This window comes from Cordyceps militaris, assembly GCF_000225605.1.
Source record: "Cordyceps militaris CM01 unplaced genomic scaffold CCM_S00001, whole genome shotgun sequence".
In the NCBI taxonomy this organism is placed as follows: Eukaryota; Fungi; Ascomycota; class Sordariomycetes; order Hypocreales; family Cordycipitaceae; genus Cordyceps; species Cordyceps militaris.
In genome coordinates this window covers 2268785-2403259 of record NW_006271969.1, presented here as the reverse complement: position 1 = coordinate 2403259, position 134475 = coordinate 2268785, and the positions used below count along the sequence as shown (strand labels likewise).

The window sequence follows — 134475 nt, the reverse complement described above, 5'->3', positions numbered from 1 at the left end:
AGACAACTGCGAAGACCGTTACCGCAGTAGCTGAGGAGAATGCTGATGGGGATTCTTCTATGCAAATCAGCAGTGCAGGCAAAAAGAATCATGAGTCTGCTACTGAAGATCTCAGCGCCCGTACAATTGCCTTGTTCGGCTTTCCTGATACCGTCAATGATGCTAGAGTTCAGAAGCTCGTCGAGCCATTTGGATCTCTCATTCGATTGGTGATGCAACCGGGGCATGGCGGCGCCATAGTGGAATTTGCGGATGCCGCTGCGGCCGGAAAAGCTGCCCTTGAGCTTAATAATATGAAATACGAGGGTTACAGGCTACGCATAGGATCTCTAGAGGAGCTTCGACACGCGAAAGCGGAGCGTGGCGATGGCCAATCTACCACAAACCCGAAAGACAAGCGTATACCGCAGGGCGATAGCGGGATCGACAAACCTGCCAGCAGCAACGGTTTCATATCTGCACCCTCGGCAATACGCCGCCCGGTAGCGGCCGCTCGACCCGGCCCTAAACGCGGTTTTGGGTTTGCACCGCGAAAGGTGGCAACGGCCAGCCATGACGCAGCCAAGGACCCGCCATCAGCTGGACTAAAGAAAAGTAATGCTGACTTCAAGGCTATGTTCATTGCCAGTGGCAACAAGAAGGATGAGGAGAATGAAAGTGAATCATGATGGACGCGAAATATTTAAGCACATTTGGGGCACGAAGGACAGGTAGTGTACAATAACTAGTATATCAACCGCAAGGCAATAGGCTGAGGTATCAAGTTAATCCAAGGAGATGCTTATCATCAGTACACATGCTTATATTTATCAAGATAGGAAAAAGGTCTATATAGGTTCTCCGAAAAATGGTCTACGTTGTGGTAAGATGATGGATGTTCCTCATCCATACCTCTATGCTTTTGACAGTACTCCAATTGACTTCTCCTGGTTAAAATCCTGCGTAAACAACCGTTGCCAGACGTCAAGCCACTTCTCATGTTGAGCAGTGGGAAGCTTGCCTGGCTGTTTAAAGGATCGCGTAAGAAGCTCCCGCAATCTCGTGCGAATGACTTTGATGGCGAGCAAGGTCTTCCAGTCCGGCACTACAAAGCGCCCCCTGTTTCCATCTAATACAATGACGCCAGCAAACATCTGCAAACTCGAAGTTAGATTCGTACAAACAAATAGCGATTGCCCTTCAGGCGTCACTCACATCAATTCGAACATCTCCGCAAAGGAGAGCTATGGCAAAGGGATCCGCCGCTGTGGTTTCATGGGCTCGATAGACTCTTTGAAAGGGATTAGCTGAGTCAGGAGTACGATATCAATGAATAAGACTCACGACTTCGATTGCATAATATGATAATACGAGAGCCACTTGATGTCGAAGTGACCACGGTTTACTGATGAGGGATGTATGCTGATAGACTGATTGTTGCCAATATTTCGCATACCCTTCATGCCAGGTGTGTCTCGCACCAAGAGTTTAGGATAGAAGCTCCAAGCGACGACTGATGCAGAGACTACATCGTTATCGCTATGCATGTTGACTCGGCCAGGAACCTCAAAGAAGTGCTGCTGTCGGCGGCCGCGTCCTCCAGAGAAGCGTTGCCGTGAAAGTGCCTTCCGTTCCTCGTCAGTAAGCGGAAGGAAGCCAGAGTCTGCCAGGGACACTAAGAGCTGACCCTTTAAGTCTTCAATGTTTGACAGAGTCTGTTGACTTAGAAAATTCTTGCGGCAGAACTGCATTTCCTTCCCTACACCGCTATTCGATAGGCATGTCTTCTTCCATCCCAAGTAAGCATTGTAGACTGTAAGAAGATCTGAGTCAGCTCGGCGGAATGCTGCGCGAGCATTATCTGCCTGCGCTCGTTGTCCGAATGGGGCAGAAAACGGTGATTTGGACGATAGTATAGCAGCGAGCGTGAGAGCCACATCTAGACATTTGAAGATAGTCCCGAAAAGGATCAACTTGCCGAGGAAAACATCCAACGGAAGACGAGCAAGTTGATGTCCTAGTGGTGTCAAATCCTCACCGGGAGTCAACGCCCGCACGTCTATCAACGCATCGATTGCACGGCGAATGTTTTTGGCTGAAGGTGGGTCTAGTGCATCTCCTAATGTCTCCTCGATTCCACCAATCTTGCAGATTTTGACTCGAATGGCCAAGTCTTGCAACGACAGACGAAGCATTTCTGGTGTTTGCTGGTCGCCCATGAGATTATTGTGCCGAAACTGAGTATACATGTGAAAGCAAAGGCCCTTTTGCACACGACCAGCTCGGCCGCGGCGTTGTTTTGCATTGGCTCTCGAGATGAAAGTGTCAATCAACCTCGAAAGCTGCCTTCGCTCATCAAATCTCATCTCACGATGCTTGCCAGTATCAATGACACATGTAACGTCCGGAATTGTAATGCCAGTTTCAGCGATGTTCGTTGCCAGCACAATTTTCCGCATGCCAGGAGGAGGTATTAAGAACGCGGCCTCCTGGTCATCAGTTGCAATGGTAGAATGCAAAGGATACACCAGCCATTCTTTGGCAAACCGTGGATCGCCGAGAAGCATATCGTTCAGTGTTCGGATCTCAGCGATACCAGGAAGGAAAATAAGAATGGCACTGCTGTAACTTTGCAAATCTTCATCTGTGGCGATGCGAGCGATTAGCTGCACAATCAGATCGAACTCAATCTGATACTCATCCAGCTGGGAGAGGGTGCTGCGCGTTTTGGGTGAGTACGCAGCGAGGGATTGTGATATTTCACTCTTAGGGGCGTCCGGATCAGCGTCGCCAATATCGTCATCTAAATCCACCATCTTGTCACCAGCCGAATTTGGAGGTGTATAGCTGGTGAGCTCAATGGCATCCTCCAGGTAACGAACTTCGACCGGAAATGTTCTTCCGGGGACGTTGAGGATGGGAGCTCCACCCAGATATGCAGAGAAGCGATCTGCATCAACAGTGGCCGACATGAGAACGACTTTGAGATCTTTTCTTTGAATCATCAAACGCTTCAGAACGATCAGAAGGAAGTCACTGTCGATCGAACGTTCATGAACTTCGTCCAGAACCAAGTGTGTAATGTCTTTCAGGTCATTTGAGCCTTCCAGCATGCGCATGACAATACCAATAGTTGCGTATATCAACCTAGTTTCCTTCGAGACATTGGCCTCGAGCCGAATGGAATAGCCGATAAGTGAGCGATTTGTCCCTATGTCATTACAGTTCTCGCCCAGCTCTGCACTAACGCGACGAGCAAGTGAGATGGCGGAGATTCGACGAGGCTCAGTGCAATAAATTTTACACTGTCGTCCATTGGATAATTCATTCTCAAGAATGAATGACGGAACTTGTGTGCTTTTCCCGCTGTGAAGCCGTTAGTTGAGTTCAGTATCTATAGTGAGAAGACTTACCATCCAGTTTCACCACACACAATAACGACTTGGTTGTTCGCGACAGCTTCCAAAACCTGCGATCTGAAACTCCACATTGGTAGTTGCATGCGAGACACCTGGAAAAATTTGTTAGCGGGTTTCTGGTAAAGTATTGCTTACCATGCTTACTAGCATGGACTGGAACCTTGGGGTGCCAGATTTATCTGCCCAGATCTTTCGCAGCATATCAACATTGCTATTATTCTGCTTGGTACGGTTGCCGCTCTGGTCTGTCGCTTCGGAATGTTGCTTGGTGCTGCCACGCCCTCGAAACGCGCCTTGTATTATAACACCATCTTCCAACTCCTGATCGAGTCTTTCTCGTATCAGGCTGCGTAAACTCTTCACCACAGTTCGGTCTGCAGCATCTGCATGACTCTTCTTAGCGTCCGCTAGGTCTGACCAGAGATCTTTCCAAGTTGGTGGTAGTCGTAGATTAACCTTCTCTTCTCTCGCATTGCTACTAAATATGTGAAAGAGAGCCACAGTAGAAATGTATGCTTCGGATTGTTTAGCGTCAGGAGTGGCGACGCCATCCATTCTGAAAGAAAAATGGCTTGACAATATGTCTATCGACACATCTGTCGTGGGCACTGGTTGAGTTTGCTCTTGCGCTTTATTCCACCAAATGTCCAGAGCTTGTTGGCTTGCAAATGAAGCGTCAGATATGACTTTGTACTGTAGTTTGACGGTCGCGTCCCTAATTGTGTGTTGGTATGATGTTGTGCCTAGATGGTCACTAGTAGTTGACATACCTTGATCGACAGGCTTCCTCCAAAATGCGGCGAGGTCCCATTCCTGTCCACTTTCCAAAGTCCTTGAGTACCATTTTTCTGCCATCGGCACTGTTGATGACTATTTGCGACTTTCCTGTGGCGGGATCTATTTCACTCTGTGGCAGGGAGTCGAACAATCCTTCAAGGTCGTCCATGTCTTCAACCTGCGCAAGAATTTCTGCAGCAACACGCTCAGCTTCATTGTTTATACCTCTTTCTTTGGGGTCTTCCAGCACCAGGGATTCCATAGGCACTGCATTTTCACGTTTCGCTTCCCGTTGTTTTCTTGTAACTGCCAGCTGCTGCTCCACCGCAATCTTCTTGCCTCGCCATTGTGCTTCGGCAGTTGGCTTGTCAAACAATACATCGTTTTCGATCATCTGTATTTTAGCTTCAAGTTTTGCAACAGTCATTGCATTGTCATCGGAAACAGCCGCTGGAGTTCTGGAGAGCTCCAACAGCTTCGTTTTGGTGCTAATATACTCGGGTATCAACTCGTCGGGTTCAACATCGCTGTCGCATGTGGCAATTGTTTTCTTTACGGGTGACTGCATCTTTCGGTCTCGTCCGTCAAGACCTCTACCAGCTAGGTGGCGATTCGGCTTGGGGGTCGTAGATCTCGAAGGGATTGGGCTATCGCTTGGCGTTTCTCCTGTTCACATAATAAGCCACAGCACTTCTTCGCGAGTTATTTCAAGCGCCAGTCACCTTTTGAAGTTGGTTTCGGCCTGTTATCATAAGCCGGCAATTCCTCCAGGCCACATTCGCGCGCAAGCCAGTCGAGGGATTCTTCCAGTCCCCAGATTAAATCTTTACCGGGGGTGGATATGCTCGGTGTGATGTCGAGGATATGTTTAACAGCTGAGCGGACTCGACTCTCCTCGAAACCGGCATGTTGCAACGTCAGTTGTAGCGTCCACAAGCGGGAAACCATTTCTTCTTCGGATGGCATCTTGCCAGCACCATGGCTTTCTGCTGATAAGCTGGAAACTGAGAACCGAGTTTCTCCTGAGATAAGATCTTGAATATGGTCCATAAGATCGGCACTGAACCACTTGAAGCTGTTGACAGACTCTGCTTGGCCTCGAAGTAGCCTCCGGTCTGTTTCCAGTCGATTACGTTGCCGAGCCGCATCGCGTTTGCACTTCTGGGCTAATTTTTCCACTAGAAGCTGGAGTTCAGATTCCTCAAGTTGCTTTTCAAACTCTTCGGCACTCAGTGGGTTTTCCGACGTGTTGCTGTCCGCCTTGGGCGTTTCGGTGGTCGATGGAGGGACATCGTTTTTATCAGGAGGGGCACTGGATGGCGCAGCTGTTTGCGACTCGGTCGCTTCGGGTCGTGGCTTAGCTGCAATGGAGGTGGTCGCAAAGCCTCGCGCAGGGTTAGCCGCTGGCTTCTTCTTTTTCTTATTGCCGGCCATGGTCACGAATGGTTAAAATGACCGTTAAGTAGTGGTGCTGCTGGGTGGGAGATGTTAAGCTGGTTTAAGACGTGGGGCGAAGCGTAGGTATTTACGCGCGTGAGGCCTGTTTTCTAACAGGGCACTGGACACGTTTTCCGCTCAACATATAATTTTCCCCTATCACAACGCTATCAACGTATCTAACACAGCTTATAAAAAAATATAAAGGGGTTTTTTCAAATATAATAACGGCCTAACAGCGTTATGATAGGGGAAAATTAGCTATTAAAAAAGAGACCTGTCTAGTGCCCTGTCTAAAAACAGGCCTTACTCGCGGTAGGTACCGCTATTAGTTCATACCTAGGTAGGTACGGAAACGGCCCCGCGCGTGCCAAACAACAGCTTCTCTATGTAATATGGCAAGCTCGAGCGAAGCTGCAATGTGCTTGTAGCTATCATAGCAACTTGAGTGCTTTATCATAGTATATCAGGATCCGCAGTTAATGAAGGTTAAATGCCGGCGACAATATATTTATATTTTGCTTTTGACCCCCATCCTTCATAACTAGGTAGGTAGCTTAGCAAGAGCTGCCCCGCAGAGAAAAAGTTCGAAGCAACGTTCCGCGCGAAGCACGACTCTACGGATAAAACCTACTGACTGGCGTTAAGGCGAACTGCGTCCGTGGCAGCTCAAAGAGCTAATCAGCATTGCTCAGCTCTCAATGTAGAGCCTGAAATTATTTAATGTAATGTTCTCAGGTAAATGCTGATGGTTGGACAATTGAGTCATACCAAGCTAACCTCGCCAAATGTGCCAATGGAGAATCCTAGCCAAAAGCCCTAATCAGAAAACCTCGCGCATATACAGAGTAATAGATGGGTGGCATCAAAACTCGAGCAATATAAACTTTATGATTTTTAAATCAACTATACTCAAAAACCATGCATGACCAATAAGAATTCGGTCCCCTTTGCAATTTGTGAAGAGATTTCCGCACGGAAGTACACCAGCTCGAACAGTGGGCGGTGAAAATCATCAACGTGGGGTCCTAGATCCTCGCTTTCTGCCTAAAACACCAACCCTGGCCGTGCTTCGCGACTACAAATATTTCGGCTGCGGTGTAGCTTTGATCGCCCCAGATGGTCTCGTAACCCTATCGAATACAGAATTGCGCCGACATGTCCGAAACATTTCCCAGCAGCGGGGGCGCTTCATCCGAATTCAACCTTGCAGAGACGGTCAGAATTCTGGCCTCGTCTTCAACCTCTGCTCGTATTGCGTGGCTCCAGTCTCTTGAGGAGGCAATTGTGCACCAAAGTATGCCAAGACAATACCTGGGGTAGTCAACAGCGCTAATAAACCTCCAGGGCTCGGTCAAAATGACACTCAAGCCGTCCTTCCGTCCCTCTTTGCTACTGTTCCGTTTTACCAAGACCGCGAATCGAGATTGGCCGTGCAGCGATGCTTGACATCCCTTGTCACGGTGAAGACTGAAGCCGATATCATTCGAACGATTGTTCAAACTGTACACAAAGAGAGCCAGAAGCAAGCAGTTACCAAGTCAACAGCGTTTGTCTGGGTGGAGTGGTGTAGCGTTCTCATACAACATCTCGCCGGGACTCACCAATGGGAGACCTTTGGGGAAGACATCATTATCTCAGATGCTGAATTTCTAGAAAAATGTCTCCAGCATCCGCTGAAACATGGCATTGCCAGATCGGCTCTAGTTGTTACCCGACGCGCGTTCCGGAAGCTCTTTGGCACGGCTGGTTCTGGCAAGAAATCCTTAGAAGATGCCGTCCAAATCCTTACAAAAAAGCAACCGCAGCCTACAGCCAAATACACTTCGATACTGGGAGTAATTGCGGGAGTGTGCGCTCGCTCACCGCTGCTGAAAACATCATTCTCTCCCTTGAGGTCGATATATAACGAGTTCTATACTAGAGAAGTGATCGGTTCTCGCGTCACTATACCTATCCACATTGCCAATGGCCTAGACGACTTTTTTGCCGCGTTCTCGACAAAGGAAGCGCTCAATGCGGAAATTATGCCAAACATTGAGAAGGGACTGTTACGATCTCCAGAGGTCATCCTGACGGGCGTTTTGAAACCACTTATCAGCTCGCTTCCGAAAGAACTCGAACTATCGGATATCCTGGAAAAGCGCCTTCTTAAGCCAATTATCTCAAACCTCAAATCGACGAATGCATCAATTCGAGACGCTTCTGTCAACGTTTTTTGTGTTGCAATTACACACTGCCAAGATCACGAAACTATCAACCGCATCATTCAAGAAATATCCACCCCCCTGAGGGCTGGCAAGGTTGCTTCTGCCGACCATCGTATCCTCTACGCTTCTATGCTGGAGAGCGTCCCTCTTTCTTTCACTACGTCAGAAGCTGTCTCTGAGGCGCTTGCAGCTGTTGCAGCCAAAGAAGGAAACGAGGCAGCACTATCTGCTGAGCTTCGAGCCCTGGGCCGAGCCGTTGGTTTCATACTGAGAAGTGACAAGACCGTGCCTCCAGGTATCCAAGAGGCGCTTACAAAAGGGCTTGCAGACAAAAAGGTCTCTGTCAGGAAGCTGTGGATCTTGAGTGCAGGACAAATCTTGTGGGGCAATAATGAGGCTCTCTCAGTCACTAACTCTAGTTCATTCGCTGAAGCTATTATTTCAAAACTAGTAACGACTCTGGACGAGGTTGCCTCAAATCCCGCAACGGCTGCACAGAATGGCTTGATAGTAGGTGCTTACGTTCTCATGGCATTGTGTAAGAGGCTCGAGCATCAATATCAGAATTCCAATGTGGCACAACTGCTTGCCAGAGCAGACATAACCAGCAGGGCACTCAACGTCACAGATAAGCAACCGATATTGTTAAACGCGAAAGTTTATAACAAGGCTACCACTGAGGAAGACCTATCATGGCTTCTTCGAGCGTTATCCTCCTCCTCGGAATCTCTTACAGCCGAAACAAGTGAAGCCACTTCTCTTGCATGGGCCGAAGCTATGGCTTACCTCGTTTCCAACCCCTCCGTTACTCCTGCTGTACAGCGTAAAGCTTCACAGGCCTTGTCAAAGCTGTACACAGAACGACCCGGCATTATATCTGGCTTCATCGTCGACGGGTTGTGGAATGCACTTGGCCAGCTGCTCAGCGACGAGAAGGAGGTGAAGCGGGGAAGCACGAATTTTGGGAAAGTGCTTCGATCAATATCTTTGAGTCCCGCAGAGATGCCAAATAGTGGTGATTCAACAACTAAAGGCTATCTGGAAGAGCAAGCATGCTCAATCATTGTTTTGGCGCGACCAGGGCTTATTCCAAACTCGAACTGGATCGATACCGTCATTCGAATGGGAATTGACCCTGGCGACCTGGCGCGCAAACATCGAGACAGTTTATTAGAAGAGGTTGGATCTAGAACTGCACCCGAGCAGGTTAGTACCGACAAACTGCAAAATTTTGGACAAAATTACTAACAGTTCGACATCAGCCCACAGCTGTGAAGCAAGCAGCGTACAATGCCGCGGCCGAACTCGCATTTGTCGCCCCTACTGTAATTGTTCCTCGACTGATGGAACTGATTGGGCGGGATTTGGATCCTGACGTCCTTCGTTCTATCGGTCCGCTGGAGATGGCTATTTCACGAACGCCCGAAGGGACGTGTTTTGTGGATATCCTAGACAAAAAGGCGAAGAGCACTACACCCAGTAAGAAAAGCGCAGCAGAAGATATTCATAGGTGGGAGGGAAATTCACGGGCGCAAATCGAGCAAAGAAAAGCTCAGACCAAGAAATTGTCAGGAGAGGAGGCGTCCAAAGTAAATGCTCAACTGAAGAAAGAAAGGGGAGTCCGGAAGTCGGTGCAAGAGCTGCAGGCAAAGATTCACCGCGGCGTTGGTATTATCGAAGCGTTGGCTGCTGGCCCCCCGACCGATGCCACTTTGTGGCTTGGCCAGTCCGTGAGGCTACTGCTTGATGCTATTGGGGAAGGCGCGTCTGTCATTGTCGGGGAGGTCGTTGCCATGGCGGTTCTGAAGTGCTCCGAGAAGATCTCAGCGAGACTCGGAGCCATGCGACCTTTCATTGGCGCCGCTACGCTACGACTCCACGATGTGGCACTACCAGAAAACTACTGTGAGGAGCCTCTCGAAGCTCTCGTGACAAGAATACTCTACAGATTGAGGTTTGCCAGTGAGCAACGGCCCTTCGATGTCGCCACGCTCACCTATATACTACCCCTTCTGTTGGACATTTTGCATACTGGTGGAGTCGGCGTAACAGAAGATGACCGCGACGCTCAAATTGTCCTCGCTGTAGAAGTCATTTCGTTTCACACTGATGTCTGCGAGGATGAATCACTCCCACGTGCCGAGGTGATTACGACTTTGGTGGATGCGATGACACGGTACACCCAGCACTATAAGATTATCAAAGACTGTTTCGCAGACATTTGCCGCTGTATTGCTCCCAATATCAGTCAGGGCGAGATGCGTGTTCTGGCCAAAGGAGCAATCGTTCCCTCTGGTACAGTCCGTACTGCTATTTTGCAGTCAATCAGTGCAGAGGTGGATATGTCCGAACTTCAATATTCCGCTGAGATATGGTTAGCCTGCCATGACGACCTGGAAGAAAACAGGGAGCTTGGCCGCGAAATTTGGGAGGAAAGCAATTTCTCCATAAAAGAGCCTGCCATCGCTACCTTGGTGCCGCACTTGGAGAGCAAGGATGCGCAGTTGCGCAGATCAGCCGCTAGATCACTCGCAGAAGCGGCGGTCTTGCAGAGGAGCGCCGTCGAGTCTCTATTGTCAAAGTTGAAGATGTCCTACCTCGACCTTGCAAAACCAAGAGCGCAAAAGCTTGACGAATATGGCATTCCTATAAGAATGGATCTCTCTGACCCCTGGGAAGCCAGACAAGGCATTGCCACCGCATTCAAAGAACTGTCTCCTATCCTCAACAATGCGGAGTTACAGTCCCTTTTTGTCTATCTCATAGAGTCTGGGCCCTTTGCCGATGTAAACAGCAATGTCCGTGGCGAAATGTTGGATGCTGCCCTGCGGGCCATTGATCGCCACGGTAAGGCCATGCTTGAACCCCTCATGAAGAGATTCGAAGCGACTCTCGAGAATGGCGACAAGAGCAGTGACGCCGCCGATCGATTGAGCGAAGCCGTCATTATCTGCTATGGTGCCCTTGCCAGTCATCTGCGCCCCGGTGATGCCAAGATACCGATTGTCATCCAGCGCCTCCTGGCCACTCTTAGCACACCTTCTGAAACTGTACAATTTGCAATCGCAGAATGCCTCCCTCCACTCATCAAGTCATGCCCCGAAAATACATCCAAGTACATCGAACAGATCATGGAAGAGCTTCTCAATTCGAAGAAGTATGCGGCACAGCGAGGGGCGGCATATGGCTTAGCTGGTGCTGTTCAGGGCCGAGGAATCGGGTCGCTACGCGACTATCGCATAATTTCCAATCTCAACGCTGCGATGGACAACAAGAAGGATGCCCAACAGAGAGAAGCTGCACTGATTGCATTTGAGCTTCTTTCAACCATTCTCGGAAGATTATTCGAGCCTTATGTCATACAGATTGTTCCTCAGCTTCTTGTCGGATTTGGCGATAGCAATGGCGATGTTCGGGATGCCTGCTTGGCAGCTGCGAAGGCTTGTTTCGGAAAACTTAGCTCTTACGGTGTCAAGAAGATCATGCCAACTCTTCTTAGCGGCCTTGACGACCAGCAATGGAGAAGCAAGCGTGGTGCTTGCGATTTGCTTGGTGCAATGGCCTATCTTGACCCGAACCAGCTCGCCACCAGTCTGCCGGACATCATTCCTCCTCTTACTGGTGTGTTAAACGATAGCCATAAGGAAGTACGCGCAGCGGCGAACCGAAGTCTGAAACGATTTGGTGAAGTTATCAACAACCCGGAAATCAAGAATTTGGTTGATATTCTCCTCAAGGCTTTGAGCGACCCTACGAAATATACCGATGAAGCTCTTGATGCCCTCATCAAGGTGCAGTTTGTGCATTATCTGGATGCCCCGTCTCTCGCTCTAGTAACAAGGATACTCCAGCGGGGGCTTGGTGACCGCTCGAACACTAAACGCAAGGCTGCTCAGGTTATTGGTAGTCTGGCTCATTTGACCGAGAAGAAAGACATCATTGTCCATCTTCCAATTCTGGTTGCTGGCTTGAAAGCTGCCGCGGTTGACCCTGTGCCAACAACTAGAGCTACGGCGTCCAGAGCCCTGGGCTCGCTCGTTGAGAAGCTTGGAGAAGATTCTCTGCCTGATCTCATCCCTGGTTTGATGCAGACCCTGAAGTCTGATACTGGTGCTGGTGATCGACTAGGTTCTGCTCAAGCTCTTAGCGAGGTCCTGGCTGGTCTGGGCACGACGAGACTGGAAGAGACACTACCTACAATTTTGCAAAACGTCGACTCTTCTAAACCCGCTGTCAGAGAGGGATTCATGTCACTCTTTATCTTTCTCCCTGTCTGTTTTGGTAATAGTTTCGCCAATTATCTGGGTCGCATTGTTCCACCAATATTGGCTGGCCTCGCTGACGACGTGGAGTCAATTCGAGATACCGCTCTGCGTGCTGGTCGTCTATTGGTCAAGAACTTCGCCGTCCGCGCCGTGGATCTTCTGTTGCCGGAGCTGGAGCGCGGTTTGGCCGATGACAGCTATCGAATTCGACTGAGCTCAGTCGAACTTGTTGGAGATCTTCTTTTTAATCTCACTGGCATCAAGGCTAATACTGAAATTGACGAGGATGACGATGAAGCCATCAAGGAAGCAGGGGCATCGCTTAAAGAGGCTTTAGGAGAAGAAAAGCGGAACAAGATACTCTCTGCCCTTTATGTTTGCCGCTGCGATACGTCGGGCGCTGTTCGATCTGCTGCTATATCCGTCTGGAAGGCGCTGGTACACAGCCCAAAGACTCTGAAGGAACTGGTACCGACCTTGATCCATCTCATTATTCGACGCCTAGGTAGCTCTAATATGGAGCATAAAGTCATTGCTAGCAATGCCTTGGGCGAGTTAATTCGAAAGGCTGGAGATGGCGTTCTTGCAAGCTTGCTGCCGACATTGGACGAAGGCTTGCAGATATCTACCGACTCTGACGCTAAGCAAGGCATTTGTTTGGCACTCAGGGAACTTATCTCTTCTGCTACCCCCGAGGCCCTCGAGGAGCACGACAAAACACTCATTGCTGTTGTGCGAACGGCACTCATCGATTCTGATGACGAAGTGAGGGAGACTGCGGCTGAAGCATTCGACTCTCTACAGAACATCTTCGGCAAGCGTGCTGTTGACCAGGTTCTTCCATACTTGCTCAATCTACTTCGCTCAGAAGATGAAGCAGACAATGCTCTCTCAGCATTATTGACGCTCCTGACGGACACGACTAGGTCCAACATCATTTTGCCAAACCTCATTCCCACACTTACGAGTCCACCTATTTCTGCATTCGACGCGAAGGCTTTGGCATCGCTCTCGCGTGTCGCTGGTGCATCTATGAACCGCAGATTACCCAACATCATAACCTCCCTGCTTGAAAACGAGATCAACTGCACGGAAGATGAGCTGCGCGATGACTTGACAAAGTCTTTCGATACGGTTGTGCAGTCCATTGATGAGTACGATGGACTGAACACCGTCATGAATGTTCTCCTAGGTCTTCTCAAGCACGATGATCATCAGTGGCGTGCTGCGACGGCCCGTCATATGACAAGCTTTTTTGCAGCGTCTACGGTTGACTACTCGAGGTACAACCAAGACATCATCCGCTCATTACTCAACTCTTTTGACGACGGCGATGCCGCAGTGGTAAAGGCTGCCTGGGCCGCCCTGAGTGGATTCACCAAGAAGCTGAAAAAGGAAGAAATGGAATCCCTGGTTCCCTCGACTCGACAGACCTTGCGGCGCGTTGGTGTTGCTGGAGCAAACCTGCGAGGATTTGAGCTGCCAAAGGGCATCAACGCTATTCTGCCAATTTTCCTGCAAGGCTTAATGAATGGTACGGCGGATCAGCGTGTTCAAGCTGCTTTGGGCATTTCGGATATTGTCGACCGGACTAGCGAAGCTAGCCTGAAGCCGTTCGTGACGCAAATTACTGGTCCGCTCATTCGTGTCGTATCAGAACGGTCAACCGACGTAAAATCCTCTATCTTGTTGACGCTCAACAATTTGCTGGAGAAGATGCCCACCGCGCTGAAACCATTTCTGCCTCAACTGCAGAGAACATTTGCCAAGTCCTTGGCTGATGGGTCGAGCGAGGTTCTGCGCACAAGAGCAGCCAAGGCTCTTGGAACTTTGATCAAGTACACTCCGCGAATCGACCCTCTCATCGCGGAGCTTGTCACTGGTTCCAAGACGACAGATGCCGGCGTGAAGAAGGCTATGCTCAAGGCCTTGTACGAGGTTATAAGCAGAGCAGGCGCGAACATGGGCCAAGCTTCCCGCGCTGCCATCCTGTTGCTGATTGATGGCGATTTCGATGAGAGCGATTCTTCCATGACAATTACAAACGCACAGCTCCTCGGCGCTTTGATAAAGAATGTGCCCGAGGAAGCTGCAACAAGCTTACTACGCAACCGCGTGGTCACGTCAAACTTCAATCGATCCTCGGCTCTTGCTTTGAATGCTGTCTTGGTTGAGTCACCGGAAGTCTTGGTCCAGAGCTCCGTTGCAGAGGAGCTCCCTGAACTTTTATGCCAAGGCATGACCGCCAGACCAGTGAGTCCATGCTTTCTCTTTCTTTTCCTTTTATAAAACATAATGCTAATAACTGTGCTTAGACATTTGTTGGAGACAATTACATCTTGGCGACTGGGAAATTGCTTCTTTCATCACCCCCAAAGAACTTTGACGCTACGAAGAGTATCTTTGAGAGTCTTGCAAACATTATCCAGCCAGGGTCGCCTTCGGATTCTCGCAGGCTAGCGTTGGTCATAATCCGCACGGTGAGCCGGGCAAACATGGAGCTTGTCCGGCCCCATGTGCCACTGCTGGCTATACCGATATTCTCGAGCGTTCGAGACCCGGTGATTCCCGTCAAGCTAGCTGCCGAGGCAGCGTTCGTGGAGCTGTTCAGCGTTGTAGAGGAAGAGAGCAGGATTTTTGACAAGTATATGGCCGGACCTGGAGTAGACCTACCCGCAAGTACGAAGAGAAGCATGCCTGATTACTTCAAGCGTGTTGCTATGCGCTTGGGAAGCCAGGCTCGCGAAAGAAGAGAGGCCGAAGGTGGACAAGGTGGTCTCGGCCTATCCAACGACGAACAAGAGGATGAGCGTGAAATCTGGAGTGTCGGGCAGGTGGAGATTGAGGGAGAGAGTTTTACATAGCATCAGGATACGAACCTGGCAAGATTTAAGCAAAATAATAGATACGGCAAGTTTCTGACCAAGAGAGCTTCATGCTATGTTATCGAAACATGAACCCCGAAGTCTCCATGTTAAAGCGGCGCTGATGTGGTACTCCACACTAACTCGCCAATCGCTCCGAAAAACAGGAGACGACCACGTGACTTCTTGACTTGACACTGTGTCTTACCTCATCACAGCCCTCGCTTAGTGTGGAATTTTGGGCTTAGTGCACGTGAACCCACAAACTCTGTGGTGAATGTGAGCGCCCAAGAATTTTTGGCTTCCAGAAACCCCTCCCAAATCTTCAACCTCCCTCACAAATATCGAGGAACGACCATCGCCGCCACCGATATTCAAGATGTAAGTAACTCTTCAATGGAGGACAATGCGACATCCAGAGCCATTTCGGAGGACTACCGGCATCTCATTTGATGGACACGAGCCGAGCGAACACTATACCGATGCGATAAGAGTCGTTCGATATGCTAACGAACAACGTTTTAAGGGTCAACCTGCGAACTCAGAAGCGCCTCGCGGCGTCGGTCGTCGGCTGCGGAAAGCGCAAGATCTGGCTCGACCCGAACGAGCAGAGCGAAATCTCCAATGCCAACTCCCGCCAGACCATTCGCAAGTTGGTTGCCGATGGCCTCATTATCCGAAAGCCCGTGACGATGCACTCGCGCTCCCGCGCCCGTGAGCTCAACCTTGCCCGCAGAGTCGGCCGCCACCGTGGCTACGGTAAGCGCAAGGGTACCGCCGACGCCCGTATGCCTTCCCAGGTTCTCTGGATGCGCCGCCTCAGAGTCCTTCGCCGACTCCTTGTCAAGTACCGTGCCAGCGGCAAGATCGACAAGCACCTGTACCACGAGCTTTACCACCTGAGCAAGGGTAACACTTTCAAGCACAAGCGCGCCCTCGTCGAGCACGTACGTATACCGCTTAGGAATGATAAAATGCCATTCGGGTGGACGGCAAGGCTAACTTGTTCGAACAGATTCACCGCGCCAAGGCCGAGAAGCATCGCGAGAAGGCTCTCAAGGACGAGATGGATGCCAAGCGTGCGAAGACCAAGGCTGCCAGAGAGCGCAAGCAGGAGAGAGCCGCTGCCAAGCGGACTGCTATGCTTGCCGACGAGGAGTAGACTACATAAAGGTTGCCGATGTCTGGAGAGGGGGCTGCATTCGGAGTCTACGGGTTGGGTCTTGTTTTACGCCCTTCTGGTTATTCACTCGTACCAGCGGGGATTATGGCATGTAGCATTGAAAATGGAAACCATATGCTCACAGTTGGAACGCTACTGGGCGGTGCGCTGCAATTGGTATGGCCATCTTCTGACCAGTGCAGTATGTAACGCGTATGATGAAAAAAAGAACAAAAGTGAACCATTCGCAATACCTGTTTTGGTGATAAATCGACACCGCCCGTGACGCCTAGCGAAAAGAGATGAGACCACTGAGGCCGTCGGTATGAGATTGGGTTATAGAGAAAAAAAGAGCATTGCGTCGGATACAACTTACTAGACTCGTGGCGTGGAGCAGATTACGCTAATCAACGAGCAAACCAGTGTCGAGCGTGCGGCACTGTTTGCGGGCGGTGAAGGCGTCTGGAGACACACTATTTGAAATACGGAGAGAAGGGTCCTAACTAGGAGGTAGTTGTGGCATCCAAATTAGAACTGAGCAATTGGAGCAATTGGCAGTTGGGGGTTTGTCGCCGAGACTACATATATACTTGGCTGTCTCCTAAGGTCCAATTTAGTTGATAAAGAAGGAACGAAACGAAAAAGTGCGATCTGAAGAAAGCCAACTAACTACATTACATGTCGGGAACTTGGTCCCACCAGTTTACCGCGGTCCGCCGTTGCACTACTGGTCTGAAAGGATAGCTGGAGTCATTATGAGCCATATTACCGGCTATAAATGAATTGAATAAAAGGCAGTACTAATTTTCGCCTTGGTATAGTTAGCTACGCCAAGGGATCCTAGATCGGAGTGATACGATGAGCCAGCTCGAGTTTTCAATGCCTGTTATGTACTTTTTACCTAATAAAGACAATGAGCATGGCCAAGTGAGAGGGCGGTAGTAATATGGAGCCGATGGGCCTGGGCGCCACTGCGCAAACTGTAATCGTGTAATAATTAGAAGACAAGACTGCATTTTGCGTGCGGGGCAACGGTAAGTCTACGTACCTCGCGGGTACCGCCGGTCGGAGGCCATCGGCCTCCCATTTCTTAAAAACAGTCCCAGCGCGCCTGACACGGCAGTCTTCCCAGCCGCTTGTATCTGGCTTCGATTTCCCCCTCCGCCTACCCCGTGCCGTCACTGGAATCATACATTTGTCGCATCGAATCGTTGTCGAGTGCTGTGCCACTGCCCCGACGACAGCCAGTAGAGTCTACCGACCCAACCTCGCGTGCTGGACTACATCCCTGACCACGGCCGAAACATTTCCGCGCACATTCGCCAAAATGTCGATACCTAGTATTCGTGGCACTTCCTTTGCCCTTCGCGGCGCCTCGCGGCCAATGGCAGTCTCCGCTACCATGCGCAATATTGCTCGTCGCGCCAACTCGTCCATTGCGCTCGAGAGCCAACAACAGGTATGGAGCTGTTGTGCAGTTTTTACGCTGACTCGGCGTTCATGGTGCTAATACAACATGTCACAGCTCCTCTCTGCCCACCTTTCCAAGGCTGATCCTGCCGTATTTGACATCATTGAAAAGGCTCGTCTTCCAATGCTTGTCTGACTTCGTCTCATCGCGATCTAACAACTCTGCAGGAGAAAAACCGCCAGAAGCACTTCATAAACCTTATCCCTTCCGAGAACTTCACTTCTCAGGCAGTTCTCGATGCGCTCGGTAGTGTCATGCAGAGTAGGCATAACAGTCACCGCTTTCGACCTCAAAGCTAACCACAGATGATTAGACAAGTACTCCGAGGGCTATCCCGGTGCCCGTTACTACGGAGGTAACGAATTCATCGACCAATCTGAGCGACTTTGCCAGCAGCGTGCCCTTGAGGCCTTCAGCCTGGATGCTAGCAATTGGGGTGTGAATGTTCAGCGTAGGTGCCCGCCAGCCAATCCTAACGATCACATACTGATACCCAGCACAGCTCTTTCTGGTGCTCCTGCTAATCTCTACGTCTATTCGGCTCTTATGGACACCCACGACCGTCTTATGGGTCTGGACTTGCCCCATGGTGGCCACTTATCCCATGGCTACCAGACACCCACTAAGAAGATCTCTTCAGTCTCCAAATACTTTGAGACTGTTCCTTATCGCCTAGACGAGAAGACTGGCTTTATTGACTATGAGAAGCTTGAGGAGCTTGCTCTCCTCTACCGCCCCAAGATCATCGTTGCAGGTGCTAGTGCTTACAGTCGCCTGATTGATTACAAGCGCATTCGCGAGATTTGCGACAAGATCAATGCCTACATGCTCGCGGACATGGCTCATATTTCAGGCCTCGTCGCCGCCAAGGTCCTTCCTGGCCCCTTCCAGCATGCTGATATTGTCACCACGACTAGCCATAAGAGTCTGCGCGGTCCTCGTGGCGCTCTCATTTTTTTCCGCAAGGGTGTCAGACGCCAGAACCCAAAGACCAAGACGGATGAAATGTATAACCTTGAAGGTCCCATTAACAACTCCGTCTTTCCCGGACATCAGGGTGGCCCTCATAACCACACTATCACTGCCCTCTCCGTCGCTCTGAAGCAGGCTCAGACTCCCGACTTCCACGCCTATCAGTCTCAGGTCCTTGCCAACGCAAAGGCTTTTGCGAAGCGCCTTGGTGATGACAAGAGCAAGGGCGGGCTTGGATATAGCCTTGTCAGCGGCGGTACTGATAATCACCTGGTTTTAGCTGACCTGAAACCCAATGGTGTTGACGGGGGTCGCGTGGAGCGTATTCTCGAGCTTGTCGGTATTGCTGCCAACAAGAACACTGTTCCTGGCGACCGTTCTGCTCTTGTTCCTGGTGGACTGCGCATGGGTACGCCCGCAATGACCACCCGTGGATTTACTGAGAATGACTTTGTCCGCGTTGCTGACATCGTTGATCGTGCTGTCACCATCGCCGTTCGGCTTGACAAGGTTGTTAGGGCTGCTGCCAAGGAGGCTGGTGAAAAGAGCCCCGGAAAGCTCAAACTCTTCCTCAACCATGTTGGCAACGGCGACACCGACACCGAGATTGTTCAGCTCCGCAGCGAAGTTTCTGACTGGGTCGGCACCTATCCCCTTCCCTGGGACTCCGCCCAGTAAATTATCAGTGTACTATGTTTGAATATATTTTCTTTCTGTCAAGTTCATTAATCTGACGCAGCACTTCAACTATGAACAGAGGTATACGATCGCACCGGTGTGTGATTGAACAACGTGGAATTAACTTTGAACATGCTGAGCTTTGTCTAGTTTCACGATAGTGGTACGCGGGGTAACTCTGATAGCTACATGAAAAAGTTATTGGCCCCTGGGCCCTTAAGCATGATATCTACAGACTTCCAAGCCAGCCATTCACCTGCTGGGAAACTTGTACATTAAAGGAGTTACGGTATTTACGGCATTGCCCTTCATCTAGCGGTGGCTCAGCAATTATATATCCTCTTTTCTTCCATCATGCACAAGATGCACATTGAGTAAAAGCTGCACATTAACGATGCGAACGATTCAACGATCTCTACCACCAGCGTATCAGTTCATTGAGTTTTCTGTAGCTTATCCAATATTTTGACAGTACAGGGTCTTGTCCTCATCATGTCATAATAACTCTCAAGACCTTCCAGCTCAATCAGCACTTCTTTTCCACATCTCTCGACCATCGAGTACAAGACAGGCCAGAGCGCAAAATCTGCCAGGCCCGGTCGACTGCCGCCAATATAATCAGCACCTGATGTACCAGATTCCCATGGTAGTAGCTCGCCTTTCAAAACGATGATCAGCGTTTTGTCGTCTTCAATGGTTCCAATAACCTCGCGCCATGTCTTGAGTAAAGAGAGTGATTTCTGAAATAGAGTAAACTGCTTTGCAAGCTCTCCTGGTGTCATTTCGCTCTTGTTCTTTTGATAGTTGGCGTACAGATAGAGCATTATTGCCAAGTCACCGCTCACTTCAGTCTTGTCGTCGTCATTGTCGACGTATTTGATGAGAACTTCCTCTGCGTCGCTGTGTTTGTTGTTGATAGGCCGGGTTGTAGATTTCTTTGAATGTGTGATACTGCCAGTAGCATACCCAATTTCGTATTCCGCAAGCATCATGCTGATCCTCATATTGATAACAGAGTCTGTTGAGGAGAAGAGCCGGGGGGCGCTACGCAAATGTAAGACATCAAAGCCTTTGCCATAGTGAGCGTCCCAGTCAAAATTGGAAGCATGATTCTCCGTGCCAAAAGCACGAAGCATTTTGATGCTTTCCTCCGTTTGGCCATTGATGACGTTTTCGGCATCATCGAGAGTCTTGGCCGTCGCTCCTTGTCCCCAGATCTTTGTTTCGTCTTGTTTCAAGAATGTACCAATTCGTCTGAATGTCAACGAAATACGGCTCCCTTCGTACGCCAGCTCTTCTGGGGACTTCTCTCGGTCAGCCCTCTTGTCTTGTCGAATGGAGTGAAGCCATTTCATATTGGTCTTCAGTCCCATGCGACAAAGAGAATTATGAGGCAATGGCGCTCGCTGCACCTTTCGGCCGGTGCCGGACACAGGCTGCTCGTCAGTAGAGGGGTCCTTATCCACTCTCTTTGTTCGAAGCACCATTGTCCTTTTGGCGCCGAGGCTCACATTTGCAATGTACGAGCCACGCACAATATCCAAAGTCTTGTCGCTATGCTCGGATATGTAGTCCTTTCCGTCGCGATAGAGCTGTATGAGAACGTGGTTCAATGGATGGCCTAGCTGCCTCTCTGTGACCGCCTTGATTGCCATAACTGTCTGGGAAAATGGTAGCAGCGGCGGCGACTCATCAGATGGATGGCGGTATATTGGGATACTCCCATCGCTGCCAACCTCTCCCTGTACAGCGACTAGGCGAGGCACCTCACCACCCTGGTGCGACATGCGCTGCCATTGAACTTCTTTGCTCAGTACCCCGAAAATTCCATCTTCTAGCTCCGGTGGTAGAAGATCTTCAATCACATCTGTATCTCCTTCGCAGAGGCCACGAAGTTGCTGTCCCTCATGCTGGGAACCACTGAGGTTTGACTTGCCATTCATTGGTGACAACCTTGAAATGTTGTTTCTGATATTATCTCCGGGCGAGGTACTGGCGCGTGTAAGGGTGGATTCATGCTCAGACATCAATACTGCTCCTCCCGGTCCGTCTATATGTCTTGTCAGTTTATGGTTCCAGTAGTTTCCGTGTCTTTCTATTAGCACTTTCGTCGCGTACCTTCTATAGCGCCAGTTTCAGCCGCAACGGGCGTAGTCGCATTTAGTGACAACGCGCGCATGGACTGTGCTATGTTATTGTCATGGCTTGCATGCATGCGGCTGCTGTGAACACCAGGCTGCTTCAGATTTCGCTGTCCATCCTCCACGATTTCGGCTGATGTTGAGACCTCACAGCCGGTCAAGGCTCGAAGCGCTTCTATGGCCTTGATCTGCCTCGTTTCACTGGAGTAACCACAACAGTCATTGCAGAGCGTGATGGTCAACCCGTGCCCAGCTGCATCTACAGTAGTAGCATACACTCCTGCGTTGACCAGAGATCCGCAAACGTAAACTTCCATGGTCATTCTTGCGCGGAGAAGGCGGAGCAAGCCAGTGCCCTCGAAAGCAGAATAATGAGATTTCAATAAGAAAATGTCAGTTTTCTGGGCATCATCTTTCACAATCTGTGGCACTTCAGCTCCAATTTTGGAGGAAAGCGTGCATTTCGCTTTCTCATGGCTCAAAAAGGCATCCGAGCTTGCAATTGGACCGTTTGAGTCTGAGCGTCCAGGTGTCCAGTCTTCCATGTGCTCACCATAGGGAGCCCGTACCTCCTCAAATCTAGAATTCACCCAGACCACATCTCCAATCCGACGAAATGCCTTGGCCAAACGCACTGTCCTGTCGGCAAAGCCCTCGGGGAGAGTTATTGGTAACGATGCATTTGCACCGACAAAATCTTGTTGAAAATCGACAATGACTAGGGCCTTTCGTATTAGTCGCTGTGGCAGGGCTACTTGATCAAACTTGAACATTTTGCTCGCCTTCGAATGGCTTCAAGCTCATGCTGAGTGGTATGTTTTGAGCCAGGTTCATGGCTGTGAACCTTAGCGGGGTTAATGGGGAGGCAGAGGCATCTCCCCGTGTCGTGCAACTGGTTGGTGAGACTCAATTTCACCAAGCCCCGCCGGACTCTCTCTTCACTGTTCCGCCTACAGCTGCAAGGGTCTGTAACTAAAACTTCAACGCTCACAGTACTGGCGCCGAACTCGTCGCCGGGCGCAGTCAGAGCTACAAATATAGTTGGAAGTCTACAAGTGGTGGTGGTAGGCAACTGCCTACCTAGGTAGCCTCACTGTTATCAGAACGTGTCTGTTGCAGACCCAATTCCCAGCGAGACACGAATTATTTCAAACTGTAACGAAAGTTTTGACCGAATAATACGTTAACTTCACTGCAGGCGATGCGGGTGGTGTTGCAGGTAACTGGTACCTATTTACATTTTATTTGACTATCTTATCTATCTTATCTGCTCTATGCAGCTCCACTCGGCCGCGCCACTCGGGTCAAACTCTCCCTCTCATTCTTTTCCTGGGACATATAATAAGGACGGAAGGTTGGTGCTTCAACTGAACAAGTATCGCATCTCCCCTAGCATCTTGCAGACGCGCTGTGCTTCTTTTTCCTTTTGTCTTCCTCATATCAATCAGGATGACCGATAAGCGCGACCCGCCGCCGATGCCCGAGGAAGCCGTCGCGAAGAGGCGGCGCGTCGACGGCAACGACTCCGTCATGGAAGATAGCTTCTCTCCAGGCACAGTGGAGGATGCGCATTTTGACTCCCCCGCCGCAGTCAGCTTTCCCCCGACACAGAACTTTAATGCTCGATGCGGTATACAGCGTTCCATAGCCCTTGTTGCATCGCATCTTGGCTTTGAATCTACCTCTCCCCAAGTGATGGAGAGCTTTACAGGGCTAGTGGAAGCTTGTACGTCCTTTTCGCTTGCGTCTAGATCGTCTGAAGCAATAATTCTTACTCAGAAGTGCAGATCTAGAGTCCATCATCGAAGAAACGAAGCGGCTCGCAATTGCATCGCGACGCGAGCACCCAATACCTTCCGATTTCGAGAATATGCTCAACCGCTACAACCTACCAATATCATCATTAATGCCGCATCTGAGGAGTCCCATTTCTGTCGACCCTATGCCAACATTTCCTTACCACGACAATGCGCATCTGTCGTCCGAGTTTAACCAACTGCCTTTACTTGGCTCTGAGCTAAGTGGTCAGGCGGACAAGGACGCAAAATCATACATCCCGGCATCGTTTCCCGATTTTCCTAGCAAACATACATATAAGTTTACGCCACAAGCTGACATGAGGTCCCGAGACTCCCAGAAGATCCGCGAAGAAGCCGCGTTGAGTGCTCAGCAAGGCGAAGATGCCCTACGGCGACTAGTACGCGCATCAAAGATGCGCAAGCAGAAAGAGGCCAAGACCCTCGTGGAGAGAGACAACCAAGGCAAAGAGCGATTCAGATTATGGGAGTCAACTATGAAGCGATTCATGGGTGGAAATTCGAAGAGCAGCGCCACGGGCCAGGTGGAAATCGCAGATCACAGTATGATTGTGAATGGAGATGTAACATTCTCTCGCAAGGATGTTCCGCGCATAAGTCAACGATCGGCTACCGTTCCTGGGAAGAGCTCTTGACGCTTGACTTCAAACCTGCACTGCTTAATTCTTTTGCCCGGATGCAGGGCTGGTGATATTCCGCACTTACGATACCCCTCATATTCAGACACGTTTTAGCATGGTGTTTTTTTCTTAACAACAATACCACACCCAGTCTGGTTCAACAGTGTGACTGGATCATAATTCGGAGATGCCTTAAGCTGGAAACTTTGGACCTCTCAGGAATACCTAGTACCTATTGGTAGAAACTCGAGCTGTCACCAGGGCCCTACTGTCCAGAGTGATGCTGAGATTGTGGCAGCTTCTGGCCACCAAACATGCCCGCCCATTTTATTAGTGTTTCTAGAAAGATTTGTAACCGGACAGCGACAACGTCAATCACGTCCAGGGCCGCTTTAAAACAGCAAGGCACACCCCCACTCGAAGCCAACTCGCCAAAGTGGGGTGAAGTCTTGCGGCCCTAATTTCGAACCCGCACAAAAAAATTCCTAATTTTAGCCAGGGTGCATTCAGGCAGACTTGACGGGCGTTTTACTGACCAGAAGCCGGCTCTGATCTGAAATCTTTCCAACCTCACACGTCGAACTTTCCACATCGACCCTAGGACCGCTCCAATGGCTGAACAATTGATCCTCAAGGGAACCCTCAAGGGCCACGTACGTTTTTTCTATTGCCCATGCCCGCTCATGCCTCAGAACCTGCCAGCGTGCGGCGCATTCAAGGTGTTCCGTTCCTTAAGAGTTTGCTAATGCTTGTACAGAATGGCTGGGTCACCAGCTTGGCGACTTCCATGGAGAAGTACGAATACCCGACTACTTGCGACAACTAATATATTACCGGCATTCCAACCTGCTAACAGCTCTCTAGCCCCAACATGCTTCTCTCTGGATCCCGAGACAAGACTCTGATCATTTGGAACCTCACCCGTGACGAGACCGAGTACGGTTACCCTAAGCGGTCGCTCCACGGCCACTCCCACATCGTCTCGGACTGCGTATGTTGATTCTTGACCTGTTGAGTTGGGCTCTGGGCACATTTGGCTAATACTCGGACCAGGTTATCTCCTCTGATGGCGCTTATGCTCTCTCTGCCTCTTGGGACAAGACCCTTCGTTTGTGGGAGCTTGCCACCGGCACCACCACTCGCCGCTTCGTTGGCCACACCAACGATGTCCTCTCCGTCTCGTTCTCGGCCGACAACCGTCAGATCGTCTCCGGCTCCCGCGATCGTACCATCAAGCTCTGGAACACCCTCGGCGACTGCAAGTACACCATCTCCGAGAAGGGCCACACTGAGTGGGTTTCTTGCGTCCGCTTCAGCCCCAACCCTCAGAACCCTGTCATTGTTTCCAGTGGCTGGGACAAGCTCGTTAAGGTCAGTGATCTATGCTGTTTGCCGCAACCCAGATACCTCTCCACATGATGTTTGCAAACTCCAAGTATTTGCTACTTCAGAGCCCGTGAGGCCATGAGACTATTTTAACACCTTTGCCCTGATTATGAACGTATCTGTGTTCTTGAAAAACATATACCATCTGCATTTCTCGTATGAGGCCACGAGACTGACTTGACCTCAGGTTTGGGAGCTCTCTTCCTGCAAGCTGCAGACCGACCACATCGGCCATACTGGCTACATCAACACCGTCACCATCTCTCCCGATGGCTCCCTATGTGCTTCCGGTGGCAAGGACGGCACGACGATGCTGTGGGACCTCAACGAGTCCAAGCACCTGTACTCCCTCAACGCCAGCAACGAGATCCACGCCCTCGTCTTCTCCCCCAACCGTTACTGGCTCTGCGCGGCCACCTCCACCAGCATCATCATTTTCGACCTGGAGAAGAAGAGCAAGGTGGATGAGCTCAAGCCTGACTTCACTGAGACCGAAACTGGCAAGAAGAGCAACGATCCGGAGTGCGTCAGCCTTGCCTGGTCCGCTGACGGTCAGACTCTGTTCGCTGGTTACACCGACAACGTCATTCGCGCCTGGGGCGTCATGTCCCGGGCATAGATGGTTCCCGACGATGTTTTAACGACGAGTATGTGAGGTGAAATGGCAAATCGGTAGATCCTGGTGGGCGTCAAATGGTTGTGCTCCTCGGTTTTGTCTTTATCGATGCACAGAAAATGGTGGCGAGGAAACAATGTGACAAGGCAGAACACCTTGTTCGTTGTAAGAAGTATGTAAAGAGGGCATTGCACATTACGCTTCCTTCTTGCAATAAAAAAAAGATATTTCAAATGTTCATTCCCCAGGCATCGTACAGTACAGTATCAGTAAGCCAGAAGCATGTAACAAGTTAGCAGAGGGAGGGGTTCCGTTTTAAAGAGTTAGTCTAAGCTAGTAAACACGGCCTATCTAATACGAGGTGTCCTCGGGCATGTATGCCTGCTGATTGATCCGGCAGTCAGCAGACTCGCGATCAACTCGCTCGGCGGCAGACCCGCGAGCTAGGCAGATGATACATGAAAGTAATGTATAGTGCTCTCGGTGTAAAGAATGACACATCTGCGATGTTGAACAGTACACCCCCGAGGCATATTTTATTGCAGCATTTACATAAAAGGGGGGAGAGAGAATGGATAGCCCGCGTTCTTGAAGCGGAAGACGCTCAAGAGGAAGCTATACATTAGAAACAAGACCGCGCCCCAGATAAGGACAGCAACTTGTTGAGTCTTCGCATCAGTCATGCGTGGCACTTTTACGGCGAGAGTGATGGTGCAGAAAGAGAGTAAACCGTCTGTAGCATGCATTAGCGCGTCAGAATAAGAGCACCATTTCTGATCCCATTCACTCACAGATGGCTGCAATGATTTGCGTTTCAAGGCCGAACTGATTTTGGAAACCGCCAGCGAAGTACGATATTCCACCTTTGCCGTCCCCGGCAATGTATGGGACCTTGCGGATATGGTTGAACATGTGGCCACTCGTGAAGAGGAGAACAGACACTAGGCTGATGGACGCCCAGATGTTTCGGTTCTGGATAATTGGTAGAATATAGGGAGAAGCAGTGGCCAAGGCAGTTCCCACTCCCAGCAAAATCGTGATTCCAGTCGCCCAGCGCATGTAGTTGAAAGGTCGTTTGACGGGGGGTGTCGGTCGGCCGTCCATATGTCGCGAAAGCCAGGCTTGAATACTCTCAGCTCCAGCAGCACTATAGTTTGTTAGATGTCAAAATTATACATCAGATAACAGATAGCTTACCCTGTTGTAAAGTCGTATCGAATTGGCTCGGAGGAAGACGCCGCGTGGGGACCTTCGGTAGGAGGGAACAGCAGCACGACGGGGGCAGTTTGAAGGCCAAGCTTCACCAGTGTTAGCTACATGTAGAATTGATCGATGGCTGTCAAGACTAACCGATGCAAAAACATCCTTGCCTTTTTCAAAATCCAAGGACCCAAAGAGCAGTCTAGATTCTCCGACCTTGTCACCCTTGAGCCAGCTTTTGGCTACCAAGTCCCATTCGGGCTGAAATTCGCGGCAAAGCTGGCATCCGAATCGCGCATCGAGGGCCGTGAGCAGAACAGCCGCGGTGTAGTCGCGCGGAGACGATGTCAATGACTTGTATGAAGTCTCCTTCAGCTGGAGTGAAGGGGAGATTTTCGACAGCTGATGGAATTCACTGAATCGTTCCTCGGATGACTTCTTTTCAGCAGTGGAGAATCCTATGAAGAGGCATGCGCCTAGCAGAGACGACAGGGTACGCATTATGGTTGATGTTGGCCGAACAAACAGGTACATTCAGGTTTTCGAGATCAGTTGAAGTTTAGGTGGCCTTGCTGGACTGCTTACCTAAAGACGGAGCTCCAAGCTTGTTGACCCACGCATGGACTAACTAGCCCGAATAGAGTCCCCATGTTTATTTGTATTGAGACGCAACAACGCGATGTGATTCACTCATAGTACTAACTCAGGCGCAAAAAACACATTGAACGCTCTTCTTTTCAATTCAAAATCTTTCAAGTGCCCATATAGCCTCATAGCGGCGCACTGTTAAGCATCTCATCCCAGCATCCGATAATCACAGTGCACCCGTCTTTGCAAGAAAAGTCGATGAGGAAAATGGCTACGGCCACGAGTGAGGTAAGCAGCCACGGCTTAAATAACTCTCAGTCTGCTAATTCTTCAAAGCGCATGTCACGCATTCATCAGCTATATCACAAATATCAACAAGGTCTTCATTCAGTCGAGTTGATCAATCGTGACGAAGCTGAGCGCAGACTTTCTCTGGAAGCGCTTGCTCTACGTGATGCGAAGGCTGCCCTGGAGGATTTAGCATCCGAAAAGGAGCTTCGTACTCTATTTCTTGAAGAAAGTGTAGAGGCGCTGAGAACGGAGCTGCTAGAGACCAAGCGACAGTCATCTGAACAGGAATCGAGGCTGCGACAGCAGCGGGATGAAATCCAGTCTCTCAAGGTAAGATACATATGTAAATGGGTGCGCTTACTGTCAAGAATTCTAATGCGTTATAGATCGACGTAGAATACTTAAACAGCTCCGCTGAGGCGTCAAATGGCGCTCTACAAGACAAGGCGACACTTACACGCGAACTTGAAAGTCTTCGCCCGCAATTGGACCAACTCAAGTCACAGCTTGCCTCGCACCAGGCGGTCGTTGCCTCGAATGGAGACTTGCAACGCCAAGTCAGCACACTGGAAGTCCAACTAGAGAACGAAAAACGCTTAACGGCCCGTTCCCAGAAAACGGACGAGAAGGGCGCCATATCAGATCTCCGGTTCAAGCTGCAACAGTGCGAAGCCAAGTTCAATACAGAAAGACAGGAAAAGGAAAACTTGAAAAGGGAGCTCACAGACTCTCGTGCCGACACGGACCTACACAAAGAGCGGTGTGGGGTCATGAAAATCAAACTCAAAGAGTTGCAGAGCGCCTTCAAAGACGCGCAAGCAGACCTGCAGAAAAATCGGCGCGAGCTCTCCATAATTAGGAAGACACCTGTGAATATCATCGAAGAACCTCAGTCAAAATCGCCAAAGTTTAAGCGAGCGCGGGTATCAGTTGAATCTCAAAGTTCTGCGGTCGACACGGCATTGGACAATGTCGATACACAAACCTCTGGAGACCAGAATATTTCAGAAACTCGACAGCAGCGACGGCGGGGGGCAGACCATGCTCTGGTAGGCGAAAAGTCCAACTTTTCAATAACTCCTTTCTTAAATAAGTCCCGCGGTGCCACAGATTACGCGGAACTTGATTCAGACAAATTTGCTTCCGGAGTTGATTCGGAAGACAGTCCGAGGCAACCGCACGCAAGAAAGAGAAAGACTTCTCGAGTAAAGTCTCCAGCCAAAGCTCAGCACCCTACACCAAAAGGCCGAAAACTCTCGACTTCATTAATAAAAGATAACGCTGGGGCCAGCACTCTCTCGAGTAGACCCCTTTTGAATGAGTCCAATACGTTGGCAAGATTCGCCACGAGCAAACGAGCACGTCTCCTGAAGGTTACTGACGCGATACTGGCCAACGACTATGAAGCAGACCCAGTTTCAGAAACTGCATGTCAGAATCCAGAGCTGAAGCCCGATGCACTTTCTACTCAAGGCGATGGACCAGAAGACCAAGGGGCAGAAGCAGAAGGACAGAAGAAAAAGCGCAAGTTACTAGGTGGGAGAGTTCGTACCATGTTCGACGATGATGAGGTGGAAACCAATGACGACCCCAGCACTCTGCTGAGGGGTGCGTCTGCTAAAAGAGCCCGGGCACAACTCCGCGGCGTTGCGAATGCTTTCGCTGGTCCGGGCAGCACATTTTCTCCCCTCAAAAAGGAAAGAAGAGGTGTGAACGCAAGCTTTATTGGGTAGAACTGTCTCTCGGACAAGCTTCGTGCAAATGAAAACATGGTGGCATACTTTTATTATTAGCGTGATGTTCCGACAGCTTCACAAACTCAAATTTATTTAATACTCCCTTGCTGCCACACTGTGCGTGCAAGACATTGAAATTGTGGTCGTCGTGGCTGGCGCTCGTTCTCGGCCTTGAATTCACCTGCCTTGTACATAACTACCGAGTGGGGTTTCAGCGTCCGGGGTCTCAGGGTCAAAACTTCACCGTTACAACTGACCAGCCATTCGCTCTGATGTTGCCTATATCGTTATGAATCTAACGTGTGGACCAACGTGTCATTCCAACGTGCTCAGACGCCCCTTCCTATGGACACCACGCATACTTATTTCTCTTCGCTTCTCGTCGTCCAACTCCAGATGGAAGCAACGACAGGGAAATGATGCGTACGCACGCGAAGCGAAAGTCCAGGGTCTCAAAAGCCGCGCAGCATTTAAACTCATGGAGGTAAATTCATCCTATCGATCCAAAAAAGAAATATCAATATCTTGACCATGAGCGACTAGATTGACGCGAAATATCGCCTTTTCAAACCAAGCAGCGTCGTGGTAGACTTGGTAAGCATTCAAGCACGGAGAAGAGCAATTGGCTGATACATGGCAGGGTTTCGCCCCAGGCAGCTGGTCTCAAGTAAGTTGTCACAAAAAGGAACAACCAGCATAACTACTAAGTGAAAAGGTTGCAATAGATCGAACTCGCCCCGGCGGCAAAGTAATTGGCATCGACCTCATCCCGGCTGAACCACCAAAAGGTGTCGCGACCTTTCAGGGGGATTTTCTTTCACTAGGAGTTCAGAAAATGGTAAAGGATTTCATACGCGAAACTATACAAGACCCCCCAAAACGACATGGAGGTGAAGCAGCTATGCACGGCAGCCTTGCCATGGATCAACAAGGCTGTGTGGATGTTGGGCGGCTCACCGCGGCATCCGTGGCAGAGGACGAGAAAATGCAAGTGGTGGATGTGAGTCTAGCGACCCAGGAATAGTTCGTTGACATGTGGAACTAACGGTGCTGCAGATTGTATTAAGTGATATGTCAGCATCCTGAGGCGCTTCACTGTGAACATCTGGAGTAACCCATACCGTGCAGGCTGATGAACACGAGCGGCGTGGCATTTCGCGATCATGCCGGCAGCATGGTGAGTGCATTCACTTACGCCGGCCAAAATAGCCGCACATCTTAACAGGGCTCTTATGATTAGGATCTCTGCTACGCAGCATTACATTTTGCTGAAGAAACGCTTAAAACTGGTGGCCATTTTGTCTGCAAATTCTATCAGGGCGCCGAGGATAAGCTACTAGAGCAGAGACTCAAGGGGAGCTTCTCTAGAGTGCACAGGGAAAAGCCCGGGTCCTCACGCACTGCAAGTGCCTCATTTCCCAAATGGACACAACCAAAGCTAATACTATAGCAGGAAAGCAAGGAGGCCTTCTTCGTTGCATTGCGACGCAAGGCATCAAGTGCGTAAAAAAACGTTACACAACTGTCACATCATCCAGCATGTGTAAGCCTCCGTCTTCCCAAATCGCCTCAAAAAGCAGCACGTATATAGTTGAACTGAGAAGAGAGCCATATTCGTCGTGTTTTGAGGTCATAATTTTTTGTATTTGATACCGAGGCACGCCCAGCCCAATCCATGCAAAATACATCGGCGAGGCCAATTTATTATTAGCCTTAAACGCCAAGCTAGCGCCACACACCAAATCCTGACATTTTCTCCATTTTCTCCCGGGTCTAAACTTAGACCTTGAAGCCGCGAGAGCGTCTGCGACCACGGGCACGCTCGAACTTGCGGCCCTTTGAGACGACGTGAGGCTTCTACGGGGGAGTTAGCATCTGTTGATATGGAAGTCATGCATAGCAGTTTGCACGTACCTTGCCCTTGTGGGGACCGAAACCGAAGTGTTTGAACGCCTCGCGGCTGTTTTTTGGGCCGCGGAGGATCAGCGTGTTGCTGCCCGTAGGCGCACGGAGAGCAAGCTGGTCCAGGGTGATGGCATCACCACCAGCAGCGACAATGCGAGCACGGGCGGTAGCGGTGAAGCGGAGGGCAGCGACGGTCACCTTGGGGAAGGTGAGCAGTCGGTTGTCGTCAGTGATGGTGCCGACCACGACAACAGTGCGCTTCTCGCCCTCCTTGTTGATGTTGCCAACAATGCGCGACAGAGAGACGGGGGGGCGGTTGATCTTGGACATGAAAAGACGGCGAAGAACAACCTTGTTGAAGGAAGAGTCGGTACGACCTGAGCTTTGTTAGTATTCGGGGATCGTTTCGCCGTGGTTCAGAGCGGAAACGTACGGGCAAGGAAGCGGTAAAGCTTTACCAAGAGCTTGAGATAGACATTGTCGCTCTTGGGCGCCTTGCGGTGCGTCGACTTGACGTGGTGGCGGTCGAGATCAATACCTACAAGATGAAGCAATCGTCAGCCCAAAATCCTTGTATGCTCATGCAGGTTCTCAGTCTTCCGAAGAAGAGGAACGCCATGCCCGCAGAAAGAAGGCAAGAGACTTCTTTCCACTCGCATACGGAGGCTGTGTTTCGATGCTTCACGTACCCATTTTGTCGGTTGTTTCGTTGAGCGTTAGTGAAGAAAAACCCCGATTGTGATGGTTGGCGAGAGCGAATTTCGAGGAGCCAGTCTCTGGCTTTTCTGAGTGGGCCCCGGATCTCCAACGTGCAGGCGGTGTGCTACGGCAGTTAGGGCATTCTGCTGCTAGCAGCGATTTGCCTCGGCCACCTACTCATGTACCTAGGTATCTTAAAAGGTAGGTAGGTACTATATACACAAGGTAGGCCTATCTTTTTAAAGGGCTTATATTTAATAGATCATTTTCCCCTATTATAACGCTATTAGGCTACTATTATATATTAAAACCCATTTTTAGGGGAAAATTATATGTTGAATGGAAAACGTGGCTAGTGCCTTATTAAAAAACAGCCCTCACGCGCGTAGGTACCTAGATATATACATATGTATTGTCCCCCATGCATAGCGATATCTTGGTAGTTTTGCACAATAGTGTCCGCCTATTCAAGCGCTCTGCGACCCATCTCTGATGCTATCTATATTTCTATGCGCAACCTCCGATACACCTTTCTAGTAGGTAGACTATAAATGAACGCTGTGGCTCACGCAGATGAAGAACAAAGGGAAACTGCCTCTGGAAACTCTCACCACCCTGGTTTTTATACACGCACTATTGCGATATCTCACTGGATTCTGGCTTCAGACTTGCTACGAAGTCGCGAGTGACTTCGAAGCTGAGCCAACTAGACGCCATACTCGGCGCGACTTTCAGTAGGTTAGGCACAATACCCTTGTAAAGGCCCTTGACTCCTTCTTGAGCCACGATGACTTTCACGGCGTCAGGGAGCGACTTATACTTATAGCCCATTCCAGACATGGTATTGATCTGAAATCGCCGGCGTAGGACGTCACTAGTTGATCACGTTAACACTCCCTTCGTATCGAAACAAAGAGTCGGCCATAGCTTACAATGGATACGTGCAAGTCTGGGCCACAGCTCCGGAGATGGCGCCAGCTAACAGTTTGCGGGCCGCGTTGGGGTTTTGTTCGCCGTCCGGTGTTAAGTACTTTCTGACGGATTCATAAACCATAAAGTTAAGTCCGACCTAGGATATATTAGTTTCACTGTAGACTTGCGTAGTCACGGCTTTCTCACATATGGTGCCACGCCAGCCACAGTTGGAACAAGTCCACGATACAGGGCTGCTATACCGCCTTCACTCCGGTACATCGAAACCATTGTTGACCACATACCGGGCAGCTTCTGTGGACGGTTACCCAACTCAGCAAAGCTTGCCGATTGGATGGACAAACGAGTTCTAACAATGTCAAGTGGGTATGTTAGGAAAACTGACGTTATGCCGGCAAGTCCGCCACAGACTAAGCGCGTCACGGCAGCCAGTTCAGCTCCAGGCGTTGTCTCGAATATGTGCTAGTTCCCGAAGTCAGTAAGGATGCGTTTCGGCAATGATTATCTTGTCTTGCATACTCGCTTGTAAAAGTTGTAGCTGCTGAATTGTACAGCAGAGTAGGGCACGATACGGATGCAGTTTGTTCCGTTTCCTCTCATGAACCCTCTCCATCCTTCTTCCCGCCACATTTTAGCCAGCGCTTGGCTGACTGACATTTTATATGCATCTCGTCCAACACTCTGTACCTGCATAAGAATCTTGAGGCGTTCGAGGGGGGAGACGACGGTCCTAGAAACTGCGCCAGCGACGCCGCCTCCGCAGAACGCCGCAGCAATTGGCTGAGAGAGCCATTCACGGATCCCTCTAAATTGTACATCAGCCGGCCCTGGAGGCTTCGTCGCATCAGAGAGGGGCTAATGTATGTTAGCGACTGGTGCTTGCTGTCGTGAGAGTGATTGTTCAGATCAATTGGTGTCATACACTTGACATTTTAGCAAATTATTGCCTCAAAGTAACTCCGGGGTCTCTTTCGTGGATTTTAAGCGCATCCAGGCGCAAGTCTCCAGTACGCGCCAACGATTCCTGACTGCCACCGTTCTGTACTTAGCGTCGTTTATCCGGCACGCATTCGCTTCGGTATCGCCTTGCAAAGAAATATTCCAAAGTGTAATTCGCCTGGTTTCGTCGCACGTAGGGAATGTCGCGCAGAGCCACTGGTTGTTGTCCTGGCCAGGACCTAGGTCAGCGCGGAACGTAGCTACGTCGATTTCCCCTGGCCCGGCAGACGAGCAGCCGTGCAAGAGGCAGTAGCAGGACGCTGTTGAGTATCGTCAATAGGGGATCGAATGCAGTTGCAGTAGGATTTTTGGTTGGTCTCAAACAATACGTGGGAGGAAGTGCTCGGGTCAGGCCGGCAGGAGAAGAGCTTTTTTTTTCATGTAGTGAGTCTCCTCGGGTTATTATCGGCCACGACACTACATACCTCTAGTAGGGAGTACTAGTTAATAATATAAGGTAGTAGTAGTAGTAGGTAGGTAGGTACTAGTAGGTACGAAATAACTGGGCGGGCAAGGAGGCACTGAAAAGCTGGGGCCCCTCTACAGAGTGGTACGGTACATTGCTTTCCCTGCCATTCTCCAAACAGCTGGTGTCACAAGTTTAGAAAATATAGATAATCGGCACATATGATTCCGGATGTAACAAATTCTTACATTTTGACCTATATAATCAGGTTCCACGGAGCCAGTTTAACAAAAAAAAAACCTGGACAGCAAAGTGGTAACGGCAATTGGCAGACTTCTAAAGTCTCTCAATAGCCACATCTCTACGTAATACACGGTTTATGCTCTCAAATAAAAACGCACCATTGAGTGCATGACTTGGCTGTTCGCCTCGTAAAATGCACAACAGCTGGGTGATACTTGACCGGGCATCTCCAAGGCTTCGATGGGACGACTGGACAATTACTCGGCCACATCAAGGTCTTCAGGTGCTGGGGGAGGACTCTCAACAGCTGCATCAAGTCAGATTAAGTCAACGGCGAATTGCTGTTCTCGATTCGCCACTTACGCTTTCTCTCGTCGCCATTAGCGCCGTTTTCTCTTCTGTCGCGGTCATCACGATCGTCACGGTCGTCACGATCATCGCGGTCGTCTTTAGCGTCACGTTCACGATCCCTACAGCTTCTTGTTAGTGGTCTGTCTCCAAACCCAAAAGATACTCCTGGCACTAACCGGTTATCAGGGCTGCGCGATCTATCGCGATCTCTGCGGCTGTCGCGATCGTAGTCACGGTCCCGATCACGGCGGTCTTCCTTGCGAGGAGATTGGTCCCGAGTGCTCCGTCTAGGTGAGGGAGATCTGCCACGTCGGGGAGAGCGAGCAGCGCGGCGGTCACGATCGCGACCAGATTCGAAACGCCAAGAAGCAGATGGGGGAGTCCTTGCCCACTACGAAAGTTAGCAATGTGGACCACAAGGAAATGGCCAGGTTGGAATACCTCGATCTTCAGAGCGTCGTCGCGGCCGATGCGCTTGTTGTGCATCTCATGGTAAGCGTCATCTGCATCCCGACGATCCTCATACTCGACGAAAGCAAAGCTATCAACCATTAGTTTCAGTCGCCCCAGCATGTCTTCAAATCAAACTCACAGTCTGCTTGAAGTAGATCGCGGCGCAGGAATATCGCACCGAACGAGGCGGCCGTAGCTTTTCAGATGTCAAGTTAGCAAATGCTCGTTGAACTTGGGAAAGGATTTCCCGAGAAGCCCGTTCAACTCAATGAGTTCAAGGAGTAGCGCACTCCATTGAACATGGATTATGGATGGAGACCTCCCAATATGATGGAAACCACTAAGCCGAGGGCGCGCAGTGACGCGTGGTAAATGGGTAATCAGGGTCTGACGATCGTGAGGGCACGAGATGCGCGGGGGCGGCGCCAACGCGGGTAGAGGAGTCGCTCGTGCAGAGCGATCGATGATTCGTGGGTAAATCTCATATCCGACGGGGAGAGGACGCGTGTATGGATGCGGATGAGGGCGGCGAGGGCGAGGGCGAGGGCGAGGGCGAGGGCGAGGGCGAGGGCGAGAGCGTAGTTGACATACCGTTCGAACTCGTATGCGAGGTCGCGAGCGCGGGTGCCGTGGCTAAAACCGGTCACATACAAGGTTTGGCTGCCGCGAGACATAGTTGAATAGTTTAATGCAGCTTATCTCGAAAGAGTTGACAACGTGTGATGCAACGGTGGAACGAATAACTTATTTGCCTTGAACATGCGACATGTCGACTGGAAAGATTTCGAATGCGCCAGATCGAATATGTGGGGCAATTAGGTAATCCTCCCTTGCAAATTGCCAACGTCATAGCTAGAATTCAACTGCGGAGTACATAGCCATCTCCATCTAGACTCAGCAAGCCATGGCGAGCAACCAGGTCTATGGGCAGACATTGATCTCTCTAGTGTTTATATTACAATAAATATATTCGCATCTTCTTTATTCGAACGGCTTCGTTAAGCCACAATTTTTTCTTGGGCCGCCAGCACAGCGTTCATTGCGTGCACAGCAGCGCATGGCCATGCTATGCTTCAGCAGCCCCATCGCCACGACTTTCAGCGAAATTACGTGCCTTCGTGTATTTGTGGCAAGCTTTTCGCCACAAATATAATTCAAGTGGTCGGACGGTATATTTTGTGAAACAAACTATCCTGTCATAGGAAGTCAACCTTGATCTGGCCGCCTGTTGTGACATTAAGTAGCTGTTGTTGAGCACGACAGTAGAGAACAGAACCAACGTCAAGATCATCGGGTGAAGAAAGTCGACACATCTGCGAGCAAACAAAACCTTATACATGCCTCATTGGCAACGTTGGAAGCTTTAGGATGCATTCAGTGGTATCCTCTGAGTTAACGCCACATTGCATTGATGATTCGATTCTATCATCAGAAACGCAAAGTGAAGAAGACTACGATGAAAATGTCCGTCCAAGCATCATATCTGCGCTCGATTCCGACGTACGTCAGAGAATCGAGCAAAATAAGCGCCTGACAGGGCTGCAAATTGCTCCAACGGTGGCTTCAAATCTGGCTGTCAATGGCCTCGAACTCAATTACGAATCTCATACCAAGGCTTCTGCGAGCAAATCAACGGATCAGCGACCGGAACAGCGCCCGAAATTCAAAGCACTTGTCTTCTCACGACAAGTATCAACATTTGACGCCCAAAGTGAAGCCGCAAACAGTCCGTTCCACGGCTTCTATAATCTTTTCTGGCTATCTGTTGCGCTTCTTATTTGCAAAATATCGGCAAACAACTGGCGGACCTACGGAAATCTTCTGGGTCCCAGTGATATTTTGAAGACTATGTTTCATAGAGACGGTGCGTGAATGCCACTAGGTGAAACTGACAGTTCTGTTTTAACACCCTTCAGTCATTGTCTTGCTACTATCTGACGGATTCATGTGCGCCTTGACAGCAGTCACTTGGCTTCAACAAAAACTCATCCTGGTCAAAATCGTGAACTGGGACCGAGAGGGTTGGATAATGCAACATGTAAGACAGTCGTTTCATTTATTCAACGTGGACTGACTGGCCTTTAAGATTTGGCAAGCTCTTTTTATAGCCGGAGCAGTCAAGTGGACTGTCTACAGAGATTGGCCGTGGACGCACACAGTGTTCTTCGTTTTGCATTCTCTCGTTATGCTTATGAAACAGCATTCATACGCATCGTACAATGGCCATCTGTCAACTCAGTACCACAGACGACAGTTGCTACTCAGCAAGCTCAAGAAATTAGAGTTTATTGACTGCGCAGAAGACTTATCCGCTAACTCAACCGTCTCCGAAGGTTTGTTCACGCCTTCCGGTACTTCCTTGCATACCAGTCGCCATTTCAATGGCATCTCATCAGGTTCTGAGCTCACTTCCGTTGATCTGGACAGTATTATACAGATCATTGATGCCTCCGAAACTCTGGGTCAACAGCAGGTATCTCTGTTTGAAAGAGCTATCAAGGACGAGGTTGATACACTTGGCAAGGATCTTAGAGGGACAACGAGCGACTCTTCAAAGGCGTACCCTCACAATCTCACCTTCTTAGGTCACTACGGATGGATTCCTCTCCCTACGGTGGTTTATGAACTCGAATACCCTCGACTTGAGAAGATCAACTGGGGTTATGTGGCTGAGAAAGTCTCTGCGATGATCGGTATCATCTTTGTGATGATTCAAGTTTCTCAGTACTACATATGTATGTTTACAGCCAACGCAATCAGTATTCTCCTTCACTAACGCAGAAACAAAAGACCCTGTCGTGCTAGTAACGATTGAAATGCGAGAAGAAAGTATGCCTCTGCTTGCGAGGCTTCGCGAATTCCCGTGGTTGCTCGGCGATCTGCTTTTTCCATTTATGATGGAGTATCTGGTACGCGCTTGGCCTTTCAAAATCCCCTTATCTTTACTAACATTTCAGCTTACATGGTATTTGATATGGGAAACTGTTCTCAACATCTTGGCGGAGTTGACCTACTTTGCGGACCGGCACTTCTACGACGCTTGGTGGAACAGTGGTAATCAAAAGCTCACTACCTGGCTGTTTTCGCTTCTTGGGCTAAAATGTATTGCAGTATCCTGGGACCAGTTCGCACGAGACTGGAATCGCCCAGTTCACGTCTTTCTCCTTCGCCATGTATACCACAGTTCAATCTCATCATTAAAAGTCAACAAGCACACAGCAACCATCATCACCTTTTTTCTTTCCGCTTGCGTTCACGAATTTATCATGTGGTGCATCTTCAAAAAGCTACGCGGATATTTGCTTGTCTTGCAAATGTGCCAATTGCCAGTATGTTGAGAATCTGATTGTCCTTTCGATGTTATAGAGGAATCAATTGCTTACGGTGAGTAGCTCGTTCGTTTAAGCCAATCACGATGGCTGGTGGGCCGGGAAACACTGGGTAATCTCGTCTTCTGGCTCGGTATATATACTGGTCCGAGCGTCCTGTGCAGTTTGTACCTTATTCTTTGACAAGAACGCCCTCCAAGCATCTCGATAATCACTTTTCTTTTTTTACGAAGTTGACAACCGGTCTCTCTTCAACATATTTTTTATGACAATTCAAAATCAATTAAGTTTGCGGCATAGTCACTACCACGTCGCTGTTCGGATAAACTATTGCGCATGAGTTGTTGGGCTTTTTTGCCACTCCCTTACATCTTCTCGTGAGTAGCCATGAGGGATCCTGTGTTGCCAGACGTTAGTAATAGAAACTCGAGGCGGATTGATGATAAGCATACCAATAAAGGTTGTCACAAGACGGCTTCGGACTTGGCAGATATCTTCTGGCACAAGCCATATTGTGGCGCCGAGCTTTCGGGCAATGCTGATGCTAAGTTTGGCGTTCATGTAGGCATCTGCGTCTGTCTGTCCAGAGGTGACCAGGTCGTAGTCAACGTAGCTGCTCTTGATGCCGTTCAGCACATCAAGCAAGAAAATGCCAGTGGCAATGGCAGGGTCCTTGAACGATCGGATGGCAGAGTTACGTCCACCTCTCTTGGACATGTCATTTGCCCAGCGAACCATTTCGGCATCAGTAATTTCTCGCTTGCCAAGTTTCTGCGCAAGAGACGAAAGGGTTACCGTAATATTCCTTCTCATGAGTTGCCACACCAGGCCAAGAGTCAGGGTCCTTTGGCCGTCAGTGATATCAGCACCCTGGATGCCAACCAACGAGAACCCGATTTGCTTGCCGAGTTCAATAACATAATTGGTATTCTCTACAGCCTTGAAACGGATCATTTCGCCACCGTGAGACGGGGGTTTGTTAACATGGCGCCAGTTAACGGAACCTTGTATGACCTTGTCGTACGCCTGCAGGAGAATGTTGCCGTCGCGAAGGTCGTCAAAAAATGACACCACTGGTGGCTGGACATCCAAGCTGTTAAGCCATAGTGTGAAAACTCTTGCCTCTCTCTCTCCTTCGGCGTCGAAATCCTCGACTTCGAGCTTCTCTTCCTCTGTGATTGGGTCTAGGGCAGGATGGTTGTTGAACAAATTGGCAACGAAAGCAAGGTTCAGCTTGGGGTTACCAGCAACTAGCGATTTGGGAGTGAGGAATTTCCTGCATTGGAGCTTGTCAGCCTCCTGTAACACTTCTTCGGCTCGTTGCAGAAGATCTCTTGTCTGAAGTGGCGCTCTAGTGCAACCATGTTCGCCTCCAATTTGCGCAAGCAAGACAGCGTAGTTCTCTCCATCCTTGACATCGGTGGAGAAGTTGGAGACTCTTCATCGGAATGTTAGCTTGGGACATATTTGTTATATCGTTGTTACGAACCTGCGAGACCAGTTCGCTGCCTTTAGATGATAATTAAACCATCGTAGTAGAATCTGCTCGGGTGGGAGCCGGAGAAATTGTTCCAGGGTTTCGTCGTCTTCCAGCAGGCGATAGAGCTCAGGATGTAGCTTGATATCAATTTTTCCGAGAAGACCGCGGCGGATAATTTGCCAAATAAGACCCAGGATCAGATGCTCGCGCACTTCTATGATGTCGCCGGCGCCAATGTTGACGACAGAACAGCCAATACCCTTGCAAGACTCAATTACGATGTTGTTGTTCTCGCTCATTTGAAATGCGTTGAGTTTCTTGCTTTTCTTTCCAGGCATGTTCAGAACACGCTCATCAATGGTATCCGGTACACTGTCGTTGATGAGTTTGGCGAGAACCAGTCCGTCCTTGCAGTCGTCAAACATTTCAAAGGTATCAGTGGGAAATGGGAGGCGGCTGCCAATATCTGCATCACCTGCTAGGACGGCATTGATATGGCGAGTGAACTCTGTTCGTTCATCCTCGTTGATTGTGTGCGTAATGTTTGCGCTGGAGCCTTGCACTTGGATCTTGCCGCTGACGCTGCCTTTGGAAGCGTGGCCGCCCGCTCGCTGAGTTACCACACCACTTGAAGAAGCGGCCGGCCCGGCAGACATGCGTTTCTGGGCAGGGGACGAGTCTCGAAGTTTCGCAATAAGCTATGATAAGACTGTTAGACATTTCACGTATGATTGGGGTACTCGGTGCAACTCACTCCCACATAGTCTTCGAGCTCAACGCGTCTTGAAGAATCCAGGTCAACCTCCTTCAGCGCCTGCCGTACGACATCATACGGAAGATTTTCACTTTGCTGGGTGGCCTTGATTGCTGTCGCCTCGTCCAGGTATCCTCGGTCATCTACATCGAGTCGCTGGAAAGCATCCGAGAGCGAGAAAATCTCGTTCTGCTGAAACTGGGAAAATTTCCTACAGTTATGCAGTCAGCTTCGGAATGGATCGATGCGCTCTATCACTATACTTTTGAAGTTTGAGGACATTCATTTTCCAAGCCTCTCGATCGATGTTTTAGTGATTAATGTTGGTCGTCGTTGCTGTTTCGCTCGTCGACGCAATACTCGGTGGACGAATGCTAATACGGAGCTAGCGGACCGTAGCTCTAAATATAACATTGCGTTAGAAATACTGGCAGGAGCTGACGTTCTGTTCACATACTTTTTGCCTCTTTTGGGGGGGGCTGGTATGTTTCCCTGTAGGTCAACGTCGGTTCGATGAGAGAGTTTGCGACTGGAGGGGAGTGCTGTGGCGGGGGGCAAAGAGTGATGTAATAGCTGGTGGGGCAACAATGAAGGTCACGCCGCCGCCGCGCAACGCAACGCATTTTGGCGCCCTGGTAATGTCGGTGCCTGTTTTGCTGACAACTAGGGGCCACCGTCGTCAGCGCCGTCGGTTTGAATACGATCAGTTTTCCGTTCTTTACGTTGACTTGCGAGAGACTTGAGAACCCTGCATTCAGCCAGAGTTGTATAGAAAGTAGGTGCATGACCCTTGATAGCTATCTGGTGAATGAGAGCCAGTACCTGCAGTACATTCCTTGGCGGGTCTGCTCCCGCCATAGTGCCTGGTTGGGAAATTTTCCTAGCGTGCACGGCAATCTTCAACACAGAGATATAAAAACATCATGGCGTCGTGCAGAGCATGTGAGGAGCCTCTTGTGCTCCATATGGCTGATAGTGACGACGAGAGGGGAGATGTCGTTACTATTGATATTCCAGATGATATTGAACTCTCCTGCCATTGCCATTACCACTGGTAGGGACAAGCTACGGGTTGGCGGGCGTCAGTGGACATAGCTGGTAGCTAATTCTTATACATAGGCAATGCCTTATGGACAACGCTTCTTCGGTACCGTCCAGTTTCCGGTGTCCTACTTGTGAAGGGGACATATCGACACTCGCCTCGTTGACAGCCGGCAGCTCTCGTGCAGGGGACATTCACACGATTTTGGTACGATATACAAACGAGGGCGGTATACAGGATAGGTTGGATATTTCACTGTCCATGAGGGAGGAGGTGTATCTGGAGGCGCATCCCGACGCCGCTCCAGCACGCGCCTTTCACTTGATGTGCGCGGAAGGCGATCTGGAAGGTCTCGTTGAGCTGCTGTATCACGCCGGTGATCAGGTCCCTGATCTTGGCTCAGTCATTCGGTATCAGGATCCTTTATCTGATATGAAAAGCGGTCTCCATTTAGCCGAGTCGGGTCTGTTGTCCATGTAGGGTTGTCCATGTAGGGTATCAGATAACATGAAACCTACAGCAGGAGGCCGCGCTGCGTGATAGGATAGACTTGGGGTTGTCGACCTGGAGGGGGCAATGACACTTGATGGCCGACAGGGAAGACCCAACATTGGGCGTAGAATGCATGTTCCTCAGACGAACCCCGAGGTGTTGTTCCCAACAACCGGCTACAGGGTAGTCCAGCCCACAACCGCCAGCTCATTTACTATGTTCATGCCACCACACTAGCTTGCGACCTCTCTCATCATTCGCATGTGCTTTTCAAGTCATAAAACAGGAAAGCTACTGCTGGCCAGGTCATTGACGCGTTCGTGCGATTTATGCCATCATTCTTGCGCGCCAGTAGATTCCACACCTTGAAGTCACCCTGCTAGAGAAATCGACCCACTCAAGCTTCACCCCCATCCCACGGTTCATCCTGTTCCATCCCCAGTCTTGATGCGAAAGAAGCAGGCCAGATACATGAACGACGCGGCAGGACTACCGAGCTGGAGCTCGGCTTAAAAGGCAAACGTGGCACTGCCTCGCGGAAAGTCAGGGCTTCGCCCGAGACGTCTCACCAGACAGCTCCTATCACATGCCACGCCAAGCCCACTGGGGCGGCAAGTCATGAGCACGAAAGACCAAGGGTCGCCTAATGGCACGCCCAAGAGCGAAGAACATCAAGAAACACCATACTGGAGCTCGGCGTTGAGCTCGATCGGAATATGGAATGGCGCCAAGCCATCCTTGGGGACTCAAACTGGAAAAGAGGCCGCGGGAGAAGCGAATGCGCCCAAACCCACTACCGCAACCGACCACATCACCACCCCATTCCACGGGCAAAGCGTCCGAAGCTACCCCCAACACTGTCCGCCCCTCAAAGTCCAATGGTTCCACGCCGTTGACGTATGAACCTCACACGATCTCGGTGCGCCGAACAAATGCTGACCCTTTCACAGGTTCCGAAGAGGACCACGTTGCCGCCGTTTGAGGTAAAAGATTCCAGCGCAACCAAAGCGCCTGCAAAGCCCAAGAAATTTTCCGCATTCTCCACAGAAGACTCCAGGAGAATCGAAGCTCGGTACCAAAGCCTCCTCGAATCCGACGAGGAGCTACGCAGTAGGAATGGACGCAAGGAGCACAAATCGCAGTGCAGTACCAGTGACCCCACGCCCAAGAACACCCACGTGCCAGTGAATGAAGATTTCTTGTTCGATGTCAGCATTCAACGGCGGGAGCTTTGCCCAGTATACTGGCTTGGTCCCGTTTACGAGGGTGAGTACAATTTACCTGGCGCAAGAGCAAGGCTGATACTTACGACCAACGCTAGTTCGCCGGGGGACTTGGTTTTTCCAGGATAGCTCTAATTTGAGGCCATGCGAAGAGAATCTTGCTGCGCAGTTGGAAGAAGTGAGTATGCAATAAATGGCCGTCTGGCCCCCATACTAACATGGGAAGGGTTATTTGAAAACGAAGGCATGGGTCGAACCAGGTGAGGACTTTGTTCTGCGACACCCATGGACAACCAAGCTGACAGCCATACACAGACACGAATCCCGACCTGAAGCAGGATAGTGCTAGCATCTCCGCGATGGGGAATGAGGACTTGGTCGTGGCTGCAACCAAAAGTAAACTGGAAACCGAGGCAAAACAGACCAAGCTGAAATCGTACCGCCTCTTTGGAGCCTACATGAACAATACTGTCACGTATGAAGATGGAAGCACTGCTTGGCTGGTTTCGGATGGCGTCTTGTCGTGGGTAGCGACGTCCGTTTACGAGCGCTTCGCAGGAGGCGGCCACATGAGTGGTGTCAAGCTGGTCAGAGGTTATTCAGACCAGAGCAAAGCCAAAGAAAAGGAAAAGGGCGAAAAGAAGAAATCGACAGCTGACAATGACGATAGAATAGTGCCGGAAAGCATGCCATCAAACGTAGATGCGGCCGCGAGCGGTAAATCATACGCCGTGGGGAAGGCGCCTCTGACCAGTGAGGCCATGCTACAGAGTAGACTCTCCACTATCATAGAGAGTGAAGACCGTCGCACAGCAACAGGCGAGAATGAAGTGCGAAAGCTCAGCGAAGAAGAGATGCGCCATGACTACCTTACTCAAAATGGCGAATCGCAGAATCGAGATATCGAGCACCTAGTGCTCGTCACGCATGGAATCGGGCAGCGACTGGGCCTAAGGTATGGGGTGCGGATACTGTGCGGCAAACAAAAGGGCTAACAGATGATGCAGGACGCAGAGTGTCAACTTTATCCATGACGTCAATGTCTTGCGCAAGACCCTGAAGGGTGTGTACACAAACTCACCAGACCTACGCTCTATGAACATGGACGAGGGCGACGGACCGGGAAATTGTCGCATGCAAGTTTTACCAGTTTGTTGGCGCCACAAAGTTGAATTTCCCAGAGGAAGGAAAAGGAAAACGCAAGCCGACGAGAGGGATGTTGCCGAAGCCTATGAGGAGGAAGAAAAGTGTAAGATACGCCCGAGCAACGGTCGCGATGATACTAACGAAGCACACGTAGACCCGACACTAGAGGATATCACAATAGACGGCGTTTCGTTTGCGCGAGCGCTTATCTCTGACCTGGCTCTCGATGTTCTTCTTTACCAGAGCTCGTACAGGGCCGAGATTGCGCAAACCGTGATTGAGGAGTCGAACCGCATCGTTGCTTTATTTCGGCAGCGGAACCCTGGATTCAGAGGTAAAATTCACCTTGTTGGCCACTCTCTAGGCTCTGCCATCTTGTTCGACATTCTTTGTCGTGAGAACAGGCAGCGTCGCGGTGGCTCAAGACCGAACCCACTACGTTTCTTGCCTCACCATGATCCCTCGCGATTCGAGGCGGACGATACGCTAGACTTTGATGTGGAAGATTTCTACTGCCTAGGGTCGCCGATTGGCTTGTTCCAAATGCTTACTGGCAGGTATGGAAGAAACAGATTCTACGCAGAGCATGCCTAATTTATGCACAGAACCATCGCCGCGCGCCAGGCAGAGCGTGCTATTCCCAAAGCAGGCTTGACCAGTACGATAGACTCAGAAAACATGGACAGTAGCTTTGTTGCTGATTCCGGATATGCGACCTCCCGGCCGGATGTACAGCAGCTCTTCAATATTTTCTATCCCTCCGACCCAATCAGTTACCGCTTAGAGCCTCTCATTGCGCCCTTCATGGCTTCTATGAAACCACACAATCTCCCATATACAAAGAAGGGCCTTTTCGGTGTGGTAGGATCCCAAGGATTTACTGGAATCGGAACAAAAGTCGGCCAGAGCGTCAGCGGGCTCTTTGCCAGCTTAAGTACTGGAATATCGACGAATCTGCTACCCGCCTCGCTCCGCATTACCAGTGAGGAGGTTGAAGTTATAATGAAAGAGAATGCAACCTCAGAAACATCGGCTGTGTCGATGCCAAAGGAAAAACAAGTGGAAGGGAGGGAGGTTGACAGCGAGAGTCGGAATGTAGATGATGAGGAGGCACTATTGGCAAACCAGAGCAGCCAAATTGCTACATTATACTCACGATTCCAGATGAGCGATGAGCGCAGCGAAGAAGCTTCCAAAGATCCGAATGGTGAGGGCAAAGACCGCAAGACCCACAAACAGCGCATGGCTCAGAGGAAAGTCTGGGCACTGAATCGTAATGGACGCGTCGATTTCAGTATTCAGGAGTAGGTGATACCCGCTACACTTTTGGCTGGCACGACTGACCGTTCCAGGGGAGCTCTCGATTTCAGTCCCATTAGCACAATTGCCTCTCACATTGGCTACTGGGGGGAGGAGGACGTTAGCCACTTTATGCTTTCCCAAGTTCTCTCGCGGACCGAAAGGCAGAAGCCTAGTGGAAATTCGGAGTGAACTATCTGCGTGAATGAGAATAATAGACCTGAGAGCCGCCATCTAGTCTCCGATCTATCGCAACCTTGCTGGCTGGTACCAAGTGTTGCGAGGTAGCTAGGGGATAAGATCTACGGAAACGCGGCAAGCTGATCACGAGATTAGGCTATTACAAAGGACAAGCTGTTAAGTTAAGTTCAGTTCGATCCTGCACTACTAAAGTGACTTGTCAAGATATACTCCGTAGTGTTGTAATGATGGAATAATTGGAGGGAGTTCTTCTGTAGCTCAACACAACAGGACATCAGCCTAAAATAACAGGAGATAAGCTTAAATAACACTTCGACTATGATTGTGAAACCTAGTACCCTTCTCCTCTTATATAGCGCGCTGTTGATTGTCAACAGAGTCACGTGTGGCAAATCTTCAAATTCATAGCTGAGCTAGAAAAGCGAGCAACTTACCCAATACCGTCAGGCTACCTACATGTTCATATTGCAACCTGCTGCTTCTCGTCGTGAAAGAAAATTGAAATGTGTGGAAGATATGTGTTGGCGCTGGTGAGTCCGAGATGGTTGTGCGTCGTGCATGCAACCATTGGACATGCACACCCAGACGAATGGTTACTGATGGATGCAGCGGCCCTCCGAGATCCGGCAAATCATCGAAGATGCGGGCATGTCGGTGGAAGATGCGCCGGAGGACGGTGGAAGCGATGCACCTAGACAGTCTTACAACTTTGCGCCCGGGCACTACGGAGCCGTGTACCGGGCCGATACGCCGGATCACGGTGCCGGACCAGCTCCGAACGGAGTAGCCGATGCTGTCCAGGACCGGCACGACCAGAAGGCGAGCTACAAGCTGCAAACTATGAAATGGGGTCTGATTCCATCCTGGTCCAAGCGCAACCCCGACTATGCTTCCATGCTCAAGACTATCAATTGCCGCTCTGATTCTCTGAGCACAGCGGGTGGGCTGTGGTCTACTATGAAGGCGCGGAAGCGTTGCGTTGTCATTGCGCAAGGATTTTACGAGTGGCTCAAGACTGGGCCCAAGGACAAGTTGCCTCACTTTATCAAAAGAGCAGATGGCCAGCTGATGTACTTTGCCGGCTTGTGGGACTGCGTGCAATACGAAGGTGCGTGTACTTGACTGAGCGTGACTGAGCGTGAATGGAAGCGGCCTAACAAGACTTAGACTCGGACGAAAAGCATTACACCTTTACAATCATCACCACGGATTCAAACAAGCAGCTGAAATTTCTACACGACCGCATGCCCGTTGTCCTAGAGCCCGGATCTGATGCCATGTTAGAATGGCTAGACCCCAACAAGTACGAGTGGTCGAGGCACTTGCAGTCATTGCTACAGCCTTTTGCTGGCGATGTGGAAGTGTACCCAGTGGACAAGGACGTAGGTAAGGTGGGAAATGATTCGCCAACGTTCATCAAACCACTATACAGCAGTGAAAACAAGGCAAACATAGCGAACTTTTTCTCCGGCCCTCGGCATTTACCTCCTAGAGTATTGGCAAGTAAGTACGGAGATGCGAAGGCTAGTGTTGAGCTAAAGGTGGGAGAGAAGAGGAAGCAGGGGCCAGCGGTTGAGTCTGAATCCCCACAGAAAAGGCGGGCGATCCCCAGAACAGCAATCAGCTCGACGAGCAATACCGGAAAGAAAGCCCCTGTTCTATCATCAAAAGGAACACAAAAAATCACAAACTTTTTCACGAGATAGCTACAGTTACGGAGGAAGAATTTTACGATATATTTCGAAAGCTTAGAATGGTTGAACCTTAATGGGCCGTAAGCCCCGTTTTTCGTGCTTCCACGCTGTAAAAAAAAAAGGCGATATAAGTAAGACCGGTATGAGATACAATCAATGAAGACTGATTGATTCGGAAATTGGCGTAGACGGAGTCAATCCCGAAAACATGCCCGGAAAATATTTTGCTGAAGGTAGCAAATCTATTTAGCTGCCGAGCGAAATGATTTCACGTAACCCTACGTCTTAGATCATTTTTGTTTTCCCCGTGTTCTAGATAGATTCCGAGGCCGCTCTTACATAAAAAAAAAAAGCAACAATACCAAACCAATAAACACTACCACCTCCGCAGAACTCGACATAATATAAAATATATACTCTATCAATTCTACATTCCAGTATGCATATGCACTTGCGGATATAAATACGATCGAACGATATTTTACTTTATTTTTCGGCAGGCAGAATAACATTTTTAATATAAAAACATTACGAAACGCACAAACGCACCGACGCAAATGCTTGCAGAGAACGCGCGCACTGACAGTAATAACACGACATATGGCGCGACAGTAATTATTTCGAACACGACATATGGCGCGGTGGCGATACGTGGCATCCAGCCGACGGACCTACTCGCCTGCTCCAACCGCATGTAGAAGCGCGTGCAGCATCTGGACTAGTACCACGCGATATTCATACCGTCACATAAGATATGGTTAACGGCGGTCTTAAAATGTGCGTATTGTGTGAATTAGGTAGACTGTGGCAGTTTCGTAGGCAGATTAGATCTTGGCGATCTGAAAACACAATTTGGATACAGCCCTTCACCAGAATGCGAGTGGACCGCTGTGGCGTTATAAGCAGCGGCTGCTGTAACGGCCTCACCACCCATGGCAATGGTAGTCGATACACTCGATAGATGGATTCCGTATTGAATTTCTTTGGCATCGGTTCACAGGGCCTGGCACTCTCTAGCAGTATTAGAGTGAGTATTAGCCATTGTTGTTGTAAAATCACTCGAAAGCAGTGCGGCTGAACTAGGCAACGGTGTGCTGATCAGTCAGTGTTGGTGGTGTAAACCTTACGTCATTGACTTTAACATTGACGCTTGTGCAAGCAACGGCGGTTGGTTCTTGCCAAGTACACTTGCGCATTCTACGCGCAGGAAATACCGGTCTGCAGGCGGATGGATACCTCACTGATACTCTTGGCCGCCCACGCTTTCCCTGGCACGGTCAGCTCTCGAATGTGTTCAAGCGAGAACTGGTGAAAAGTATGACGTGATAGGCAGGTAATACAGCTCTCTTGCAAGAGAGAAGCTTATATCTACTTCTCATTAGCCTCGCCCCTCGCAGCTCTCTTGGAACAAACCTCCTACACCCACAAACACACCCAACAACCATCATTCCAACATCCCACGCAATGCGCAATCTCAGCCTCTTCCTAACAGCTGGCGTTTTGGCAGTTCAGGTCGCTGGCAGCAGCTGGCTTCCTGGCCAGCGCGCAGGTATGTAGCACTTGCATTGAGTGCAGATAACGGCTAATGCCATCAGTGTACAACAAGTGGCATGAGACTGAGCTCGAGAGATGGCTTTCTGACCACGGTATCCCGCATCCCAAGCCGGCGGACCGAAAAGATATCGAAGATCTCGTTGAGAAGAACTGGAAAGACTACGTCATCGAACCCTACCGCAAATGGAGCCCCTCCGAGCTCAGTGCTTTCCTCGTCTCTCGAGGCAAGGAGGCCAAGGCAGGTGCCGATGAGACTGTTGAGAATTTGATTGAGAGCGTCAAGGCCAATTGGTACGACTCGGAAGAGGCCGCAGGAAAAGCCGCCACAGAAACTAAGGACTGGATCCTCGATAACTGGTCCGACAGCCAGCTCAAGGCGCTCTGTGACAAGCAGGGCATTCCTGGTAAGCACATTACAACGTCCCTGTGCATCATATACTCACAGAAATAGTCCCTGCCACCAGCAACCGCGACGTCCTCCTGACCAAGGCCCGTCGTGGTTTCGAGGTTGGCTCTAAGGCGGCAGGCGAAACCCTCTCCTACCCCGGCGACTGGCTGTACGAGTCTTGGTCGGATTCGGATCTCAAGAAGTGGCTTGACAAGAACGGCTTCCCCGCTCCCCAGCGGTCCAACCGTAACGTCTTGGTTGCTGCTGTCCGACGTAACTCCCACCTTGCCTACCTCAAGGGTCAGGAACAGGAAGCCAAGGCTAGGGCTCACGCCAAGTCTGCTTACGCCAAGATCACTGACAATATTATTGATGCCTGGAGCGAATCCGAGCTGAAGAAGTTTGCCGACGAGAACGGCATTGTCGTCCCCCAGGGTACAAGACTCAACGAGTTTCGCGCCGCCGTCCGTCAGCACCGTGCCGAGATGTTGGGCACCGACGTGCACGGCAAGGCCACCAAGGCTTTCGGCGCTGCCACGAGCCGAGCCAGCAACGAGTATGCCAAGGCCAGCGAGGACGCCACCCTGATTGTTCAAAAAGCTTTTGAGGATGCTTCGAGCACCTGGTCCGAGAGCCGCCTCAAGTCGTACCTGGACGCGCGTGGAGTTCCTGTTCCCCAGAACTCCAACCTGGATAGTCTCCGCGCCCTCGTGCGCAAGCACTCGCACAAGGCTGTATCTGGCTGGACGGCCTGGACCTTTGATGACTTTGACAAGCAGACACTGCAAAAGTATCTCCAGAAGCACGGCGATAAGGCTGCCAAGGTGGTTTCGAAGAAGACGGATGCCACTCGTGACGAACTCGTCAAGACCGCCCAGTCTGCCTACGCCAAAGCGGAGAAGAAAGGCGGCGAGGAGTACGAGGCGGCCAAGAAATACGGCACAGAGCTCAGCAGCGAGGCCAAGGACAAGGTCTTCGAAGCTTGGTCCGAGTCGGATCTCAAGGCGTACCTCGACAGCTACGGCATCCCTGTTCCACAGGGCTCCAAGGCTGATCAACTGAAGGCGCTCGCCCGTAAGCAGTGGACCTTCTTCAAGTATGGTACGACGACACCTCACGGCACTCTGCTCGCTCAGGTCGAGGACATCTTGGCCAACGGTCTAAGCTGGCTCCAGAAGCAAATCCGTGCTGGTTCCGAGGCTGCTAAGGAAAAGGTCGGCGAGGCTGACGCCGCTGCTCGCAAAAAAGCCGCCAAGGTCCAGGAGGAGCTGTAGACGAAGAACCGACCAGGGGTAGCAACCAGGAAGCGTGGAATGTCAGAAATGTGGCTGACGAAGAGTCACGATGCGCTGCTGGTAGTGGCAGGGTTTACGAGATGACGCTGTAGCGAGTCGATTCTAATATGCAAGTTCTGCTTTGTACTTTGATCAATTCAGTTGCTTTTAATTCAATTCTAATGCCTTGTATACATACATCTGACGTGCGCTAAAAACAACTCCGTGTTCGCCCTTGACTGGCATATCACGCCCAAAGTCTACACGTACCATCTGCGCCGGCGCTGATGCACCAGGGATGCTTGGGGTGCCAGTCGACATCCATGACACCAAGTTTGCTGACGACGCGGTGACCTTTGAGCATCTTGACCGGAACAATGGTCGCGTTTTCCATCAAATCGCTTACTACCTTGCCATGGAAGATTTGCAGAGAGCCGTCGTCGCTGGCATCCGCAAAGAGCGGTAGCGAGCGGTGGTACTTGACAGCGCGAATGGCTTCGGCGTGGAACCGCATCGTCTTGTACGGCCTGCTCGAGAGGTCCATGTCATGCCACAGCAGACGTCGATCGTAAGAACCAACAATCAGGTTGTCGCCACCCGGGTGAATATCAAAGGACGAGATCCAACGGGCGCCCGGTTGCACGACCTTGACAAGCTCTTGTCTCTGCAGGTCGTAGCAGCGAATCATACGTTGCGTCGCGACGAAGAAGAGAGGACGCAAAGGGTGGAAATGGGCCGTCTGCGCCAGACCAGGCAGTCGACGGAATGGAATCTGGCTGAGATGCTTCGAGAGGGTGTGAATGGCGACGGAACTGCGCTGGCCCGTCGGAGAGACGGTACACAAGAAATCGCCTCGTCGGTGCCAGTCGATGGTCTTGATCACGGACCGGACTGTGGTCTTGAGCAAGACCCCAAGATTCTCCAGCTTGGATCCGGGTCGCGCCCACTTGGCCGGTCCCTCTTTCTTGACGTAGGCTGCGTTTTGCTGGGCGCCGCCGGCAGCGTAGCCGAATCCCGCGTCTAGCACATCTCGACTGGCCTTTTCGACAGCATCGCTGGCCAGCGGGGGGCAGGCAAAGAAGATATCCTCACCCGCGGCCGCAGCGAGAATAAACGTATCCTTCACCGGGCGCCATCGGACCACCTGGACAGGTTCCTCGGAGCTGAGCTTGGCCGACCATTCCTGATGGCCGTTCAGGGCCCAGACGCGAACCGTACCGTCGTCACCACCGGAGGCAATCCATTCGCCGTCGGGGCTGAAAGCCACAGTGCGCACGCGGTCGTCATGCCCTCGAAATATGGTCTGGCATAGCGAAGGGAAAGGCTTGAGCTCTTCAGGGCGCGGCAGTTTGGGGAGAAGAGAGTTGGGGTCGATATTGAGCCTGTTCTTACGGACGCGAGGTGCCAGGTAGAGATCCAGGCAGCGCTCGAACCGCTCCTTGACAAACTCGCCATATCCTGGTACCCTCCGAAGGGCGTCGTACTTTTGGGGCACGTATTCTTTCTCTCTCTCTTCAGGGTCCTGGTCCTCCCAGGCTTGCCTCTCCTCGTTGGTCGGCAGGTACTCGGGCGGCGGGTTGTAGCTGAGATCGTATCCCGGGGGCGCCAGCTTGGGCGCCGGGATGTGCATGACACCTCTATCACGGGACTCCTCGTTGGCCCAGATGTCGTAGTAGGTCTCCTCCTCGGCGCTGTCCCTCTCCTCCGGAGGCCTGTACGGTAGGATCCTGCCCGCTTTGATCGCACGCACCAACTGGGCGACACGCTTAGCCTCGTGCTTGGAGGGGATAAATCGTCTCTTTGGTTCCGGTGCTGCGCTCAGCGGCATTTTCTCCTCAATGCTGGTAAAGTAAGGTACCATGTCCTGCCCATGTCAGTACGGTTCTCGTAACAGACGACGCGCTTCTACTTACGGGATATGGATCGTATCCTTCCTCTGGCATCTCGTTCATCTGGAGCTTTCGGAGCAGCTCAAGCTCGTCCTGGCTCAGGTTCAGTGGCTTACCAGTCTCCGGGTCCGTCAGGCCGGTCCAGCCTTTGGGCAGCTCGATACTATCGAGGAGAGCATCCAGCGCCTCGCCAGTGGCGGGGCGCATGATCTTCTTGCCATTGATATCGTATCCGATGTGAGGGTATGAGTCGTAGAAGGACAGCGGAATGTCCCCAATCGTGTTGACGGGGCCTTGGGCGTCGCTGTCGTCGCTATCGTAGACAGGGTCAATTTCTTCGTACTCGTAGCGCACTCCGCCATTTGCGTCCGTCGCAACTCTGTATGGTCGCTCCTTGTTATCTTGGCCATTTTCACTGGGCTCCTCATCCTCGTCGGGGTCTTCGGGCAGATCGTCGCTCGATCCAGCGTCGAGTTCCGGTTCACCGTCTGATTCGTCAAAGTCGCCGTCTTCGTCTTCGCTCTGTGACAAAATACCCTCAAGATGGCCTTTGAATTCGTCATCAGACACGTCAATGTCCGATGGATTTTTTCGTTTCGGCGCCGAGCGAGCCATTGCGTCGAAGTTGCTACTACACGAAGCGTTGTCGAGAAATGTTGGTGGTCGAAGCCGCCCAAGAACTTTTTTTTTGCATGGCTTATCGGCAATGGGCGGGCCCGATAAGCACTGTGGCGCGGTTTGTACCTTCAGCAAGGGAGAAGTATCTGGTGGGCCTTGCCGCTCGCCAGCAAGTACCGGACAGTGTTCGCCCTTACTAATGTAGTGCACTGGGGGAGCTGGCGATGCCGTCGCCGAACCGCTATCTCTTGCACACACAAGTACACACAAGTACCGTCCGCCACCTGACCACCCACAACGCTCCGGGTCCAGGTGTCTAACTACCTACATACCTAGTTAGGGAACTCCGTTGCTACTTGTGACGGAAGCTCCAAAACGGATTCATTCCGCCGGCAGTGGTGGCTCATAAATTGAAGTACCTATGATTATTATCCTGTTGCGAAAACGAAAGCTGGTGGGGTACTGCCACTCCCTCTCATGACCGCATTAATATATTGAGTTCTTAGCGACTACCTACCTATGTTACTCACTTCCAAGTGAGAGGCAAGGCATTTAGTAGGGTATCAATTCGAGACCCCCTAAGATCCCTTACATCTTATTCTCGAGTTATCTGGGATGCGACGTTGGCAACTAGATTGTTTTTAGCAACTTCAGGCTTTCTCGAACCTCCTCACCAGCTCGAGCTTCCCTATTAGGCTCGCTGCCAGGCACTTCATCTTCTTCTCGGGCGCCTTTCGACTTCATGCCTAGCAGGTCCGTCAGGCTAGTTATGTTCTTCGACATTCAGGTTCGACATTCAGGTTTTGATTAGGCCAAAGAATGCTTGGCACTTCGCTTCCCTGCAGCGGTCTCGCTCACCAGAGTAACTGATGCTGTATCTGCAAGAACCTTGGTCGTCTTCACAGGCGTCGTCTCTCACAGAAGTCGTTTACCTGACGATGTGTATTGAGGTTTCGTGCAAGTGTTACGTAAAGTAAAATAAAAATTTGAATCACAAATGGCAACATGCTCGGCGCGACCCACCACACTCACCATATTGGCCCGGCTCGCAGACTCTCGCCTCGCACGGTGTGGCCAAATGTACACAGCAACCAATCCAGGTCGTCTGCGTCACTCTGCATCACAGTTCAACATTGACTGTCTCAACAGTATATTCTCTAATAATAGTCTTACACGAAGCGCACCGACGCGCACCATCGGTCACGCCCAGTAGCCCCAAAGTAGATGATGGAAAACGTCCTCGTTCTAGAGCAAAACATCTATGCATAGAAATTGACCGTCTAGGTTCGACTATTAGCACGCGGCTCCGTAAAGTCCATGGATCACAAAGACTTGGGGAACTTACATCCTTCTTCTTAGCTTGCACTTCAGCAATGGCGTCCACGTAGTGTTCATGGCCAATCTTGTTCTTGGCAGAGCGTAGCGCGATCATGCCAGCCTCTACACAAACAGCCTTGAGCATGGCACCGCCAAACTCGTCCGTGCTTCTCGCCAGCTCGCCCCAGTTCACACCTGGATCGACTGTCATCTTGCGGGAATGGATCTTGAGAATTTGGGCGCGCGCCTCCTCGTTGGGCAGGGGGAATTCGATCTTTCTATCCAGACGTCCGGAGCGCAGTAGGGCAGGATCCAGGACATCGATTCGGTTCGTGGCGGCCAGGACCTTGATTCTGTCGTCGGAGGCGAAACCATCCAGTTGGTTGAGAAGCTCCAACATTGTACGCTGTACTTCACGGTCGCCGCTCTTCTCGCTATCGAAACGCTTCGTGCCAACGGCGTCGAGTTCGTCGATGAAGATGATGGCTGGCGCCTTTTCCTTGGCGAGGGCGAAGCAGTCTCGTACCAGCTTCGCACCATCACCAATGAACATCTGCACTAATTGAGGGCCAGCAAGCTTGAGGAATGTAGCTTCCGTTTGCGCCGCGCACGCTCGAGCCAGTAGAGTCTTGCCAGTGCCGGGGGGGCCGTACATCAGGGCACCTAAACATCATTTTAGTAACAGCATCAGCAGATGGAGCTGCGGCCGTACCTTTGGGGGCCTTGATGCCTATCTTCTTGAATCGGTCCGCTTCCTTCATGGGCCAAACGATGGCCTCGACAAGCTCTTCGATCTGCTTGTCCAGGCCACCAACATCCGTATACTGCTCTGTAGGCTTCTCATCGACCTCCATAGCCTTGACGCGGCTGTCATATTCTGCAGGCAGTGTGTCAAGGATCAAATACGAGTCTTTGTTAACGCCAATGAGGTCACCGGGCTTGAGCTCTTCCGAGTCAACCAAGCCAATAAGCGGCAGGAATATCGTTTGTCTCGTAGAGGTCTTGATGACGGCGGACTTGCCGACGCGGGTCGCGTCGAGATCAATGTTGGCGCCCTCTTCGGATGACTCGGCGGTAGGATCCAAGTCCAGGAGCTCCACAACATTTCCGACCAGATACGGTAGTTGTCTGTTGGCAAGGTCAGCGCGAGGTATTGTCAGGTCACCACTGCACCACGGACCTGTTATTCGCAATTTTGTCCACATTTTCTTTGATTTTTTCGCCCATAGCTGCCTTTTCGTGAGAGAGTCGCGATAGCTCACTCTTCATAATACGAGAGTCATTCTCTAGAAGCCGTTTGCGTGTCAGAATGTCCTGCGTGCTGAGTCCCAGAATCTCCTCGTCCAAAATGTCGTCTTCTTCGTCGGCCTCCTTCATCTCCTCATCCCTCTCTGCGTTCTCAGTGCCCTTGCCATCACGGTTCTCTCTCTTCTTATCATCCCTTTCCCGGCGATCGAGATCCTCAAGTTCTTCAAGTGTCGACATGGTAGTGGAGGGGGCGGCTAGGAGTGCTGTGGACGGAGCAGGGCAGATACAGACAATTTGCCGAAGTAATTGTAGATGGATATCCTGAAACCGATTGCCCTTGGCCAAATGCGATCTCTTGCCCAGGATGGTTTTGGTTGATGAGTTGTTTGCGCAAAGGAAAGTGAAGCAGTTAGACGCCAAGGCTGGGTGGGCTTAAGCTTTGCTAAGTACAGCACGCGCCATCACTCTGGCAGCCTAGTAAGCCTAGTACCTGTGGCTGGCAACGCTGCACTTTCGGAGCGGCAGATGGTTCTCCCGAGAGTTGCCAAAAAAGCTAACTGGGTAATCTCGAAGACGAATTGTGACAGTTCCTACCATTTGTCTATTTCCCGTCACCGACAGCGCCTGGAGAAGTGTCAGTCTCTCCAGAATGGTGCAGAGGATTTCAAGGTCCTCCGGGCGTACTCTTCTTTCCCTTTATAGCAGGCCAATTGCAACACGCAACCCCCTAGTTCGCCATGAACCTGCTCGTCGCCAATATGCGGCAGCCAGTATTACACATGCCGGTGCCGCGGATGCACCAGTTCAGTACTCGCCTGTGACGAAACCCCCGAGTGCACGACCAGCGGAGACAAGAAAGAGCCAACTGATCCGAACCTACACATCTCTACTGCGCACAACACCCTTAATCCTCTTCTTTCAGCACAGCAACCTGACAGCTATCGAATGGGCTGCCGTGCGGAGAGAGCTCAAGAAGGCTGTATCCGCGATACCTCCTACAATCGTCGGCCCGGATGGGATGGCCATCGATATCAGCGACAGCGTGCAACTACAGGTTCTAAGGACAAAGATGCTTGACGTCGCACTGAAGATTGTCGAATTTTACAACCCAGAGGCTGCCGCGGCTATGGGCACTACGGCGCGCACCACGAGAGGTCCGATTATTCATGATCTATCCGAGGCAGCGTACCAGGCCATTCACAAGGCTGAGGTGACTTCTGAATCAGCCTACAGCCAAATCGAGCCTCTCATGGTTGGCCCCATAGCGGCGCTTGTCATGCCCGCCGTGTCGCCTGCACATCTCGCTGCTGCGCTTAGCATCCTATCACCGGTTCCTGGCAGTTTCCCGCCACCGACGAGAAAGAAGAATCCAGGCTACCACGAGCCAATCTGCCAGAATGGTCTTGCCAAGCTGACCTTGGTTGGTGGTCGTATCGAGGGCAAGGTCTTCGACCAGTCTGGCGTCAACTGGGTGGGTGGCATTCCTGGCGGCATGGACGGGCTACGTGCTCAGCTGGTGCGTGTCCTGCAAAGCACAGGTCTAGGAATCACTTCCACGTTAGAAGGTGGGAGCAAGAACCTGTGGCTAGCTCTCGAGGGCAGAAAGGAGCAGCTCACGGACGAGTAGGCGATGAACCAGCATTCAGCGCACTCAATGTACGATACAAAACTGGTTTATGTACTATACAATGCTCTTTTTCGGCGTTTCACTCCCGACACTGCCTATTTAGTCTGCGGCATGTGTTGGAAAATAATGTTTCCCAAAAAAAGTTGCAATACCGGATCGAATGACTAGCGGACAAAGTAAATGGTTTCCATGATCGATACACAGCACCAAGTGAGTACGTAGGTAGGTACCTACTAACCTACCTAGGTAGGTAGGTATGGGATGTATGTATGGGATGTATGTATGGGATGGGGCAGTCACACTTTCAGATCAGGCTGCCGCAGGAGGCATGCGCCTGACATTCAACCCCACAGGAGCTTAAAGCTATCGCGCTACCTACCTTCGACTTGCAAAACTACGGCGAAACTACGAAATCGTGATAATCTATCCAAGTCCATATCCGCAATCAGAGCACGGCCAGTCGCCTAGTACGATCGACAGAACCACCAACTGTTCCTTGTTACAGAGCCCGACGCGCTCCCCGACCACATCTTTCGGCCAGCACTTCGAGATGGATTTCGCACCATACCAGTCCTCACCACCCGAGCACGGCCGAGTAGCCTCTCCTCCCGATTACAGCGCATCACCACGCGCCTCTACAGACGCAAGCAAGAGACCATTCTCGCCCATCAATGCCGCGCGCAGTCCGCCTCCGCTTCAGCACCCTCAGCCCCAGAGGGCATGGGGCGGGTTCGACGGCCAAACAGGTGGATGGGCTGGTGGAAGCGCTGCTCCTGCAGGCAATTCTTTGCCTAGCGCATACCCCGCGGCGGAAGTGAGCGAGTTTGATACCAGCCTCGGACTCAGGCTCGACTACGAAGCTTGTCTAGCCTATTTAGCGTTCCCGCCGATTGGCGCCATCGTGCTTCTTATACTGGAGAGGAATAGCGACTATGTTAGGTATGCGTGATGTCGAATACCGTGGTCGGTTGACAGATAGTTCTAACAAATCCAGATTCCACGCCTGGCAATCTGCATTACTCTTCACCGCTGTCATGGTACTCCACCTCTTCTTCTCGTGGTCGAAATTCTTCAGTTGGCTCTTTTTCCTAGGAGATCTCGCTTTGATTGGATTTCTCTCCCTCAAAGCATACCGCGACGCCGAAATATTAGACAGGTATGTCCGCACAGCATATACTGCTCAGCGTGGCGAAATCTAATCTTATCCAGGTTCGAAGTTCCGTTCTTCGGAAAGATAGCAGTGAGGATACTAGACGACGAGTGACATATCTAGACATTTATATCTTTACATAGACTTGGCAGACACTTGCGTTAACGTGGGGCTCGACAAACTTTCAGTCATCAATACAGTTCAATAATGATTCGTCAGTTCAATAATGATTCGTCAGTTCAATAATGATTCGTCAGTTCAATAATGATTCGTCAGTTCAATAATGATTCGTTTAAGAGAGCAATATGATGAGCTAGTGGAGATTTGCACCCAAATGGAAGCTGACAGCGCTGGAGTTCTTGGAATTCAGCGCGATAGAACTGAGTGAACTTCACACGACACTGTGACTTTGTCTGCAAATACCACCTCGCGAATGGCACTATCGGGACCGTCATAAACCCACTTTGCCAACAGATCATTGCTTTCTTTGGGCTTGATCGTACTGTCTCTTGTCCCAATGGTAATATGCGCCACGTGATTCGCGCATTCCCATGTGCCGGACTTGTCATCGATTCGGACCACAATCGCCATGATTCGTTGATCAAAAACAACCTATCGTAGTCAGCTTCTGTTCCGCGGCCTGCAGTAGTATAATCTTACCCTCTCCAAGACTACATCGCACTCGCCGAGCTTTCCTGTTCCGCCACCAGCAGTGTCGTGCAGAGTAAGATAGCGTTGCCAGAGCACAGGAAACCTCTTTGCGTTGGCTCTATGTAGGAGCGTTACGTGAAAGTCTGTCTGTATTCGGCGTGTTTGCTTGAGTTGCATGTAGCTGCGGGATACTTCCTTGTCGCACGAGGCAAATGCTTTGTCGAGCGCGCTAGTGACACTATTTCTTGGGACAGCGATGGACATGTATTCTAACTCCTTGGGCTTGTTCTTCTCTTTCTTATGTTGCTGTTTCGCTGGTTGCTTACCACCCCTGTTTGAAATCTCATGCTTGAAATCTGGCTTAAAGCCGAGCGCCGACTCAATTGCCCGGTCCAGCTGATCAGCCGTCGGCACTTCCTTGACCACGTTGGGAAGTATTTCATGAAGCTTTGTCACCACTGTTTCCAGGTTTTCTCGGCTTCCTGCAACAGGATTCAAGTCGATGAAAGCGTCGAATCCTACATCTGGGCGAGCAAATGGGGAACAAGGCTCAAAGCGACCAAGGAACCCATCCATGACCCCGAGGAACTTTTGCTCATCGCTAGCGGCGTGGATTGTCTGGTGATTATCGCCGCGTTGAATGACTCTGTCGCGTGTCACCTGTCGAATATCTTCCAGAGCTTCTTCGTTATGGCGAAAGTTGAGGCACACCATCCTAACAGTCTCGTGCTGAGTCTTGGTGTCAAAGATGATTTGCTTTCTCTCGTGCTTTTGTGCATTGTTGCGATCGGCAAACACAACGGGGTGGTCATTAAGCTGCGCCAGTACTGCCTTGGTGAATCGAGGTGGTCGGCCCTTTCCAGAGATGTTGTCATTTTGAATGTGTCCCCAACCGAACAGCTCTGTCAATGCCAGACCAAGCGTCGTTTTCCCGCACCCGATGGTTGCAATCGGTACCAGGACAACATTCTTCGTGACCTCTGACAGGTCGGGACAATCCATATTTGCAGCATCACTACCCTTGATATTCTTGTACTTGAGGAACTCGTTGCGAAGGGCGATGATTCCATGGTTTTGGTTGTAGAGCTTGGCCAGCCCAGGGTTAGCAGCCAAGCGCTTCTTCGCGTATAGAAGATATTCCTCGGTGATAGCAACATGCTTCTTAAATCTTGGTGGCTTGCCCAGGATCAATGCCTTGGTACATTCTCTCCACTGTCGGTACATGAGGTACGGTTCCTCGAACTTGAACTTGAAAAACCAATCCTGGTATGGAAGACTATCAGGGTTACCTGACATCCTGCAGCGGATAACGAAGCCCTCTACGTCACGACCGTCGTAGGCTCCAGTGATGGCAGCCTCTTCGAGAAAGTCTTTGACCTTGTTGGCATCCTCAAACGCCAGATAGTTGGTCTTGCGAAAGCCCCAGTCTACTGCGAATTTCTGAACCGCTGTGCTGGGGTATGTGTTGAATTGGGGCAGGTTGAGATTTACTCCGTGCAAGTAAAGACCGGCGTCTTCTGGCCCGTACGCCAGAATATGCTCTTCGAAGGCGTCATCGCAGAGTTCAGCAACAGCGGTCACATTGCGCTGTCGGAGTTCTCGTGCTAGGTCATGTTTCGTCTTGCCAAGTTTCTGAAGCTGCTTCTCTATCCAAGCTTCTCCGGCCTTGGAGTGCGTGAGTTCACCACCACGGTCTCCGGTTGAGTGTTTGCTGCAAACAATGAGGGTCTCATCTTCGAGGCCAGCAATGAAGATGATGCAGCCATTTTCCTTGAGTGTGAGTTCGTATGGTCCTTGAGTCTTTGCCAATATGTTTTCCCACTTCGTTTCGTTGACTTCGTTAATATTGAAAAACTTGTCGTAGCCACGCACAGCAATCTCGTGACCGTTTTTGCGTGTCTTGGTGGTGAACAATCCACGGGCGTATATTGGCAGGTCTCGTCGCTTGTAGTCCCACTCCTGAAATCGCCACGAGTCGACTGTAATGTTGTTTGGTGATTCCTTGACTTGGAACGGAGTCTTCTTCACGGACGCCTTGCCACGGTGCTGTTCCTTTCTGTATTGCTCCAGCGATTGCATGAGCTTTGACATTTGGTCCCGGTCTTGCTCAATAAACGGTGTGCCAGCCATTTTAGAGTAATTGCACAAGTCTGTGATGATTATTTTCGTCTTGGCCGTCGAAGAGCCTATGCGGGCGATTCTCAGGTAGGGCTTCGTGCCAGAAAGCATGAGTCGCTGTGTCGCTTGATGAGGTGGTATTTGTCAAGATCCGAGAACAGACCTTTGCCGTTCAGGTTGCAATCGGCGGATCTTCGAGTCGAGGTATGCTGGGACGGCTTGCATGGGGAAACTCGCGTACTTATAGCAGCTCGTGTAAATGCCCAACGTCGAGCAGCAAACGGCACAAGTTGTTAAACCTGTGCCCACCCTACCTACCTACCTACCTAGGTACCTAGGTACTAAGGTACCCACCCAGCTGTGACTCAGTCAGGCAAGCTGCAAGGCGAAAACTGCCTGACCATCTTGCCGTCGTCACTGGACTCCAGTAGGTAGGTAGGTACCTAGTCAGGCACGTTTCACAAGCTTTATTGACCGTGAGATTGTACCTATGAGTCTTCGCCGAGAAACATACGCTCAAAATTCCCGTCAGCCAGCATTCGTATCAGTCTTACTATAGAAAGAGGCCGCGAGTTGCGGGCTGTATGCTGTACAATAACAACCATCTCAATATTTTAATCGAATGCATGCCACAAGTATGTTCTGATTATTGCCCTACATGTATCAAGTTCTTAAGTTCAATTCTATTCCACACCTGGCCGCTGCGCCGGGCCCTACCTTAGTACCTACTTTTAGGCTGCCCACTTTAAATTTTGTGATGCGGAACGTCAGTTCTCCGTTAGCACGACCACGATCAACATCACCGAAAATGACGCCGAATCTCTTCCTCCTTGCTGCAGACAACAGCCCATCTCTTTTGCCTCTTCTGAGAGAGAATCTCGAGATTTCAAAGTCGCAAGACGAGCACGGCTACTCTTTGGTCCATGCTGCTGCAAGCTACAACCATCTTGATCTCCTTCGAGCATTGATAACCGAGCTAAAAGTCGATATTAACATCAAGGACGAGGATGACGAAACTGCTCTCTTCGTGGTTGAGACCCTCGGCGCGGCCAAGGCTTTGGTTGAGCTTGGCATCGACGTCCAGCACAAGGGCCTAGAGGGACTCACGGCCGCACAGAAGATTGAGGCCGAGGCTGATTTTCCAGACGTGGCGACTTACTTGAACTCTCTCAACCTCGGCCAAGATACTCAGCAAACTATATCGGGTGCCGCCTCACTGTCATCGGGGCTCGCGCCTCCCCCGGACGGCATGCAATTTACATTCGGAGCCATAAACGAAGCGGAGGTTCCAACCGAGGTGGATCAGGAATTTCAGCGTCGGATAGAGGAGTTCGCCCAACGCGACGACTTTAACACACCAGAGGGTCAGGCGGATCTCAGAAGACTTGTCAAGGACGCCATTATGGAGCAAGGTCTCGGGGAAGAGAGAAGCACTAAGCCGAGGCGAGTATGAGATTCTAGATATGCTTTATATCCCACATCAGATATTTTGCACCCTGCCCGGGTGGCTTCAGGACAGTAATTTCGCCCTTGCCGCCTAGTCCACCGGCCATCACGTCGGTTGCAGTTATCGCGAACCATGACTCTTCTGGGCAAACGGCCAATAATCTAGATACAAGATTCGATACCCATGAAGGACTAAACAGCCCATCCCAGCTAATGTTGCCAACGCTCATCTCTCCCGGCGGACAATCCGGTGCACTGTACCGCGATATATATGAATCAATGTCGTCGCTGTAGGACACTCGGGGACTTCCCAGCCGTACTAGCGAAATCCATTCATATAGTTCTGCTGCCGTGGATCGGCTTTCTGGTCCTATACCATGAAAGCCAGGCATCGCGGGAGTCATGACCTGGTGTGTAATCATGTGCTGGGAAGTCACTGGTTTTGATAGCACTTTTGTGTATGACAATCCATCGGGCGCAGCTGGGAGTTGTCAGAATAGTCAGTAGGGGCGGGGAATAAAGCTTACATGAGTCCTCCAGAGTGCATATCCAGCTTGTGAGTTTGTCTGATATGGTTTTACATCCAAATACCATCCGGTCAAAACCTCGCTTGCCGTGTCGCATGGATGGACCTCGCAGGTCGTACGTAACAACTACCCATTGTAAGGCTAGGCTGCCTTAAAGAAGTACATGGTACTTACACCATTTTGGCCGCATCTCCCGGGCTCCGTTCTGGTCATCAAGTCTGCCAGATAGACCTGAGCGCTCGTATGTTTCTTTATCGAGGTAGAGCTTGAGAATTCCTGAGCTGTATGTTAGGGTGTGACTTGCGTGTTTCCTGTTTCCTGCGTTTCCTGACCTCGACAGAGCGCAAACCTGTTGCCTGAGATGGTATTTCCTTCCGAAAGCATAGATATGCTTCCTTTTCTCAATTAGGATTTCATACTTATGGCATATGCATCCTCTCACCTGTTTTTACATGATTCCGAAAAAAGTTTTTTTCGAATATTTGACCCAGGGTGGCTGTGACTCGATAGTACTGGGCCGGAGTGCGCTGGACCACTTGCAATACGGCATCACTCCAGCTATCTGGCGATACTATATCAACCTATACTTGATAAGTCCTTGGCTGCTCGTCTGTATATAGGTAGGGCTGGTTTTACCTTGTGTATGAAGTCCTTACTGCGATAGGCAGCAGCTGGTTGTCGCTTCGCCTGCGACTGCCCTACTTCGATGCTTCCCGTCGAAAAGATACATCGCGTGTTCTGATACACCGATGAAAACGTGTGCGCATTCATGCTCTGGTCGTGTCTCTCCTGTTTCCGCTTGACTATGGTGTGGTCTGGTGCAATCGAGCTTTATAGATGCCCTCAAAATCTTGGTTAGCTTAACTAATAAACGTAATTAGTTTGGCCGACATTTTCAGGTGGCCCGCCACGAAAAAAAACTGGCCAGTCCCACTTACCCGGCAGGTGATGACCTGCAATACGTCCGCTATCTTAGAGCTTTCGCAAACAAACCCCTTGCTGTCGTTCTGGTCCTGCTCTTGCCCGTCCGTGCTATTTATTCTTTTCGTGTTATTCACGGTTGTTTGCTGCGGGAAACGTATCTGCGAAGATGCTGGACTTCATCATCAAGTTCGCGCAGGCGCATGAGACTTTTCGCATCCCCGAACTCCAAGCGCTTGCAGTTATTGAAAATGTGCCTCTGGACATCATAAAATACGACGAGGCAGTAAGCCATACCAAATGCAACAGAGAATGAAACACACTAACAGAAAGTAGTCTCCCCTGTGCATTGTGAGGCTTCCGTCCGCGGATGCGGCAAAGAGAATTCTCCGTCGCTCCATCATGGCACAGTCAATTCATGAGCTATGGGGTTCTGGCGAAAGCCTAGAGGAGCTCAACGACTCTGTCAAGGCGAGAAGTAGACCAGAGTGGCCGAAATACAATAATTCATCCTTCAAGTTTGTTTTTGACTCATACCAAGGATCGCGGTCCAAGCCCAGCCAGCTATCTGTGATCAACAGCTTCCAGTTCCTGCCCTTTGACGGACCCATCATCATGAAGAACCCCGACGAAGTTTTCACCATACTAGAACTGTGGCCCTGGAATAGTGTTCCAATGGGAGTCGAACACCCCGACTATTATCACCTGGGACGCTTCATTGCTAACTCAGCCCGTGACGTTGTTCTCAAGTTTGATCTCAAAAAACGGCAGTACATATCGACGACGAGTATGGATTCTGAACTTGCCCTGATAACCGCGAATATTGCGTTGGCTGCGCCTGGCAAAATATTCTACGACCCGTTCGTTGGAACTGGATCATTTCCTATCGCGTGTGCTCATTTTGGCGCAATGAGCTGGGGCAGTGATATAGATGGACGAAGCATCCGAGGCGAAGGCCACGAAAAGAGTCTCAGGGGAAATTTCGGCCAGTATGACATAGAGTCATTACTGGGAGACGTTTTTGCCGCGGATATCACCAATAGCCCAATCCGTAGACGGAGATTCTGGGACGGTATTGTATGTGATCCGCCATACGGGGTACGAGAAGGATTACGAGTTCTCGGGGTGAAAGATCCCGAGAAAACGCCGTGGCTTGTCGAACGTGGTATCAAACATGGAATGTGAGTTGCCCTATCCAAACGACATTGGGCGGCTGTTGACGCGAACAGGGAGTTCGACTATGTGCCACCGAAGAAGCCATATAGTTTCATGGCCATCCTGGATGATATCCTTGTATTTGCAGTGGAGACACTTGTTGACAATGGAAGGCTTTCGTTCTGGATGCCCACGGCCAACGAGGAAGACCAACAAATCCAAGCCCCAACGCATCCGAGTCTTCAAATCGTGGCCAACTGCGTCCAGATGTTCAACAAATGTAAGCTATGGACCCCCGCAGGAACTGGCACTGGCAAACTGATTACATCAATAGGGTCCCGACGGCTGATTACATATCGACGTATACCGGACTCGGAAGTGTGCATTGAGGCGTTCGAGGCATATGCTGCAGGCAGGGAGGCCGTCATTGAAGTTGGAACCACCGCCGACGAACTAAATCCTTTTCGTCGCGGGTATTTTAGAAAATTCCAAAGTGATAGCTAAAAGTTAAATGCTAAATGCAAATTCGTCGACCAAACTTGCCCCCATGATATCCGTAAATCAACAGCTCCCGTTCCAGCTCTGAAGCAAAAACCCAGCAATCTGTTTCAACAGGGTTTTAATTTGATCAAATCGATCAACAAAACCAAGACCATGCATGCCACAAACCCATGAAATACAACTAGTAGTAATTGTATCGGCACACTGATGGGTGTGCCACTCCTCTCAAATCGCAAATCGCAAATCAGCAAGTAGCTTGTCAATGCATCTCTTCCCAGCACAGCAATTATCGAAACTCCATGGCCATGAAGCATCCTCGATCGGGAACATGCTTCAGTTCCAGTTGTTGAAACCTGTGGAATATTAGCGTTATGTAAATAGGAAGCACGGGACCGACCGACGTACTTTTCGCTCTTTGAGTGAAAGTATATGCCACTGACTTCGCCTTTCACCTGGTTGAAGCATATATAGTAGAAACCCTCAAAGCTGGCTCCATGGATAGTGCGGACACGATGATCCGGCACTAGGAAATGCTCCTTCCATCGCATAAAAATGAATTCCTTTTGCGCAACATCGGGTATAGAGGAGGTGCCCTTTTTAGCCTGCTTCTGGTACGGCCGAAATGCAGAAAACTTGGACCAGTGGCTTAAGTCTACCTTAGAGTTGGCACCCCAGTCATCGTGCTGTGTGAAGAAGCTGTACCTCGTTCCGATGATTTCGCCTTCAAAGTATGTGGTGAGTGTGGGGTGAGTTTCCGTGAGACCTAGCGCAGAGGTAAGCAGGCATACTTATGACCACGGCGCAATTTTGCCGATTTACGGATGCAACTGTACCCTGAATACGCAGATAACCGCATAGGAATGACTCGCGCATATCCACGTATTTGATTTCGACTTGAACCTCGTAAACCTGTCGTTCAGACTGTTGTGTGCCGAAGAATTTAGTACCCGGTCGCAGGTACGATGATGGGCTAAAGGGAATAGACTGAATATGTTAGTTTTTTAGCTTCTTGCCTGAATCAAGAGGGGCCTACTCTTTTATTCGAGTAGTCAAGACCAGTGTAACATGAACTCTGCGTATCTTCGTCACATGTGTCGGACTCGTTGTCGCCCGCTTCTTGTTGATTGGCGGTAGCGGCGGGATAAGGACTGCCCGTAACAAGTTTTCGATCGTTGACGGGCCGGCGTTCGTGCTCTTGCTGCTTGCCGTTGCCGATATCGGGAGGAGGGGATGTTGCGCCAGCCGTGCTAGATCGAGGACGTGGTGATACTGTAGTCGCGCGCGACGATGGATCGGCGGAGATGCGATCGTCCGTGGCTGAAGAATTCTCTCTTATTATGTTTCCTGACTGCTCCGAGTCGACAGAAGGGGCCTCGCGAGGTGATTGGCTCAGCCTGTCCGAAGGCGACTCCAAGCCAGGAGTCATCTCTTCATGGGATGTCTGGGCGCTGTATGACGAATGCTGCAACTCGTCGGGACAAGTCGCCAGGTTATAAGACGGCGGTGACGAAGGATCGAGCGGCGGTTCTGAGGATGGCGTCGGCATTGCTGCGACCGAGGCGGAGGTGACAATCGACTGCGACGGTGAGAAATCGACAGCGAAGAATATACCGCCAATCGAGCGGGGTATGAGGGCCCCGGACTCTTTTGCAGTGCCAACTAGGAAAATGCGTTTCTCAAGTTGCGTTGCCAAACCAGTTGCCCAGAAGATGGGGTGATTCTATCACCACGTGTGATGGATTGGCTGAGAGCGAATCATTGAGCGGCGCTTATAGATATCGCCGGGGGATCGCATGCCCAGATCGCCCTGACCGTAAAATCAGATCGCGCTTCAAGACAAGCGAAAAAGCGATGGTGGATAGTTGCTTCGTCGATTAAATAAGCCTGTGCGGTCTGAGGGTAGAAGGCAAAAATTGAAGGAGGACTGGGAGGCGATTTCGGGTTGACATGTGTGGAGAACCTGAAATGCGGCGCAACTCTACCTAGGTAGGTACCTACCTAGGTAGGTACTTAGTAGGTCCTTACTAAGGTAGGAGTGGTGGCAGTTGGGCGGGATTGGCGGCGAGCCGGGAATTTGTAGCGGGGAGGTACCAGACCCCGTCTGGTGCTCGGAGAAGATACGTGCGTCTACGTGCATCAGCGAAGTTGGGTTCAGTGGCACCGCCGACGAACAACGACCTGGTCTCCCAGCGGGGTTTAGAGCCAGCAACTCCCATAATATTCGCTGTAATTGGATCATGTACGGGCCTCTGTCTCTCTCTAGCATATAGGTAGTTAGCGGGGTAGATACATGTTCAGGTTGCTGCTGTGCTGTAGTCGTAGTTGTCATATCCAGCGGAACCAGGGATGAATCCAAGGAAGGCTGTGGTGATCTTCACCGCGAGACCGACGGGAACCTGTGGCGGCCCCAGAGCTTACTTATATTATAGTACAACGCTACCGGCGTTTATCAAAGACTGCTGAATCGTGACCACTCCGCCAATAGCAAATGTATCTTGGCGGCCCAGCTTGTGGTAATACCTTCCCGAGCAAAGATACATATGGTGCTGGAAGCACCACCATCCGGAACCGGTATTCGGCGCGCTTGCGCACAACTTGAAACATCGGTTTAGTACGAAAGCGCAGTTCGCAATTTATAACTAACCAACGGTGAAGGCGTCGCTTTATGATATTACATAGGTAGAACTCCTGTGCGTTATGGGGCCACCGCGAACAAGCAATGACGTTTCTGGCCTGAATCCCAGAACTCCGTTTTTGGGTATCAATCAAATGGGTTTAATCTTGAAATGCAACGCGATAAGGCTGAAAACAAGAGCCTTTAAATCTTGGACAAGGTAATAGAAAACTCGAAGGCCTTCGGGGTCGGCGGACTCGGTGACGTCGACTAGCGATCCTATTTTGGCAGTCTTGGGCTGGAAATTAGCAGATTTCTATTTTTTCCAGCAGATATATACAAACCTCAAATGAAATGTGGTCATTGCCGAGCCGAATTTCCAATTGCTGACGACCGTCCTTGTTCTTTTGGGGCCACTTGGAATCGTCCTCCCTGCGAATAGTTAGCCAGAACATTCGGAGCTCCAAGTACTTGAATGGTCTGTGTACTTGGTAATTTCGCTCGATTTTATGATGCGCTTAATTTCATCGATGATGGTAGCGCTGATGCACACTACACGGCCTGTTAACAACTCTATAAAGCACATTGTTAAAGTCGCTGAGTGCGTACTCTCTTTGCGAATCAAACTGTCGTTTCGGTAATTGGAGTTATTGGCATATCGAACGACCGCACTGCGACCGTCCCCTACAACCCTAATATCGAATTCTGTGAAATTATATTAACCATTGCCTATTCAAGAAGATGAAGCGTCACCAACCTAGGAACTCGTGGCCAAAACGACCGGAATGACCAGAACTAAAATTATTGAGTATATCGCCTTGGTTATAAAAAAGGAGACGTACTAGTAGCGTAGGTAGAATGGCTCATTGGAGAAACTCATCGCGGCGGTTTTGCTTGTCGCAGAGAGTTGCGTAAATGTTTGATTGCGCCTCTGGAGCTTTGCCCACGGCGCGTGGACTCCGCAATAGTGGGGCAAGGTTGGTGGCAGAATCACATCACGTGCATCCATACTCCACGTCCCCTCGCTTATTAGGTAGTTAGTGTGTCCAGCCATGCTGGTAAGAGTAGCCAGATCATCAAGAAGCTCAAGGTGCCAATTTCAGAGCTTGCCTTACGACTGTTGGCAACTCTGACAGCTTTAGTATTGGCATTGCTATCTAGGTAGACTCGCCTGCTCACGCCCAGACTACCAATTGAAGAAGCAACATCTCCTTACCAGTACGACTGCGGACGAATCATATCATACGAACCCCCCCTGATCGATAACGTCCGCCACTTTCAGAAACCTGACAAGGAGCAATCATGTCTGGATTCCTGGAAAATGCATACAGTCTCGTCCACCAGGACAATGCGGCTGACGTGCCCACTCTATCGGACTTGCGAATGCAGTTGGAAAAGGGCACCGACGAGAGCAAGGTCGACACCATGAAGCGCATCTTGACAATCATGCTCAATGGTGACTCCATGCCGACGCTCCTCATGCATATTATTCGATTCGTTATGCCATCCAAGTACAAACCTCTCAAGAAGCTTTTGTACTTTTATTATGAAATCTGCCCCAAACTGGACTCTTCTGGCAAGCTTAAGCAGGAAATGATTCTTGTCTGGTGCGACTGTGCAACCCTCCATCGTCTGAGTGTCACTGACTGAGTTTTTGCAGCAACGGTATCCGTAATGACTTGCAGCATGCCAACGAGTACATTCGAGGCAATACACTGCGCTTCCTCTGCAAGCTCCGGGAGCCCGAACTTATCGAGCCTCTGCTTTCGTCCGCACGATCCTGCCTCGAGCACCGTCACGCATATGTTCGCAAGAACGCCGTCTTTGCCGTTTCATCGATATACTTGCACTCACCCAGCCTTATTCCCGATGCTGCAGACCTTCTTTCTGCTTTCCTCAGCGGTGAGACGGACGCGACCTGCAAGCGCAATGCCTTCGCTGCGCTCTCTAGCATTGACCACGATGCCGCGCTGGTGTACCTCAGCTCCGTCTTTGACGGCATAGCCAATGCCGATGACCTGCTGCAGCTTGTTGAACTCGAGTTCATCCGCAAGGATGCTGTCCAGAACTCTCAGAATAAGGTAGGCAGAAATGTGCCATCCTTCCGACTTTACTGACCTTGACTAGGCTCGCTACCTGCGACTTATCTTCGACCTTCTCGAAGCCAATGCCTCTACTGTCGTCTACGAAGCGGCCTCATCTCTCACCACCCTTACAAACAACCCTGTCGCTGTCAAAGCCGCTGCCGGCAAGTTTATCGAGCTCAGTATCAAGGAGGCCGATAACAATGTCAAACTCATCGTCCTTGACCGCGTTGATCAGCTGCGCAAGAAGAACGAGGGAATTTTGGATGACCTCGTAATGGAGATTCTTCGAGTTCTCTCCAGCACGGATATTGACGTGCGCAAAAAGGCCCTCGAGATTGCCTTGGAGATGGTCTCGAGTAAAAATGTCGAAGAGGTTGTCTTGTTGTTAAAGAAGGAGCTTTCCAAAACGGTCGACCAAGAATATGAGAAGAGCGCCGAGTATCGATCACTCCTTATTTACTCTATTCACCAATGTGCCATCAAGTTTTCTGAGGTTGCTGCTAGCGTTGTTGAGCTGCTTATGGAGTTCATTACCGATTTCAACAACGCATCCGCTGTCGATGTCATCAACTTCGTTAAAGAGGTGGTCGAAAAGTTCCCAGCCCTACGCACGGTCATTGTCGAGAGACTCGTCTCGACACTGAGTGAGGTCCGTGCTGGCAGAGTATACAGAGGTATCCTATGGATCATTGGTGAGTACTCGCTGGAAGAAAAAGATATCCGCGACGCCTGGCGGCGTATTCGTGCTAGTCTGGGTGAGATTCCCATTCTGGCCTCTGAGCAGCGTTTGTTAGAGGAACAAGATGGTGATGGGAATGCGGAACAACAACCGAATGGCGAGTCGAAGCCCGCAGCACCCACCGGATCCCGCAAAGTCCTTGCCGATGGAACATATGCCACTGAAACTGCTCTTACCAGCCAGTCTTCTGTCGCCGCAAGGCTGGAAGCTGTCAAGGCTGCCCAGAAGCCGCCTCTGCGCCAACTCGTTCTCGAAGGCGATTACTACTTGGCCACGGTTCTTTCTTCCACCCTCGTCAAGCTGGTTATGCGCCACTCGGAGACCTCCTCTGATATGTCCCGCACAAACGCTCTCCGTGCTGAGGCCATGCTCATTATGATTTCTATCCTCCGCGTTGGCCAGTCACAATTTGTCAAAGCTCCTATTGACGAAGACTCTGTCGATCGGATCATGTCTTGTGTGAGATCGCTGGCCGAATTCTCCGAAAAGAAGGAACTGGAAGCTGTCTGGCTCGATGATACTAGGAAAGCTTTCAAAGCGATGGTTCTAGTTGAAGAGAAGAAGCGCGCCGCCAAGGAAGCACACGAAAAGGCCAAGTCTGCTGTCCAAGTCGATGACGTGATTCAAATTCGTCAGCTAGCCAAGAAGAATGCCAGTGATGGCCTGGACGAGATTGAGGTTGACCTCGAGCGAGCAACCGGTGGCGACTCCACGACGGAAGACTTGTCGTCGAAACTCAGTCGCGTTGTCCAGCTCACCGGTTTCTCGGATCCGGTCTATGCCGAGGCTTACGTTAAGGTTCACCAATTTGATATTGTTCTAGATGTTCTACTGGTGAATCAAACCACTGAGACTCTGCAGAACCTCTCTGTCGAATTTGCTACTCTGGGCGACCTTAAGGTTGTTGAAAGGCCAACTACCCAGAATCTGGGTCCCCACGACTTCCATAACGTCCAATGTACCATCAAAGTATCGTCAACCGACACCGGCGTTATTTTTGGCAACGTTGTCTACGATGGCGCTCATTCCACAGATACCAACGTGGTTATTCTAAATGACCTTCATGTTGACATTATGGACTACATTCAACCCGCTACATGCACAGAGACGCAGTTTCGTACAATGTGGACTGAATTTGAGTGGGAGAATAAGGTTAATATCAATTCTAAGGCTAAGACGCTGCGCGAATTCCTGGATCAGCTTATGGCGTGCACCAACATGAACTGTCTCACACCTGAGGCAAGTCTAAAAGGTGATTGCCAATTTTTGAGTGCAAATTTGTACGCCCGTAGTGTATTTGGTAAGATACTTAGTCTGCTATCACGGCTTCCGTCATTACTGCAACTCTGCTAACCTCTCGCAGGTGAGGATGCGTTGGCCAACTTGAGTATCGAAAAGGAGGGAGAAGACGGCCCTATCATTGGATTTGTGCGTATAAGAAGCAGGTCGCAAGGCCTGGCGCTCAGCCTTGGATCCCTAAAGGGCCTCAACAAGATTGGCTCATCTTAGATATCAAAGTTCAATTAAATAAGCGCTGATTTAGACATGGGGGTCTGGAAAGGAACTCAAGCATCGAATACAGGTTATGAGGCAGAGTGGTGAATGAAGATAATAAACGCTGACTCTGTCCGATACAATGCATCGTGAAATCGCGGCCGGGGGTTACTTTTCTTGTGGAAGAATTCAACTTATTGCACGGCTGCGCTAATTTATTATATGTATTCAAAACGGTAACCTGTCCAAAGAGAGGAGCTTGATTTCTCGCTGTGTACATTGTGTACGTAACAAACTGTTGGTATGTGCTAACAAAGGGTATATGCAATAAAAGTCAGGCTGACCAGGTTCAAACTCCATCATTCGTAGGCAGCTGGAGAACCAGGCCAAAAAAGCGGCAGAATCAACGATTGAAGACGAGAGCATTTACGATGTGGCCCTCTTGCCAACCCTGTGATTCGAGTGTCGCTGTTTCTTTGAGCATCTTGCCCATGTAGGCAAGTCGTATCTTTTTTGCTGAAGAGAGCTCCAGGTTGTTAGCTAGGTTCTGCCGCCAACAGGAGAACAGACGTACCTTGGTCTCAGCGGCCATTTTTTTAATGACAATTCTGACAATGTCCGACTTTGATACGGAGACGGCAATATCATTGCCGGTTTCGCTAAGACGGGCGCGGACTTGAAGCTGCTCGCCATCATCAACGTCCTTGCCTTTTTCCTCTTTGCTCGTCTCTGCATCTTCTCCACCGCCCTGCGTTTCGTCATCGCCGCTGCCGAGACCTTCCCTTTCATGGTCATGCTCGACTATATTTTGTGGATCTGAGACGATCCATTCGGAGAGCGCGTAGTAGTTACCGAGTGCGTCGTACGCCCCATTGACCAAGTTCCCAGTTGGCAGCGAGATCTCGGCAGCGGTGAGCATGGACTGAGCCGTCTGTAGCGCCGTCTGTCCATTGTCGTTCGTTTCTTGAGTTGGAGGCTCCCACAAGACTTGCAGCGCGTTGTGAAGCGTCTGCCAGATTTCCGGTCGAGCGGTGACTCGCGTATCGAAGTATTCTGCTCGTTCCGCGTCTAGTTCCTTTCTGGTCCATTGGCGATCGACCGAAGCCCAGACGTGGCGGCGCAAAGGCTTGTTGATGTGCTCGTCGAGAGGTCCTCGATCACGGCGGCGGCGACGGCGAGGGGAAGCTGGATTGACGGTGCTGGGCGGCGCTGTGGCGCTCTCCCCAAGACTCAGTGGCGGAGGATTAATGTGTCGCGCGGATGCATTCGGAATGCCTCCAGGATAAGGTGAATTTGGGCCAGCGGACTGAGAGAAGCAGCAACCCTGGAGTCGGTTCAGTTAGCCTGGAATACAACAACGCCATCTATTGAACTGCATACCATGCTTGCGATGTTGTGAGCTCAGCTTTTGTGACGACGCAGGTAGTAGACGGGGGTGGTGGTTAATAGTTAAGGAAGCGAATGCGGCTATGCGGTCAGGCCCATGTCAAACTGCGCGCTGGTTGGCCTTGATCGTAGCTAATATATGCGGGCATACAAGGGGGTTAAAGGAGAAGAAATCAACATTGGAAGAGGTTAAGCTTGTGACCCTGAAGCAAAAGGTAGAACAGACAGCGGGGCACTTTATGTGCTAGATTTTGGCGGGTCATAGTCCATCGATCGGCGGCAGTGTGCGGTCAACAACCGATCTAATAAAGGCAAGAGGCGGTTATTAAGGACTAAAAAGAAAATTGAGCGCAATGCACACAAAAGGCAAGCGCCTAGAGGAAGAAGAAGGAGCACCCTTACTTGGTGGAGGGAAGGAGAAAGACCCCAGAAGGAAAGTGCTACCTACCTAGGTAGGTAGGTACATACATAGGTACGCGAGTAAGGCCTGTTTTTAGACAGGGTACTAGATAAGTCGCTTTTCTAATAGATAATTTTCCCCTATCACAACACTATTAATATCTCGAATATAGGTTATAAAAAATATAAATATTTTTTAATATATAAAAGTAGCCTAATAGTATTATAATAAAAGAAAATTATATTTTAAGTAGAAAATATATTTAGTACCTTATTAGAAAATAGGCCTTATATATATAGGTAGGTAATAGGTAGGTACTTACCTATATGTAAGTAAGGCCTATTTTTAAATAGGGTATTAGATAGATCTCTTTTCTAATAAATCCCCCCCCTATTATAACGCTATTAGGCTACTATATGTTAAAGATCTTATATGTTTTTTTAGAAGCCGTATTAGACGCCTGATAGCGTTATGATAGGGGAAAATTATATATTGAGTGGAAAACGTGTCTAGTGCCCTGTTAGAAAACAGGCCTCACGCGCGTAGGTACCTCCTACCTACTAATGTAGGTAGGTACGAAATGACGAACCGTACCACTAGACAGAGGTGGCCACCACATGTCAGATGGGTACTGGCTGGAGTTTATCGATTTAGTCGGCCGAGAATCGAATACTGAAAAGAAGTCATTTGTCTCGTCGTGACCTAAGTACATACTGCCTTCCCGAGCGCATCAGAACTTCGATGCGCATTCTATATGACTTAGATTATCTCCAGGTACTTATTTAACCATTAAACGTCAAAACCTCACTGTTCCCAACTCGCTATGCTCCGAGTTGGGAACAAGTTGTCAGGCAGAGCCTCCCTCGTCAACAACTTTTGACGTGTCCAAAAATTGCACCCGTTTAAGTGGTGCGTAGGCACCCCACACCCACACGCGCAACCTCACTTGAACAACGGCAAGCATTCAAGAACCGAGAACACTGACAAGATGGAGCAGGCCACGAAGGAGCACTTTTATAACCATGGAAAGGTATGTAACTGTCCCTCGAACAGTCAACAAACGAACCCATCTTTGGAAATCCGAGACATAGACCTGGAAACTAAACATTCATTACAGACAGCCAGCCCAGGCTGTCACTGGTGCCAAGTGCGCGCGCTTGGGCTCACCATTGTGAACGAGGTGGATAGAGAATTTCTGCCTGCAAATTTTGAATTCATCAATGGCATGGTTCTTGGGAAAGGGGTTGAGCCCGCAGAGGATAGTTTCCGCAGCGGCTGCTCTTGTGCAGATGATGGCAATTGCCAATACACCAGCTGTCCCTGCCTAGCCGATCTGGAAGACGACGACATGGACGTGAACGATGGCACCAGAAAAGCATACGCATACCATACACACGGCGCAAAGGCGGGGTTTCTACGATCCAGGCTGCTAGACTCGACTGTGCCTCTGTACGAATGCCACAAAGGCTGTGCTTGTTCCAGTCAATGCCCAAACAGAGTTGTCGAGCGTGGCCGCACCGTGCCACTACAAATATTCAAAACGGCCAACCGTGGATGGGGTATGTACAACAATAGAATGCTGAATTAAGCGCTGATGAAAATTTCCAGGAGTTCGCTCACAAGCCCCCATCAAACGAGGCCAGTTTGTTGATCGCTACCTTGGCGAGATCATCACTGCAAAGGAGGCCGACCGCCGCCGCGCAAACTCTTCAGTATCCCAACAAAAAGACGTCTATCTTTTCGCACTTGACAAGTTCACCGATCCGCATTCACTGGATCCACGACTCAACAGCTCTCCACTGGAGGTGGACGGTGAGTTCATGTCCGGGCCGACCCGCTTCATCAACCACTCTTGTGATCCCAACCTTCGCATATTTGCCCGCGTCGGTGACCATGCAGACAAACATATTCACGATCTTGCTCTGTTTGCCATCAAAGACATACAACGCGGAGAGGAGCTCACCTTTGATTATGTCAACGGCGTCGATGAGGAACAAGATGAGATGGACGGTAATGTGGAGGGCATGACGAAATGCCTTTGTGGAAGTGCAATCTGCAGAAAGTTTCTTTGGTAATAAAGTCAAAAAGCTACTTTGAAAGAGATAGAAATCAAAGAGCCGACCATCAAAGAGCCGACCATCAAAGAGCTGGCCATCAAAGAGCTAGAGTGTGCAGAGCTTATTGTTTCCACCTGGTTCGCGCATATGCGCTTGCCAAAGCTCTTTGTGCCCCCAATTCCCGTCTTTACGTATAACTTTCTATGTCCCGTGAAATGAAAAGCATCACACTTTGAAGACGTAATATACCCCTCATCACCTAAAAATAAGGATTGATGGGCCGTTCTAGGTGGTCGCGACACAAGCGAGAAGCGGACACACGCGCGGAGCAGCTCAGAACCTGGTTTCGGGACAGCAGTTGCCAGGCGATTATCCTTGAAGACCATTACTTTACCATGAACATGATATCCGTCCTGGATGTCTATAACGAATACATTGCTGCTGCAACGTCGTCGATTTTGACGAGTTGCGCCACTCCTGCTTCCGACACCCGCAGCGCCGTCCAGTTATTTTTCGAGTCACCCGTGGTTAGGGCGGCTTATGGCGTCTTTAAAACACGATGCCAGTCTCCGGGATATACCGACTTCCTCGAGAGCGAATTGATCCATGCACTGGCGTCCTTGGCTGATAGTTTTCATCAACTACATCTGGAGACCCCGACCCCACGTGTGCCATGGCAAGCAGCAAATGCAGCCATCCCCGGCGACGACAAAATAAGGCAAATGGCGATGGAGTATCTCGTTAGCATCGAGATTTGGAGGCGGCAAGGACTTTCCAATGGCAGGATGTGGGTGTTTGGACCGGATCGCTGTAGGTATCAGTTTCTAGCGTCTACTCTTGTGCAACTTTGGTACATGGACAGGGAAGGTTGCTTCGATTTTCGCAAGACGCAAACTGACAGCCGCGATTGGAATATTCTCTGGGATAGTTGGACCGACAAGAGTAAAACCTTCGATATGGCAGTGTCTGCAGTCAAGACAGAGACGACACGGATTGGGCTTGGTGGTGGAGTAAATGAAGATGCCTGCTTTGGGGTTGGAAGGCGCACACAGGGTTGGTTGGAAAAGGCATGAGCTTGGGAGTGCAACTTTTATGTTTGCTTGCAAAAGCAGCATGTATTGAGGTGATCTATAAGTACTTATCCATCGATTTTCATGCTTCCCAGTGCAATACTCCCGTGTCGTTGCGCAAAAAATCTTCATTTTTGCATTCCGCATTTTTCGTGTCCGGAAATAGCGCACTCTGTGCCCAAATTTACTCACAGCTTCGGAAGCTAACTACAGCCCCCCATATTAAGTTAGTTATTAAGAGCGTTTTTTATACTTTCTAGTAAGTGGTATATATAATAAAGGTACTTCCTACACATATAATTTTAAAGTAAAATTAGAAGTAACTAGATTTCTATATTAATAAATAACTAAGGATTAATACTATATATAAAACCCCTTTATATCTTATATAGTAGTTAGCTAATAAGGTAATAACTCTATAATTTTAGTAATATAGCTATTATTAATTACTACTTATACCTTTTATAAGTATACTTTAAACTTTCTAATATTATCTAAGTTATTAGTAAATTTATAAAGATCTAAATATACTTTAAATAATTTACTCTTTAAAATTAGCTATATATACTTAATTAGGTTAAGATTAAGGCTCTTAGCTAGCTAAGTAATAATATTAATATTATTACTATATAGCTACTCTATACTCTTATATAAAGTATAAATTCTTATATTATCTTACTAGAAAATTTTTAGCTTTTAGTATATAGAAAGAAGACTTTCTTTTAATATCTTAGTATAAATTTTAGAATTTATACCTTTTTTTTAGCTTATTCTAAGGTTATTATAACTAAGGCGCTTCTTCTAGTTAAGTAAATAGCTCTCTAGACTATTATAAAGATATCTATTTTAATATATACTCTTTTATTAATAAAATCTAGAAGATATTACTTCTAGGAATAATACTATACCTATTTATAAGGGTTAGAAGTATAATTCTAGATACTATATTTATTAAAGAAGATAATCTATTAGGTATTAGTTATATTTAATATGGTATTATAAATAGAGACCTTAAACCTAGTAGTATTTTAAGGGCTTTTATAACTATTTTAATATAAATAAAAGTTATTAAGTAGTATATATTATTAATAAAGGAATTTTTTTAATTACTTTATATAGGTATAAGTTATTACTACTTAAAGCCTTAGTAATTATATAGGTATTAACTATAGTAGGTAGTTGTTACGGGCTGGGCTCTGGCCCAGCGCCTTCCAAGAGTGGCCGGCGCGGAGCCCCTAAAGGGGGCCCTTATAGGTGCAACCAGACAACAATCGGTCAGTATTGTTGTTACGAATCCTTTTGGCCTTGTGGTCGAGAGGGTTGTGCGCCGTAAGGCTACTGACGGCTGCGGGGCTGGTTGCCCCCGAAGCCACTCTGGGGCCAGTCCGTCACAGTAGTAAGAATATAAGCTAATTAATAGAAATCTATAGCTCCTTTTAAATTATTTTTTTAATATATTAAATATCTTAAGGTAAAAGCTTTTTTAAATACCCTTTTCTTTTCTTTAGTAATATCTTACTTATTATAGTATAGTATTTTAAAATCTTTATAATTATTTAATATAATATATTAAACTTAGTTATAATTAAGGGTAGCCTTTACCTATCTTTATTTACTATAATTATAGCTATATAAGAGAAGGGGATATAGAAAGGGAAGAAGAGGTAGAAGAGGAAGAGGAGGAAGATATACTAATAAGGATAAAGAAGATAATATTAATAATAAAGAAGAAAGAAGAGGAAGAGGAAAAGGAAGAGGAAAGGCGCCTTTTATCCCTTACTAACTACTAGCTAGTAGCTAGTAGGGCTCTAAATTACTTATTTATATAAGGTCTTACTAGCTATAAATAGAATTAAAATAATAACTTACTAGTTATATACTAGCTAATAAAAAATAATAATAACTATAAATATTTAAATAGAGTATAGCTAAAATTATTACTTAGCCTTTATTAAGAGCTAATAGTTATAAAGAAAATATATTTATTTATTTACTAAGTCTTATTATATAGTATAGGCTAATAATAGTAAGAATTAAAGGTAACCCTAGGAGTACTACTATAATATCCTTTATAGGATATACCTTAAACCTATATAAATAAAGTATAGGGTATTAGGGGTAAAAGAAGATAGTAGGTAGGGATAGGAGCTAGAAACTCTTAAGGGGAGTAAGAAGTAAGAAAGTTAAGGATAATAGGAGGCTATAGTAAGAATTAAGCTTAACTAGCCTAGAGGCTTATAGGGCTAGATATGGCTCCCTTTAATATAAATAAAAATAGAGGGGAGGGGGGAGGAACTAAGAGGTTAAGAGGATAATAGGCTTAACTAGTCTAGAGATAAGCAGGATTAGACATAGCCCCCTTAATATAGATAAAAACCTAAGGGGGAGGGGAGGTAGTTAATAGGCTTAGCTAGCTAGAGTAGTATAGACTAGATATAGGTTAGGATATAGATAAAAACCTAGTATATAGTATTAAGAGGGGTCTTACTAGACCCCTATATACTCTAGAATAAGACTATAAAGAATCTTATAAATATAGTTAAGGTTTTCCCCTAGGTACTCTAGTTTTTCTTTACCTTATAATTAGTAAAGGTATTAGATAGGTTATTTAGCCTAATTAGTATATAAGAATTATTATTATTATAATTATAGCTATATAGGCTTTAGAAGAAAACTATTAGTATTTTATAATTTCCTAATATAATAGTATTAAATATATGCTTTTTAGGTATATTAGGCATCTTTTATAGTTGTTATAAGAATGTGTGTAGTTATAAGGAATTTCGTGGATTACTTGACGCGACGTGATTAACAACTAACTTAATGTGGGGGGCTGTACCTACGTTTCTCGTTTCTACAATCAGGCAGTAATGCTCTCTGCTCCTGTGCCACAGAGGACGCCCGTGAGGTTCCGATGTGCCGTCCTGCGCCGGGTCCAACCGAGGCGTGCAGCCCGAGTCACCCCACAATGTTGCAAAATGCCTGCGACTTTACTTTCACACGAGCATGGGGCTCCGCACGCTAATAATAGTTGGGCAAGCGTCTGGAGTAACGTATTCTGTCATAGGTACATTTAGTAGGTACCTAGGTACCTACCTGTAGGTGGTTGCATACCTACCTAGGTAGGTACCTGTAGTCGTATGAAAGACAGCTGTTCCCAGGAAGAAGAGGGTAGTGTAGCAATGCGGCGTGGCCCTTGGATTTAATCTACCATTCTTCCCATAACATGCATCGTTCCCTCCTTGCCTTGCATTCTTTGTTGACCTTGAAAGTCTCTTGAACCAAGATTCCTTCTCCATCGTCGGCTCACTGCTGCCAACCGCATTTTGGCAGCGCCGTCGTCTCGTGCCATACCCCAGGATTCGTGAACCGAGATACACCCATCCCTTCAGAAAAAATATCCCAGGTGCAAACCGTTTCGCCTGGTACAACCGCTACTCAAATAGCGCAACTAGCCATACCCCTCGTCTCATCGCCCTTTGCAACTGCCAATCACGATTCATCAACGCGCGAGCGCCCAACCACCGCGCAACCCGACTCCAAGTCACCAATGTCCGCGGTCCCCCGTCCATTTTCCACGTCCGCGAGGGTACACCCCAATATCCTGCCACACCTGCACACCCCGCCTCGGCGCTCTCCGATGAGATGGTATGTTCTTATGTAAACGACGTTGACTAGCTGTGTGACGCAATCTGCACATGCATGCAGGCGCGCGCGTGACTGGCGGCCAGGAAAGAAATCGCCAAAGGACTTTCGGCTAACAGCTCGCATTGCGAAGGGCTCCAACTATTGTCGGCCTCTCTATTGTAGGCTACGGCGTGAAAGTTTACATTAACACAGTTCGCGAAAAGCGCGAGCGCACCCTCGAAGCCCAATACCGAGAAGATCGTGAGAGACAGCGACGCAATGACATGCTCCTGGACGTATATGGCGATCGCGAGAGCCTCGAGGGCCTAGAGAAGGCCATTCAATTCTACGAGAACGGAAAGAAGTAGTTTTCTTCGTGAGAAGGATAAATGCGTTTATGTGCAGATCCATCAACTGCTTCGATTCATTTTGGCGTCCTGGCGTTTTGTTTTCGACAATCCGATTGGAGAAGACTGGGAGCTGCAGTAAGAACTGGAGTAGGAGCTGGAGTAGGAGCATGCATAGACCCGGGCGTTGCGCGTGCTTTGTTTAGAAGTCATTATTTGAGAAAAATCGGTGAATCATTACTCAATAGTGTCAAAAAGCTATCAAAGAACATCCCTTGGTCCAAGACTTGTCTTCGTCAACGCAATGTCTTCGTTAGCATAAATGTTTCATAGTTAATGCAAATCTTGCACAGACAAGACGCACCCATAGCAATTGAACAACAGCTCCTGTTTGTTTGGTTGCAAAATATTCACTCCTCGGAGGTAGGCATCTTGAGCTCCTTCCGCTTTAGTTTGGATCGCTGTTCTAATAGAATGGCAAGTTTCGCCGCAAAATACCGCGAGACTTGCAACACAAAGGCTGGCTTGTCTTCTATTTCTCCGACTGATGCATCCCAAGATCGATAGAACACGCCCTCACAAAAATATTCAACCATCAATATTCCGAGTTGATTTTGTTCCCTGTGGTTTTGCTCAAGAACCTCGAAAGCATCGGCAAAGTCTTTTGTGCACCATAGCTGCTGCGCCTTATCCATAGTCGAGCGGAATAGTGCCCTGTGACGGTCGCCAATCAAGGTATGAATACAACGGAGCATGTAGGCGGCAATGGTTGGACAAATAAAGCGATCGCACAGCTTGTACACTTCGACATAATCGCGCATGGGCGTCCTTTGGGACTGTGCTTCGGGATTGGCTGCGGGAGCCGGCGGCGCATGGGGAACGATGGAGGAATAACTATATGCCACTCCGAGGAACAAGGCAAAATACTTTGGGTCGATGTTATCAAACTCGAGTTCGCCTGCAGATTCGTCATAACACGCTCTCGTCGAGGCTCGGAAGTAATCGGAGTGCTGAGTGAGGACTGCCCTGTGAACACTGAATTCTTCGTCTTTGACCTTGATCAAGACTGTTTCGTCGCCAGTTCTGCCCATGGTTAGAATGTAAACGGTTTTGGAGCTCGGAGCAAAGTCTCAGCAAACATACTGCAGGGGCCAAGCTGTACGAAAGTCGGACAGCAGCACTGATGGCGCTTTATCGGTGTGATGCGATGTTTTTGTCTTTTTCTTTGGCGGCGGCATTTCGTTTGGTTAGATGCAGAAGTGAGGAGTACACGATGGCATCAACGCAAGTGAAGTTGCAGTTGGCAGCTGGCAGCTGCCTCCAATTGGAGCCTGGTACCTACCCAGGTACGATACGCAGCTACCAGGTACTGAACCAGGAGGTACCTATTGAGAACGGCCGAGCGCTTCATGTTTCAATTTGGTTTCCCAGAATATATAATTGCTGGTTTCTTCACATATGATGGCTAACAATTAGCGATTTCGCAGCCCAGGATTCTGTCGAACAACGTGCTAGAGGCGCTAGGTATAGTGTACCTCAATACTTCAGAAAATATACTTTGCCTGGTATTATTACATAGACCTTGAGACGAATGCTACCGAGCCTTGATCTTTCGGATAATCACCTTTGTCCCCTCCAGTTCCCAGCCAACGCCGTCCTTTTGCCTCAGATCGTCCCATTCCGAATTTGTTGCCGTTTCTAGGTACTTCAAATCAACATTCAAGTACGCTCGGCCAAAGCATTTGAGTGTGTGCAGGCGTAGCTCTGGCTCTGCCCACTCCAGAATTCTGGCCTGATGCCCATCCACAGCTCTGCGCACTCGGTGAAACAGGATAAAGTTGTCATGGGCCAAAGCAAAAAGTGCATCGTTTACTTTTTTGTCTTGAAGAGCATATTTTTGTCGCAAGAAATATGCCTCAGAAAGTTCCCTCTGACGGCATGCCGTGTCCAAAACCAGGTATCCGACGACCTCTTGATACTCAATCACCGTCAAATTCTGCTCGGGGTGAATGTTTCCCAGCAAATGTAGGATGGCAGCTTGGTATGATTCTGGCTGTTTGACGAGAACGGCAAGGCGAATACAGAACAAGTATGCTTGAATGGCAAAGTCGTCGGTACGATTGGAAGCCACGATACCTTCGCGAAGTTTTCGAAGAGCCGACATGATTATTGACAGGCTTTTTGTGTTGGGTGGCCTCTGTAGCGTTTCGACACTGGCAGTGTCGGGAATTACTATACTATATGTGTCGTTTGCTTTCGTGCTGTCGGGTTCCAGACCGAGGGATGAAAATCGCCGGAGGAGCTCATCACGCTCTCCTGCGTCAGAGCAGAAGCTCAAGTACCGCTCAGCGATTCGTTGATAATAGTTTTCTTGTACTTTAGCGCTGTTCAATCTACCGAGCTGTCCATTAGAACGGTACGGTGGCTGGGCCTATTGTAGGTACCTCATCTCGCCCTTGGATGGGAGGCCCATCTCCTCCAAAGGGTCCATTTGTGGAGGCTTCAGACGACTCCATTGCTTCGCTGGCCCCTTCGACTCTTTGCTTCTCCAAGATGCCATGGTGCAACGGCTCTGTGATGTTGGCAGCCAGCTCGTTGGAGGTGGTTGGACTTGCAAGTGCAGTTGGTTGGAGGCACGGTGGGGTGGAAAAGACCTTGTGGTACTGGGCCAAAATGAACTTTTACCCAGAATTGTAACAGCAATATGAGGACAACCAGTCAGCGTAGGTACAACATCGCTCACAAGCCAAAGTTCGAGATTTAATTAAATGTCATAGAATTTCTCCAAGGGATTGCCGCTATTTTTTAGTACTGTTCTATTTTACATTGCGCGAGGGCTCATTTTGGTTGACGATGGCAACAAAACTGGCAACCAAGCAAGCCAGCATAATGTATGTACCTACCTACATTGGTATTTATTAGGTAGGTGGCTGGCTACACCGACAGGCTCTCTGCAGTTTCTCGCAGTTTCTCGCAGAAAATTCCCTGCATTTCAGTATGGTTTCATGTAGATAAACCCACCAGCGCTGCCGGTATTGGCACGATCGGGCATTATCAGCGAAAGTTTTCGTACCTGATTCCGCATGTTTCCGTTGAGCGCCTCCGCTCCGATGCTCTATCTGCAAATACCTTTTCTCGGAGCCACGGACCCCGCAACGCCTTCTTCGTTTTCTTCCTTTCATCTACACTGAACCATCCCCCCTCATTCGCCCCTCTGTCTATCAACACTTGTAAGTGCTCATCTTTTGCACCTTTGCATCACCCCACTTTGTACCAGAGAAGCGAGTTTCGCCCCCGCCGTTCGACGCAGCTGGAGGTTGAGCAGCCGACAACCTCAACGTCGAGCGTCTTCACCCGGCCTTTTCCTTCGTACCGATTCGAACACCCCAATATATGCAGCTACGGAGAAATTGTGGACTGTATAGATGGCCAAAGCTCTGTGGCAGATGGTGAAAAAGCCTCAAATCTGTTGGCTGTTGCGTTAGGATACCCCGCCAAGCTGCTACGAGCATGTTGGTATCGATAAGCCATAAAAACCCCGCGCCGTGGGTGCTGCGAGTCAATCTGACTGGCTGCTCTGCTTTTCTTATCGCAATTGCTTTCTCAACGAAGAACCTTGGTGTCTGACTCAATTTCTGCCTTTAGTTGCTCAAAAACAGCTCGTTTCCCTCAGAACCAAGTTTACTACGACCGTAACAACCGCAATCATGGGTGTCACCGATGTTCTGTCTCGCAAGTCCGGCGTCATTGTCGGCGATGACGTTCTCCGTCTTTTCGAGTACGCCCGTGAAAAGAAGTTTGCTATTCCCGCCATCGTGAGTCTGGGATACCCAAGCTCCAGCTTTTACACAACTAATTTTTCAGAACGTCACTTCTTCTTCTACCGTCGTAGCTTCACTCGAGGCTGCCCGCGATGCCAAGTCCCCTATCGTCCTCCAGATGTCCCAGGGCGGCGCTGCTTACTTTGCTGGCAAGGTATAATTTATTATCAACTTGTGTCGTATTCTGCTGCTGACCGACTATTACCAGGGCGTTGCCAACGGTGACCAGTCTGCTTCCATTGCCGGCTCCGTCGCTGGTGCTCACTACATCCGCTCTATCGCCCCTACTTACGGCATTCCCGTCGTCCTTCACACTGATCACTGCGCCAAGAAGCTCCTTCCCTGGCTCGATGGCATGCTCGATGCCGATGAGGCTCACTTCAAGGCCACGGGCGAGCCTCTCTTCAGCTCTCACATGATTGATCTATCTGAGGAGTCTGTCGAATGGAACATCGAGACTACCGCGGCTTACCTCAAACGCGCTGCCCCCATGAAGCAGTGGCTCGAGATGGAGATTGGAATTACTGGTGGTGAAGAGGACGGTGTCAACAACGAGGATGTTGACAACGCTTCTCTCTACACACAGCCCGAGGACATTCTCAACATTTACAAAGCCCTCTCTCCCATCTCTCCCTACTTTTCCATTGCCGCTGGTTTCGGCAACGTCCACGGCGTCTATAAGCCTGGCAATGTTAAGTTGCACCCTGAGCTCCTCGGCAAGCACCAGGCTTTTGTCAAGGCTGCCATTGGCTCCAAAAACGACAAGCCCGTCTTCTTTGTCTTCCACGGAGGTTCCGGCTCTGACAAGCAGGAGTACCTCGATGCTATTAGCCATGGTGTCGTTAAGGTCAACATGGACACTGATATGCAATTCGCCTATATGGCGGGCATCCGCGACTACATGCTGAATAAGAAGGACTACCTACTCACTGCTGTTGGCAACCCTGATGGTGGCGACAAGCCCAACAAAAAGTACTTTGATGTGAGTTTTCCATCCCTCGCTAGTTTTGCAGCAACTGACTTGAATAGCCGCGTGTCTGGGTTCGTGAGGGTGAGAAAACCATGTCGAAGCGTGTTGCCATCGCGCTCCAGGACTTCAACAACGCCAACCAGCTATAAATAAACCCTCGTCATTCAAAACGCGTTACGTAATGAAATAAAAAGCTTAGAGTTGTTGATATAGTTGGGGAGTCTCGGAGATTGCATTTTGGTGTTGACACCTAGTATTCAATAGTGTTTAAAACTACACCAATGGTTCTACTATGTTTCAAAAGTGATACCGGAGCCAAAAACTGCGTTCAATACCTTACATTATAGGTAACGATAGGATCTAGCTCAGATCGGAACCCTTCCATGTTCGGAACCCTTCCATGTATATAATGATGAATTTTGAGGCAGTGAATCGGGACCACTATTGACCCAAAACTTCCCTTTCCAGCGTCGCAATTTGTTCTTCAGCCAGCTTTTCGGCATCAGCAGCTTCGGCCTTTTTCGCGTCGAATCTCCAGAGACCGCCAGTCTTGTCACGCTCGCCGTCGAGGGCCACGCCGCCAGCAGCACCGAGCTGTTCCAGGACAGGGTCGGTGGTGCCGACAGCCACAGCAGTAAAATAGCGACGCTCCCAGGCTCTTTCTTCGACTGTCTCCTTGTGACGTAAGGCACGCTGCGCATTCTCAATCTTGCCTTTTTCGGCTGAAACGAGATCCATGTCACCGCTCTGAATGCCTGTGGCAACCTTGGCCCAGGCCCGGCGCGACTCGAGCGGATGTTGCTTATCGACAGGTGATATCTGGAGCTCCGTCTGCGCGGCCTTGGCAGCATCGTACTCGTCGACAAGAGTTGATTTGGAGTTCTTCTTAGCTGGGCCGGAGTAAAACTCGAGTTTCTCAGTCCATTGACCAATCGAGTTATACAGCACATCCTTTTCCTTGCTTGTGGGAGTAATGGTGGCAATAACTGTATTCTTCTTTCCGGAAAGCCATCCCTTGCCGCTATAGTCAATCTTGGTTCTGAATCCAGTAGAGCTTGTTATAAAGCTAGTGCCATCAAGCTCAACAAACGGGGCGCCGAAGATGAGGCCTTCGATGTGAAGAGATGGCAGCGTAATCAAGTAGTGCTCGGGTTCCTTCTTGTCGCCAATGGGAATAGTCAATACCGCATGGCCAATCTGCTTGACAATGATGGTACTATGAAAAGTGGCTTTCTGCGCATTGTAGCCCTCGAGTTGAATGCCGGTCTTTTCATTGCGGACACAATAGGCGGTGGTAGGCGGGTGGTGGCTAACTTGCTCAGATACAAGCGTCGTTTTGCCAGCCGTATCATTCCATGATCCAAGGAAGAGCTCGCCCAGAAATGGATTAAGTGGCTTCTTTTCGTTGCCAAACTGCTCGCTGCGGCTAGCATACTGGTGTTTAAGTGTGGAGAGGAACCACTTGAGCACCAGCATGGAGCGCTTTGCGGGATCGATCTCTGAGGCGGCGGCGACGAGGAGGTTCGGGTGCGTAGACCAGTACGCAGAGAATTCGGTCAACGATTGTGACGAAAGGATAAAGGGCGGCGCGGTCAGGGATGACAGATCGCCATTGAAGGAAGCAATAGACTAGGAGGTGAACGACTGTTGACTGCATACGGACTCCATTGACATACCTTGAGGAAGGCAGACCAACTGCCGCTGGCAGCCTGCGCCTGAGCTGTGGCGGAGGACATGTTAGTGTGCGATGGCGGGGTGAGGATGGAGGTAATGACAAAGTAACAAAATATTTTTATAGGAAACCGGTTGTCGAGGGCGATTCACTGATGAAGCACGGGGCGGTGCAAAGAAAGAGTTCAAGTTGGACAATTAATTCATTGGGCTAGCTAGACCGCAATGTCGCCCACACGACACTCCCCACTTTCCCGACTTGCCATTTGCAACACATGGCGATCATCATCGGTGACGCAAATGACCATACATGGTACGCTACTAGAATTCCGGCCTTGCAACTACTGGAATATACACTGCCTAGATATCGGTATGTGCACCAGCTGTATACCAGTTTGGGTTTCCTTTTTCAGTACGCTATCATGTGTGCAGACGCGTTACCACATTAGCCAACATTGGAGTATTTTAATACAAGCAACTTCACCCGCTTGATCAGCACATCAATACCGCCCGCGATTATGTTGGTACCCCGGCGATACGCGATAATGCAGAAATGCAGTTCCTGCACAGCCCGAGATGATGTCAGTGGGGCCGCCATCTCGCCGCTAGCATTGATTTGACTCCTCCATCACCATCGAACAACCAGGACTGCTGACCATTTTACGACGCCGCCTCCAACCGACGTCTCGCACTGCTATCACCCTGGCTGGTACTTTTTGGAATCGGGCGGCTTCGGAGCCACCCAGTGTTGCCGCGCAGCTCCAGTCTGTAATCATGGCACAGCCGCGGGCGACAACGCCGCTATCACCACAGTTCTGCTTCTCGACGGGCACACTACGAGGTGCGTTACGAGCCGCCGGTTTGAAACTCCTCTAACGATTACAGAATTCTTGCGCTTCTCTCGTTCGACTGTCGACGACACCATTAGCCAAAATCTCAACGCTCTGCTGACGCCCGCTCGAGCCGGCTTCGATCCTCGTTCGACCTCGCAACGAACTTCAAAATTATTAGGGAAAGATGTAAATGCCAATCGCTGCGACAGTTTCATCAGCGAGGTGTTATTTCCTGCGTGGGATTCCCGTGCACAAGTATTTGAATTTTGTGCTGCGGTCGCTGCAAGTCCTGATCTCGACGACCCTGAAGCCACCCTGCGAGAGCTTCAAAGACAAAAGGATAGCGACCGAGTTGTGGATGAGCGCTTGGATCCATACTCGGGGCGTTTTTGCCCTCGCGAAAGCCGAATTGATGTCCTGGCATCGACTCTTCGCCAGGAGCGTGTCATTGAGGATATTGTTCGCCGCCGCACCTGGGAGGTGATTCAGGACCGCTGCGAGAAGCCGCCTCCTGATTGGCGGGCCGCTATTGCGGCTTGGAAGAAGAGAACCGCCGACCAGTAGTAATCGGGAGCCGTACCTCAGCTTGGATATATGTACATTATTTGTCTCTCTTGAAAATAGAATCGAGTGCATTGTATTTAACCTCACCTCACGATCATTAACAGCAGGCACATTGCCATACCAACTTAGAAGAATTATTCAATCTAATCTCTCATCGAAACCAGGTAACTTCTCAAATACTCGTCGTTCTAATTCACTAACTACCTACCTACCTAGGTAGCTATACGGTTGAAGTTGGGGTAAGCTATAGCACGCGCCCCACCACACACTCCGCCTTGTCCGAGGATGCTCCGGACACCAAAGCCATCTATCCCACACAACCCACGTTGCGCTCTCAGTCCGTCTTTACCTCGACATTCGATTCTTGAAATTTGCGCAGGCACTTGGGCGGTGCAATTGTGCTCCTGACATTTTCTACAGTGCCTTCTTCCTTCCCTTTCTTTCCCATACGGGCCGCAAAATACACCGCCTCCCACAAGCCCGGAAACGACCACCGCGATAGCCGTGGATAATCGAACACTGCAACTCGTCCGTTCACCGTATCCTAGTCACAATGCCGCAACAGCTCGCGGCAAAGGAGGCTGCCCAATTCCGGCAAGTCCTCCGCAGCTATGAGGAGAAGCAGTACAAGCGAGGTCTTAAGACAGCGGATCTCATTTTGAAAAAAGTGCCTAAGCATGGAGAGACCATGGCTATGAAAGCACTGATCCTGAATGGGCAAGGGAAAACGGAGGAAGCGTTTGCCCTCGGAAAAGACGCACTGACTGCCGACATGAAGTCACATATCTGCTGGCACGTGTACGGCATTTTATATCGGGCCAAGAAGAATTTTGAGGAGGCGGCCAAGGCCTATAAGTTTGCGCTCAAGCTAGAACCGACTTCGGCACAAATACAGCGTGATCTGGCTACTTTGCAGGTCCAGATGCGAGACTACCAGGGCTTTATTCAGACGCGAAACTCCATGCTGCAGGCTCGCCCGCAGATGCGACAAAGTTGGATAGCCCTCGCTCTGGCCCATCACTTGGCCGGCAACCTGACCGAGGCTGAAAATATCATCACAACCTTCGAGGATACTCTCAAGACGAAACCACCCCGCTACGACCTGGAGCACTCCGAGGCTGTCATGTACAAAAACTCCATCATTGCAGAGCAAGGCGATTATAACCGCGCTCTCCAGCATCTCGAGACTGATGCCAAGCGAAACCTCGACCGACTCGCTGTTCTCGAAAGCCGCGCCGAATACCTCTTCAAACTTGATCGCAAAGAGGAAGCTGCCAAGGCCTACCGAGCCTTGGTCGACCGCAATTGCGAGTACGCGACGTACTACACACAGCTCATCAAAGCCCTGGGCATTGCAGAGAACGATTGGGAAGCCAAAAAAGCGGTTTACGAGGAGTATGCCACCAAGTACCCCCGTTCCGATGCTGGCCGCAGAATCCCCCTCGATTTCCTCAGCGGCGACGAGTTTCGTCAATCTGCTAGCGAGTATCTCACTTTGATGTTAAACAAGGGCGTCCCCTCCACCTTTGCCAATTTAAAGCATCTATACTCAGACCAGTTCAAGAAAGAAACCCTTGTTAAGCTCGCCGAAGAATATTTACACTCTCAACTATCCGACTCGGACAGCAAGGACAAGGGCGAAGCTGCGGCTCTTTTCTACCTAGCACAGCACCACAACTACCACAAGAGCCGTAACTTAGCCAAGGCCATGGAATACATTGAAAAGGCCATTGCAAAGGATAGCAAGAGTGTCGATTATCACATGACCAAGGCAAGAATCCTGAAACATAGTGGCAACCTGCAAAAGGCCGCAGACATGATGGACTACGCAAGAGCCCTGGACTTGAAGGATCGCTACATCAATAGCAAAGCCGCCAAGTACCAGCTCCGCAACAACCAGAATGAGAAGGCCCTCAAGACTGTTGGGTTGTTTACTCGCGCGGATACTGTCGGTGGCCCCCTTGCCGACTTGCTGGACATGCAATGTATGTGGTTCCTGACAGAAGACGGCCAATCCTATGCGAGACAGGGCAATATTGGACTCGCACTCAAGCGTTTCCACCAAATTGCCACGATTTTTGACGTGTGGCAGGAGGACCAGTTTGACTTCCACGCGTTTTCTCTGCGCAAAGGTCAGATTCGTGCGTATGTTGACATGGTGCGTTGGGAGGATCACGTTTTCGACCATCCATTTTACACCCGCGCCGCCCTCGATGCCATCAGCATCTACATACACATGTCTGACAAAGCTGTCGTCGCTGCCGCCAACGGAAACGGCGAGGCTGATTCTGAGGCGCTCCTGGCGCAGAAAAGGGCACTCAAGAAAGCGAAAAAGGAACAGCAACGTATAGAGCGCGAGGCGGCCGAGAAGCAGGCCAAGCAAGACCCTAACAAAGCTGTTGGGCCCGATGGCGAACCTAAGAAGACGGACGAGGATCCTTTGGGCTTGGCACTGGCAGCCACCGCTGACCCGCTTGGTGCAGCGATGAAGCTTCTGTCCCCGATGCTGGAGGCGAGCCCCAAAAGCATTGAAGTGCAGCTGGCTGGTTTTGAGGTGTTCTTGCGTAGAGGTACGTTGCAGTTTATATGTCCGCAGACTGTTACTAACAAGTGTAGAAAAATACGCACTGGCTCTTCGCTGCTTGAATGCGGCCCTCGCTCTCGATAGCACTCATCCTAAGCTACACTCCCATATCGTTGCCTTTGCCAAGACGCTCAGAACTGTATCCGGTCTAGCGCCCAAGGTTGTCGAGGTTCTGACGGCCGAGTTCAAGCTTGTAGATGCCGCCGCAGACCTGTCCAAGTACAACGCGGACTACAGGGCTACGCACAAAGACAGCATCCGCCATGTTTTGTCATCCGTGACCGCACAGCATGCTCTGAACGGCAACAATGACTCCAGCGATAAACAGCTTACGGCCTGCTTGAACCTACCCAGTACCACCTTCGACAACGCGATCGAGGTACTGGACTCTCTGAAGAGCTGGAATAGCAGCGAGGTGGAGGCTTTTCAAAGGGCGGCCCAGGCCAAGTTCCCTGAGGTTACCAGGCTCGCCTGAAGTAAGCTATACACGGCGGACAAGCGCGAGCGCTGTCGGTGTTTAATGATGTAACGTCGGGGTATTTGAGCAAAGGCCGTGTAGCCGTGAGCTCGGATCAACCACTTTCGTCAGTACAAATCAGTGGCTGTGGCCATGGCTCGAATGTTCTTTTTTTACGCGAGGCTTCTCTTGTGTATCATTTACGATATATGTTGGCGCGGCACCTGGGAAAAAGTATGTATGAGGGATTACGTATATAGCACACTGGGTATGGAACCAAAAAATAAATTGCGTTTGTTTCATCAGGGGTTCAACTTTCCGCCTACAAGGATCATGCTGCAAGCACTGATAATACTTCTTTAGTTTAATGAAAGAAAATGTATTATCCTTGATGCGGTGTCGAATAGTCTCCCGCCACAGTGGACAGGAACGCCATGCGGACCAGGCGGAATAACTACTACAGCCTCGGCTGTAGGGACACTGCATGGGCAACTGACGGTCGATTCGCTGACAGGGCACCTGTATCTACCAACTAGAAAGTAAGGAAGTAAACGCTGCAGCACGCTTTGATATACAGTTGTGGCACGGCCATGCGAGCATCACGGGCCGGCTTTAGCAAAAGCCAGGTTGCGGGTGGCAACAGAAAAATTTGGGGCGTAGCACGCTCCTAGGTACCTAGTATTACCAGGTACAAACGTTAGGTAGCCCGCCGCCGTCCCACCGGCACCCGGCAGGCCGACAAGCCCAGAAGCTAGGTAGCTACCTGGATAGAGCCTTGACAAGTCCGCCATCTCTCGCTTCTCCCACATTCGTTCCTCTCCGGCCCTCGTCGGCAACTGCACTCGCTGCTCCCACTTTACCGCTTATTTTATTTCATTTTCACTTTAGTTCTCTCTTCATCCTAAGCCACGTTGCTCTGTCGTTGGCGCAGTACGCTAGCGGATTGCCCGTGTGACGGGATCCCGCACCAACTTCTTCGAAACTGCCTCGGCCATTCTTTCTGGCGCATTCCTTTTGTTTGTGGAGATGCAAATTTGATCACTCAAGTCACAGATCCCATCTGCCGTTTTGCGCGGCTTGTCACAGCCATGAGCACCAACGGCGCTGTTCAAACTACGCATCTAAAGCTGCCACTAGCTAGCGGCAGGGTGCTGTCGATTGAGGAAACTGAGCTTGTACTTGAAGGTAATGCACATGATTATGACGTTGATCTTCTCGTTCATAACGCTCTTAGATCCCAATTCTGTAGACGACAAGAAGTCAAAAAGAGGTGGGCGCAAACCGGAAGATGGTAGGGTAAAAGCTAATTGTCCGATGCAGATCGCAACGGACGCCAGACATTGCCACTCTACAACGTCTTGTGGGCCGAAGTCGTTGAAGCCGACTTTACGATAGAATATGCCCTGTTATCAGACAAGTCCAGGTTTCAGGTTGAGAAATGGACGCTACCAATCAGCACAAACGACGAGCAGCCCAAACTCTCGCCCGTGACGTTTGCGACGGAGCTCTGTGCGCGAGCCTATGGCGATGCCCAACAACAGAGGCGCGCCTATGTCCTCGTCAATCCCAACGCAGGCCCAGGCAACGGCGTCAAGAGATGGCAAAATGAGGTCAAGCCACTGTTTGACGCCGCGAGGATGGAGATGGACATTGTCTTTCTAAAGAGAGGGGGCGAGGCGCTGGAGCTGGTGGAAAAGATGGACATTGACAAGTATGACACTGTCATCCCGTGTTCGGGAGACGGTACGCCTCATGAGGTCTTTAACGGGCTGGCCAAACGGCCCGACGCCAAACGGGCCTTTTCCAAGATTGCCGTTGGACACATTCCCTGCGGCTCAGGGAACGCCATGTCCTGTAACCTATATGGATCCCACAAGCCAAGCTTTGCAGCTCTTGCTCTCGTCAAAGGTGTCGTGACGCCGCTCGATCTTGTGTCCATCACCCAGGGGGACACGCGCATTATTTCGTTTCTGTCGCAATCGCTTGGAATTGTCGCTGAAGGCGACCTCGCCACGGAACACCTGAGGTGGATGGGCAGCGCACGTTTCGATTACGGAGTGATCTCGCGCATTTTTCGCAAAAAGATCTATCCATGCGACATTGCAGTACAGCTAGAGGTGGAGAAGCCTCAAGTCAAGGAGCATTATAGACGACATGCGAGCCTACCGAGCCTCAAAAAAGCCGCCGCCGAGCAAGATGCGGATGAGGGCAGGGGACTACCCAGACTCAAGTACGGGACGATAAAGGACAACTTGCCTGCCGGCTGGGAACTGGTGCCCTACGACAAAGTCGGCACATTTTATTGTGGCAACGTTAGTCACTCAGGCCATCGCTGGCAAGATACTCAATGCTAACAGTTGTAGATGGCGTACATGGCGCCAGACGTACACTTCTTCCCCGCCGCCATGGCCACAGATGGGTGCATGGACCTGATTACCATGAACGGCGACATCCCAGCGCTAAAAGCCCTCAAGGCATTCATGTCCGTCGACTCGAACAAATTTTTCGACCTCCCATTTGTTCACTACAAAAAGGTTTCGGCGTACCGCATCATTCCGCGTGACCAAAAGGACGGCTACATTAGCATCGACGGCGAAAAGGTACCTTTTGAACCCTTCCAGGCAGAAGTACACCAGGGTCTAGGCAGAGTTATCTCCAAGAGGGGCATGTTTGAGGCCGAGGGCCCGGCCAACTGGGAAAAGGTTACGGTTTCGGAGCGGCTACACGCATAAAGTGGCCGCAACCCGATTTTCCTGGAGATGCAGCAGAGGATAGCTGGTCGCATGTACGTACAAGTGGATAGATACCCGTTTGTGAAGAAAGAAACTGTGACGTCACCACATTCGTATTTTGTGTTAAACATATTACATTTGTTCGGTTACGTGTCGCGCTTGTGGGTTAGATAGAGTGGCCGGTCGAGGCGACGTCGCCGCCAGCAGCTTATTTGCATTCTAGCGCTCATTTTCTCTATGTACACGTGGTATATCTTTATTATCTGCTGTTGGCTGCACGCTTTACTGCTGTTGGCTGCACGCTTTACTGCTGTTGGCTGCACGCTTTACTGCTGTTGGCTGCACGCTTTACTGCTGTTGGCTGCACGCTTATGTGTTCTACTCTACATAGGTGAAGCTCAAACGTCGCGAGAAACTTCCCGCACGGCGTATTTTTGGCAAAGGCTATCCCGCAAGAGCCCTAGTATTATTACTCTCGGTCGTAAATATGAATTAGTGCTCTCCTGCTTTCTTTCTTGTGGTCTTTTTCCTTCTAAATCTCTATCTGGCGGTATCGCCTTACTCCTTGGCACAACCTCAAAATTTTTACACGACAACAACATGAAATATATCAGTCTCGGAGTTCTAGCCTTTGCTACTTCCCAGGCTATCCCAGTCGCCGTTTATACGGAGGATAGCGATAGTCCTATTAGCATTACCCGAACAATCCTGGAGGCCAATTCGACCAATAGCTATCTCTCTGGTTATGTTCCTGTCATCCGTCCCCCCCACAGCGGCAGTAATGTTACCACCGCAGTGAAGCGTTACGAGCCGCTCGATACTACTGTCATTAAATGCGCCTTGCTCTGTATTGAGACCTACATTCAAAAACACACTGATTGCAAGGTTGACGAATACGAATGCATCTGCAAGCGGAAGGAGGTTAAAGACACTGATACCGTGAAATGTGTCATCGATGCCTGCGGCTTCACCAGGGCCAAAAGTACATCTCCTAATACCGTTTTCGGATACATTTTCTAACATCCTTACTCTGCAGACAAGGTCTATCCAGTAGTAAAAACATTCTGCAAGGGCGTTTAGGTCTTGGCGCCCTTGGTGTCCCTAGCACGAAGGTGACGGAGGAAAATGGCGATGATCATGTTTCGTTGAGGATTTTATCTAGGATGGTTCTTTACTAAAGTTCGTTGGTTTAATGGGCTGATTCTTCGGATAGGCGCTGTTTGTCGACTTACACCTACGCCTCTATGGCGAGAGGACGAATCGCGCCACACTGACAAAGTCGTGAAATCTGTACCTCAACGGCATTGTACTCCTTGCTCGAATCAACAAGCCCTCGCTGGTAGCAGCTTCTACTCGACTCAATTGATTGGTGCACTCATTCATGGCAGGAGAAATATTGCGGTTCGTGGCAACGGCTGCTATGTTCGTCGTAGAGGACCTATAGTGGTTACCTAGATTCGTCAAAGATACTAAGTATTTTTTGCAAGCAAAATGAAAGACTTGGTCATTAGGTTATTAAAAACGTTGTCGCGAGGAACTCTCAGGATGGGAGGAAGGAACAGCGATAGATAGATATTAAGGATTGTACTAAAAAAAAAAGACAAATATTACACACGGGCGGTGGGTTGGGTTGCTCCCAGCAGGGATTGAACCTGCGACATTCGCATCACCAAAGACGGAATTGTGTCCATATTAGTACGACGCTCTAACCAACTGAGCTATGGAAGCCACGGAGTATTTCTTATTGAGGTGCTTCGAACTGTTTATAGTTATATAGCTTTCAATTCTAGGAATGATGATAATGGCCACTCGGGTCCATAGAATCTGATTTTGTATGGGTGGTAGAGGCAAATCGCGGGTGTGATTCATCATGTTGGAAAACACACCGCCCATCTTGGTATGTGACCAATATTGCCATCGTACGGCCCGGCTTACACCTAAGCTTAGTTATTGATGAGTAGTGATTATTTATATGTATTCAACCGGCAGAGCATGTGTCCACAAACAAGGAGAATGATTTGAATATACAGCTGGTTAAGGTGAAATTCATTTAACGTATCAAAGACACGTATTCGCCACGCGCGACTGTGAACTGGTCAACCCCATTCCACACTGCTTGCGGGTAGTGAGCCGCGAAGACTGGTAGACGAGGAGAGGAGCCTGCCTCTCCTTCTTGCTCATGACGGGAAAATCCGAGCGTGCGGAGAGGATTGTACCTGAACAAATTAATATTAGTGTGATACCGGAAACGTATGATCAGGCACATATTTTATTATACTTCGTAACAGTTACCTCGCTTGTGGTGGAATGAGACGTTTGTATTACGTCAGCAGTTCTCATTTCCACGGGAAGGCAGACCTCGTGCAAGCGTCAGAGTACATCATCGTCGTCGACATGTCTGGTGACGTATCGCCAGGGTCAATATTCAGCCTCAATGCGCTGTTCGACAACCCACTCTTTGCGGGCGGCATTGGCCTAGCATCGCTCGGCGCTGCGGCCGCGTTTGCCAGAAAAGGCGTCATAATTACTGCCTTGGCTGCGCGCCGGCGACTCCTCGTCAATGTTGAAATCAGCAAACAGGACCCTGCCTACCCCTGGATCCTCGCGTGGCTGTCAAACCCTCACCCGACGCCAGGGTTCATCGCATCCCGCCTGACACGCATCCACAACCTTTCCGTGACGACGGCGACAGCGTCCAAGGGGTCGGCGGTCGGCGGGTCGCCCAACGCGCACTTCTTTCTGCAGCCGGGCTACGGCAGACACATTGTCAAGTTCCGCAACGCCTTCATTGCAGTCAACCGAGAAAAACACAACACGGCCAATATGAACACGGGCGAGCCACACGAAGTTATACAGCTAACAACGCTGTGGGCACATCGACACATCTTCGAGCAAGTGTTTAGCGAGGCGCATGCGCTTGCGGCCAAGGCCAACGAAGGCAAGACCATGGTTTACTCGGCACGCGGCATGGAATGGGCGCCTCTCGGAGAGCCGCGAAAGAAAAGACCACTCGAATCGGTAATACTGGATGAAGGGGTCAAGGACAGCATCGTGAGCGACGTGAAAGATTTCCTGTCGCGACAGCAATGGTATGTCGATCGCGGCATCCCTTACCGGCGAGGGTATCTGTTGTTTGGGCCGCCGGGTAGCGGCAAGAGTTCATTTATCCAGTCCCTCGCTGGCGAGCTGGACTTTGGTGTCGCAATGATTAACCTGAGTGAAATGGGCATGACGGACGACAAGCTGGCGTACCTGCTGACCAAGCTACCGAAGCGCACGTTGCTGCTGCTGGAAGATGCCGACGCTGCCTTTACTAACCGACGGCAGCGCGATACGGATGGCTACAGCGGTGCCAGTGTGACGTTCTCTGGTCTACTGAATGCGCTGGACGGCATCGCGGCTGGCGAAGAGCGCATTGCGTTTCTGACTACCAACCACATTGACCGCCTCGACCCCGCCTTGATCCGCCCGGGTCGTGTGGACATGATGGCGAGAATCGGCGAGGCGACCCGATACCAGGCCAGCCAAATGTGGGATCGCTTCTATGGCGATGTGGACAAGGATCACGCGAGCAGGGAGCGGTTCCTGGAGCGCCTGCACGAGCTGGGTCTGTTTGGACAGAATACTGACGGCGAACCGTCACACAGGCACACGAGTACGGCTGCCATCCAAGGTCTTTTCCTCTTCAACAAGAACGACATGCACGGGGCGATTAATATGGCGGAGGGCCTCGTGCCGCGAAAGTTCGAAGCGTCGGACAATGTACCAGAGGGGGCCATTAAGACGTCTGCGTGAAGATAGATGTTCTATGTACATTATTTCCCGAAGATACCCAGTCTGTCTATATCAGTGACTTGGAAATAAAAATTCGGTCACCTCGGCTGTCATCGTCACTGCATGTAACTATTGCGTCTACTTCGTACTGCTCGCCTGATGTGCGTATGCTGTCGTATGTACATACGCCTCTCGGGCCCATCGAATCGCGAATCTTGCTTCCGGGGGTTGCAAAACACAGCGTATCGGGTTACAGGGGTTGCAAAAACCAGGAAACCACTACGAAGTGGGGTCGATGGCACCATATTGAGGCTTGCGCCAGATTGCAGCTGAAAGAGGCTGGAGTGATTCATGTACGTTTCGATGTATGTTATTACAAGGTTCCAGGAAGATAATGACATGCAATAGTTGGATGATGCATACGGATGCAGAGAAAGCGGACAAACTGGCTCCTTCAAATAACTAGCAACTATTAATAAATTATGAATGGCACGGCATATCATTGGATAGGTAGATGACAGAAGGCAGATCAATTAGGTACCTAGGTACAGATTTAAGCAGATGAATAGGTACCTCCTACCTACACCTAGGTAGGTATTATTAAGTAGTAGGCTATCGAGAATGACAAGAACAAGTCGTTTGTTCCTCCCGCCTTTTCCTAACCGTTATTTTCGCAAATTTTTCTTCTTCCCTGTCTCTCTAAAGGCCCATTGTTTCGGCGAGTAAGGGACTTTTTTGTAGAAATGGAGCATTTCGTCACTGCGCTATCTAACAGTTATTAAATCAGTTGCCCCCTTTGCTCGATAACTGCTGGCTCTGTGTGGATCTCCCGTGACGTGATTGAGGCCGGCTCTTGTATTTGTTTCGTCTCCGCCACTCTTAACTCCAAATCCAGACTGCAGATCCACGTCAAACTGCCATCCGCAGTTTAGCGTCCTGTTTCCAAAGTGCCATGATAATACCTAGTTGCTGCCTGCCTTTTTTCTTCTTATGTTTTCGCAGCCGCAGTCTCGATCGAACCCTGTGTCCTGTCCCTATTTGTACTTGTTCCCTTCCCCTCCCCTCCCATGCCTCGTCCTCTCGATCCTGTCATGTGGTAGCCTCTTACCCCTCTACACCACTGCCCACACGGTTGCGTACTCGTCACGACACCAGGCCTCAGAGCCGCACACCATGCATAACCAATCGTCGTCCTCGCCTTCGGGTCTGAAAAAGCACGACCCCGCTGCAGCGTCGCGTGAAGGCTACAGCTCCCACGAGATCGATTCTGAGTTTGCTCCCGCCTGGAATGGCACGGATACCGGCAGCGCTGACGGCGCCATCGACCCCGATTCAGGCGTAAAACGCGGCCTCAAAAATCGTCATCTCTCCATGATGGCTCTCGCCGGCATCATCGGCCCTGGCCTTCTCGTGGGTGCAGGTGGTGCGCTCAACAGCGGTGGACCTGCATCGCTACTTATTGGATTTGGCGTAATTGGTAATAAGCTCTGTCTTTAGGGCAAGACATTTTTTGAGCTAACATTTGCTCTCCAGGTTTAATTGCCTTTGCTATTATGCAGTCCCTCGGCGAGCTGACTACCCTCTACCCCGGTGGTGGCTCATTTGTCTCCCTCGCTGAGCGCCTTGTCGACAAGTCCTTTTCTACCGCCGTAGGCTGGAATTACTTTATCATCTGGGCCGCCGTCCTCGCCAACGAATACAACGTCATTTGCAGTATCCTGGTATACTGGGCGCCAAAGGTTCCACTCTGGGGCTTTTTTCTGATTTTCTGGACCGTTTTTCTTGGCTTCCAGCTCCTCGGCATAGAAGCCTTTGGTGAAGCTGAGTTCTGGCTGGCCCTCTTCAAGCTGCTCGGCCTGACCGCTTATTTTATATTCTCTATCATCTATGCTTCTGGTGGGCTCGTTGGCCAGAAGTCTGCGCTAGGTTTCCACTACTGGCACGATCCAGGCCCCTTTAATGGTAATGGCTTCCGTGGCGTCGCCAAGGTCTTCATTTTTTGCTCTACCTTTTACGCCGGTGTAGAGTCCGTGGCTGTTGCCGCTACCGAAACGAGAAATCCCGGCACTGCAGTGCCCCAAGCCATCAGACAGGTGTTTTGGCGCATCATCTTTGTCTACATGGGTTCTGCCTTCTTCTTTGGGCTTACCTGCCCTGCCAACGCAGAAGGTCTAGTCGGTGGCGGCGCAAAGGCGCTGCAAAGCCCTATGACGATTGCCATCCAGACCGCTGGATGGGAGGGCGGCGTCCATTTGATCAATGCCTTCATTCTAATTACTTGCATATCCGCGATCAATTCCTCCATTTATATTGGCTCAAGAACTATTCTATATATGGCCCAGTCCGGTAAGGCCCCACGGATCCTCGGCAAGGTCAACAAGATGGGTGTCCCCGTCGCGGCTATTCTTCTTACCAATGCAGTCGGCGCCATTTCAATGATGAATATATCGACCGGAGCTGCCAAGGCCTATTCATATATTGTTAACCTTTCCGGCGTAAGCACATTTCTGGTGTGGGGTAGCATCAGTTTTATGCATATTCGATTCCGCCGTGCCTGGAACGCTCAGCAGCGAGACCTGGGCGAGCTTCCCTTCAAGAGCATGAGCTATCCCTTTGTCGCCTACTTTGGGGTTGCAGCCAACATTTTTCTTGCTCTTGTCCAGGGTTGGACGACTTTTTCACCATTTTCTGCCGGCGACTTTGTCGATGCATACATTCTGCTGCCATTGTTTGGGATCATTTATGCTATTGCCAAACTAGTATGGAGAAACGACAACTTTAAGAGGAGCTGGGAAATTGACCTTGACAGTGGCCGCCGAGTCGACATGGACACCAAGGATGCGACCAAGCACCAGGAAGGTCCAAGACCGCCTTTTTGGCGAAGAGCATGGGATTTTTTTTAGTGCAAACTCTATGAATTTATGAATGTCTGGGGGTTTGTAGGTGTCTCGCTCGGACGAAATATCGCCGGGGATAATGTAAACTGGTCCATAGAGAGTCTTGCGAAGTAGTCGGAGGCTGTAGCTTGTAGTATAATCATTACATATCTAGCATTTTTCATTGAAATACACACGTCCCAGTTGATTAACAGCATTTGTTCCTCATCCAGCAGCTTACGGCGAATACGATTATGCGCCGTCCGACAACCTCGAGTTGTCTAAGGATTAATTTAGTGTCCGAATACGCGGCTAAATATTTAAAAGATCACAGTACAAGCGGAAGAAAGGCATATGAATTTTAAGCTTGTCTTTCCATCAATTCCACATACCGTGTTTCGCGAGACGCGATAAAGATGATCTACTGTCTGGGCTGGGTACTCCATCGATATCCTAGTTATACTGCGTAATGTACTCTTCGAGCTTCTCCGAAGGGAAAACGGAGCCACCTCGCGTCCTTCACTGCATCCTGCTTGATGGAAACGCACGCAATCCGGTACGGCGCCAACCCAATCAAGTTCTTTGCAAGTGTCGAGCTGAGTCGTACGTGCCTATGATTGAAGCTGAGGTCTTTGACTACCTCGCGTTGGATCCAACCTTGCAAGCTGCCGCTGGAACCATGGACGGCTCCAAATGCATGGCTGGCATCGCGATTCTTACTGCAGCAAAAACCCTCCAAGGCCAGGAAGTGCGGAGCAAGCTGTTGGCCGGGTTCGCCGAGCTGCACCACACTTGAATCTTGGGTTCCGCTCCGTGAGCCTGCTGCTGCGCCGGGCACCCTTTGTAGAGAATCAGAAACATGACGCTGCAGATGCCAAGATAGGAGGGTTGTATAACGCAGCTGTTGGCGAGCGGCTTCGCTCTGAAAAGGAGCACGATTCATTTGATCTGGAACTTTATGAACTGTGCGTACAACGACGGCTCAACCATTCCGAACCACAAGGTTGCACCTTGATGGTCACTCTGCTCATGGCGGGGCAGCACACTTCATCCATGGCAAGTTCTTGGGTTGTCTTGCCTCTTGCATCGCGACCGAAATCACAGAAGGGCTATTCCAAGAGCAGGTCCAAATCCTCGGTAATGGGAACACACGCTCCCGCTGCTCCAGCATCAAAGAAACTCTGCGTGTCCATTCGTCGATTCACTCATTCATGCGCAAAGCCACTCGTGCCATTCGCGTGCCTCGCAGCCACTCTCCTGGCATCCCCCAGGCGACGGCCCGCAACGAGCAGTAGGTACTTTACCAACGAGGCCGAGTCGCAGCCTCATCGCTAGTCTAACCTAGTTAGCAATCTCTCGTCGGGGAGCATCTTCGAGGCTGACGAAACGGTTTACGGGCGGACAGGCATTGGTGTATCGGTGAACAACTCGCTTATCTCAACCTGGGCGCTGTCGTCGCGACGCTGGTCCGTGAATTCCGGGGTTTACAACTTGGATTGGCAGCCTACCTACCCAAGACAGACAGGTACCTCCTTATGCCATGTTTTCGTGTTTTCGTGGCCTGTGCGGCCGGACTTTATTTATCCACTGGCCGCGAAGGGCCAAACGCAGCTAGATTAAGTTGTCTAGGTACATTTGTAGGTACCTTGAGTTTGTATCAAAAACTGAATTTACCTAGGTAGGTAGGTAGTTTGGCCTGTATCAAAAATTACTGGGGTGAACAAGCCATACTGTCGACTGTCTTGAAGATGCAAGCGGTTGCTTCCAGCGCTATTGCGGAATCTCGGCGATCTGTTCCATCTTAAACTTCTTAAACAGCCCCGTAGCCTCAATCTTACTAGCCCCCGCCAGCCACAAAGCTCCCGCTACGACGTTAAATCGCCGCCTGCAAACAAGTCAGTTCGCAGGTTCGTCACTTCAGACAGAGGCAGCTCCATATTCACACGCCCACAACCACAACGTCGCCATCGAGACGCCCGCAATCGAGCACGTCAGATACCTCGTCTGAACCATCAAACGCTCAGCTAGTCAAGCTATCGCAGGCACTGAGACACGCAACTGTCGTCCTAGTACAACGGACTGCGCCCCTTGCGCAACGCAGCGAGCTAGGCAGCGTCGAATGAATGCAACCTCTAAACCCCTTTCTTGCCGCCTTCTTCAAGAGTTCTGTTGCCGCGCAGTGCACCCCGGTTCATCACTTCATACTCCTTGTCCCACAGACGGATGTGCTCCTCACCCATCGTGAGACAGAGAGTGGCGCTTCTACGAGCGACTTCGTCGCCTCGGAGGAGTTTCTAGCCAGTCATGTCCTGCGCATTCCTCCGCCTGGTGGAAAGGAGGCAAGCCAGAATTTGCGAGAGGTCCGAGGCAAGGCGAAGCAGTTCTCGACGCTAAACGGGAGAAGCGTCATTGTCAAGGATGCATCCATATACAGTAACAAGGGTCAGTCGGAAGTTGAGACGGCGTTGATATCTGCTCACAATAACTAGGATTCAAGACGCTAGCACAGGCGCAAACCCAAAGCGATGCGATCTGGTATCCCGACGTATTCGAAGCGAGACAATGGCTGCTATACTATATATCAAAACCATTGGTTGGGACTTGGCGAGAGCTTGTAGTTCCTCCTGCGATATTGCCTACCTCAGATCAGACCGTCGAGACGCAGCAACCCGCAAACGGTGATTCTGCGGAATACTCGGCGCCCAAGAAAAAAGACATCAAAACGTTCCACGAGCTTCTCAATAATTTCCCCATGATTGCTCGACAGATGCAAACTGGGCTAGAAGAGATATTTACAGAGTTTACTATTGTTTTTCAGAAGCCGCTGCCTGCGCCCCCGTCGGCGGCCGAAATTCCAGACCCCATGCCCGACGGGCCCATTGCCACAGCGATGAGGCGAGCAAGGTCAAGTAGCTTCAATTTGCGGTCGCAGCCCGAATCCAGAGCAAACACATTGCCCGTCACCGAAGATTTTTACGCCGAAGACGAGGAGGATGTGATGCGTGCGTCTTTGGAGACTGCTGTCACCACGGCCATTGACCTGTTCCAAGGTGTGGACAAGCAGCAACTGTCTCTGCTTGGCGCAACCACAGACCTTACCGGCCCGCTTGTTGAGAAATTAATTGAACGATACATAACGGAAAATGTGCACCATCTTCTATTTTCCAGGCTGGTTTCCCTGAAGCGCCCGGATGACTTGGAGCTGGAGGCAAAGATACGCCAGATGGAGTATATTGACATTTCGCAACTGGGAATCGCTATTGGCGGTGGACTGAAGGCGAAACACGACTTGATTATTCATCTTGGGCCAGCAGTTGAAGAGTTTCGTAAGATTCTGAACGCTATGAGCCCTCAAGAAATGCTGGAGCTTCTACTTTCCACCGTCAAGAGTGTCTCCCAACTCACCGGAGAAGCCAACGAGGAGGGACAAGATCAGTCAGCTGAAAAGGCCATCATGACAGTTAATGCTGACACGTTAGTTTCTTTGCTGCTTTACGTCGTGATACGGTCAGGCGTGCGCAATCTCCAAGCTCGCCTTGGCTACGTTCGAAATTTCATCTTTGTTGACGACGTGGATAGCGGCGAACTTGGATACGCGCTTAACACATTCGAAGCAGTTTTGCTCTATCTGGCTACGGACTCGTCTGGACTACGTCGTGCAAGTAGGAAGAACAAGGCGCTTTGGGAAGCCGCAAAAAAGGGCTCCATGTCGGATCTGAAAAAGATCATGGAGCCTAATACGTCTGCTATTGAGGATGATGACGAAGACGAGCCCCCATCGCAAAAGTCTAGCAGACGACAGTCCTTTAGCTGGGGTTATGCAAATGGCTCTTCACGACACTCGTTAACTGGCCTTGCCACACAAGATCGATTATCCAAAGGCTCCGGCTTGCGCCACGTCTTCCCCTTTCAGACTGACGGAGGATGCGATGGTGATGACGACCGCAATATATGCAGCTTTAAAGTTAACAAAGTGAAGAAAGTATCGATGGATACCCGAAGCTTCTCCAGCGACTCCGAGTTTTCGTTCCACTCACGCTCAACGAGCGCTGGGACCATTGGTAGCGCTCTGGAGGGTGATATCTCTGTCGAGCGACTGGCGCAAACGAGTGACTCATTTGGCGAATCTGTTTTGATGATGGCTGTCCAAAATGGCCAGCTTAAGATTCTAAAGTACCTCTTGTCACTGGGCGGCTACTTTCCCTTTGAATCCGTCTTAGAGGACATGAACAACGAGGATACGTCTCTCCTGAGCGCTGCAGTGCAGCATGGAAATACTGAAATCATTGATACACTTTTGGACTGCATCAGCTCTGGCATTTCCCACGAGCAGCTGGTTCAATATGTTCAAGCGCAGGACATTTGGGGACGCAGCTTAGGTCACTATCTGTTCAACTCGCCAGCCCTCATCACCAGAATCGGTTACCTTATTCCGTGGAAACAGCGTGACAAAAATGGTCAGACTCCCTTGTTTGCCCTCTGCCGATCGTACGACCATGCCGACTACTACAATATGGTGGAAGCTGGTCTCAAAGCCGCCAAGGTTGCTCAAGGAGATGGACAGTTGCTGCACGTGGACGATCATATCGATGGCAAAGGAAATACACTGCTACACATTATCAACGATCCAAGGCTGGCCTTGAGGATTTTACAGTACTGTGACGTTGATGTCAACGCAACCAACGAAAAACGATTTACCGCACTCATGGTCGCCAGCAAGTACGGACGTTATGACATGGTCAGATCATTGTTTGCCGACCCTCGGGTAGATCTTGGAGCCAGGGAAGCCAGGGGACTGACAGCCGTGGAACTGGCCAAGGATGAAGACGTCAGAAACAAGATTGACGATCTGGGGTTGTTCAGCATGCCGCCTAGTTCGGATGGGCGTATTACTGGAGTAGTGCGAGCTTTCTTCGTTGAGGATGGCACAGTCCGACTGGTGCTCAAGTCAGCTGCTCCAACAGACCATGATAGCTACACAGTAACGACGAGTCGGCGATCACTGTCTGATTTTGAGCAGCTGGGCCGACTCTTGGCCGAGGAGAATCCAGCGTCCTGGGTCCCAGCAGTCACTGACACACGCTCACCATTCCAATTACCGTCAAAACCATCTCGAGCTTTGCTGCGTGACATTCAAGCTAAGATGGACTGGTTTCTGCGAACCATGCTAAATCATCCAACCCTTTCGAAACATGAAATGCTTTGGGAGTTCTTTTTGGTACCTGAACTGCAGCTGGGAACAATGGAGGAAAGAACGCGGCTCAAAATCGAGGCCCGGACAGAGCGCATCAGAGAGGAATACGAACCAGTGCAAGATCTAAGAGAAGTTGAACAGTTTGTTAACCACGCACGCGAAACTGTACGCAGCGTCAACTATGCTACCAAGAGTGCTACGAGACGTGCCAACAGCGTTGGTGTAGTGACCGCCGACATCTACGATTCACTGGTCCTGCTACACCGGGGCGCGTCCGGCCTTATTTTTCTACCAAAGAGCCACATTACAGCACTGGAAATGTATGCCAGAGCAATGCAGCCGACACAGTCAAGCCCGCACACGACGCTTCACACGACACTAATTGCTGTCCAATCCACAGTTCAGGCATTGCTTTCGGCGCTTGGACGGCCGACGACCCTAGTCGCGCAAATCATCAATGCAAAACGGGAAGCAGATAGAAATCAAGGCTCTATCGGAAGATCCTCACGATGGCCTCTGGGTTTGCTGGACGACACGCGCCAGCGTCTGCAAGAAGAGAAGGAGAAGAAGGCACAGAAATGGCGGGAGGAAGCCTCTTACATGGCCCGTGAATTGCGCTATACACAGCAAACAGTGGCGGCAGAACTAGCCGGCTGGCAGAACATACATGACACGATGGTTAGACGGGCGCTGCGAGACTATGGACGATGCATGCTGCTACAGGAGAAGATGAAACTAGAGGGCATGGCGAGGGCACTAAGAGTGATACATAGCAGAGCACCGCCACCAACTTCCAGGACGACGGAGGCGAACTCGTAACTAATGCATACCTGTCACATGCATAGATATCGCGGGTAACACCGGCAAGATTTGGCAAAGGAAGCATATAGCAAGCTGATAGCTGATACCATGTCAGAGTATTTCTGGCACGCTAGTCAAAGAAGGCGCTTGGATAGAACTATTTTTGCGTGAATGCAATATTCGACCGCCGAACAGCCGAACAGCGGATGAATATATCACTGTTTGAGTGAAGCCTCTTGTGTTAGCCGTTTATATTTCTGCGAGTTATGGCGAGTATTGACCTATATCTACTGCGCCGGGTTTATTCTCGGAACCGTGCCATTATCTATGGCAATTTTTGAAATGCCTGAGCTAGCTGCTGCGTACGCTGATCAGACGAGCAACCTCTCCCGAAGGCATAGGTTCATGATCTGAGGAAATAAGGATGGTGATGGGCTGCCTAAAAAGCCTTAAACAAGCAATAAAAGGTACTTGAAAAAATCCCAGTGTGCTCAAGTCGCAAGTGATTTTAGCGCTATTCGACGTCAGGCGGATGGTTCTCGTTTGTTTGCTGTCGGGTTCCTAGGCTGGCAATGAGAACATTAATAAAATTATCGATAAAGTTATCAATGAAAAATCACCTCCGCATCTGTCCCTTTGCTGGGTGATGTTTTGAAACAAATCGGATTGGGGGCTGAGTGGTGGAGCCAGCCAGAAAGAAGCACTTGGCCGCCGTAACTATCCAAACTCTGTGTACAAAGGCCAATGTTGACAACGGCGGCTAGCACGTCCGGAGCAAGCAATCCGATTTCGGAGCAAGTCATCAGTGTCGCCTGGATCATGGTTAGTGTTGCCAGGGATATAATGCACTGCATTGTGCACAATAGGTTTGTGGCGCGGCGCGGGTGAGTGCCACCGTCGCGCTGCACCGCGGTGGCCGTTTTGGCTACAGCGTGAGGGCGTGGCTGGAGACGTGCCTGAGAGGACGTGAGACGTGGGCGCGTGCTGACAAGCCAATCAACGTGCAGGGAATCTACGCGCCCGCGATTTGCTTCAGTGGTGACTACGGAGTAGAGAGAGTGGAGTAAAGGAATAAGCAGAGACGAACAGAGACTGACAGGAAGCGAGCGAGACAGAAAAATCCAGTCTTGGGACTGGGCAATTTAGCAATAACTAATGAAGAGTTTGGTATCGCCCTATACAGTTGCTCCCTCAGTACTAAGGTACCTACCCATCTACATAGGTATGTAGGTAGGAATCTAGTTAGGCAGGTACGCCCCCAACAGCTTCTAAGCGCCAGCCAGCAGGTGCGACAGGCCAATAGCGGCGCACCGAGGTAGCTCGTCCCTCGAACGACTCGCACAGTCCCACCGAGACGCAATATCATTAGCCTGTCCTAGTAGACAAATGGTATTTTTGGCTGATTTGTCGTTCGGGTAGTATCCCATCTGTCACGACCAACAGCTCAGTAGATTCACCTCAGCGCCTAAAGGGGCGGGGTCCGGCCGGTCATGTCAGGCACAGGCTCAGGCACAGGAAGATTATCTGAATACGAGAATAGAATGCGATCCGTTCCGGAACGACGGGCGGCTACCAAGATTCGAGGCTCTGCACACCCCCTCCCCCCGGCCGCCCATCTGTTTTGCAGTAGACGAGGTGGTGTGGCCGGCCGAGATGGCCTCGGTGCAGTTGTCGAGGTTGAATGGTGGTTACACGGCAAAATACTATGCAGATCAAAGAGACAGTGTAAAACGAGCTTGATGACAGAAAGAAGGAAAATATTTCAAGGGATGGAGACCAAGAATTACCCAGTCCTGTGACTCATTGCATTGTTGTCGCGTGCTCACGTTGTCAGTGGTGCGTCGCGGTAAGCAGCGCGCACGCGCTGCCGGCTCCTCACGTATCGTGCATCGTGCAAACACCACGTCAACTCAACTTGTCGTCGCCACGCTCGCGACACAACCACGCTTTCTCGCTTTCTCTCTAAGCTTCTATGCACCCGCTGCACCCACCACGCTAGAGTCGGCATTTGCACCAGCCCACGGCGCGCCCCCAGAGCGTCACATCCGGCGACCCCAGGTCGCCTCGCCGGCCGCTGACTGGCTGCACGTCAACCTCTGTGCCGTCCTTGCACCCCCTGTCGATGCACCTAAAAATTGTTCTCGTTGCCGCTGGACCAGTCTTTCCTCACTGACGAATCAGCGGTCAGTGTCACCTGGTTGAACCCCCCCCGTTCAGCCCAATGTTGCACTCGAAGGGGTCTCTCCGGCTGCTGTTCTAACACCAGCAACCTAAAATAACCTCCAGAGGTAACTCACGATCTGGCCTCCCTGGTGTCTTTTCGCCGACGTCTACACCGCACGAGCGCATACTTGGGGCAAAAACAGGGATCCGATGCTCGCTCCACCGTTCCTGCTTGACTTCCATGCCACCCTGTCATACACGATACACGACTTCAGGCTTACACGCTCTTCGCCTCGCGCTCTCGTCTGTCCACCCAGCATGGGAATTGGTGCGCGTTTCAGGTTCTGGGCCTCGCTGGCTGACTTCTCGCAGCCTAGCACTGCATATGCCAGAGGAACTCTTGATCCACTCACGCAAGGTTCATTCCCGACCTACCGTCGCCATTGGGAATAAGAAGGCGGCCTCATCCTCGTTTCGTTTCCTCCATTCCAACCATTTTTACGGCCTTGTTTCTCTTTCCCAGAATTCTTTCCAAAGTTCCCACTCGCTTCTTCCCCTGCATTAATATCAACCTCCCATCTCTTTCATACATTGCCTCTGTTTACATCTTTGCCCTCTGCATTCTACCTGCGCTATAGACTGTCCGCTGGCGGCTACGAAAACATCTTGTCCTTCCTACCTGTTCGATTTCTGTACGACTTTTTATTCCATCTTCACAAAATCATCAAGAGCTGGCCTCTTACAAGTTTATTGCATTAATTCATCATGTCGGGGTATGTTTTTACATCGTCTCGAAGAGGCCTATGTTCTGGGCCGCAACGTCATGGTCATATCATATACTGACTGACTGGCGCTTATTATTAGTCTGGTATCTGACGTCGCCTTCAACTTTGCATTGGCCGACTCGCCTGCGTCGCTGGGTCGACCTCTTACGCCTCCTCAGGACTTCCCCATTCACCAAAACTACTATTTTGATTCCTCTTTTCTCGGCATTCCTGACCACCCATCATGTCATGCCCGTTCCTCGTCCAAGGCATCTTCTGTGTACTCGGTCGTCTCTGCCGTCGAGTCCACTGCCGACTCGGTCTGCACCAGGATGACCACGCCCCCCAGAGCCAGCCCGCCAATTCGCCAACATGGCCCTCTCCTACTACCAAAGATTCGTCCTCAGGATCAGCAGGTCAGCAACCCTGTTGCTCCTGTTTCTCGTCTGCAGACCATGACGCCTCCCCCCCGGCGCAAGGTCACCAAGAGGAAGAGTGCCACGCACAGTCGCAGCCAAACCAACATTGAGGCCATTTCCAACACGGCCCTTTCGCATTTGGCCTTCTCCGGCCCAGTACAGGATCAAGCCATCATGTGCTCTCCCATGTCCCTCCCTCGAGATTTGGATTCGCGCCGCTCTTCTATATGCTCAACTGTGGATGCCACCATCGTCGACAGTTATAGCTTCCCTCCCTACCACCCACTTGGCTTTATGCCGGGAGACTACTCCATGCCCCACGACTATGGCTATCAGTTTGCGACCAGGGCCACCTCACCCTTGAGCATGGCGTCCACCCCCGAACCGACTGCATCTTTGTCGCTCATGAGCTTCCTTACGTCGCCGAGCCCAGCTGCTTCGCTTGTTCGCACCATCTCATATCCCATTCGCGACCCCAACACCAAGCACTTTTGGTGGGATGCTCGCAACATCCGCCAATGGTCTTCCTTCAACATGGCTGCCATCACGGCCCTGCCCGGCGCATCGGGTCTTTTGAGCACGCCTGTTCCCGCCCCTCTTCTACCCGAGCCTGCCTTTTCTTCCCGCCACCCGGAGACGGAAGCTTCCCTCCACGCCATCTATGCTTCGTACTACCTGCCCAAGCTCAACTCGGCCTTGGCCATTTCTTCCAACCGGCCCCTGCAGCTCTCTGTGCCCAACCGCATCCCCGCCAACATGAACGAGCCGTTGTTTGTCGGCAACGTGGCCGGCGACTCCTCCACGGCTGCTGCCATGTTTGGTGGCAAGCCTACCGCTCGCGTCGTTGGCATTGTGCGCAGCTTTGATCGCTTCAACACGGCCATGCGTGTCGAGGGCAACATCAAGCGAGTCGAGTACCTCCGCGGCCTCGCTGCCATCCATCACGCCATGCGCGAGCACAGCTGCCGCTATGGCTTCATTCTCACCGAGATCGAGCTGGTCCTTGTACGTAACGGCAGGGATATGACTCCCAACTTTGGCGAGCTGGAAGTCACTTCCATCCCTCTCAACGCCACCGCTCCCGACTGCGACTTGTCCCAAGTCCAGCTGGAATTGCTTCCCCTGACTGCCTGTCTCGCCCTCTGGGGCCTGTGCCAGATGGCCAGCGACGGCAGCTGCGGCCACGCCCCCTACAGGACGGAGATTGGCGCTCCCGTCGAGGGCACTCGTCGCAAGGCGCTCAGGCGCGACGACTGGATGCCCCAGCCCCAGTTAGCCGAGAAGCGTGAAGCCAAGAGAGCCCGTGGCTGGACCTGGCCGGAGGATGCTGTTGGACGTCGAGAGCTCGGCAAGCGCGGTGTCAAGTACGCTGCCATGTGATGTATGTAGATCAGGATCATGCATAACGAGACATGAAGTGCCTACCCATTGGAGTCTGGCGTTGATAGTAATGAAAGCTATAACGAACTGAATTTACATTCACATACCTAAACAAGAAGTGGCAGCACCCTAGGGTTACATTGTATCAATTGAGGTGGCTTTGCAGGATTGAACATACATGAAAGCTTTGCATAATTGAGTTTACAAGAAGAGGAGCGGTTGTGCATAATCAATCTCAAGTGGCTGAACGACCCAGTTATCACATTGCAAGATTGCATAACTAGTTGCGGAAAGATTTGTGTAAATATGATCACGTCTAACCCTTGGCGGCACCTGCTTTAATGAGCAGAATGTCACCGTCCTCGACAACGTAGTCCTTGCCCTTGGTCATCATTTTGCCCTTGGCCTTAACCTCAGCCTCGTCGCCGAGCTCCTTGAGGGAGCTGAAGTTATATACAATGGCCTGTATGAACGTCTTTTCAAAGTCGGTATGGATGACACCAGCGGCCTGGGGGGCTTTGGTGCCCACACGAATGGTCCATTGACGGACTTCGTCGGCACCCGACGTGAAGAAGCTGCCGAGCTGCAGTGTCTTACGCATCTGAAGTACGAGCTTGGGCAGAACCGAGGGCGCGCCGACATTCTTCTGCTCCTCGAGCGACTCGGCCTCGGTCTCGTAGCGCGTCAGGCGCTCCTCATAGCACACCGAGATGGGAATGATGGGGTCGCCCGTGGCGTGCTCCTTGACCCACTCGGCAATCTTGGGCAGGTGTTTATTCTTTTTGCGGACAAAGTCCTTTTCCGACAGATTGACAAGGTAGACGACAGGCTTGGCCGTCAGGAGGAAGAGGGGGTTAATGACCTCGATCTATTGTAGTTAGACTTGTTCAGAATCGACTGGTGACGTGCTTTCAAATGCTTCAAATGCTTTCAGAACAAAGTTGATCTCAGTACACCTCTTGCGTTATTTGGGAGGGTTCGAAGAGCTGGGTTAAGTTTCGGGCCAAAGGCCCTTTGTCATCATGTAGCAAGCATTGGAATGAAGCAAAACCAAGTAAAATGTAGCTTACCTCCTTGGGAGCCCAGGTACCCTTGCGGACATCCTTGCCATCCTGTAGCCAGGTCAGAATCTTTTCGATGATTTCCTGCTCTATCTTGGCCTTCTTTTGCTCCAGGCTCTGACCACCCATGCGGGTCTTCTTCTTCTGGTTCTCGAGCGCCTTTTCGACGAACTCGATATCCTTCAACCGCAGCTCCTCGCTGATAATGTCCAGATCCCTCGTCGGGTTGACATCACCCTCAATGTGGATAATCTCGGCATCGTCGAAGCTGCGCACCACTTGGAAGATGGCATCGACGGCTCGGATATGGGACAGGAACGAGTTTCCAAGACCGGCACCGGTCGAGGAGCCTCGCGTCAGACCAGCGATATCATAGACAGTCAAGTTGGCCGGGACAATCGACTTTGGTTTGTACTTTTCGCAAAGCCAGTCGAAGCGGTCATCAGGGACAATGACGCGGGCCTCCTCAGGTTCAATGGTTGCATAGGGGAAGTTCTGTCCAGGAGAGAATTTTTTTTCGTCAGCCCATTGTGGATTAAATAGGGTGGCCGGGGTGCGGGTCGGGGCAGGGTCAAGCATACCGCAGGGTTACCCAGGTTGCACTTGGTAATGGCCTGGAACAGAGTGGATTTGCCGACGTTGGCGAGACCGACCTATTCTTGTTAGCATAGTCAACATGTCAACACAAGATGCAAGGACTTTTCGTGCTTGCAGCCAGCATCACCTACAATACCACTCTTCAGACTGTTACCCGGCCTGCCGAGGGGGATTTTTTCCTCTGGAACGGCCTTCTTGGGAGCCATGTTCCTCGATTTCGCGTAAAATCGGGCCGAAACGCCAAAAATGCGCTCTTGCGAGTGTGGACAGAGTCCAAATGCTGCAGGCCAAGCTGCGCGGGGGGTAAAGGTGGCAAGAGAAGAGAAGAAAGAAGAGCTCGCGAGGAGAGACGTGGTGGGCTATTGAGCTGGCACAATGCCAAACGACTGCAATAGACCCGGTGACGACAGGAAGTGAATCCGTCTACGTGTATTAAGTGTTCTGTGATGGCCAAGAGGGGTTGAGGAGCTAACTAGAGTGAACTGCGAATTTTTGTTCACCCCACCATGATGGTGTGTGATGGCGGGTTTTGGTTTTTCCGGCAAGCTAGCCACTGATATCCGACGCGACTTGCATGTTATTTCTTGCATTGAGCTCTATTACTGATGGTCGTGAACTCGGCGTCTGTTGTGCGAGGACCTCTGACGCGCGGCATCAGCTTCGTCATTCCCGATGCATGAGAAGTGCAGGAGAAGTAAAGCTCAATTGAATTGCGGAAAATGTGACGACACAACTTTTGCTACTAGCAAAATTTTATTCGCCGCTGTTGGTTTTCTCTAAGCTTAACGGCTGTTTTCGACGCAGATATTACTTTCACGCATTGCGCATTTGCGATATCAACATCATAGGAACCTGAGCGACCATGTATGGTATTTTCGAAGGTGATGTATACAAACAATGTGTACTAATTAAATATGTATTGCAATGTCTGAACAACGTGCGACCCTCAGGCCAAGAGCTTGCAAATCTGGCATTGTTGGAGGAGATGACCGGACCACAGTGGTCATCATCTACAGTAGCATACTCGGCACCAACCTTTTCCATAACCCAATCACGAGGAATATTGTTGATGACGCCATTCAAGCCCTCGGTCGCCTTAATTACACACTGGCCATTACTCTTCATCGGGCAACATCCATTGGCGGATTCAAGTAATCGGCGCGACCTGATCCGAGTAAGATGACCTAGCGAGGACTCAGCGCCTTGTAGTCCTTCTTAACAATTCAATTCAATGAATCAAAAATTGGAATACAAAAGACTATGAAAGTCTAGAACATAGGTGGCGGTGGAGGCATGGTGCTAGTCGCTACGGTTGCTTCAGGCTTCAGGGTACATGTCGGATAGTCCGCATACGCTCTATCTAAGTTTTCGATGCGCATCATGTTTAAAGTGAGTATTTTAAAATGATTCAGAATGGAATACTAGTTGCTTTAATTACCCACGGGGAGGGGGATGATCGACTTACAGCCACTGGTGGCACCAGCCGCATTTGGCACCGTTACATGTGGCGTACTTGCTGCGTCACTAACGGCCAAGGCTTCAGCCTAACACCCCGATCTCATCTCGTCCTATTCTATTCATCAACACTCCATCAACTGTCTGGACTTGAGCGTTCTAATACATCTAGATCCGCTTCGCCTACATTAACGCCTCAGTTACTCGCGCCCGAGAATCCCCACTGTTCCCGCTGGCTACGTGCCAACGAGCCCAATGTCGAGTACGCCTCGACAGTCGGGAGGCCGCCACAGGTCGACGCTCTCTCTGCAAAAGACCGAAATCATCATAAACGTATACGATTTGCTGCCTGTAAGTCCATATACCTATTGTGATGACCGCGCTAACAGTATAGGCCGGTCGGGTCTCGTCGATGCTCTGGGCTTTTGGCACATCATTCCTACACTCGGGCGTCGTCATCAACGGGCGCGAATATGCCTACGGAGGCCACAATAAGCGCGGGATATCCGGTGTCTTTTGGTGCAAGCCAAGAACTCCGCCGCCAGGCGGCTCCTTCCGCTGCGAATTGCTGCACGGCTTCACGCTCGCCACCGAAGACGAAATCAACTCGACCTTACAAACGGCATCGCAAGTATTCCTCGGTCCCGACCACAACCTATTAAACAAGAACTGCAACCACTTTACCGCGCACATCTGCAAAGCTCTAACGGGTGATCCTGGACCGGGCTGGCTTAATAGAGCGGCCAGCGTCGGCAAGGCGCTGCCATGTCTCGTGCCTCGGGATTGGCTCCAAGCGCCGGATCATACGGCCGTAGATGGCGAGCTATTCGAGACAGATGACGAGTCGGACGATGCGACTGAGCGATCTACAATGTTGCAAAAGGATAAGAGGGCTAGCAGACGAGGCACGCGGTTGTAGAACAGCGAAGTGTCCACGGAGGTCTGATGCAACGATACCTGGTTACGATGATTACCGTAGCTACTTGGTATGAGAATACCCATGGTGAGACTGCGAAATACATGCAATTCCAATAATGTTAGTATTGGCCACGTATTTCCGATCTATTCATGAAATAACGTAAAAGTACATGTATAGTACAATATATGCTCAACATCGCCTGCCTGAACCTTGTGCCACCGCCATTCTTCACTGTGGCATTTTGCCCCGTCTCTCCCCCCACCTCATCCGATTTGCCATTATAGACGCCTCTTGGCCGGACTACGGGTGCCGGCATACTTGACACGCGTGGCATCCGTTACACGGACAATCTTGTCGCGCAGAAAGGCACCCTCAGGGCTCATGAGCGCCTTGACGGTGGCATCACGCCCCTGGCCGAAGCCGCGTAGAGATAGCTCGACTCGATTAATCTTGGTCGTGTATCCCATGTACACCAATCGCTCCAGGGCATACTTGGCAAGTGAGTAGGCCGCATCGAAGGTGCCCCGACGGCATTTCTTGAAGCCCACGTTGCCGCACGACAGCGAGAGGACCGCATTCTTGTTGGGAAGCGTAAATGTGACGTGTGTATTGTGCTTGTGTGCGTAGATGTGAAGGTGGTAAGGCTCAAAGCTGTCTTCCTTGACGGGTTGTGGCTTGCCCATCAATACACCGGTGTCGATTGATCGCTTGTTAAAGGAATCGAATACCATGCTCTTGGACAGGTTGCCGAGGGCGTCCTGTGGTTGTGTCGCGGGAGCACCGCCGTAGATGCGCTGTAGCATCGATTCGGTGCTGGATCGTCCTTCGCGTCTCGCAGTCGTGTGTGAAATCCATCGCGCATGAATTGGTGAGGTACTTGAGCCAGTAAGCGGCCGCAAAGCGGCAAGCCGCGTCAATAGCCGCATTTTGTCGATGCGGATTAGTCGAAAGTCGTCGATGCAAGTTGTAGCTAACTAGACAAAGCGATTTTGGGTCAAGTCCCAGGGGATGCGGAAGCCGGGGTTTACCCGAATTTTCCCCAAGCCCTCTAGCAAACTTGGCCCGCTATCGCTAGGGCCTTCCATGAATTTCTCCTTTCAAATCTTTCATCCTCAGCAATTTAGGATGAATGCCGTCATTCGAAGCGTCGGCAAGGCTGAGAAGGCCTTGCCCAGACGCTTGATAGCCCCAGCGTACTGGAGGCTTGCACAGGGGCGCATCGCGGAGACGCTCCCTGCGCAGACGCTCGGCGCAACCCAGACGCACCTACGGTCGCAATTCCTCCCAAGCCAAATCGGGGTCTTTGGGGCCAGGCTGATTCACACCACCCAAAGGCTACAAGACAAGTCGCGCGCCAAAGCCGACGTCAAGGCCAAGGACCCAAAGGTAGCCCAACAGGAACCCAACGCCAAGGAGGAGGCCAAGGAAGACGCGAAGGAAGATGCGAAGGAAGGCGATGCGAAGGAAGACGGCCAAGATGGCAAGGATGGCAAGGATGGCAGAGAAAAGGAAGCCAACGCGCCACCACCACCCCATGGCGATAAGACTCCCTGGCAAGTATTCATGGAAACCATGAACACTGAGTTTGAGGCTTCAAAAGAGTGGAACGAATCAACTAAGCAGATTGGCGCCGCCGCCCATCAATTCAGCGAGAGCGACGCTGTCCGCCGAACCCGCGAAGCCTACGAAAAGTCAACCGGTGCTGTCTCGTCCTCCGCAGCCACTGCAATCAAATCGACAGCCGGGGCAATTGGCAAGGGTGCCGCCTGGACTTGGGAGACCCCGGTCATGAAGGGCGTCCGCAAAGCCGCCAACGTCACCACCGACGCTATGGACAAGGCCACCAAACCTATCCGTGACACCGAGGCCTACAAGAACGTGAAAAATGTTATTGACGATGGCAGCTCCTCGCGGTACGGCGGATGGGTGGAAAAGGAGGAGCGCCGCCGCCGGAGAGAGCTCCGCGTTAAGGAGCAGCCCCAACATGTCCTCCAAGAGGATCCCGAGGCTGGTACAAACGTCACTCTGCACAAGGACGCCGCCTGGAAGGAGGCCTGGCGCGATTTCCGCGACCAGAACACTTTCGTCCAGGGCCTATTTAGCATGAAAGGCAAATATGAAGAGTCCGAGAACCCCCTGGTTTCGACCGCCCGCAGTATCACCGACCGCATTGGTGGCTGGTTTGCCGAAAATGAGACAGCCATGGTTGTCAAGAAGTTCCGTGAAATGGACCCCAGTTTCCAAAACGAGGCCTTCCTCCAGGAGCTGCGCGAATATATTCTACCGGAGGTGCTCGACGCCTATGTCAAGGGCGACACTGAGACGCTCAAGTTGTGGCTCTCGGCGGCTCAGTACTCGGTTTACGAGGCGCTAACCAAGCAATATCTACAGGCTGGCATGAAGTCGGACGGCCGGATTCTCGACATTCGCAACGTCGATATTCTGCGCGCCCGCATGCTCGACCCCGGCGAGGTGCCCGTCTTTATTATTACCTGCCGAACCCAAGAGGTTCATGTGTACCGCAATGCCAAGACCAACAAGCTGGCGGCGGGCATGGAGGACAAGGTACAGCTGGTCACCTATGCTATTGGTGTCACGCGTGTCCCCGAAGATGTCAACAACCCTGAAACGAGAGGCTGGCGTCTCATTGAGATGCAGAAGAGCGGGCGAGACTGGTACTAGTCTCGCCTTACCTTGCCTTACCTACAACAATATGCGAACGAGGAGAATGGGTGAGAAGATGGCGGCTAGGGACGAAAAGTTGGAACACCAGCCTTGTTATAATACTGTACAATATAAGCGAGCTCTGCATTGAGCATGGGATATGTAATACCAGAACACCGCTCTACGCGCATCACGGGTTGGGATAGAATATACATATTACCACTACTTATGGAACATAATGAATTCATTACATTATGGATTGCATTCCATCACCGTCCTCTAGAGGGTTTTGACCTACTATAGCTTATAAATCTTGCAAATCTTCTGAACACTAATTGCGAATACCGGTTTTGTGTAACATGCATGCTAACATTGTGCAAGCCCGAGATGGCATCATGACTGTCGCAACACATCCCTTACCTCCATCAGCGCCTTGCCCAGCAGATTCTTGCCCCATTTCGTACGGTTGACCGGTGCATTCTTCGAACCGTATCCGACTCCCCAGATGCGATCCTGCGGGCTTGCCTCGACTAGCTCCCTGGTTCCTGTCGCGAGTAACATCTCTTTGAGCGAGCCCTCGATCGGGGCGCAGTCTTGCGTAGTGCCCTTGCCGAAACCTTCCTCTGTCACGGCGGTTGTGAATTTTAATATGTTGCCCTTGTGCACAATTTTCTCCCTGTTGTATACCCACTTCTTCTCACTGAAGCCTCTGACTTTACGGCCCAGTGCCTTGACCTCTCGGGGGTGGCCCGCCGCGAGAATCTCTTCGCCTACCTCATTGTCGTCAAATAGGATCGCTTTTTGGTACATCATGTAACTACCTGGTTAGCTAAATCTCACGACATTACAATGTGGCGTACTGCTCTGCTGTTGGGTAGATTCTTTCAGGATTCTCGTCATCCCGAAACGGGCAGTAATACCACTGCGACAGCCAGCCCAGCTCGGGGTCCGACTCTCGCCAGAAGTACACTCCTTCCATGTCGTGCGTTGATATCTTTGTAGAACAATAGGCCAAACTACATTGTCAAAACCTTTTATGATCGAGGTAAATGCGGCCCGACCCGCGGCTGAGCGCCACCAAGTAAGTGGAGTGATGATTCACACCGTAAATAAAGATGACGCGTGCGGCAGCTGCGACGTGACTCGCCGATGTCGCCATGAAAGGGACCGTACAGAGCAAAGCTATTCTGTTGTTCCAAATTCATGTCTCGCCCTATCGAGTGGGGGACTTGGCAACGAATTGTCCGACGGGCTGTGACTGTTTCCAATACAAGCAGACAACTTGACAATATGGGTCCCTAGAACTAACAACGATGGAATTGCCAGGAGATTTTCTTGCAGGATGTCAATCATGAAATTAATCTCACTTAGGGTAGCAAGAAGCCGAGGACCATAAATCGCCGTATATTTAAAGCCATGAAGCTCTCCATCTTTGGCTACGAACCGCCAAGATCTAGCTGGTCGACTGGTTTCTGCTCAAATAAGCCATATTACGAGTGAGTCAGTCTTCTTGGCATTGCCAAACCCGGAATCCAATGAGAATATACTCTTCAGACCTACCGAAACAGTCTCGCTAAGAAGTAGCAAAGGATAGTGTTGCGCTGGCCGTGCTACCTTTGCCCAGGATACGACAATACAGTAACACAACAGCGCGACGTAGATGGCTCCTAGAAGCCCGAGCCGAAACTCTGTAACGACACTGTTGATGCTCTTATACCACGTGGCAAGTGCCCCTTATCCATCATTCCTGGTCTTTCAGTCCGTACGCGCGCACCTTCTAGAGCTCTTTGGTGGCGTACAACGAACTGCGAGACAGCAAAATTGCAGGCGACTCCTTGAAGATAGCAGTACGGAATCAAAAAGTTCAGGCTGTTTTATATTGAACTTCTAAATGATTTCTTTAAGCCCCAAAGAAAGCGTCATGTAGGGCTGGCGTTTTTCAATACCTCTGTAGGTACCTAGGTAGCTGCAACCAGTTGGGTCGATGAGTTTCACGGTGGTGACAGCTCAACATAGCGGATTGCTTCGATATGTCAAAATAAGTACTTGCTGGTGCAAAGAGCGTATCATGTATTATTATTATGGAAAAAGAAGTCATTAAGTAACCCCCCCCCCAATTCGTGCCATTTATTCGGGCGCCGGCAAAGTTCGGACTCCGATTACCACGCAAATGGCACTGTGCGTCCAACTACCTGTACCAACGTAGCATCAATCCGCGGCGGTCTCGTTTGGCGGCGCCGGCATCCGGTAAAGCGCGGGCCGTAAAAGTCGGGGTAAAACGATTCAAAATGCTCAATCAAGAGTTCATAAAATGACCGCGGGCGCGCCACAGACAGACCCCCTCGACACGCCCTACTTCGCCCTACTTCCTCAAACCCGCCATGGAGAAATCAGTGGAAGAAAAGAGACAGGTGGCCGTCCGCACCACCTCCAGCCATGCGACAGCCGTCGCGCCCGAAATCGACGCCACACGCGACCTCACCGTCGCCGAGCACGAGCTCGGTTTTTGGGCTGCGGTGCGCATGTACCCCAAAGCCACCTTCTGGGCCATGTTCTTCTGCATCGCCGTCGTCATGGCCGGCTTTGACGGCCAAATCATCACCTCCTTTTACGCACTCCCCGCCTTTCAGCTCAAATACGGCGACCGCATCGTCAAGCCCGATGGCACCGTCAAGTACGAGGTGGCGGCGGCATGGCAGACCGGCCTCGGCATGGGCAACCCGATCGGACAGGTCATTGGCGCCTTGGCGTGCAGCTATCCGCTCCAGTATTTCGGCCGTCGGCTCACGCTCGCCATGTGCTGCATCTGGTCCATTGGTTTCGTGTTTATGCAATTCTTTGCCACGTCCACGGCGATGCTGTGCGCCGGCGAGGTGGTTGGTGGTCTTGCCTATGGCTTCTACGTCGTCATTGCGCCGACGTATGCCTCCGAGGTATGCCCGGTCGTGCTTCGGGGCTTTCTGACTGCGTCTGTCAACTTGGCCTTTGTCATTGGCCAATTCATCGCGCAGGGCTGCGCGGCTGGTGTTGAGAGCCGTCTGGACCAGTGGGCGTACAAGGCACCTTTTGTGAGGAACTCTTTTGACTTGACGAGGCCCTCGCTAATTGTTAGTAGGCTATTCAATGGGTCTGGCCTGTGGTATTACTTGCCGGCCTTGGGTTTGCCCCCGAGAGTCCCTACTGGCTGGTTCGCTGCGGCCGCAGAGATGATGCTCGCAAGTCGCTGCTCAGGCTGACTTCCACCAAACACAACCCCGACATTGACAAGATCCTACTCGGAATCGAACAAACTGATCGGTTGGAGCGCGAATACGAGGATTCTACCTCGTACCGGGATTGCTTCAAGGGCTCCAATCTCTTTCGAACGGAAATTTCTATCATGGTCTACCTGATTCAAGTCATTGGTGGTAACCCTCTTATCGGCTACGCCAATTACTTTTTTGAACAAGCTGGACTGCCGAGCGCCAAGGCTTTCTACATGGGAGTCGGCAACACCGCCCTGGGTTTTGTTGGCACCGTCCTTTCGTGGCCGTTGATGAACTACTTCCTTCTTGGCAGAAGAGCAATCTATACTGGTGGACTGGGAATCATGACGGTGCTTCTCTTCATCATAGGGTTCCTGGCAATACCCAAGCACAATACTGGCGCTGTCTGGGCGCTCTCAACACTCATGGATATTTGGACTTTCGTCTACCAGAGCTCTGTTGGTCCGATTTGCTTCGTCATCATCTCTGAGATATCAGCAACCCGACTCCGCGAAAAGACCATCGCCATTTCGACCGCTGTTCAGTCCGCTGCTAATGTAGTCACTATGGTCGTCATGCCCATTCTCCTGAACAGCGACAGAGCGAATTGGGGTGGCAAAACCGGCTTCCTTTTCGGCGCCATCAGCCTCTTCTGCTTTCTGTGGTGCTTTTTCCGCTTGCCCGAGTCACAGGGAAGAACATATGAAGAACTAGACATCTTGTTCCACAGACAAATACCAGCGCGCAAGTTTGCGAGCTACGACTTGATTGCGGAAGCAGATGAAAAATACCCAACCGCATAGTGCTGTGATTTGTTTGATGTTTGTATATATTCGCCGAGTGCGATTCTTTCAAGATCGAAATTGAACGCCATGTCTTTCTCTTATTTATATCAAGTAATACAGCTAGAGTAGAGCTGGAGAATGTACCGCATTGTGCGTATTTTGGGACTCCTTGCAGCAAGCCATTTACTATGGCGCGACAAACCCAATGCCAGCGCCCCGAAATCCGAGCATTCTTGGGCCTACATTTTCAGCGTTTTCAGACGACGCTGCATCTGGAGGACAAACATAGTAGCCTGGAGCTAGAAGGGGCCATTTCTGACCTGACTGTTGCATTTCCTCTGGATCTTACGGCTTATACGCGTCGTATCTTCAAGGCCTGGTCGGCGCATACTGCTGACCAACGTGGCAAGAGGCTTAGCGAGTTGGGGTGGATGTCGAAAACTGGTAATACTACATGTGCGCGAAATACTTATAAATGACATAATTAAGGGCCAACTCATTAGGTATCAGAAATTGTAGCAATTTCATCAGTACTTATCCTAAAAAATGAAGAGGTTTCTCACTCTTCTCCTTGCAACCAGAGCTGCCGCGACTCCCTGATTCTCTCCGGCCAGACCAGCACTATCGTGAGTCAATATCTCTCGCATGCAATTAGGGATTCAAAACAGACATCTCTCTGGACCACAGATGCTTAGTGTCAATTTTCCTGGTCCGACTCTGATTCGGGGTGATGTCGCAAGCAAGTTGGGCAAAGGCCACGGCGGCTTATAATAACGTCATGGACAGCTGAAAGGCAATGAGCATGGTCTGCGACGAGGATGGTGGCGGGGTTATTGATCCATCTGGATAAGGTATGATGACGGCCAAGACTGATGGCTGGTGTGGAAGGTAGACGGCAACAGCAATACAACTTGCCAGCTCGGCCGCCCCAGGGGCGACTACTATTTCTCTACCCCAATCAAGATTCTGCTTCTCCAGCGACGACCACGGCACTGAGTATGCTTGGTCCAGCACGATTGATGGGAAATACGAGGACCGCGGAACTCTTTTCCGTAGCGTCAACCATGTTGGGATTTATGGACCTGGTCACTGCGATATTGACCATAATGGCGTTAATATGGTCCTTCATGGCCGCCAAAACCTGCATGACAGTCAAGCTATTCGTGTTCTTTACAGCGCAAGTTTACACATTGATAGGCGCAATATTCAGCACTAGCCGATTCGAAATATGCGACGGCTCTGTAAAATATGCCGTTCACGGGCCAGTCAGCCAAGGAATCGCATTGATCGGATGTTGAACTTCACGATCAGTGACTTGTCGCAGTTAGCCGTGAGTACTTAGACAACCACTTGCTGGGGAGTTGCTTGCTATCTTAGGTAGGGTAAACAATTTTTGGTAGCTAGGTTAAAATTCCAGGCTTGTCAGAATCCATGAGGGCTATATGTCGTTATTTTGTCGATGCGCGAAGCGTATCCGTAGGGCCGTTACCTACGCGTAATTGAAGCAAAGGCAATTTCGCAATTCCGAGACCTGGCTTGCATCGGTGTCCAGTGTTATCACAATGGTAGGCTGGATCCAGACTTTGTTGTTTATGCTGTGCTTCGATAATACATACACGTTATCGGTGGTCTTCCAGCTTGACGCAGGAAAGTGGAACATGACCTTGTTGCGAAGCTGCAATCGAACCATCTAGGTACATAGGACACCTGTATCCGTAGTGTCGGAAGACTCCGTTGAAGTTGTTTCTCTTGTGTACCAGTCAGTCGAGGTGGCTCTGCATCTGGATGGAAAGCTCCCGCCTGCTCGTGTCTCACTCTGGTCTGCAGGGCCGTTGCCGCAATCCGGTTGAAATTGTTCTAAGAACTCAACAACGGCGCCATGGTACGGATAACATTTGCGGAATGGCAGGACTTCGGATGGTGGGTGGTATTGATTTGATTTTGTGAAAGGGCCGAATTCCCCAACATTTGAAACCCAGCTGGGTGAATATCCATTCCGTCGCGCACGTTCTCGCAGATCACTTGCTACTTGGCTGCCGGGTTCAGGGCGCTGCCGGGTTCAGGGCGCTGCCGGGTTCAGGGCGCTGCCGGGTTCAGGGCGCTGCCGGGTGGAAATTTGATAACGCGTGGCAACTTATCTAAGGATTATAAATAACACTTTATTCGTGGTCGTAAGAAAGGCCTGTTGGTGAGCATCCATGGGGTTTTTCCCGCGTTTTTGAATGAAATGATGCGTTTCGCGCCTCTGCGTATTCTACTTATTCTACTGACACGGGCGGCAGGTGCACCGCTAGAGGCACCAGCAATACGGCGTCCACTTACTTTTGACAAGAACGACAACTTCCAAATCAGTGTTTTTGAGGACCTTCACTTTGGGGAAAGTAGGCTCGCCTCTCTCCAGCCGTTTGAAACGAGCCGCTGATTAGTACAATGTAGATGCGTGGGATTCCTGGGGCCCTGAGCAGGACATTAACTCTGTCAAAGTCCTCAACAATGTCCTTGACAGGGAGACACCCCAACTTGTCGTCCTCAACGGAGATCTCATCACCGGCGAAAACGCCTTTGTCCACAACGGCTCTGTGTATATCGACCAGATTGTAAAGCCCATCGTGGACCGCGACTTGCTGTGGGCGTCAACCTACGGCAATCACGACAGCGACTTCAACCTCTCGTCGGCTTCCACCTGGGAGCGCGAAAACACGCACCCCAACTGCCGCACCGGCCGCATGGTTCCAGGACGCAATGCTGGCGTGAGCAACTACTACCTCCCAGTCTACCCACGCAAATGCTGCAAGCCCGCTTGCGCGCCGGAATTGCTTCTATGGTTCTTTGACAGCCGTGGCGGCTTTTATTTTCAGGAAACGCACCTCGACGGCCGCCGTGTTGGCCAACCTGGCTGGGTGGACCAGAGTGTCGTCGACTGGTTCCAGCAGACAAACGCCGACCTGAAGGCCCGGCATGGCCATGCTATTCCGTCTCTGGGCTTTGTACATATCCCCCCGTATGTATTCCAGGCCATACAAAAGGAGCGCGGCCGAAACAGCATAGATCCAAACACCAATCCTGGCATCAACGACGACTACCTCCTGGCGCCACAAGCACAGGGATGGTGCCCCGATGGCACCAATGATGGATCCTGCGAGTATGGCGGCCAGGATATTCCATTTATGCGCGCTATCGCATCCACCCCCGGAATGATTGGCCTTTTCTCCGGCCATGACCACGGTGATACATGGTGCTACAAATGGGATCGCCTGGTGCCCAACACGACAGTGGCTGGAAACGGCGTCAACCTGTGCTTCGGCCAGCACTCGGGCTACGGCGGGTATGGCAACTGGGTCCGTGGTGCACGACAGATCCGCGTCAACCGCACCCAGCTGAAGAAGCAGAACAACTTGACCGCGGAGACTTGGATTCGCCTGGAGAATGGCGCAACGGTGGGCTCTGTTATGCTGAATTTCACCTTCAACCAGGATATATACCCACCCACCAAGGACGACAAGACGTACTGCCCAACCTGCAACTACACAGTCATTACACCACATCCAAAGGCCGGTTTCGCTAACAGGTTGCTACAGGAGCCGTCGCACGGCGAATGGGTGGCTGGCGGGGAGCTGAAATGATAAGGAGTGGTGTCATGTTGATCAAGGCCACAAAAAGTGAAAATAAATGATTTGAAATACCCGAAGAGAAAGCTTCCAATCATGAGCTACTCGCTGTAGGTATCGCTTACATTGCCGTCCGCCCACCAGCCCGTCATAAAGGTCGCCTCTTTCACCCACGGGGCTATGCCGGGTCCCTTCGCCGGGGCTAATAAGGATAATTCGAATAATCGTCCAGGTTTTATCCTCTGAAAGCGAGACATAATTCTTTCTGGGCTAGACACGCAGTTGGAGTAGTGACTATCATCCATTTATTTCCGTTTCACTTCCCCGTAAATAAGCACGTATTGGCGCTGCACTTTATCTTGGAAGATGAACTTGCTACTTGGCGTTGAGTATCTGTCAACTGGGAGGTGTCGTGTAACACGGGCGTCGGTGGTGTCCAATGCAGGCAAATTGAAGTCCATAAGTGGGAATCGATCGGTTTTGGTTGATTTTTTTTAACTTAACTAATATCAGCTTCAGGGCCAGCAGTCACTTTTGATATCATGATTTCGTCCTTCGGCTTCCAGCAATACCAAGACGGATAGCATGGGAGTATACGATGGCGATTTCACGCACGCAGAAACGATACTTCAACCCGTGCAGTAGTGCATGGTAGTATCAAGATATTGCGAAGTATCTGAAGAAATATAAAGGCGGCGTTGGCTCCTGCCATGTTTCCGATGACCTTTTATTAAGAGAATAAGTTGTCGGAAGTTTGTAGTACTGCCAAAATAATTATATAAAGATTGAATAGCAAGGTTTCATTGAGGTGAATCGAGGTTGGACATTGTGAAGCAGTTAGCGCATACTGACGCTGAAGAGGAGGCGCTTCAGTGGTGCAGCCAGATGCTCAATCGTGTGTCACTGTGGCGTTCTCGATCGGCTTATGCCGTGCCTCGGAGGAGCTGAAGCCACTGCCGCGCTTTATTCCATGTGTAGTGAAAAATCAAAAGGCACTAGAGCGATTCTGTTGAAAATAAATAAATCAGATTCGCACATGCAACTGGGGGCTAATGGCTATGGCTGCAGCAGCCTCACGGCATCCGCCGTTGGTGGGTCGACAGGCGCTCCCGAGAGCTCATGAATCATGTTACGTACAGCGAGGCGGATTCTGTGAGGCAGTATTATGTCAATTAAATCATAATATAATCACAAGGAAATCGCCAACACGCAATATCGGCATGGTCTGAGGCGTTCTATGTACCGTTTCTCCAACACCACCGCAGACGGAGCTTAGTGCTCATGAGCATTCTCGTCACTCTCCTTGCTCTTGATCTTCATGTCCTCATCGCTACCCTGAGAGAATCTAGCGATGGTGATAATGGTGGGCACGATTTGGAACAGGCTGAAGCGGTTAGTATGGGAGTCTTCTCACAGTGGGTGAACGAATCTCACATGGATGCCATAATGAGAACACCGCAGGCAATGCGTCGGTCGTAGACGGCGGCCTGGTTTCGGCTCTCGTAGCCGGGCTCCTTAGAGTAGTCCCTGAATGCAAAGACGGCAGCAATGATGAAGAGAGCCAGCAGAACACACTGGACCAGGATGAGAATTCCGCCACGGAGGTTGGTGAGGTTGTAGGCGGACGGCTTGACGAGGTAGAACAAGGCACGAAGTAGAAGAGCACCCTCGACAACGACAGCAATACCAGCCTAGAAATCAGTCAGATAAAGATGGGCACTCTGAAAACGAGGCAGCAATTCAGCGTACTGTGGCAAACATGACCGTGAAGCCCTTGGGATAGATGCTAGTGGCGGCGACGACGATGGAGACAATGACCATTGCAGAGACAATAGTCCGGCTGATGACCTCGCCAACCAGCGTCACTCGCGCAATTCCGCGACGGTTGCCCATGATGGAATGCAGCAGGTTCTCTGCTCTTGAGACACGACGGACGTTGGTGGGCGGCGCAAGGCGGGTTGGGAACGGTCGCGCGGGAGGGGTGGACGAGACGTGCGGAAAGTGAAGGTGAAGGAAGAAATTCTAGTTACGTTGGTCTGGGGCAATCGACGATACTCTTGATGCGGAGAGAGGAAAAACTCTAAAATGACTGGTTGGCTTTAGCAAGACTCGCCCACCCACCATGCCTCGGCTAGTGTGCTGGGGCTGGGGGAGGGGGGCTCTCAAGAGACTATTTATTTCTGGAGAGCCCTTGTCATGGCTGCTTGAGTATGTAAGGATACAGACTGATGAGCTAAGTTCTCTAAGTTCCATGGCTACCGCTCGGCGAACGGACGTTTATTTTGGGCCCATCCTCGCTGTTGCCGTTGCCGTTGCCGTCCTTCGCCAGCTAGCCACCAAACGCATGTTGCGTTGCTAGGCAAGAAAACGGTCGCTTCGTTTCGAAAAACAAGACTCCTAGCTTAAGTCTGCCATTTATTCTTGAAACGTCCGTTATCAAATGAGCATCTCAACATCGAACGTAGTGTCTTGATTTTGTGCACGGGGGCACGGTGTGCTCGAACTGTATTGAGGCTCATCAGTGCTCCACCAGCTGGCTGTTATGGTGTGGCCCCCCCCGTCGTTTCCCCGCCTTGAATCAACCCATCGGCCTAGGCTCTGCTCGACCTTCAAGCTCGTGAAAATCGTTTATCGGCTCTCTGTTTGCCTTGTTCAAGGTTTCTTGGCCACTCTCGTGTGGGGAGGGGGAAAGCGTGGGGAAACGCAGCTGAACTCTGGGGTAATTCCATGATGCCACAGGAGCCGCAATCCCGAAACCAAGTCGAGGTAGTGAGGTAACTATCACAGGTTGATTGGAATTTACATAATTCGTCCTACCGAATGAATGTGGATACTGGGGACCGATCTGTTTGCTTCTACAGGAAAACATCGTGGCTTATGCCCTATGTTCCTGTTGTCGAAACCTTGGGCACTACGTATGATTTTTTCTGTAGAGTGAACCACATATTTCCAACGCGCATGTATATCGTACTTCATGTAGTTGAGCCCGCAGGTTTCTGTAGGGCTTGTAAGATTGATTTCTGGAGGTTGCGATCGGGAAAACAGACCAACCGATTCTCCGTTCCCAATGACAGGCCTGACCAATCAAGGATTCCAGCCCCCAAATGGGATCCACCAATTCGGCTGTTTGGCTATACTTACATAACGGCGCGGTGGGGATTGACCACTGTACCAGGTAGGTAGGTACCTAGGTAGGTACCTACTACTTGGCATGGTAAGTGCCCACGGCCACGAGCTAACCGATCGCACACTCATTGACCTAACTTGACGCCTTCCCCCAAAGCTGACGCCGCCTTCCCCAAATATGCGCAAGCTGCAGAATACTTTCCGACCGAAATAATTACATACCCAATGCGAGCTAGTATTAGGCTACCTCAATACACTCTTATTTCGTCAGGGCAAACGCGACCGTGACAATGCCACCAGAGTAGCAAATACCGCGACACGCCTCTCACTTCTTGCGTCGTCTACAACCAGGTTCAGCTGGGGCGGTTTTCTTGGATTGCGCTGCTTCGAATCGCTTCAAAGAGCCATGGAATCGTCGCCTCTGATGGTTCATTGGATAAGTCATCAACATTTCCCAATAGGACCATGTGTTCCGGATCGCTAGTCAGGGGTATCAAACATCCTGCATCGCCCAGCCACAAGCAACTAATGCTGATGTCAGACTGCTTTCAAACGGGCCTTTTTCTGCACCGCGCGAAGATGGCCTGCTGTTAGTTGCTGAGTGTTCGTCAAATGACCTAAATTTGGAACCAAAACCGCTGCCGCTGACTTGCCTCTCTAGGCAATCAATGCCGCATCCTGCCTAAGGATGCTCCATGTCGTTAGAAGCTGAAGAGGACCTTCAAAAAGAGGGATTCGAACAAAACCACGAATGCCGCGCGCGGAATTTGAAGAGCCACCAGCTTGCGCGCCTAACTATTGGGATTCAATTCTGGAAGAAATCGAATGACAACCCAGCAGGAGCCAGCTCTGGCATCAGTGGGTCTCGGTCCGTCCTTACTTTGAACCGATCTTCCATCACCCTTCTGCATTGCGCGACATCCTAAGCCCGGTGCAAGTCAGCAATCTACCTATTCTAGAAGCCATGTCGCACGAATCTGACTGCCGCTTGTGGGAGCGTTGTAAATGTCTGACTGCCCTAGCGGCATTCGTTCTACGGCGGAATTACAACATGTCAGCCTCAATCCAGCCAGCGACTCTTTATTAGATAGCCAACTGTCCGCACTGGCCTGAAACCCTCGACTTGAGGCATACTTCTTCCAAGATACTTGAATTAAACCGCCTCGATAACTTCCAGAATGGCCATTACCCAAGTCCGCCCGGCTGAGGTTCCTCGCAGCAAGCTGCCATACTACGACCTGGCTACCCACAACGAAACCGAAACTAAGCAGGTGACTCAGCAATACCACTACTCTGCTCTCAAGGAGTCACCGATCGTGAAATCTTCGGATTCTATCCTGAAAGCATTCGCAGCATTTGTGTCCAGTGTCACCGACCTCGACTACATCGCATTCATCGCCAACTATGCCAAGATCGAGGGCGCTGCTTCCCAGCGCCTGCTCGCCATAGCCTCCATCACCGGGAGCTCAAAACCACGAATCTTCACGTCCGACCACATTGAGTTGGCTACTTTTACCGCAGTGGAATTCAACGAAAATGAGTTGGATTTTGAAATCGACATCCTTCCTGGAAACATACCAACCGCCCAGGCTTCTCGTGTAGGTAGAGTTAATACTTCTGATTGGGCAACTCCGCCGCTGACTATTGCATCAGGCTTTCCACTTGACAGTCCAGCCAAGCCAAGACGGAAGCGTTGCGGACTTGACACTCTCCATAAACGCCAAGCATGGACACTCTGTGCTGTCCACAAATATGCTGGAGCTTGTCGCCAGGTACCTTGCCAATTCAGTGACGCAAGCCCCCGAGACCAAGTTTTCCAACTTAAACTACCCTCCTAAGCTATGGAAGGCCCCCGTTCTCAAGACTGATCTGCACCTCGAGCACAACTATCCCGCCTTAATGCACGGCGCTTTTGAACGACGTGTCCTCGAATTCCCCGACCGCATTGCCGTCGAAGCCGTTGCCGATGATTCCTTCACAGTGCGAAAGTGGACGTATGTCCAGCTCAACGCTGATGCCGAGGGGTTGGCGGAAGAGTTGCTGCTCATGGAACGCACCATTAACTGGACACCAGCCTACAAGAACCAGCGCGCAATTCCGCTGTTTCTGCCAGCTGGCCCCGAATTTTACATTAGCGTTACTGCCATGCTCAAGACTGGTCTCGCTGTCTGCTCACTACCCATGGATGCGCCTCCGCAGCGTCTTCTTGATATTGTCGAGGACACAAAGTCGTCCGTTGTTATTGGTGCTGGAAGTGTACCATTCCCAGGCGTCAACCTAGACGATGGCTCCGAAGCTGCCGAGGCTCTTAAGAAGCTGACTTGGGTGGATATTAACGAATTCACCAATTGGCGCGCCAACTTCCCTGTCGATCTCCAGGCTCCTGTGTCCCAGCATCCACCTACAGAAGAAGATCTGGCATACATTCTTTATACTAGTGGATCGACTGGCAAGCCCAAGGGTGTTCTTATCTCACACTCCATGGCCACCTGCGGTGTACATGGCCACGCCGAAGCATTTGAGCCCTTGCCCGCCGGCCCTGAGCTCCGGTGGCTCCAGTTCGCCATGCCAACCTTTGACCTCTCTCTGATGGAGCTTTTTGTTACCCTCGGATACGGCGGAACCGTTTGCTCAGCGGAGCGTTCTCTCATGCTCTCCGACATCGAAAAGGCCGTCAACTTCTTCAAGGCCACTGCACTTTTCACCGTTGCCAGCATGGCTACCCTGCTACGACCCAAGGCGCTTCCGACTTTGACTACTATTGTCTCCGGTGGTGAAGCTCTTACGAAATATGCTATTGACAACTTTGCTTACGACGCTCCTCGTGAACCCAATACTGGGCCCAAGAGAGTCATCAACATATACGGGCCTACTGAGGCGACTATGTGTGCTACCTTTGAGAATGCCGCTCTTGGCACCCGTGGATCCATCGCTGGTACTATCTTCTCCTGCGCCTCCGTGGTTTTGGTGGATGCCAACTCCTCTGATGATCTTATCCAAGTCCCAATAGGTCTCACCGGTGAGATTGTTTTTGGCGGTCCCATGGTCGGATATGGCTACATGAATCGTCCTGAGGAAACTGCCAAAGCCTTCACTTCTGGTCTGGGTCTGGGTCCTGTATACCGCACTGGCGACAAGGGCCGCATTGTCTTCAGCCCCGAGGGCGAACCTAAGCTTGAGATCCTCGGCCGGTTGAATATGGAGCAGGTCAAGCTCAACACCCGCCGTGTCGAACTCGGAGAAATCGAATCTACCATTGCCAAGGTAGAGGCTGTTCGTGAAGTTGCTACGGTCGTGCTCAACGGCAGCTTCTTGGCTGCCTACGTCGCTGTGCGGGAACACTTCAACGACGTCACGAACGAGGCTCTAATTTCGCAGTGCCGAGAGGTTGCAGACGAGGGCCTGCCTGGATGGATGCGACCCGTCGAGTACATCGTTGTGCCCAAGGTGCCACGCACATCCAGCGGCAAGGTCGACCGAAAAACGCTCCAAAAAGTAGCTATTGAGGACTTTGGTAGCTCTATTACCC

General features: G+C 50.5%; 44 protein-coding genes across 44 annotated transcripts in view; 28 read left to right on the top strand and 16 right to left on the bottom strand.

Annotated features, from left to right (window-relative positions):
* Positions 1–1319: 1319 nt before the first annotated feature.
* On the bottom strand, positions 1320–5609 carry CCM_00765 (ATP-dependent RNA helicase A; the record flags this gene model as incomplete). Its single annotated transcript, XM_006665924.1, has 3 exons — positions 1320–3222; positions 4169–4841; positions 4898–5609. The coding sequence occupies 3 exons, from the start codon at positions 5607–5609 to the stop codon at positions 1320–1322; spliced, it is 3288 nt and encodes a 1095-aa protein (XP_006665987.1).
* An 11831-nt stretch (positions 5610–17440) lies between these two features.
* On the top strand, positions 17441–19234 carry CCM_00764 (serine hydroxymethyltransferase; the record flags this gene model as incomplete). Its single annotated transcript, XM_006665923.1, has 4 exons — positions 17441–17572; positions 17752–17845; positions 17898–18035; positions 18087–19234. 4 exons carry the CDS (start codon positions 17441–17443, stop codon positions 19232–19234), a joined length of 1512 nt encoding a protein of 503 aa, XP_006665986.1.
* Positions 19235–19668: 434 nt separating this feature from the next.
* Positions 19669–22148, bottom strand: CCM_00763 (isochorismatase family protein family; the record flags this gene model as incomplete). The annotated part of the gene is made up of 2 exons (XM_006665922.1): positions 19669–21284; positions 21353–22148. The coding sequence occupies 2 exons, from the start codon at positions 22146–22148 to the stop codon at positions 19669–19671; spliced, it is 2412 nt and encodes an 803-aa protein (XP_006665985.1).
* Positions 22149–22824: 676 nt separating this feature from the next.
* On the top strand, positions 22825–23827 carry CCM_00762 (bromodomain associated domain protein; the record flags this gene model as incomplete). Its single annotated transcript, XM_006665921.1, has 2 exons — positions 22825–23101; positions 23163–23827. 2 exons carry the CDS (start codon positions 22825–22827, stop codon positions 23825–23827), a joined length of 942 nt encoding a protein of 313 aa, XP_006665984.1.
* A 596-nt stretch (positions 23828–24423) lies between these two features.
* CCM_00761 (guanine nucleotide-binding protein beta subunit-like protein) lies at positions 24424–25817 on the top strand (the record flags this gene model as incomplete). The annotated part of the gene is made up of 5 exons (XM_006665920.1): positions 24424–24465; positions 24570–24607; positions 24677–24803; positions 24866–25183; positions 25386–25817. 5 exons carry the CDS (start codon positions 24424–24426, stop codon positions 25815–25817), a joined length of 957 nt encoding a protein of 318 aa, XP_006665983.1.
* A 9254-nt stretch (positions 25818–35071) lies between these two features.
* CCM_00760 (uncharacterized protein) lies at positions 35072–36292 on the bottom strand (the record flags this gene model as incomplete). Its single annotated transcript, XM_006665919.1, has 5 exons — positions 35072–35121; positions 35178–35284; positions 35342–35556; positions 35758–35814; positions 36011–36292. 5 exons carry the CDS (start codon positions 36290–36292, stop codon positions 35072–35074), a joined length of 711 nt encoding a protein of 236 aa, XP_006665982.1.
* Positions 36293–43333: 7041 nt separating this feature from the next.
* Positions 43334–48976, top strand: CCM_00759 (DDHD domain protein; the record flags this gene model as incomplete). Its single annotated transcript, XM_006665918.1, has 12 exons — positions 43334–43612; positions 43666–43981; positions 44037–44116; positions 44165–44198; positions 44254–44893; positions 44946–45187; positions 45239–45641; positions 45690–46388; positions 46437–46503; positions 47194–47692; positions 47752–47970; positions 48846–48976. The coding sequence occupies 12 exons, from the start codon at positions 43334–43336 to the stop codon at positions 48974–48976; spliced, it is 3609 nt and encodes a 1202-aa protein (XP_006665981.1).
* A 766-nt stretch (positions 48977–49742) lies between these two features.
* CCM_00758 (stress response protein (Ish1), putative) lies at positions 49743–51494 on the top strand (the record flags this gene model as incomplete). Its single annotated transcript, XM_006665917.1, has 3 exons — positions 49743–49827; positions 49874–50236; positions 50284–51494. The coding sequence occupies 3 exons, from the start codon at positions 49743–49745 to the stop codon at positions 51492–51494; spliced, it is 1659 nt and encodes a 552-aa protein (XP_006665980.1).
* Positions 51495–51741: 247 nt separating this feature from the next.
* CCM_00757 (eukaryotic ribosome biogenesis protein 1) lies at positions 51742–53998 on the bottom strand (the record flags this gene model as incomplete). The annotated part of the gene is made up of 2 exons (XM_006665916.1): positions 51742–53358; positions 53408–53998. The coding sequence occupies 2 exons, from the start codon at positions 53996–53998 to the stop codon at positions 51742–51744; spliced, it is 2208 nt and encodes a 735-aa protein (XP_006665979.1).
* Positions 53999–55260: 1262 nt separating this feature from the next.
* Positions 55261–56803, bottom strand: CCM_00756 (26S protease regulatory subunit 6A; the record flags this gene model as incomplete). Its single annotated transcript, XM_006665915.1, has 4 exons — positions 55261–55281; positions 55347–55981; positions 56031–56446; positions 56499–56803. 4 exons carry the CDS (start codon positions 56801–56803, stop codon positions 55261–55263), a joined length of 1377 nt encoding a protein of 458 aa, XP_006665978.1.
* A 412-nt stretch (positions 56804–57215) lies between these two features.
* On the top strand, positions 57216–58193 carry CCM_00755 (uncharacterized protein; the record flags this gene model as incomplete). The annotated part of the gene is made up of 1 exon (XM_006665914.1): positions 57216–58193. The coding sequence occupies one exon, from the start codon at positions 57216–57218 to the stop codon at positions 58191–58193; it is 978 nt and encodes a 325-aa protein (XP_006665977.1).
* A 550-nt stretch (positions 58194–58743) lies between these two features.
* On the top strand, positions 58744–59457 carry CCM_00754 (UPF0132 domain protein; the record flags this gene model as incomplete). The annotated part of the gene is made up of 3 exons (XM_006665913.1): positions 58744–59132; positions 59188–59349; positions 59403–59457. 3 exons carry the CDS (start codon positions 58744–58746, stop codon positions 59455–59457), a joined length of 606 nt encoding a protein of 201 aa, XP_006665976.1.
* Positions 59458–59709: 252 nt separating this feature from the next.
* Positions 59710–62124, bottom strand: CCM_00753 (tRNA ligase; the record flags this gene model as incomplete). The annotated part of the gene is made up of 2 exons (XM_006665912.1): positions 59710–59955; positions 60004–62124. 2 exons carry the CDS (start codon positions 62122–62124, stop codon positions 59710–59712), a joined length of 2367 nt encoding a protein of 788 aa, XP_006665975.1.
* Positions 62125–62920: 796 nt separating this feature from the next.
* On the top strand, positions 62921–63565 carry CCM_00752 (ankyrin repeat protein; the record flags this gene model as incomplete). The annotated part of the gene is made up of 1 exon (XM_006665911.1): positions 62921–63565. The coding sequence occupies one exon, from the start codon at positions 62921–62923 to the stop codon at positions 63563–63565; it is 645 nt and encodes a 214-aa protein (XP_006665974.1).
* Positions 63566–65175: 1610 nt separating this feature from the next.
* On the top strand, positions 65176–66665 carry CCM_00751 (RNA methylase family protein; the record flags this gene model as incomplete). Its single annotated transcript, XM_006665910.1, has 4 exons — positions 65176–65292; positions 65343–66187; positions 66236–66441; positions 66496–66665. The coding sequence occupies 4 exons, from the start codon at positions 65176–65178 to the stop codon at positions 66663–66665; spliced, it is 1338 nt and encodes a 445-aa protein (XP_006665973.1).
* Positions 66666–66948: 283 nt separating this feature from the next.
* Positions 66949–68208, bottom strand: CCM_00750 (vesicle-mediated transport protein Vid24; the record flags this gene model as incomplete). Its single annotated transcript, XM_006665909.1, has 4 exons — positions 66949–67015; positions 67068–67425; positions 67496–67646; positions 67696–68208. 4 exons carry the CDS (start codon positions 68206–68208, stop codon positions 66949–66951), a joined length of 1089 nt encoding a protein of 362 aa, XP_006665972.1.
* Positions 68209–69427: 1219 nt separating this feature from the next.
* Positions 69428–70156, bottom strand: CCM_00749 (Mago nashi domain protein; the record flags this gene model as incomplete). Its single annotated transcript, XM_006665908.1, has 6 exons — positions 69428–69568; positions 69621–69708; positions 69765–69828; positions 69886–69981; positions 70034–70071; positions 70119–70156. The coding sequence occupies 6 exons, from the start codon at positions 70154–70156 to the stop codon at positions 69428–69430; spliced, it is 465 nt and encodes a 154-aa protein (XP_006665971.1).
* Positions 70157–70578: 422 nt separating this feature from the next.
* Positions 70579–73611, top strand: CCM_00748 (coatomer beta subunit; the record flags this gene model as incomplete). Its single annotated transcript, XM_006665907.1, has 4 exons — positions 70579–70883; positions 70937–71357; positions 71404–73402; positions 73466–73611. The coding sequence occupies 4 exons, from the start codon at positions 70579–70581 to the stop codon at positions 73609–73611; spliced, it is 2871 nt and encodes a 956-aa protein (XP_006665970.1).
* A 388-nt stretch (positions 73612–73999) lies between these two features.
* On the bottom strand, positions 74000–74979 carry CCM_00747 (ubiquitin domain protein, putative; the record flags this gene model as incomplete). Its single annotated transcript, XM_006665906.1, has 2 exons — positions 74000–74920; positions 74977–74979. 2 exons carry the CDS (start codon positions 74977–74979, stop codon positions 74000–74002), a joined length of 924 nt encoding a protein of 307 aa, XP_006665969.1.
* Positions 74980–76370: 1391 nt separating this feature from the next.
* Positions 76371–77457, top strand: CCM_00746 (histone-lysine N-methyltransferase; the record flags this gene model as incomplete). Its single annotated transcript, XM_006665905.1, has 3 exons — positions 76371–76412; positions 76500–76941; positions 76991–77457. 3 exons carry the CDS (start codon positions 76371–76373, stop codon positions 77455–77457), a joined length of 951 nt encoding a protein of 316 aa, XP_006665968.1.
* Positions 77458–82893: 5436 nt separating this feature from the next.
* Positions 82894–83721, bottom strand: CCM_00745 (BTB/POZ-like protein; the record flags this gene model as incomplete). The annotated part of the gene is made up of 2 exons (XM_006665904.1): positions 82894–83566; positions 83627–83721. 2 exons carry the CDS (start codon positions 83719–83721, stop codon positions 82894–82896), a joined length of 768 nt encoding a protein of 255 aa, XP_006665967.1.
* A 356-nt stretch (positions 83722–84077) lies between these two features.
* Positions 84078–84647, bottom strand: CCM_00744 (uncharacterized protein; the record flags this gene model as incomplete). Its single annotated transcript, XM_006665903.1, has 1 exon — positions 84078–84647. The coding sequence occupies one exon, from the start codon at positions 84645–84647 to the stop codon at positions 84078–84080; it is 570 nt and encodes a 189-aa protein (XP_006665966.1).
* Positions 84648–86190: 1543 nt separating this feature from the next.
* On the top strand, positions 86191–87423 carry CCM_00743 (fructose-bisphosphate aldolase, class II; the record flags this gene model as incomplete). The annotated part of the gene is made up of 4 exons (XM_006665902.1): positions 86191–86298; positions 86348–86458; positions 86513–87286; positions 87334–87423. The coding sequence occupies 4 exons, from the start codon at positions 86191–86193 to the stop codon at positions 87421–87423; spliced, it is 1083 nt and encodes a 360-aa protein (XP_006665965.1).
* Positions 87424–87715: 292 nt separating this feature from the next.
* On the bottom strand, positions 87716–89010 carry CCM_00742 (oxysterol binding protein (Osh5), putative; the record flags this gene model as incomplete). The annotated part of the gene is made up of 2 exons (XM_006665901.1): positions 87716–88903; positions 88951–89010. The coding sequence occupies 2 exons, from the start codon at positions 89008–89010 to the stop codon at positions 87716–87718; spliced, it is 1248 nt and encodes a 415-aa protein (XP_006665964.1).
* A 709-nt stretch (positions 89011–89719) lies between these two features.
* On the top strand, positions 89720–90342 carry CCM_00741 (caffeine-induced death protein Cid2, putative; the record flags this gene model as incomplete). The annotated part of the gene is made up of 2 exons (XM_006665900.1): positions 89720–89786; positions 89831–90342. 2 exons carry the CDS (start codon positions 89720–89722, stop codon positions 90340–90342), a joined length of 579 nt encoding a protein of 192 aa, XP_006665963.1.
* A 553-nt stretch (positions 90343–90895) lies between these two features.
* Positions 90896–93401, top strand: CCM_00740 (acetyltransferase catalytic subunit (NAT1), putative; the record flags this gene model as incomplete). Its single annotated transcript, XM_006665899.1, has 2 exons — positions 90896–92912; positions 92959–93401. The coding sequence occupies 2 exons, from the start codon at positions 90896–90898 to the stop codon at positions 93399–93401; spliced, it is 2460 nt and encodes an 819-aa protein (XP_006665962.1).
* Positions 93402–94471: 1070 nt separating this feature from the next.
* Positions 94472–96115, top strand: CCM_00739 (sphingosine kinase; the record flags this gene model as incomplete). The annotated part of the gene is made up of 4 exons (XM_006665898.1): positions 94472–94568; positions 94618–94674; positions 94704–95695; positions 95747–96115. 4 exons carry the CDS (start codon positions 94472–94474, stop codon positions 96113–96115), a joined length of 1515 nt encoding a protein of 504 aa, XP_006665961.1.
* A 600-nt stretch (positions 96116–96715) lies between these two features.
* CCM_00738 (uncharacterized protein) lies at positions 96716–97195 on the top strand (the record flags this gene model as incomplete). The annotated part of the gene is made up of 2 exons (XM_006665897.1): positions 96716–97097; positions 97152–97195. The coding sequence occupies 2 exons, from the start codon at positions 96716–96718 to the stop codon at positions 97193–97195; spliced, it is 426 nt and encodes a 141-aa protein (XP_006665960.1).
* A 1314-nt stretch (positions 97196–98509) lies between these two features.
* Positions 98510–99910, top strand: CCM_00737 (mitochondrial chaperone BCS1, putative; the record flags this gene model as incomplete). Its single annotated transcript, XM_006665896.1, has 1 exon — positions 98510–99910. One exon carries the CDS (start codon positions 98510–98512, stop codon positions 99908–99910), a length of 1401 nt encoding a protein of 466 aa, XP_006665959.1.
* Positions 99911–101062: 1152 nt separating this feature from the next.
* On the top strand, positions 101063–102792 carry CCM_00736 (general amino acid permease AGP3; the record flags this gene model as incomplete). Its single annotated transcript, XM_006665895.1, has 3 exons — positions 101063–101366; positions 101423–102384; positions 102460–102792. 3 exons carry the CDS (start codon positions 101063–101065, stop codon positions 102790–102792), a joined length of 1599 nt encoding a protein of 532 aa, XP_006665958.1.
* A 2096-nt stretch (positions 102793–104888) lies between these two features.
* On the top strand, positions 104889–108778 carry CCM_00735 (VPS9 domain protein; the record flags this gene model as incomplete). Its single annotated transcript, XM_006665894.1, has 2 exons — positions 104889–105207; positions 105255–108778. The coding sequence occupies 2 exons, from the start codon at positions 104889–104891 to the stop codon at positions 108776–108778; spliced, it is 3843 nt and encodes a 1280-aa protein (XP_006665957.1).
* A 2910-nt stretch (positions 108779–111688) lies between these two features.
* CCM_00734 (uncharacterized protein) lies at positions 111689–113486 on the top strand (the record flags this gene model as incomplete). Its single annotated transcript, XM_006665893.1, has 2 exons — positions 111689–111696; positions 111788–113486. 2 exons carry the CDS (start codon positions 111689–111691, stop codon positions 113484–113486), a joined length of 1707 nt encoding a protein of 568 aa, XP_006665956.1.
* A 316-nt stretch (positions 113487–113802) lies between these two features.
* CCM_00733 (GTP-binding protein YchF) lies at positions 113803–115350 on the bottom strand (the record flags this gene model as incomplete). The annotated part of the gene is made up of 4 exons (XM_006665892.1): positions 113803–114354; positions 114557–115042; positions 115129–115200; positions 115276–115350. The coding sequence occupies 4 exons, from the start codon at positions 115348–115350 to the stop codon at positions 113803–113805; spliced, it is 1185 nt and encodes a 394-aa protein (XP_006665955.1).
* Positions 115351–116068: 718 nt separating this feature from the next.
* On the top strand, positions 116069–117518 carry CCM_00732 (uncharacterized protein; the record flags this gene model as incomplete). The annotated part of the gene is made up of 3 exons (XM_006665891.1): positions 116069–116295; positions 116800–116950; positions 116994–117518. 3 exons carry the CDS (start codon positions 116069–116071, stop codon positions 117516–117518), a joined length of 903 nt encoding a protein of 300 aa, XP_006665954.1.
* A 278-nt stretch (positions 117519–117796) lies between these two features.
* Positions 117797–118444, bottom strand: CCM_00731 (37S ribosomal protein S11; the record flags this gene model as incomplete). Its single annotated transcript, XM_006665890.1, has 1 exon — positions 117797–118444. One exon carries the CDS (start codon positions 118442–118444, stop codon positions 117797–117799), a length of 648 nt encoding a protein of 215 aa, XP_006665953.1.
* A 199-nt stretch (positions 118445–118643) lies between these two features.
* On the top strand, positions 118644–120200 carry CCM_00730 (mitochondrial inner membrane translocase subunit TIM44, putative; the record flags this gene model as incomplete). The annotated part of the gene is made up of 1 exon (XM_006665889.1): positions 118644–120200. The coding sequence occupies one exon, from the start codon at positions 118644–118646 to the stop codon at positions 120198–120200; it is 1557 nt and encodes a 518-aa protein (XP_006665952.1).
* Positions 120201–120575: 375 nt separating this feature from the next.
* On the bottom strand, positions 120576–121341 carry CCM_00729 (protein T24A6.7; the record flags this gene model as incomplete). Its single annotated transcript, XM_006665888.1, has 3 exons — positions 120576–120999; positions 121043–121198; positions 121244–121341. The coding sequence occupies 3 exons, from the start codon at positions 121339–121341 to the stop codon at positions 120576–120578; spliced, it is 678 nt and encodes a 225-aa protein (XP_006665951.1).
* Positions 121342–122563: 1222 nt separating this feature from the next.
* CCM_00728 (MFS transporter, putative) lies at positions 122564–124230 on the top strand (the record flags this gene model as incomplete). The annotated part of the gene is made up of 2 exons (XM_006665887.1): positions 122564–123250; positions 123298–124230. The coding sequence occupies 2 exons, from the start codon at positions 122564–122566 to the stop codon at positions 124228–124230; spliced, it is 1620 nt and encodes a 539-aa protein (XP_006665950.1).
* Positions 124231–124400: 170 nt separating this feature from the next.
* Positions 124401–124983, top strand: CCM_00727 (uncharacterized protein; the record flags this gene model as incomplete). Its single annotated transcript, XM_006665886.1, has 3 exons — positions 124401–124656; positions 124744–124838; positions 124900–124983. 3 exons carry the CDS (start codon positions 124401–124403, stop codon positions 124981–124983), a joined length of 435 nt encoding a protein of 144 aa, XP_006665949.1.
* A 31-nt stretch (positions 124984–125014) lies between these two features.
* CCM_00726 (uncharacterized protein) lies at positions 125015–125428 on the top strand (the record flags this gene model as incomplete). Its single annotated transcript, XM_006665885.1, has 2 exons — positions 125015–125041; positions 125105–125428. 2 exons carry the CDS (start codon positions 125015–125017, stop codon positions 125426–125428), a joined length of 351 nt encoding a protein of 116 aa, XP_006665948.1.
* Positions 125429–126439: 1011 nt separating this feature from the next.
* CCM_00725 (Metallophosphoesterase) lies at positions 126440–127835 on the top strand (the record flags this gene model as incomplete). Its single annotated transcript, XM_006665884.1, has 2 exons — positions 126440–126593; positions 126649–127835. The coding sequence occupies 2 exons, from the start codon at positions 126440–126442 to the stop codon at positions 127833–127835; spliced, it is 1341 nt and encodes a 446-aa protein (XP_006665947.1).
* A 1257-nt stretch (positions 127836–129092) lies between these two features.
* Positions 129093–129713, bottom strand: CCM_00724 (uncharacterized protein; the record flags this gene model as incomplete). The annotated part of the gene is made up of 3 exons (XM_006665883.1): positions 129093–129204; positions 129255–129511; positions 129570–129713. The coding sequence occupies 3 exons, from the start codon at positions 129711–129713 to the stop codon at positions 129093–129095; spliced, it is 513 nt and encodes a 170-aa protein (XP_006665946.1).
* A 229-nt stretch (positions 129714–129942) lies between these two features.
* On the top strand, positions 129943–130179 carry CCM_00723 (uncharacterized protein; the record flags this gene model as incomplete). The annotated part of the gene is made up of 1 exon (XM_006665882.1): positions 129943–130179. The coding sequence occupies one exon, from the start codon at positions 129943–129945 to the stop codon at positions 130177–130179; it is 237 nt and encodes a 78-aa protein (XP_006665945.1).
* A 1945-nt stretch (positions 130180–132124) lies between these two features.
* CCM_00722 (NRPS-like enzyme, putative) overlaps positions 132125–134475 on the top strand; it is a gene marked incomplete at both ends in the record, with an annotated part of 4249 nt that continues 1898 nt past the window's right edge. The window contains 2 exons of the mRNA XM_006665881.1: positions 132125–132544; positions 132600–134475. The exon at positions 132600–134475 is cut by the window's right edge and continues 1898 nt beyond it. Coding sequence (XP_006665944.1) covers positions 132125–132544; positions 132600–134475 — 2296 coding nt within the window. The remainder of the gene's footprint in view (positions 132545–132599) is intronic.